The sequence below is a fragment of the Durio zibethinus genome, chromosome 1 (assembly GCF_047325235.1).
Source record: "Durio zibethinus cultivar Kanyao isolate XHJ-2024 chromosome 1, ASM4732523v1, whole genome shotgun sequence".
Taxonomy (NCBI): Eukaryota; Viridiplantae; Streptophyta; class Magnoliopsida; order Malvales; family Malvaceae; genus Durio; species Durio zibethinus.
In genome coordinates, this window is record NC_143162.1 from 33834008 (window position 1) to 33972970 (window position 138963).

Below are 138963 nucleotides of genomic sequence, written 5' to 3' on the forward strand. Positions count from 1 at the left end.
CTTTTCTTTCAACTTTTAGGAGCGTCTTGATGATTTGGATTCTACAAAACATAAAGAAAAGTACACCATTTTTCTTTCACTCACATTCAGCAAATGACTGCTTAGATTTGGATAATTATGCTTTCAATTAGGGACATTAACTGTTTAGCTGTTAGGTGGTGGACTTCCAAAGTGTGATTAATGAGACATTGTCAAGAAGATTGTCTGAGTCTGAGTGTGCTTTGGGTAAATGCCATCATTTTACTTCCTTGGTAACGGTGTTTAAAAAAAAAAAAAAAGGGAAAATGTTTGGACGACTAATAATAATATTTCAAAGTCAAATAAAAACTGTAGAGATCAAGAAAAACATCTGTGGACAGTTGGTCCATTCTTTATATTTTTCATCCTTAGATCGATGTTCTCATATCCCACACAACTAGATGCCCCTCGACTAGGTATTTTCCTTAGAGTATTCGGTAATCAATGCTTTGCTCGCTTGTTTTACTGTTTTATTGTTATTATTATTATTTTCGATAGTTGACGAATTAGTATAAAAGGTTGTTATAGATAATGATATATATTTTTATAAAAAAAAATCATAATAAATGTTAAATTTTGAATCTCAGTAAAAAAGAAAAATAAAGTTTGAATTCACTTAAAATAAAAGGATTTGATGAGCACAAAACAAACGAAGTTGGAGTAGCTTTGGAGATAAATTTTTTGATATGAGATTGCCAATGGCGGTGACTAATGGTTATGGTCCAAAGCTAAATTGGTAATTAAGGGTGAGAAAGTAGTTGAATGGAAATGTAGTAAAACATTACCATGCATAATACATTTGACCGAAAAAAACTTTGAATTCAATTCAATCTTCATGATTATCCAAACTTCAAACGGTAAAAACTTAGACTGAATTAGGGTTTAACCTTGGATGCTTGCGTTCATGAAAATGAGTTGTTAAAGAGACTTTAAGGACACAAATTTCTAACCCTTTTTTCCTTCCCTAATATTCTTTCAAGTTCTCCCCTTTTTTTCCCTCTGCTTTGAAATTTACCTTTTTCCTTTTGCAGTTTTAGCTGAAATTCCTTCAAAAAAAATCAAATAAAACCTCACCCATATGGCTCATGTCAGTTCTTCGTGCTAATCTCAAAGACTACATTCCCACTTTCCTTTTGTTTCTTCTTTTTTTTTTTTTTTTAATCTCTAAGACTTTTCATTTTGTGGTCTAAAGCAAGTCTTCTCTTCCTGTTTGAGATCCGAGCTTAACAGAGTGTCGTGCCACACCCACCACACATTTTTTTTAAACTCATCCATTGTTTCTTTTATTAGTCCAATATTTTGCATTTGACTGAATCTCTTCTCCCCTAGTGTCAAGGATCACAGCTAGTCGTATTCGAATATAGTTCACACATATGTTTGGTCATGTAACTATTCGTACCCTGGAACGTTGTTAATTAGGGTTTTGCAATCACAAATCTTATTTGTTTGGTTTCGTTGTGTGCATCTATATTCCCCAACTAGTTACACTTACATTGGATTGTCCATACATGTTTGATCACGTAAATAATCTATTTCAATCGTGATTAATTAGGGTTTTGCAATCACAAATTTTGTTTGTTTAAGTTTGTTGCGCAGATCTTATCACATGAATTCGTGTGGACATGATAAGTCATTTTCATTTTTAACTTGTTTCACACTTTTGACATTAAAACTTGAATTTTTTTTTTTGAAATAGGACATATAAACAAACTAGGGTCAATAATTAACTGATACTTAAGGGAATGCTCCAAATTCAATTTTTAAATACTAGTTAGCTACCAAACTATATATATGGTTTCCAATATCTTAAGTTACCAATATTTTACTATATATTGTGTGACAAGAAGGAAATGGAAGCTCCAAGCTGTACTTCAAATTTCTAAAATGTAATTAAAAACTAATGTGTCTTGACATGAACTGCAAATCAAGGAATCAGTAGTCATCCAGATTCAGGAATGTAGTAGCTTCAACGCATTAGCTAAACTTGATTAAACTATTCTGCTCAAAAAAGAAATGATTAAACCATATGTTTTACTAAGGTTTTGGCCATTGGGGTTTTAACTAATGATTTTTTTTTTTTTTTGGTATTAAAACTCAACCCGAGTCCTTGAGATTCACCCCATCCATAAAATAAAACTATAACCAGTAATTAAAAAAATGAAGATTTAATTTAATTAATTTATATGATTATTTTTAAAAATTAATATTCAATAAATCTAAAATTTAAAATTTTTTTTATCCAGCAATCTTAATTGTAAAAATATCAAAGATAAAAAAGAGTTTGCTAAGAAACTGAAGTTAAAAAAAAAGGAGGGCTAAGACCTTTTTGCATTGGGTTTATAAGACTTTGTCATCTAGGCATGTGATACACCTTCAACGCCGTGGTGCGCCATCAAAGGCATCCAGAACATCCGCCGTATGACCTGTGTCTACACTATTCACACACCACCACCTCCATTAAAAATTCCCACGTGGATCACGATGAGGCCCCCACGTGTCTTCTTGCCTCTTATGTAATTTTTTTATTTCTTTGTTGTCGTTTTAATTTGACCAATTAATCGGTCATCAACATTCTAATTACATTATGTTTAATCCAGTTTGAGCTGGCAAAGTCACCTGCCTTGGCTTTATCTATGTCTTTATCAAAGTAATCAACACACGTATATATATACATATGAGGGCATACCAGTATAGCTTTTGGTAGAGCCTGGGACCGTTTTGCCTGTAGAGAAAAGGGGGATGTGAGGCGGCAATTCTATCAATTGTTTTGGTCATTTTTGTCACTACAATACGGCATACTGAATCATATATTATTTGATGGAAACTGAAAGTACTCTTCAAATTCATTAGTCAAAGATTGTACTATTAGGTGTCTGGAAGCTACTCGACAAGTAGGAAAAGAGTTATGGCAGCCAACCTGGCATAGAGTTGTTTCACGCTTTCAGACTTCAGAATCAAATTAATGGCATGTCTGGATGTGAAATTTGAAGCCCCCTCTAGTACAGTGAGCCATGTCTTGGCTTCGTTTGTCTTTACATTCGCTTCTATTTCCATCAATATTTATTCCATTCCATATATTTAACATGTTAGGTTAAGAGTAGCTCCTATTGCTTTCAAAAGTTATAATCATCTTAGAAGAACATCCACCAGATGGGTCCAATATTCTTTCCTGGAAAAGCTTTAGCAAAAATAAATGACTAATACGTTGGTATTAGTAGCGTATTGTCAGTCAAATTATTTTCTAATATCAAGTATGATATCTTGCTTTTTTATAAATAGTAATACTAGCCGGTACTAAATGCTAGTTCAATGCTTATATATATGTATAAATATAGTAATATGCTTCAATAATGAGATTCCCAAACAAAAATCATTGTTAAGTTGCCCAATGGCCGATTAAGTTGCCTAAGTTGAGTACATAAGTTTTGTAATAATGCTCTTTACAGAGCAGAAAGAAACCAAAAACTAAAAAGTTCTGAAGCTTTGTCTCATAATGAACAAGGAAAGAGTTTTGCATAAATCAAACAAACCTTTTTATTACCATGTCCGATTGGTTCGTAATATATGTCAGAAATGCTTTTTAATAAGGAGAAAAAAAAGAAATATCGGATAAACCTGGCTTTGATTCCATTTGGAAATTAGATTACTAGATTACCAATAAATGAAGGTGAATTGCTAAAGTGAAAATGATCTTCTATGAACAATACGGTCCGGTAAGAATCCCTCTCACCTGACATTGGTGAAAAATGGATTTCAAGGTCTAATTCATAATTGGATTGGTCCTCATGGGTCAGTTGAAAAGTTAGAACTGCAAAGCTTTGGGTTTGAAAATCAAAAGGGCAGTGAAAGGAGCCAACGCAAAAGAGGAAAGGTTAATCCAATGGCTAAGTCGACTAGCAAAACTAGAAAAGAAGAAAAAAGAAACTTAGGCCTTTTCAATGGGCCAAGAAACCCAACCTCTCCAATCATTTTGTTGGTTTACACGAGGTAAAATTAGAGAAGTACAAGTAACATGAGAAAAATATATATTCTAAAATACTACCTAGTGAATCGCTCAATCGATAAAGCAGAATGAAAAAGTTTTAGATTTAAGTATCATCGATTATCGCTTATTAAAGTCATTTTAAATATATATAATTAATTAATTATTTTAAATTATTAAATAAAATATTTTATTTTGATTTAAAAAATTAAATAATTTATCTATAAAAACATTATCATACTGAATATATATATATATATATATATATATATATTCCAAAATTGCCTTTACAGTCAGGTGGAGTCAGTATCGAATCTAAGTAAACTCTGAACTCCCGGTAACGAACCTTTTGGCAACAATTATAAAGATAGACCCAAACCCAAAATGGCTTCCAATCTCTACTGTAAAGCTTCATCGCTTGTTTTATCCACCATAACACGACGCCATTTGCCACTATTCGGTGAGTTTTTGGTCCTTAGTTTGGGATTTTCCAATTTCTTCCCAACTCTCTCTTCTTCCTCTTATCTCAGACTCAAAGCGGCTTGCGCTCAGTCTCTCCCCTTTGTTCCTCCCTTAAGTTGGTAATTACTCAGTACCCCCTCCACTTGACAATTCAAATATTTAATGCTGATTTTCTGTTAATTTAGCTCTAATCTCTGTTGGGATTCTTGTTTTAGATCGAAGTTTAGTACCCCAAACAGCAAATAAGACCGTCCACGCTGTAAAAATGGAAGGGAATCGCAACACTGTTCCAAGCATCGTCGTTTGTGCTACTGTTCCTAACAGGGAAGCAGGTTTTCTTTGTTCCCTTCTTTTCTTTTTGGTGCTGAAAAGAGTACTTGTGTAACGTGAATTCTGTGGTCAAATGGAATCTGGGTTTGGGGAAAGAAATCATTTTTAGCAATTTCAGCATTTGGGAATATGAAGCAAATTGATAAAGATTAATCTTTTTCAAGCTTTCTTATGTTTTTTTTTCCCTCCTCTATAAATATAATCCTATTGCGGGGCTTGCTTTTCAGTATTGAAAAGTATTAGTATAGACTTCAGAAAATGCTGTTTCAAAACAGAAGGGTATAATGCTGTATTAAATTTGTTGATTCACTTGTATCATTCCACCTATGGCATTATAGAAATCTGTTAGCTTTTATTTTGTCCTTTTTGCTTCTTTTACTTTGCTGGATGATCCATTTCAATGTAGTGAACGTTTAATGTAGTTGAAACTTGAAAGTACCTTTATAAAGTAATGCATGATATATACGCAGGTAGGAAGTTGGCTGAAAGCATTGTCAAAGAGAAACTTGCTGCATGTGTAAATATGGTACCAGGTTAAGTCTATAGTTCATTGTACATGATATATTTTAGAGTATAATTTGCCAATTTAAGCTTGCATGTTTAAAAGTAAATATTGAAGTCATGGAGCCGCCGGTTAATATTCTTTTTATGAGCTCAATGTCTGCCTCAAACCATCTTGTAGATATCTTTGGTTCATTCGGTTTCATTGTGGCAAACTGGAAATTAAGTACCCTGTAGCTTGAATGTCTTGCTTTGGAATAATAACTCTTTTGTTGTGTGATTACGTTCTGTTTCATAAAATCCCCCAAATTGAATCCAGTTGCTCTCTCTCTCTCTCTCTCTCAATACACGTACGTTTTGATTTTTTTTTTTTGGGTAATTTCATGAGGGACAGTTTCTTTATATCTGATTTATATTGATTTCTCATGAATCATGGATGTTTCGTGAATGCAGGTCTTGAATCAGTGTATCGATGAGAGAGAAAGGTGTTCTTTCTTATGGATACTTGCTTTTGTTGGATTAATGGTAGTAAAACAATAAGGCTTTAGTTTTCCTGACAAATTGAGAAATATTTCGAGAATCTAGAAGAGAAAATCCTTTAACTTTTCAGAGCTTTGGCTTAGGCAGCCAGTCTAGACGTTTCTGATGGTCTTTTTTCATCTAAGTTTGTATGCGTTTTATACAAGCAATAACAAAGTAATAAGGTTATGTCTTGACATGCTCAGTCAGAGCTTCCAAAAGGATTGCCTTGTCTTGATTATGAACAGTTCCCTTTTATAATTTCCATAACATAACAACTAGAAGATAAAAAACAATTTAAAAGTTTTCTAGGTCTTCTTAATTACGGAAGACAATTTATTAAAATTTTCTCTAAAAAAGAGAAAGTTTTACGAGAAAAACTAAAAAAAGATATATTTTTTTTCTGGACAAAAGACGATTTTGATATTATTAAACAAATAAAATCATATCTTAAATTTATACTTAAAGTATATTTTCTTAAATCAAGAGAATTATTTATTCTTAAAACAAATGCTTCGTACCAATATTGGGGATGTATATTTAAATCAAAGGTATATAATCAAAAATTAATTTATAGTTGTAATTCAAAAAAATATAAACCAAATAAATTAAAATATATTATATTTGAAAAAGAGTTATTTGCTATAAAAAAAATTATCATAATTAGATTTCATATTTATCTAACATATGAAAATTTTGTCATTAGAATTGATAATTGACTAGTTAAAGATTTTTTAAAAAATAAAAAAATAAAAATTAATATTAGAAGGATTAGATGGTATAACTTTTTATATCAATATAATTTTTATATTGAATTTATTAAAAGATTCAATAATGTTATTGTTGATTTTTTAAGCAGACCTAATAGATTGAGGTAAAAATTTTTTACAACAAATTGGTGAATGGATTACTATAAAAAAAAAGGCAATCCAAACAAGATTTTTCTCTTAAAAATATTAATCCTAACCAAGGATTAAGATTTGTCCCTTACACAACCATTATTTCCATATCCTAATCTAGGATTTTTTTTTTATCCACAACCATACATAAAAATACCAAGAATTCCATCATAACAAGTAATGGAACTTTATAGGTTATCTTAATTTTCTCATGATCTAAATTGATAGACTCCGATGTCATTTGAAATTTTTCAAAAAACAAAAAATTTGTTGAAATCACAATAAAATTTTTCAAAAATTAAAGATTTTTATAATTTAAGATTACCTTCTGAGTTATATAATCTCATATATGAAGTTTAGAAAGCCCAACTTCAAGATAGTAATCAACTTTTAGAAAAAAAGCTTGCAAAAGGATTAACTAAACAAGTTAATAAATTCTAAACTTTTCAAAATTTTGTTTTAAAAAGCTTAACTTTAAAAGATTGGGAGGAACTACAAATTTTTAAACTTGATGAAAAAAGTTACTCCTTTGAAGAAATAAATAATATCTTAAATATTTATGATTTTCTTATAAAAGAAAAAAAAAATTTCTTCTTATCTTTTAAAAATTTGAAAAAACCTTTTATATGAAAAGGCTAATAAAGTCTTATCCAATGAACTTTTTAATAGAATTAACTATTCAATAAGAGATTAAGTAGATTACCTACTTCATGAAAATTTTCAAGAATATTTTTTTTTTATTTATTTAGAAAATCATGGAATTTCAAGAGTATTTTCTAAAATTAAATTCTGATTAGATCATGAGTCTTATGATACAATTAGTATTGAAATGGGTTTTGTAGGAATAATTACTTTCCAAATTTATCTTTTCATGTAATAAGGCTTTTTCCTGCCTTTATTAAATAAAAAAAAATTATTTTGTTAAAAATGATGAATATTTTTCTTATGTGTATATTAAAATAACTAGTTTAATGGCACATCCCCAATGTTAGTATGAGGCATCTGTTTTAAAAATAAATAATTCTCGTGATTTAGAAAGATATATTTTAGATATAAATTTAAGATATGATTTTATTTGTTTAATAATATCATAATCGTCTTTTGTCTAGGAAAAATGTATGTCTTTTTTTAATTTTTGTTGTAAAACTTTCTCTTTTTTAAATATATTTTTAATGAATCGTCTTCCATAATTTAAGATGACATAGAAAACTTTGAAGTTGTTTTGAAAATTCTTTGATTTTTACTATAATATGATATTATAAAATAAGATATTCTGAAGATAAATTTAAGCCTAAGAATTCTATATAGTTTTTTTAAGCACTATCTTTTTAGGGCTTAATATTATACCATATTTTATAAATTCTTTAGCTATTAAATGTAGGTGTCTTTGATGCTCAATTAATGTTTCAGAAAATATAAATATATCATCAATATATACAACACAAAAATCTTTATATTTTTTAAATATTGTGTCCTTCCATCTTTGGAAGATTTGTAGAGCATTACAAAGTTCAAAGAGCATGACTTTCTACTAATAATGACTTTTTAGTGCATTAAAAGTTGTCAAAGGTTTTGACCCTTCAGTTAGCATTATTTGTCAAAATCCTGATTTACAATCAAATTTATTAAAATATTTAGCATTTTTTGCTAAATTTATTAACACATATTTTCTAGGAATAAAGTAACCATCAAATATTAAATTTTGGTTAAGCCGTTTATAGTTGATTATCATTCTAGCTTTTCCTCTTTTTTGGTCAGTATGATTTTTTATCATAAATGTTAAGCTTAAATATGGACTAGTAGTGAACTTTATAAGTCCTTTTAGTAAAAGTTTATTAATTTATATATCAAATTTATCTATATCTTGTTTAGCATAGATAATTGGTTTTACTCTAATTATTTTCTTTAAATCAATAATTTTTAAGCTACAGAATTTAATACTTGTAGACCATAATTTTAATGGTTCCTTACTAAAATTTTCTTTTTAAGATTTTATATTACCAACGTGTTTTACTAATTGACATAATTTCAATTTGCTTGATTTTAGGTCAAAAATTAGAGTCACATATGTTTCTAATTTTTTACTATTGGTATCTTTATAGGTTATTTATCTATAGTAAATACAACATTATTAATATTCAAACAGAAAGGTAAATAATTGTATATAAAATTATTTTTTAATAACATATCACCATGCATAAAAAGAAAACATAAAATTTTTTGGATTATGAATTTTTTATTTATAAAATAAGTAGAAACATTTTTTGCTTTATATCCTATTATAATTTATTTTTCATCAATTCCTATTACTACTATAAGGTGTTTTACTGGCTTTTATTTTTCTAATGGTAAAGCATTACTTTTACAACTACTTATAATTACTTTTGTATCTATTAAAACATTTAAAGAGTATGATTTGTATTGTTTAAATCTAAATTCTACTTCTACATAATTGTAATACTTTTTTGGTTGATTTTTTGAAAATGTAATTACTTCATCATTACCAAATTTATATTAGTTGATTATAGCCAAACTTCAAATATCATCTCTTATAGTATTTCTAGAAAAAATTGAATTTAAAACTGAGTTTACTTAGTTGTAAACTGAATTAACTTGATTTTGACTACTTGTATCTCCTGAAAAAAAAATTTTATATTTTTCGTACCTATAGATTGATGTTAAGATAGAAAAAATTGCTTATATGAAATAAATAATTGTTCACTGACAATACTTTCAATATCTTCATTATTTCTATTTGAGAATAAAAATATAGAATAGGGTGGTAGTAGAACTAGATTGTTACTAGAATTACTTTCTCCATGATTTTTAAAATACATGCTATTTATTGGTGCAAAAACTTTATAGGTTTCATTTTTCTATCAGAAAGAACAGTTTCTGTAATACCTTATAACAACCATCCAATAGGTATTGACAGATCACTAAGATTTATTAATCTTTGTTTGATTTATGAATCAAAAGGTCTGGGTTCAAATATTTCTATAATATTAGCCTATATTTTTTTACTATATGTAAAAGTATGATTAGTAAATTCATAAATAGCTATCCAATTTATAAACAAATCATGAGCCACATTTTCAAATTTTGACTTTTTTGTCATTATTCTAAGTCTAAGACAATATTCTATTAACGGATCATTAATTGAAATAAAATAGTTTGATTTTACTTTAAATCGAACACTCCTGACACTAGATTTAATTGTATTCCTCATATTAGTATTTTAATATGATTTTCAAAATTTTTGTCTATTAACACTACTATTATTGTATATCATTACCAATTTTGAATAAAACTTTTATAATTATCATAATTGTTTCTAAATGTATATATCTAACTTTAGGATATTTTTATTTAATTCTCTTGATTTTTTCTTTAGTGAATAAAAGAACATCTATAGATCCTTAATTAGAATCAATAGTTATGGTATTTTTGCTAAATTTTTCTATATGTCTTTGTGTCCATGGTTTGAATTTTAAAAAGATAGATAGTTTATATATTTCTTCTTTCTTTAATGATTGTAGTTTTTTTAATAGCTCATTTGAAATTGTAACATATTGTCATAAAATATCACTTAATTTAGTCATTTGTTGTTCTTCAGTAGGTATATCTTTCGTTTCAAAACTAAGTTGATTATTAACTTTTGATATAGAATTATTACTAGAATTGAGCATGTAAATATATTTATCATCATCATCTGAATCATAATCTGTTTCAAAAATTAATTTATAAATAATTTCTTCTCAAAAGCAAATTTTTAAATCTCATTCTTCAAAAGTTTTAATAACTTTTTTTTGCACTTTTTATTTTATTTGGACATTGAGTTGGCTATATGACCTTTTCATTACAAATGAAACATTTACATCTAGATTTCTTTTTAGAGGTTTTTCTTTCCAACAAATTTTTTCTTTTGTCAAATTTATGCTTTTTTTTGCTTCGATTTGACCAGTTTATATCTTCTTTGTATTTCTTGGAATAGGTTTTAGGTTGAGATTTACATCTAAATTCTCATTTATTTTCTAATATTTTTGTGCATTATTTATCGCTTAATCTACTTGTAACTTGCTTACTAGCCTTTGTTTTAAGGTAATGTTTTATAATTTGTTTAGAAGCAAAATAAATTCTATTTTCTATAGAATCTGAATAATGTTTATTTTCTACTGTAGGATTGTGAAATTTCAAATATTTGAGATATTGTTGATTATAGAGTTCATCCCAAGGTGATGGTAATTTATGAAAATATTGTTCTTTCCAAAATTTATAATGTGATTCATCTAATTTTTTGTATTCATGAATATATTTTTTAGAAAATCATTCTAAATATCTTATATCACATAATTTTATCTTGGTTAATACATAACTAGCTTCATTGTTTTGATCAATTGGTTTCATTTTTCCATAAAATTTATTTTTTAGTAGATTTGTAAGGTTTTTTAACAAATCTGGTATAGTAGTAATTTGATTTAGAAAAGTTTCTTTTTGAGCTCTTTCTACTTCTGAATTTTCTTATTTGGGCAAAAATTGCAAAACATTTCTTTAAAATGTTTCATAAAAATAATTTAAAAAATTTTCTTAAAACCAAGTGTCTTTGTAGTTGTTTACTACAATAGTAATAGATTATACCTAATCTTTTATGGTTTTGTCATAGTCATTTATGGAGATTTTTGAAAGATCTAAATACATTTCTCATTGAGTTACAGTTCTTTTGTTTAAAAATTCTATAAAATTGGATTGTGATATAGGTTCTGTAACAGTTTCGAAAGAAGTTCTTGTTTGTTTAATTTCATTTTTATAAATATTATCTTATGTTCTATTTTCAAACCTATTTTTATCATCAATTTCTTAATTAAAAATTTATTATACTTTTCGTTTTTCTTTATCAACTTTTTGTTGATCGAGATCCATAGGTGTAGATTTAGTATTGATATTTTTATCTACTTCTTCAGAAAATGATGATTTTATACTACTAATTTCATTTTTTACTACTAGATTAATTGTCAAAATTATTTCTTTTATCTTCTTCATCTGAGCTACTTTCATTGGTAATATTATAATTAAACATATAATAATAATAAAATTAAAAAAAAAATTTATGTGTTTCATATAGTTCTTCTATCATATTTAAATAATCATTCCGTTTTTTGGAAACAATAGTTTTTTTTTTCATTTTATACTTAAAATATTTTATAAGATTTAAAATTTAATTTTTCTGCTTTAAAAAACGTTGTTGGTTGATTACATGATGTTTAGCATCATCAAGCATAAGAATAACATTATTATAATAAAAAAGTCTAAAGTCATTTGATTGATTTTTGTTAACTTCTAATAATTTTAATTTTTTATTAATATTTATTAATCACTATTTAGAATCTTGATTTAAATCTAAATTAGTAACTTTATAGGGAGCAAATCTAAATCTAGTATTGATCGGAAGCAAAGTTTTAGAGTAGGTGACTTTGAAAGCAAGACATGGAAGAATTTGCTTTGATAAATACAGCTCATGTTCAACAACATACGTATTTGATCCCTTACTTTCAAGATTGCTTTCTTGACTGTACTTGTATGGCAATGGTGCTCGTTGGGTGAAGGTCGTAATATTCTACGTTCTGTGTTTCCGATACTTAGGTTTAGGTGGGAGGCTAGCCAGCAATTTGGTGTAACGGTAGATAGGTGGCCAACTGGCCATTATTTTAGGATAAACTATATTGTTGACATACCATACTTTGTATCATACTTTTCAACTAGGTATCTTTACCGTCTATTGATTCGAGGAAGCCATAATCATAAACCTGAGATCAGATGTTCGGTTAGGCCTCATTGAAAAAGTTTCGGCATTTATCTTAATTCTCGATAAGTTTGGAAAGGGGTGACGGTAATTAATCTTTGGAAGAACACCAAACAAAGGGGATCATACACGTAACTGGCAACAAAAGAGGAAAACCTTGATAGCTTTTGAAGCCTGCATATGGCCGAGATAAATAAGTTACAAATACCCAGCAAATTGGTTTCAATAAAGGCTCCTCAGGGTTTCTTCTTTGTATTTTAATTCTACTATTCTTTCTGTTTTTAATCCCTTTCCCTCCCCCCCTGTCAAACGACGAAAGTCCCTTTTATCCCACTGTTTAATGCAAATTTCTACCAAAATATTATAATATCCAATTCTCTTTGCCATCTTGAAAAAATAAGTGATGCAGTAAACCACAAGTAAGAAGTATGAACTACTACTGTGCAGTAAAGATAACTAACTAGTTGCCAAATGCCACCTTTCCAAATTCCGAAAACAAGTTTAGTCGGGGAGTATAGCAACATCATGCCATGGGTTGCTTCTCATTTTTAAATTACACACTTTAATCAGCATTAACACATGACATTCAAAGCCCACCTCCACCAGAAGAAGAATAGGACCAATACGGGTTACAACACCTTCTACGGCTCATCTAACTGGTCCTGCATGACAACCAACACCCCCTAGAGTTAGGCACTAGCCAATTTGGATGTGTCAAAATCCCCATTAACTTGGTCTTTTGTGTGTGTGTGTGTGTGTGCACACGCGTGTGCATGTGTGTGTGAGAGAGAGAGGCAATAACCTGCACATCTGAAGTCCAAAGAGTAAGGTTATCCCTTAGGAGTTGCATAATGAGAGTACTGTCCTTGTATGACTCTTCTCCCAGCGTGTCAAGCTCAGCAATGGCTTCTTCAAATGCCTTTAAAGAAAAAAAGACATTAATGAATATCTGGCATTAATTTATGATCTATTCTTACTCTAACCACCGACTACGAAACAATATCAAATCGTATAAATAAATAGAAAAGAATGTTTCAAAAATCTAAGTCAACTTACCAAAAATGTTAGCATTTATATAAAGCATCCAAGTAAGAAGATCTCCAAACAAGTTACTGACATTAGAAGTTGCAGCAATTTTAGAGGTTGGCCGCATTCCCTTTATTTTCTACTCATCAAAGCAAACAAGGGAGATCATAGGGAAAAAATCTCAACAATTCCTCCTAACATGCATCTATTGTAATTTTTGAAATAATGTATTTGTTGATGATTTTGCAATAATGAAGACATTCACTTTCACCATTTCATACCTCAATAAATGTAGCAGAAATCTAGTATTTGCTCATTGGTTTTAGTTTAGCAGATCTGCATCAATACTTATATTAACTATAGCTAATAACAGGGCTGTCGCTAGTTTCTAGGCAATCCTGATTTCGCAAACTTCAAAATTAGGAGTTTAAGGTAATATTATCAAGCACATATGCAGACAGAGCTTTACATTCGTAATAATAGAAAAGAAAATTATTTGTCAATTTAACTAAGGCTGGTTCAAAGTTCAAACTAAAACTGATTCAAACTCTAATCTAATCGGCTCCTGAAAAAGTCATCTACACCAACATAATAAGTCAAAGCAACCACCTAGACCTACTAGACTTTAAGGCACAAAATCAAGGATACAAACCATAGAATAAAGCACATTTGACATAGTAAACAATGAATTTAACAGCCCAGCAGAAGGGGAAAAGAAGAAGAAAAAACTTTCCAACTTCAGACAACGAAGCTTTACAAAGCTAATCAGATTAAATAAGCCATCATATACTCTTACAAACAAAACAAACAAACAAGAACATGGATTGAAATAAAATTCTTTTCATTTATCATCTCTATGTGCAGCAGCCGAACAAGGTCAAATGTGATGTAGTGCTTAAAACAAACACGTTCACATGTAACTGCATTGGGTAATTTAATTCCATCAAATTGAATTATTAAGTTTACGTTGGTTGAATTAAATGGATACATGGCCGGCGATGTATAGTGTAAGATAATAATCCATGATAATATCATGAGATGAAAATAAAAGGCACCTGTTTAGCCATGCTACAAGCCTTATCAGACTGATTGAGAATCTCATAGTAGAACACAGAAAAATTCAGCGCCAGTCCCAGCCTGATCGGGTGCGTTGGTGCTAGATCCGCCAGCGCAATATCCTTCATTCAATTGAACACAAAATCCGAAGTTTCAACTTCAACAAGTACAAAATTATCAAGGTCTAAACCCTAACCTTAAAATTATAATCCCAAGTCAAAATCCAAAATTCTAGTCTAAAATTCAACTATTTAGTCAAAGCTTGGCTTCAAGTTAAAAAATCTCAGATCTCTTATAAGAAAAAAGTTACCTGTGCGGCTTTGTAAGCCAACATAGTGTCTTCGGCAGCAGCTTTCCTCTCATCACCAACCTTAAACTCCGCTAAATACCGATGATAATCACCTTTCATCTTCAAATAGAAAACCTTCGACTCACTCGCCGTCGCTGACGGAATCAGATTCGATTCCAACAAAGTCAAGATACTATCACAAACATCAGATAACTCAGCTTCGATCTTCGATCTATACTCCTTAACGAGCACGACATGTTCCTCGTTCTTCCGACCATCTTCTTTCTGCTCGATGGAGGAAACGATTCTCCACGCGGCGCGTAGAGAACCGATCACGTTTTTATAGGCTACGGAAAGAAGGTTTCGTTCCTCAACGGTTAGTTCAGCGGCTGGAGTTGAGCCGAGGACGAGCTTTTGCATGAACTGAACCATCTCCTCGTAGCGTTCGGCTTGTTCGGCTAGCTTGGCTAAGTAAACGTATTGGTCGCGGCTTAGGTTGTCAGGGACCTTCGTAGCCATTTGCCTAAATTGGTGGGCTTTCGAGGTATAGAAAGAGAAGATTTTTTTTCGGCCACTGAATCACTGAAGATTGACGGAGATTTTCTTAAGAAGGGGTGATAAGGGTGACGAGGGTAAAGTGGTAATTATCAGGACAATTATTATTTTTCGTTGCTTGGGCTTTTAATTTTGTTTGAGCAAACAAAAATGAAAAAGATTACAGAATTATTTTGGGTCAAGAAAGGTGGGCTTGGGGAATAGGATTGGGACAGATGCCATCTTGGAACGGTGCGTTTTATGAAGCCCTATGAAGTGAATTGAAACGTTTGCTATATGCTTTGCGATTCAAAGGCCAGCAGGAAAGCATCGTCTTTTCTCGATTTTTCGATCCCCACCAGGTGGCCCCAGTTTTTTTAAATTGTATATCTTTTGGCGGCTTTCAGTGTCGGAAAAAGTAGTAACAACTAACAACTGGAAAACAAATCAGTTTATCTTCTAAAGGCCAGTGGGTTATGCAGCAGCCCTACAGATATGGACTTAAAAATAAAATGCTCTCAATGGATCATTTGGATCAATGTGGGAAGGCTGCAGACTCATTTGCGGTGTGACAATGCCCAAATCTTGACTCAAAGCATATCCACATATAAATTGGTTATTGAGGTACGTGGGTTTTTTTTTTTTTTTTTTTTTTTTTTAAGGCTTTGGGTTTATTATACTTAATCAGAAAAGGTGCTAGAATTAGCTACTACCGAAAATTTCCATTAGCAGATCTTATACTTCACCTTTAGTTATCAATTTCCATAAGCAATTATCACCCATATGGCTATATATCTGTCTATCCATCTGTAGTCATGCCTGGACCGATCATCAATAACAAAACATATGTTCTCATTAAATAGAATTATTACAAATATTGAAAACACAGTTGATTTACTCTTTTATCTTGTCTCGGTACCAAAGCATCACAATAATACAATACTAGCTAGGACAACCTTTGGAGTACATAATTCGCAGTGCCATGATTCTAAAGGAGAGAGGCAAAATTCAAGGGAAAAACTTTCTTGATAATCCTGAAGAGAATTTCAAGATGCTTGTAAGGGCAATATTCTCAGGGAACTGCAAGAGAGCAAAGACGTCGACCAGAAGGAATACAACTATGTAAATTAGAGTTATAGTCCATCGACCATTTAGAATTTAGATGAATAATCAACAGCAATGTTGCTGCAAATGAAAGCATTGTCAGTGCCATTGATAGGAAGAGGGAAGTGATCCCAAGTGCCTGATTCTAGAAGAGTGATAGAACCCCTCATATTTTAACGTCATTTTTACATGGATTTGGTTTAAGATAACAAGTTACTCTTAATTTGGATTGGGTAAGTTTAAGCTACTACTACCTAATAGGCTTAACATTAATACTTGCACTAACAAAGTTACTAAGACAATTGACAGAGAAAAAGGGCACTTTCCATTCTATTAACTAGCTAGTGCCTAGTAACAGTAGATTGGTAGTTTGGTACCATAAAAATTGCTCCGAGCTAACAAGTTACCAATGACTACAACCCTACTAAATTAACAAGCAAGCATTGGACAATTGGTCATACCCTCATAAGATGGACAAGCATAAGATGTTACACAACCAATATATAACATGTAACACATTCAGGCTTGGCCTCATCCCTGACTGCACTGTTTGCAATATCAACAAACCTGGGCCTCTCAGTTCGAGCATCATAACAAATATACAAAAGAAGGGACCACAGTTCCTCCCGCTCAGGCTTACCAAATTGATTGCCTAATCCCTAGACCATTACATGTCAATATAAGGCCTTTGTAACGGTTAAGGTAATCCTGCAGCCAGTGAATTAAAACTTAAAATATAATCCATCCAAAAAGATAAAGGTAAATAAACATACTTCCAAGTACAATAGAAGAAATTCTTACAATTATGTCATAGTCATACACATGCAACATCCCCTTCTTATCATATTCTATCCTTTTGTCTGGATCACTGAGAACTGTTAAATGAAGCCAAAACACCAAATGGTTAGTTTTGAATTCATTTTGACATACATTACAGTAATCTTTGCCCCATCTTTGTTGTTTTAGCAACCAAATGTTAGCAGTTAAACTATAGCTTCAGGTTTTCATCTATCATTGATCACAGAAGCTCAGTTCACCTATTCATGCTAAAAACAATACATGATCAGAGGAATTTACTAGTCGCTATCTCAACCTTGTCCAATATTAACGCCTCCCTATAGTCCTTTAGGACCTTCATATAAGCAGATATCTACTACTCATGAAGCAATAGCATTGCATGGCACCAACAGTGTGACAACTTTAAACATCCCATCATCATACCAAATAAGAACATATTCTGTAAAGAACAGTCATAAATTGCACATTGCACCAACACACATCACATCTGGTATGAAAGAAGTTGTGCAACCTTGTTGAAATGCACAAAAATAAAGAAAAAGGTTACCTGAAGCTAAGGGCAAAAATCATGAAAACAATTGCAGTCAAGTCCAAAAATAACAGCCTAATTTAAAATTGTAGTTCATGAATACGCAATGTGCATCATAGACATATGAGCAAACACCATAATTCTCCGCAAAACAAATCAACAGGAAGGTGAGGCCATAAAACCCTTAACTGAAAAGTGAAGATCAATCAAAAGCATACCAAAATTAGCTAGACATAATACAGCAAAATTTGCAGTTATCCTGTAATGATCCAAACACGTCTTTGCTCTCATGCTAATGTTGCTTATCATCTTCATCCCTTTTCCATTTTTGAATAAGTATTATTTTCAATTTACCTCAATTACACTCATACTAATGTTGCTAATAGTAAACTTAAACAGTCCACATGATGAACATATCAACTATCAGAGGCATATGACGACAGAATCTTTCAAGCAAAAAATAATATGCAGATGTGAATAGTATATTAAATGGTTTCCCTCACACACAAAGTTCAATGAAAAACAGTCAACGGCGTAATTGCCAAACCAAAACGCAAAACCCAGAAGGAAAATTGAAACTGAGAGAATACCCAGATGCTAAACTTCACTGAAAAAGCAAGCAAACACACATACCCAAAAGAGAAAGATAGTTACCTTGGTAAGCCTCGTTTATCTCTTGAAATCTGGAAGTGGCGCTATTTCCATCCTCCTTTTGCTTATCTGGGTGCCATTTCTGCAAAAACCAGATCATATTGTTCGGTTAAAAAAAGGAAAATTGTAAAAAGAAAAAAAACAAAAACGAACCAGCGCGAGACGGATATAATTGGAGCGAATAGCATCCTCCGTAGCATCGTAATCCACTTCCAATATCTTATAATAATCCTGCATTTACACAACCAATTCCATAAATATACAGATTTTGAATTTTCTTATTTTTAAAGAGTGAGCAAACATATAATCTCTAGGAATTGAGTATACCTTGGGTTTGGAAAGAAGAGAAAGGAAGTCGAAATTAAGGTGAGAATCTTGGTCCGACTGTTGGGGTTCTTGATGAGGACAGTCCCATTCTACCCACATCGTTGCCGTCGGGGGCCGCAGTGATATGCAAGAAACCGGCGGTTCTCGGTGGCGCTGTGCGATTGCTTTTAGGAGTTTTTTTTTTCTTTTTTTGTAGGGAGATAACTAAGTTTGTCTATGGCGGAGGGTAGGGGTCTTGTCTGTGGATTCTCGGCGTTTCGCGTAAAGCAGAAAATGACAAGAAAACCATCCTGATTTTTTAATTTTTACAATTTTTGAAAAAAAAAGAATTAAATGCTCATTTTAATTTGAGTTTATTTTCAATTAAAGATAAAATATTTTATTTGGTTCGAACGATGATCAAATTTTTTTTATTTACTTAAATAAAAACTTTTTTTTATTACATAATTGACTGAGTGAAGCTATACAAATTTAATTCACTTGATGTATTGAATTATTTTATCCGAGTGTCATTTGCTCATGTGATAAAATAAATAAATTACATTATTGGTCACTGAATTTATGCTTAATTTTTATTTGAGTCATCAAACTTTAATTTATACCACTCAAATTATGAAAGTATAAATTTCAAAAAAATAAATTTTATAATAAAATTTTACTTTATAATTTAATCATTAGTTCATCTAACTACTATGCAAAGCAATGTTTTACATTGTTATAATGAAATTAGCAAGAAACCACAAATAAATATCTAAATAATTAAGAATTATAAACCACAAATAAATATATAAATAATTAAAAATTATGAAAATTAGTAAAATAAATTTATTATATTTTAATCATCTAGTCAATATTTTATGCATCAAGTGAATACCAAATAATTAAAACCATTTATTCACAAAAGAACCCCGCACATGTCAAAACTTATTTCAAACCTCGATTAACCCAAAAGATATTGCCTCTTAACTTAATATATATATATATATATATATATATATATAATTGTCTTTAGCTATTTGATATTGTAGATGGTTGATTGACAAAATAAAAAAAAAAAACAAAATATGATCTATATAAATTTAATATATCAACTTCAAATATTAAAAACAAAAATCGAAAATATTTATTTCAAAATACTTAGATATACAAAACAATCCATTGTTATAATGACTTTTAATAAAGTTATGATAGAACTCAAACTTAAATTATATGAGTTTTATTAAGATTATATATAAAATATTCCATGGCATTTGATTTTATTTATAATATAAGTTACTTATATTAAATTTTTAACAGTTTAAAATTTTAAATGTATTTGATAAACTCATATTAAAAATTAATTGATAAAAAATTTTAAATAAAAAATTGAATAATTAGAAAATTAAATAACACGTACATTTAAATGAGTTATAGGCTTAAATTGTTAATGCATAAGGCATTAATAAGACCAATAAGCATAATATAAAGCTATTTTATGGTTAATTTTGATGGGCATTAAAGTTGATTTCAGTAATATTAAAAATTATAATAAAAATAAAATTAATTATTATAATAATGAGATTGAATATTGTAATAGTGAGATTAAAATTAATTCTGAGATATGTCATTGGATATAAAAATAACTATGACAGGAAAGTGAAAAGAAAAAATAAATATTAAATATATTAGAATAAAAATTATATTAACAAATATTTTAAATTATTTAGTATTGATAAAAGTAATTAGAATTTTATTTAATTTATTAATTTATTATATAATAAATAAATCTTATTTATTATAATAAATTAATAAATTAATTTTATAATTTTAAATAAAAATAAAAAACTTAAAGTATAATAATATTTTTGTTTTTGTAATATAAAATGAATGATGAAAAAGGAAAAAAAAAAGTCCTATGTGTTTTTACAATTTGAACTAAATCTTTCTGTGAAAAAAAAAAAAAAAAAAACAGATAAACGTACTGTAGTTTTGACATCCAAACGAATATTACACATCAATGAACATAAATTTTATTAGCGACGACAACTCATTGAAGGTACAGTTGAAATCAAACGAAACCTTGATCTTTATAAAAGATGCATAGTAAGTGCCAACCATCTTATTTTCTCGAGGAAAAGTCAATGCATGGCTCAACATCCAAATTTGGTCGATAGCAGTTTATTATAGGTTTAGAATTGGCAAGAACTTTTATTGAATCATAGTCCCTTTATGAGCATTGCTACTTTGAAAGAAAAAAAAAATTAAGCAAAACTTACTTCGACATCATTGTCACAAATATCCAAACTAATGAAAGTTCGTCCTTAATTATTTATTTATTCATTCTTTGTTAATGAATAACTAAAGAATATTGTATTAGGATTATTGTTTGATTGATCTTTTTATGGTTTCGTTTGTTTGTTCGTAAGATTTTATCAACCGTTATTTTTTGTTTTAATTTCAGAGTATGTTGGCCAATATTGGATATTTATAAAGAAATAAATATAATTAATTCAGTCAAGATAACTAATTTTTTAATTAATAAAAATGTATTAAATAAATAAAAGTATATTTATTAAAAAATATATGGAAATTTTTTTTAGCCATATACATGTCGACAAGTCCTTCAACATTTTTGCTTTCACAAAAGGCTTTGATATTTGATAAATTGAATCAATTAAGTAAAAAATTTAAGTATTGAATTTATAATATAAAAGTTATTTGGTATGTCACTTAAAATTAAATGTTAAGTAAAATTTTTATTCATCTTTTTATAAAAATGAGATATAATTTTATAATTATTTGTAATTAGTGAAAGTTAAAAAAAATGTAAAAGAAAGAATACGAAATTAATATATTTTGCCCAAGAAAAAAAAAAACAAATAGAAATGCTAATTATACTCCATACAGAAGTGGCCAACCATTTAGAACACCGACTGAAATTAAGTAGGTGTGTTTGGATGTACTTGTATTTTTAGTGAGATGTAATTAAATTTAAATAATAATTTTAATGAATTTTATTTTATATAAATTTTTTATTAAATTTTTAATTATAATTAAAATAATAATAATTTTTATTTATACTTTTATCAAAATTAACTTTATCACTCTAAACGGACATGTTAAAAATTCTTACCCGCAAAACTGTGCGAATCTTTTTTAACGTCTTAAAAAAAAATTTTGTCCACCCAAATCCAAAATGCGACGGATTCTCCAATGTCCAAAAACAAGCTTTCTCAACTTACAATGGTCCATCCACATTCCAAATACATAGGTCAAAACAAGGAAAGGAATATTCCAAGGGCATCCCTGTAAATATGATCACAATCCAACACCAACCAATCAACGTGTGAACCAAATAGAAAAAGACGAAAAGAACCTCCCCAGCTCAACTCCAGCACAATTTCAGTTCATCAGTTCTTCAAAAATTATCAAAACCCCTCACTGGCCTAAACAAAGATCCCTCTCCATTTCTTTTTCCCCATCGTCATCATCGACTCGCTTTCACTTGTCTTTGTTTCTTCAATGGCTTCTCTCTCAGGCCTCTGCTCCTCTTCCCCTTCTTTGAAGCCTAAGCATAACCGAATCGCCAAACTCAGTCCTTTGCTTCGCAATGACTCACTCGCATTCTCGACTCGCTCTAACTCCAACTCTAAACCCCTCGCGACTTACTCCGTCGCTCGCGAAATATCCGCAGATTTGTCCAAAACGAACAACGTCGGCGTTTTGAAGAAGGCCAAGCAAGGGGGACTTGAGAAAGATCCTAAAGTGCTGTGGAGGAGATACGTTGACTGGTTATACCAGCACAAGGAACTCGGGTTGTACCTCGATGTTAGTAGGATCGGGTTCTCGGATGAGTTTGTTTCGGAAATGGAGCCCCGATTTGAAACCGCTTTTAAAGCTATGGAGGGATTGGAAAAAGGCGCCATCGCCAATCCCGATGAAGGACGGATGGTTGGCCATTATTGGTTGAGAAACGCGAAACTCGCGCCAAATTCCTTTTTGCGAGTGCAGATTGAGAACGCTCTCGACGCTGTTTGCAAGTTCGCTGATGACGTCATCAGCGGTAAGGTTAGTTTGGCGGTTCTGTTATAACTCGCTGTAACAAACTAATTGATCATCCGTGTTCAGGTGGAATTAATTTACTAATCAATTTGTTTAATCACTTGTTAAACTGCAGATTAAACCTCCGTCTTCTCCAGAGGGTCGTTTTACTCAAATACTCTCAGTTGGGATTGGAGGTTCTGCTCTGGGCCCACAGTTCGTTGCGGAAGCATTGGCTCCTGATAATCCTCCTCTAAAGGTATCTGATCAATCATAATTTTATGCTCTTTGGATTTTACTTTCTCTTTTTTAAAAGAACAATTTGATCGAAATTTATGTTAATAGGTTCTATTAAAGTAGTAGTTTTATTGATTTGATTTGTGTATTACATTTGTTTATTTGAATTTCGAAATGAGCTTCGAGGGTTTAGTCTGCTCACAGCAATTGAGCTCCTTAATAGTGTTTATTTGTTAAAGCAATGCTTTAACTTCAGTTTTGGGTAGCCTCTTAACTTAATGATTTAAAGTCTTTAACTAATGGTTTTTTTGGAATAAACTGTTAAGATTTTGTTCTTTTAATTTGCAGATAAGATTTATTGATAATACAGATCCTGCTGGAATCGATCATCAGATTGCACAGCTTGGTTCCGAGCTGGCTTCTACACTTGTAATTGTGATTTCAAAGGTCTGCATCAAGTCATACTTGATGTCTGTATACCATATTTTGTTCTTCTTTGCTTCTCTGTTTTATAGATTATGTATGACATATGTTGTGAATATATCTAATAAGAACTTATCAACTCAGAGTGGAGGTACCCCTGAAACCAGAAATGGTCTGTTGGAAGTGCAGAAAGCCTTCCGTGAAGCTGGTCTGGATTTTGCGAAACAGGTTTTGATCTCAGGTTCTTGTTTCTGCTTTTATTTGTTTTCCCCTACTTCAGAGTATGATTTCAAAATTTTTGAGTATTTAATTCAAGGTGGTTTTTGTCATTGGAAGATATCAAAAGGCTTCATAACTAGAGGTAGGTGTAGATATACTTTCATGGCATTTGGAAGTATTCTTTCACAAAATGCAGAAAACCACATAGGTATACAGACATATGGCTTTTATCATTTTTTTTTTCTGTTGTTTAACTAACCAATATTTGTGCTGCCAACATACTAGAAAGTGTCGTACAACTACATCTATGATCCTTTTTTTTTTTTTAATTGGTCTTAATGTTATATAGAAGAAAAGGTCTTATTGTGTTTAGTGGGCTTGTTGAATTTTATGGAGTTATTAGATGGCAGCATGATTTTTTAAACCACACTCCCCATTTGAAACTATACTTAGTTCACTCTGTATGATCCTTGCATAGAGACTTCACTTGGTACTTAATCTACTATTGCATTTAGATGAGTATTTTATATTCTTGCATGGTTCTCCTGTACTCTGGAAACAGATTTCACCATTAATTTGATTCTCAATTCGTATATGTTGCTTACGCATGCTTTTATGCAGGGTGTTGCCATAACACAAGAAAATTCTTTATTGGACAACACAGCGAGGATTGAGGGTTGGGTAGCCAGATTCCCTATGTTTGATTGGGTTGGCGGCAGGACATCTGAAATGTCTGCAGTTGGTCTACTTCCAGCAGCACTTCAGGCAAGTAGTCCATGGATTTAATATTGAATGCATTATCAGTTCACTTTTGACAGTTCTTTCTAAGTGATTATTACTGCAGGGAATTGATATAAGAGAAATGCTTGTTGGTGCATCCATGATGGACGAGGCCACTAGGAGCACCGTGGTAAGTTTCAGACTGATGTCTTAATGGTTGCTTTAACGTACGCTTTAACATATTTTGATGCTTCTTTGAAATGATTGAATAGGATACAGTTGAATGATAATTGCAGTTTTTACCTTGGTGACCTTGGGTTCTTATCTTCATTCCCTTGATGTTGCCCATTTTGGAAACTTTGTTTATGGTTGGCAGTTTCCAAGCATTGCCAAAACTTGTTCCTCATATTCTATTTGAAATCCTATTTGCATTTGACTTCCTTTTTTTTTTTTTTTTTTTTTTTTTTGTATCTTGCCTGTATTCCTCCTTTTATTGCAGATAAGATTTCCTGATTGACATACATATTTTTTTCCTCCTTTCCTTCAGCTTAGGAACAATCCTGCCGGATTGCTTGCTTTATGTTGGTATTGGGTATCTGATGGGATTGGATCTAAGGTATTCAATTCTTTAACTATATTGCAGATCTTATGTTCTCAAAATTTTGGATTCTCAAATTAATGGCTTCTCTTCTTGGGTTTCTTCAGGACATGGTTGTCCTTCCTTACAAGGACAGCTTATTACTATGTAGTAGGTATTTGCAGCAGCTGGTTATGGAATCACTTGGCAAGGAGTTTGACCTTGATGGTAACCGGGTATGTGCAACTGTTTAAGATAACTTGTGCCACTTCATTTTAGGATGTATCTTGGAGACTTCTTTTGGTTCACTAGTGGCCACTTTGTACAGAATGTTAAACTGTAGGATCCTTTCCAGCCAATCACTCTCAACACTCCACATGGTGGGTGCATTACTGGATAAAGCATATGAGCTGTTATGAGGACATTTTGTGTTTGGGGAGAAGGAAATATGGTTCCATGGATGATTCATAAGTTAGGAGTATTCCTTTGGTGTTTTAAATAGATTAGTAGTTGTTACATCTTGCCCATTGAAGCTTTTGGCATAATCAGAGGTTTTTTAACATGCTGGTTATATTGAGGTTAAATGTTAGCAATTAAGTGATTGGCTCACTGGTTATATTGCTGAAAGACGAGAGACTTTTTATTTCGTTAACATATCATGAATGCCAAGTAGGAGAAAGGTTCAAGTATGAGGAGCCTTATTGGAGGCATTAGCTTAATTCAGCAAATTCTGTGCTCTAGACCTCCCACAATGCATATAATCTACAATTTGTTAATATCAAAGCATTATTAAATGATCCAGCTTCCAGTTTATTAGTATCAAAGGATTATTAAATGAACCAGCTTCACTGAAACTTGTCAACATGTGTTACTTCGGATCCAAACATCAACTGAGGGTGGAGCATGATACAATTGTATTCTATTTTAATATTTCGGGCTTTGTCTTAAATATTTACTTATTAATAAACATGTTTGACTTGCTTTCTTACATGTTTAGATTTAGTATAAACACAACTTAATTCATCAGGTAAATCAAGGAATTACTGTTTACGGGAATAAAGGAAGCACAGATCAGCATGCGTAAGTTTTCCTTATGCCTTTCTAATTTTTGTTTGATCTTTATTGATGTAAGCAATGCCCTGGCCTGATGGAACTTTCCACATTATCAATTTTTAGCTATATTCAACAACTGAGGGAGGGTGTGCATAATTTCTTTGTGACATTCATTGAAGTGCTACGTGATAGACCCCCTGGTCATGATTGGGAACTTGAACCAGGTGTTACATGCGGTGATTACCTGTTTGGGATGCTACAGGTCTGATAAGTGCCTGTTTTATAAAACAGCAGGATTTTCTGAACATACACATGATAAGGGCTGATTTTTATTTTATTTATTTATTTATTTTTTTGCAATTTATAACCTTGCTTGTGCAGGGAACAAGATCTGCTCTGTATGCAAATAACCGAGAGTCCATCACTGTCACTGTCCAAGAGGTGACACCCAGATCTGTTGGGGCTCTCATAGCACTTTATGAGCGAGCAGTTGGAATTTATGCCTCACTTATCAACATTAATGCTTACCATCAACCTGGTAAGTATATGTTTCATCTGCTATTCAAGAAATTCAATTCTTAAAGTGAACTAAAAAGGATATTCTGTGGTTGGGTCATATCTTGCAACTTAGCTGTTTGATCTAAATGTTCTTTGTTGGGTTAATTAATCTGATTGGTCTTTCTTTCTCTATTTTTTGCATTTAATTTTCATCTTAGGTGTGGAAGCTGGGAAAAAGGCAGCGGGTGAAGTATTAGCTCTACAGAAGCGGGTTTTAGCAGTACTCAATGAGGCCAGGTAGATGTCGGATCCTTGTGGTCAGTTATTTGTGGTGCAATTTATCTGAAAGGACCTAATGTCATTATATATGTCAGATATTTATGTTTCAGGGAAGCAACATACTTAAAACAGTTATTTGCCAAGGTTATTGTCATTTTCTTTAGGCATCCTTTATGGATGAATTATAATGTCTTTATAAGTAAAATTGAAGTAAGTTTTGACTGGAAAATCTTTGTAGATTACAGCAACTAATAATGTCTCTCACTTTCTGGCCTTGTAGCCTATCTTTCTCCGTCTTCTTCCTCTTTGGTTGAAAGGCTTGATGACCTCAATTGCACTTCCCTTTTCATCTCTGTTTTGTTATCGTTTCATTGGGCTAGGGGTAGACTTGGTAATTTGAAATACGACATGGTGACAGGATACGAAAACGATAAAAATAAATGACACGGAGATAACCCAGCTTAAAATTTTAGAAAAATCATAAATAGGTTTAATAAAATAAAAATATTGTATTTTATATTTTCGTGTTGACACGAACTGTGATACTTTGATTTTCTTGTAAAAGATGATACAAATATAATATTTACACGACACGATGACACGAATTGCCAAGTTTAGCTAGGGGTGTTTGTATGTGCATGCATGTTTTGTTTTATTGAGTTGTTTTTATTTTTTGCTGATTACTCTTTTCTGTTTCCCTTTTTTCAGCTGTAAAGAACCTGTCGAACCATTGACACTTGAAGAAGTGGCTGATCGTTGCCATGCTCCTGAAGATGTATGCGCAAATACTGTTCAAGATACTTCTTACGCAATAAAATGCTATGCTAATCGTCTTTGTTTTATGGCTGCAGATTGAAATGATTTACAAAATCATTGAGCACATGGCTGCCAATGACAGAGCTCTAATTGCGGAAGGCAGTTGTGGTTCACCTTATAGCTTAAAGGTTTTCCTCGGGGAATGTAATGTGGATGAATTGTATGCTTGAGTCAATGCAATGAATTTCATGTTTTCAGTTTTTATGCTTGTGCTTTGGGTGGAGAAAAAAAAACTGCAATAAAAATTGGGTTTACCATATATCTCTTTTTTTTTTTCTGGGAACCAGGTACTACCTCTTGTATCAATGTTGAGTTAGAAATAAATTTCCACTGTTTCCTGGTTTGTCATTTGAAGGATAAAGAGCAAAATGTCCAGGATTTGATTCTAGAAGTGCCTTTTATGTGATGTGCAGCGTCTTCACTCTTCCCTTTAAACCATTCATCAGCTTGCTTTTATAGACGGGAATCGTTGCAGCCCTTTGAAGGATCTACACTACCAAGTACCAAAACTATGCTTGCAAATCTTCCAGTTTCAGCCTTTCAGGTGCAGTTGCAGCTAGGCAGTGTCACTATTGAGTTTTAAAACTGTGGTTGAGATATGATATCAAAATTATCGCTATCAACTGCATTGAGAAATTTTAACTCAAATTCAAATTTGAGTAAAAAGAAAAGGGGAGGTTTGTTTTAACCATTAGTTTTTAAAATCACTATTCAATCACAATTTTACAAGACGATGCCAATGGGAGTGTTGATCTTCACATCCCATTATGTTCGGAAGTTGTGGATGATAGCTTCAAATTTCAGATTGGGTCCCAAGGAGTGAAAATTGAAATACAGTCATAAAAAATGGTGATTGTACACCTCACATTGATGAAACTCTGGTTGTTTACGTGTTTGTTTTGCTGTCGGATCAGCTGGCACCCATAGTGAACCATTTTCTCGTTCATCTGACGGGACTATCCCTTCAAATTTTCACGTAATTCATTAAGGCAATTATTTCTGTCCCATTTGTTGTATTTGTAATCCACTTAAATTCTCGCCAATATTTCCCAAATGTAACTTCTGTCTGTTTATCCTTGGTCGCTCAGCGAATGAAACCCAATGCAAGTAAACATCACTTTCCATGTTTGAAATCCTTTCAGGTCGTCCATTTTCCCTTTCTCTTAAAGACAACAGGTTGGTGAGTACCTTCGGTTAGGTAGCGTGGGCAATCTCCATGCTAGAAAGCTGGTTCCCACCTCCCCCCAAACTCTAATCCCTAACACCTTACGCTCTTAAACATGCTTCCTTCCATTTATCACGAAATTAATCGTATTGACGACTATATTTATTAACCCCCAATCTTAAATCATGAATCATTCTTGCATGCTTGGATTATCTCCTTTATAAGGTATTTTTGATAGCATTGTAATCGATTTTTTTAGTGAATTTTTACTTAATTGCACTGTTTATTCAAACATATAAAATTATGTAATTCGTTTTATTTTAAAATAAAATCACAAAAAATTTACACTCTAAAACATAAAGGTTAGAAAACAAAAACAAACTTATCTTATGTCTTGTAACTAAACCTATTTATGATCGACTATAAGAATTTTGAAGCTTGAATTTAAATATAAATATTAAATTATTAAAAAAAATAATTTGCTTTTAAATTAAAAAATTAAAAATTAATACTTTAATGTATTTAAAAAAGTTTTAAACATTTTGATTTTGATAAATCGTACCAAACCTTAAATATGATTTTTAAAAAATTGACCGAAACATTTCAGTATGCATAATTCAAAAATTTTCAAATTAAAGTATATCCGGTTCTCTTATGCTGTCAACATGGAATAATGACCCAACTACTACAGCTAAGATCATCACTATCAATTATCAAATATGGGGCTGTAGTCTAGGCAAATGAAAATTCAAATTAAAAATCACCAATGTCGAAAACAAATCAGAGCCGTTGATCATCTGTGACTTTTGTCTTGGTCCCCTTTTATTACGTCCAAATATTTTAATTGAACACTTAACTAAGGCGACGAGGTTAAAGTCCCATACGGCACAAATAGAGTGAACAGAAAAAGCATGTCCGGTTAGTTGGACCCAGCTAACCATGTGAACCATCCAATAGGCAATTAGAGTAAAAGGAAAAAAAGCGGCTCCACTTAGTACAACGTTCGACTGTTCCTCTTTTGCCACGTCAACTCACCGGTTTCCTTTTCTTTTTTCTCACCCCCACCTCGCTACGTGCGCTTTTTATTCGCACTTTTTTACTATATATTTTGTATTCGGAAGATTTCTGTTTAAAATTTGAAACGCAGTCGTTTTGTACAAAATCTAAACGTAAAATTGAACCGACTTAATAAAATCTTCCATAAACAGAAAAAAAAAACCCAACAAATTTTTGCAGAGAAGCTTTGGATTTCTGTGTTTCTCTCTCTAGCTTTCTGATTCAGAGCTGAAGGAAGCTTTTCAGCGAAGCAAAGCTTTTTTCTTTAGCTTATCAAAGACTACCATATTCTAAGCCGATCTCTTCACCGTACTTTCTCTTTTTCTCTGTCTCTGTCTATGTTTTTTTGTTTATAAACTCAAGCTTTATCAGCTGTGAAACTCTGAACACCATTTCTTATGTAAGTCACTGTCGTTTCACGTCGCACATTGTTGTGCTTGTTCATAAGTTTTCTTCATTCTTTTATGTTTTATTTGACTTTTTTTTAAGTCACTGATTTACTCTTACAACAGACTTTGACAATGTCGGTTTAGGTAAAACTTAAGAGACAGAACAAAGAACATGTTCACTGAAGGACTTGACAACAATGCCCTCAAATGGGTTCGAGAAGTAAGATTTTTTTTATTTTTTTATTTTTTTTGAATTTCTGTTTTCATTTAATTCGAAATTCCTTTTTTTTTTTTTGTTGGTTTATCATTTTACCAGAAGGAACTTCCATATTCAAATTCTAGCTTAAGGCCTCGTATGGATCCAATTACCAACACCCGTTCCGGTGGCCGGAATTTCGGCTTACCACCGCCTGCGAAATTCAGAAGCGGCCACTTGCCGGCGACGGCAATCCCGGTGACTTCTACTACTTTAACCGGTGACGTCGAGGGCGACAGTGCCTCCGCTTCTGAAAATGACGTCACCACTGACTCAGATGAAGATACTGTTTATGGAGGGAGGTATTCTCTTGATTCTTCTCCACAAGATGAAAGAATCCCTGATGGAACTGCCCGTAGATATGGAAACCCGGCCCAAAGGAAGCCGCGATACGCCACTGCTAGTGATTATACATATTCGGATGTTAGTTCGTCGATGGAGACGTTAATGGGAGGGAGAGGAGGGGATTTGGGGGATAGGTTAGCGAGGGGCAATGGGAGATATCCAGTTGGGAGGGATGGTTTTACGGAGGAGGATGAGTCTTCAGATTCGGCTGGTAGCTCTGAGTTTTCGACTACGCAAGTGGGGAGTATTAATGGTAGAATTCCTCGGAATAGGGCATACGCTTCTGAAGGGTATGCTTCCAGTGTGCCTTCTCGGATTAATGCGGTTAATGCAGCTGAAAAGGTTTGTTTTACTTTAAAATTTTGGTTTGAATGGACTTGATTGTTTTTCAGATTGAGACAACAATTATTCAGTTGAATATTGGATAGATTATAAATATTGTAGCATATTTATTATTGCTGGACATAATTGGAGGCAAAGTCTTACATTAATTAATCAGGGTTTAAAAAAAGTAACTTGAATGAAAATATTTGGACATGGTAGGAAAATGAAGTTTAAGGTTGTTGACTTTACAGCAGTTCCAGAGTTTTCTAATGTTTAGTACGACTGAGAGCTTGAGCTTCTTTGGTGGATTGTGTATGCTTGCTGACTTCAGGCATTTAGTACTTCTACATTTGCTAGTCTTGTTACTCTTGTCTTAGCATGTGCATCTAGAACCTTTGATTTAATGAATGCCTTAGGGCAATCCTTCATGATTACTGGTGGGTTTAATAGGTAAAGGGGGATTCTGAACTTTGTTTCAAAATGTATGTGCTTTAGACAATGATTGGGATATCTAGTCCTCAGGTTTTAATTCACTTTGAACATTGTAAACACCATATATATATTATTAATCTATCTTCTGTATTCTTTAGGTTTACTTGATTATGTGGTCCCTTCTATGGTTATTATGAGTTATATCTACTGCTCTTGCTGAGATGGTTCTTTTTGCAGGATTTGAATTCTAGAAAGCTACAGCATGAAAAGTTCTCTGATGATGATATTCCGAGTGCACCACCATTTTCTAGTTCTGTGCAGGAAGTTAAACAAGATACTGAGCACATTCCAACATCTGAAATACAAAGCACCTGGTGTGCAGCTGATTCACATGATCCAAAGACATTCAAGTCTATGTCTGGAGTTAAGCCAGAGCATAATATGGGCAACAAGAAATCTGATGAGTTTGTAAGGTTTGTGCGATGGTTTTATGTAATACTTATTCAATACACTTAATCTGAAAGCACATTAATGTATCCAGCTACTGCATATACAATCTAGTGTACATTAATATAATTCATTCTCTTTGTCCAGAAGTGGTGCTGGTGCAGAAGCTGCCACTGCATCTTCAGGTGTTCATCCAGCTCGCATCCCAACATTTCATGCAAGGTATCTCTGACCAATATGGATTCTTAGATGTTCCCAATGACGGCAAGACCTTTCTTCCTGCAGTTTTTTCTGTTCACTAACTGCTCTAAGTTGTTTATCATATCAAAATCAGTGCTCTTGGACCTTGGCATGCTGTAATTGCCTATGATGCATGCGTTCGACTCTGTCTTCATGCTTGGGCTAGAGGTTGCATGGAAGCTCCAATGTTTCTGGAAAATGAATGTGCTCTTTTACGAGATACATTTGGGTGAGTTTAATCTCTTGCTTTGTTCTAGAAAGGTTACATTCTCTCACCGTAATTTTTTAATATTAAAATGGTCTGTGCTGTTCTAAAGTTGCGTCTTTATTTTCTCATCTTAGTTTTTTATTTTCTTGAAGTTTTTATATGTATGTTTCTGCTTGGTCTTTTTGCTTATGCTTTACTAGTTAATGTCAAAATTTCTAATAATAAAAACTGTTAAGAATTAGAGATAGACATGTCACTTGGCTTCTTGGTTCATTGTCTGGGAGTTTAGATTAAATTATTTTGAAACTGAACTTTGAATGGTAAAAGGCAGTAAATATTACAGAAATCTTAATATCAATAGGATTAATTGCTTTTATTATCAAACTGCCTGGATTTTATTAGTCCCATGATGGTTTTCATAATGTCTGCTACTCCAATCAAATAAAAGGTTTACATGACTACATCAGCCAGCAGCCTCTTAAATTGATGAAAATGCCATCCATATTCTCAGAAGGAAATGACTTAAAGAATCTTAATTTGGTTCCTTAATGATCACAGAGGTTTTGGAATTGTTTTTTATTTGTAAACAAGTTGCTTTATTGTTCCATTCCCTCTTATTTTTGCTCATTTTCCTTAAAAATTTGCTTGTGGTACACAGATTACAACAAGTCCTGTTGCAATCAGAAGAGGAACTAATGGCAAAACGCTCTTCAGAGCTTACCACTGAGGTAGCTCCCCCAAAACCTAAGAAAATTGTTGGCAAGATGAAGGTGCAAGGTAATTTTTCTATCCCAGATTTGACGTTAATTTTTGAGTTGCTTTGCCTTGGCTATCCCTAATATTTTCTCTGCTGGAAGTGCGCAAAGTCAAAACAACCCTGGATCCACCAACTGGCTGTAGTATGTCATCTCTTAGTCTTAGGGCACCAGTAATTAAGCTGGAGACTATACGGTATCACTTCTCCAATTTTCAGTCAACACTCTCTTCAAGGTGGCAAGCTTTTAGAAAGATTCGTGTTGCACCTCGTTTACCTGCAAATGGTTCTTTCTCACGCCAAAGTTTAGCATATGTGCATGCTGGAACTCATTATATAAAACAAGTATCTGGACTGTTGAAAATTGGTGTGACAAGTTTACGCAATAGTTCATCATCATATGAAGTTGGGCAAGGTATGTCTTTCCAAACTCCTTGCTTTCTCATTAGAGGTTACACAAAGTATGATCCTGTTTAACTGGATTTATTTATGTTAGCTGCTAACATGGTCTTTGATGTACTCTTCCTCACTATGCTAAAAACAATAGATTCCCACGTCATATTCTCCAATCATGGAATGCCCTAGTCTCATGTTGTTCAGATATGCGCATTGTGAAAGATATGGTTTTGCATGTGAAATGTAGACTGCTTTAAGGGCATCCCTATTTGTTTAATTGTATGTAACTAAAACATCTGGGTCCTACTTACCTATAGTATTGCTTGGTAATTGTTCCTTTCATTTCTTTCATCTATTTTCTTTTTTATTTACGAATCAGCCAACTTATTCTTTTCTCTTTTATTTTTCCAACATTTTTTCCTCTTTGTCACATATGTCACTAGAAACGTACTCTTGCATGCTAAGACTGAAAAGTTCAACGGAAGAAGACGGCATAAGGTTGCAGCCTGGCTCTGGTGAAACACATGTCTTGTATGTAATTGTTCCCTAATTCTCCTGCTTTCATTTCTAAATTTCTTTAAGACAGTTACTGACAAGATAGGAACTGAAAACTCTTGCAGCTTCCCAGATAGTTTGGGAGATGATCTAATTGTTGAAGTTCAGGACTCCAAGGGGAAGCATTTTGGCCGTGTCCTTGCACAAGTGGCTACTATTGCCGAAGACTCGGTATTGTTTCAAATTATTGACATTAGTTCTACTTCATTTGTAATTTTAGTTGATTTAATAATGCTCACATGAAAGTTTAAAGCAGACTGACAAGCTGCGGTGGTGGTCCATTTATTGTGAGCCAGAACATGAACCTGTGGGCAAGCTCCAGCTCTATATAAATTACTCAACAAGTTCAGATGATAATAGTCATCTCAAGGTGAACTAGTCTTGTTTAGCTTAAATTTTGAAAACTGTAGTTCTTTTTATTAATTAATGACAATAACAAATCTGTAGTTCAGATTCTTAAGAAAGAAAGTTCAGTCCATTTATTTTTCTTTTCAACTTGGTATTGTCACAAGACATTTCTTTGTTTAAGATAAAAAATTGGATTATTCTGAAATAGTTTTATGATATTAATTGCATTATTCTTTCTCGTTCTAGTATGGTTCTGTTGCAGAAACAGTTGCTTATGACCTTGTCTTAGAAGTTGCAATGAAGGTTCAACGTTTCCAACAAAGAAATTTACAGTTACATGGTTCATGGAAATGGCTATTAACAGAGTTTGCCTCGTACTATGGAGTTTCTGATGTCTACACCAAGCTAAGGTAATTGAATCTTTTTGTTTACCTTTTTGTTTAGTGTTGCAATTGATATTCTATAAGACTACTGTTTTGGTCAATGTCTTCAGGTTTGACATCTTTATTGTACTTTTGTGACAGGTATCTTTCCTATGTAATGGATGTGGCGACACCTACTGCTGACTGCCTCACATTGGTGCATGAATTGTTAATGCCTGTTGTTATGAAGGGCCACAGTAAGAGCACATTGAGTCATCAAGAGGTACTATGCTCTTCACTTTTTGTTTATAGTTTATAATATTTTGTTCCTTCCTTTTTAACACAGCTGATTGTTTGCTGCTTCACCAGAATCGAATTTTGGGAGAAACCAAAGATCAAATTGAGCAAATTCTTTCTCTGGTTTTTGAGAACTACAAATCACTTGATGAATCATCATTATCAGGCATTATGGATGTGTTCAAGCCTGCAACAGGGCTTGCAGCACCTGCACTTGAACCTGCTGTCAAGCTTTATACTCTTCTACATGACATATTGTCTCCAGAAGCACAGACAAATCTGTGTCATTATTTCCAGGTTCAGGACTTTAATTTCCTTAATGCTGTACCTATGTTTATACATGCCTTGCCTCCACTTTCTAAACATTAGTATTTACACAGGCTGCCGCAAGAAAGAGATCAAGGAGGCACTTGGCTGAGACTGATGAATTCGTTACCACCAACAATGAACCCAATTTTATGGACCCTGTTGCTATGTCTACTGCTTACCAGAAGATGACATGTCTTTGCATGAACATTAAGAATGAGATATCAACTGATATTGAGATTCACAATCAAAATATACTTCCCAGGTATGTCTTCCCTTTGGTGGTTGTTTGATTTGTTTTAAGCTTGCTCAGAAAGTCAATTTTCATTCATGTGATGGAGCATGGCCAAAAATTTAGCATTAGATGAGATCCATATTTGATTTTAAGGTAAGCATAATGCTGCATTAATTACTTACTATTGTTGGGATAATCCACAATCTTTGAACTGTGATGCAGACAATATGGTCATGGGAATCTTGTGTTATCCTTTGATATGCTTAAAAATGTTTGTGTTTACCATTTTGAATGTAAATTGTTGATATAATATGCCCATTCACTTTGGAGACATCATACCACGTCATACCATCATGCATGTATCAAATTTTCATTAGGCATTAATACAGTTGCTTCCTGTTTTATATGGCTTATAAAACATTAAATTGTCTTCCATCTTTTGCAGTTTTATAGACCTACCAAATCTGTCAGCATCTATATACAGCACAGAGCTTTGCAGCAGATTACGTGCATTCCTTCTGGCATGCCCACCATCTGGCCCTTCACCACCTGTGGCAGAACTTGTTATTGCAACAGCAGATTTCCAGCGAGATCTTGTCAGCTGGAACATAAGGTAGTTCTTTTGGTAACAATTATTTTTGTATTAATTTTCTTTGCACTATTGCAAACTCATTTATTTTTCTTCCAGTCATGTGAAAGGTGGAGTTGATGCAAAGGAATTGTTCCACTTGTACATCATGATATGGATTCAAGATAAGCGGCAATCTCTACTTGAGTCATGTAAATTAGATAAGGTAAATTCTTTAAGCAACAATCTTATTGCCGATAATTAATATTATGGCAGATTCCTACCATTAAACCAAATTTCCTGCTAGCAACTCCATAAATGTACCGGAGCCTAATTAATTTGAGTCAGGAAGAGCATAACTTTGTCACCATGTCTAAGCATGTGATAACTTCTCTTTATTTATTTTTTTAAATGATTAAAACTGAAATCCTCAAATGAAGACAATTCTAAAACGTTTTGTTGTGGAAGCATCTTGCAGATTTTATCAAACTGGTCTTCGAGAAATTTTTTTTATGTAAAGTTGTCTGAAACTTATCTACTTGCAGGTAAAGTGGTCAGGTGTTAGAACACAACATTCTACAACTCCTTTTGTTGATGAAATGTATGATCGACTGAGGGAGACCTTGAGTGACTATGAAGTCATCATCTGCCGCTGGCCTGAATATATTTTTGTGCTCGAAAATGTATGTCATGCACTCCGATTTTCATTTTCTTGTTTGTCCTTATATTCCACCTTATGCATTAACATGCAACATATGTTACCATGTTGGCTTCAAAAAACTAGCTTGTTTCAGAAAAAGAGATATGGTGAGATTTCTAGCTGCTAGTTATTTATGTTTTGCACTAGTGATCTTCCAATTAATCGACATCAAGAATTGTTTAACCAGATTCCTTTAATAAAAAGTTTGAAGTAAACTTCCACCTATGTTTCTATGCCAGGCTATTTCTGATGTTGAGAAAGCAATAGTGGAAGCTCTGGATAAGCAATATGCAGATGTAGTGTCTCCTTTGAAGGAAAATTTGGCACCAAAGAAATTTGGCCTTAAGTACATGCAGAAACTTGCTAAACGATCTGTATGCTCCTATACTGTTCCCGATGAGGTAGCCATGGACTTTTTTAGTTAACAAGAATTTCCCTTGGATTTGCATACTCTTTTGAGTAATTTTGCTCAAGAATTTGATTGCTGCTTTCAGCTGGGCATCATGTTGAATTCTATGAAGAGGATGCTTGATGTTCTACGACCCAAGATAGAGACCCAGTTTAAGTCATGGGGTTCTTGCATCCCTAATGGTGGAAACACAGCTCCTGGGGAGCGTCTTAGTGAGGTCACAGTGATGTTGAGAACCAAGTTTAGAGGGTACCTGCAGGCTGTTGTTGAAAAACTTGCTGAGAATGTGAGTCTTATTTTCTTAAAGGCATAGTGGCTTGTTTCATTTGTCTTGTTTGGTATTTGCAAAAGAAGATAAACTATAGGTTATCATTTTATTGGTACGGCTGACCGGGATATACTGCAGAGTGATATTTCATTGAATGATAAATATGAACTGATTTCGAACACCTCTGAAAACTGAAGAAATAAGCAAAATATCTTAGACTATAACTAAAATTAACTTTGATAGAGATAATTCATTTGTATGGATCTATTCTCTGACTGTTGAGACTGTCTATCCAGTGTATCTTCTTTATGCTGCTGCTTGATGCATTAACAACATAGCTACTTTTATTTTCTGAAGCAGCTATCAGTGTTCCTGTTGGAATTCAATTCCCCTAAAAAGGAAAAAAAAATCACGCAAACACATTGATCTATCATTTTCTTTGCAGATTGTATTAGTCTTCAGTTTTCATTGGAATTTAATTCCCCACCCACCCTTGGCCCCTCTCAGCAAGGAAATAGAAAGCCTCATAATCACCTGTTCATTCACACTCATCTTTCATTCTATATGCAGAGTGTCTAAATCAATGTATATTCTCAAGGGTTCCCATTCAATTCAAACATGCTGATCTGTTATTTTATTTGCTGATTGTATCATTCGGTTTTCAATTTTCATTATTCCATATGCCAACTGTATTAGTCAATTATATATACTTTTTTTCCATTCAATCAATTGAATTTCGAGTGATGTTTTGATTATGCTGTGAAATTGATTTTGTTTTTCTTTTCTTTTTTTTTTCCTTTTCTCCAGACCAAATTACAGAACTCAACAAAATTGAAAAAGATTCTCCAAGATTCTAAAGAAACAGTAGGAGAGTCTGATATAAGAGGCAGAATGCAGCCATTAAAAGAACAGCTGACAAGTTCAATAAATCACCTTCATACTGTTTTTGAGACTCACGTTTTCATTGCAATCTGCCGGTGGTACTGGGATCGGATGGGACAGGTAAGTTATAGGTGAATGATGCTGTAAATGGTTTGAATTTTTGCTATCTAATTTAATAAGTTTGCACATTTTACATGATTTTTTTCTCTCATTGCAGGATGTTCTCAGCTTCTTGGAAAACAGGAAAGAAAATAGATCGTGGTACAAAGGTTCCAGAATTGCTGTATCTGTAAGTAAAAACATAACAATCTTTTGCTTCCTTGCTGAAAATGAGGTCCCAAATTAGTAATTACAATGTTGAACCAATGTTTAACTTACTGAGCTTTGTACCCATTCCAAGCCCTCCATAAAGACTCTTGGGAACCTATTATAAGTTCTTAGAGTGGTTGGACCTGAATGGTATTAAAGGTGTTATTGTAAGTTCCATGCTGAGATACTCGTAGAATATCTCGCAGCTATAGTTTTTTGTCTGTTAACAATTAATTTGGAAGAGACCAGAAGGATGGGGAAGGCTTTTTTCATTTCAGCTAGGGAAGTGTAGCAGTTAGATACGCACATGGTGGTCGTTCTATGCTGATATACTTGATCTTAACCATAATGCACAAACCTCTTCAGGAAGTTACTGCTGTTATTTTATTTATCCAACAGAGGGTGAGGAATCTGGATAGGCCATTATTGACGGTAGCTCAACAGGAAATTACTATCACAACATGAAACTTAGCATCAGTTTAATAACATTGAATTGGTGATGCTGGCAGCATTTTAATGCCAAACATGAAGACTAGGTTACTGTATAAACAAAGGTTACTGTATAAACAATCTAATTACTGAGGCAAGATAGATCGGTTGAAATCTTTCAATATCTGCATGAAATCTAAGAAGGAATCATTCTTCTCTAAAGGCCAATGCAAGGTTTTTTGTAAACATGTCATTATAGGAAAATTTAAGGTATTAAAATCTCAACTAGTTGACCAGATTCTTGGGATATGAAAATTTTGGTGGCTATGGCATTTGTTATTTCATTTCTTGATTTCATCCGTGTTATTCTCAAGACTTCTACTTCAATGCTTGTTGTACTTGCTAGAAGCGACGTCTTTTGTATTTTTGACATTGTACCATGTTATTTAATTTGCAGATACTGGATGATACTTTTGCATCACAGATGCAGCAGCTCGTCGGCAATGCACTCCCAGAAAAGGACCTTGAGCCACCTAGGTCTATCACGGAAGTGCGGTCGATGCTCTGTAAGGATGCTCATAATCACGAGGACAACTCATATTACTACTAGGCACAGTTATTTGGGTAGATATATGAAAGAGCTGGTGGCGCACACACACACACGTTACATCAAAAGCCTTGGAGATAAAAAGTTGCGGCCGAGACGAGATGATCTCCAATGGCCTTTCTGAAAAATAGAGATGACTGAATTTGGTCATCTGCATATGTATATGATTCACTTTTAGGGCAATTAGCCCGTACAATTTTGAAAAGAAGCAAGTGACTCAACTGCTCTTAATTCTCAGGTCTGCACTCATAAATATAAAGAATACTCAGAAAATTTTAACTTAGCCAAGTAAAGAAAATCTGAGAAATTAGTGTCATATTTTGTGAAAAATATTACTTTAAGATGACCTTTTATTAGATTTTATCGAAAAATTAGTTTCTAAATTTATTCTTCGGATTAATTGAAACAAGTATGAATACATAAGTTTTTCTTTATTTACATATTCATCTTCAATGCATTTTACCGATCTAACCTATCATTGTCATTGTGATCTTATTTGGTAAGGGACAAATTCAACAAAATTTTATTCTCGACCATTATTTTGAATGATCTAGCGGAGAAAATTAATATTAGATATCCAAATGGTACCTAAACCACTTTTGTATGCCGGTCACAAGCTGCAAAAGCAAGGAAATTAAAAAGGCCGAGTGAGCCGTCACACTGCTGTTGAATTTGAATTGCAATCAGAAATTCTTCAAGGAATATTTACAAAGATAAGATCAATGGATCTGTAGCACGAAAAAGAATGGTATTCATGTTACACAACCCGTGAAACACCAAGCTGCATTTTGACAGCCAGAAAGCATAGACACAACGGTGAATATTACACTTTGTTCTCTAAGTAGCACAAGAAAATCAGAGAAGCTTTGATATAACATGGCAGGAAGTCCAGAAGGCTTTCGAGGCAGCTCTGAGAAGTAGAGGGTTTTGGTATATCCTGTCGAGAACAAAGAAATGAATGTGTCGTATCAACAAAAAGATATACAGTGAAATCAGATTGACAAAATAGGAAGATGCAGCATAATATAGCCAATGCTGACTCTAGCAGCAAACCGAGGAACCAAGAAACACTGGTTTGTCACGATTAAAATTATAACCTACCCAATTGCAGTTGCTCCCCAGGAAGCCACATTATAAATGACTTTACTTCCATCCCATGCTTTTCGAAGCTTTCCTTTTTTCTTTTTTACAGAGAAGGTCTTGCTCAGTGCTACAAAAGAATTCAAAAGAATGTCAGAATTCCAATGCCAATTTAATGGCCAGAAAAATAGAATCAATTATGGAATAAAAGAAATTTGAGATGGAAAATATAAGTTATTCAGTGAAATGGTATCTTAAAATTTTCGTTAATATTTAGGGAGGAATATAATTGGATAAAAAAAACTGACTAATGAAAGCAACCAAGCTCACCTTCCTGAAGTTGATTTGGGGTCAAATCCTGGAAAAGAAAAAATAATAAGCCTTTAGCATCCAGTGCTGAATAATCCATGATGAAAATGTTTCGACAGTTTTATTCAGTCTGCCAATAAGTAAGACCACAAAAAAACTGAGGTGGCATTTGATATGAGGTGATCTCTTCAAGATCAAGGGTGATCTAATCACCATGATTAGATTACTGTGTTTGGTTAGTAACTTGTCAATCCTAAGTGGCACTGATCTTAGATCACCAAGAGTAATTAAATCACTTCCTCGTGAGGTGATCTAAATCCCATCCAAAAGGATTGAAAAGTTTTGTCACCCAGGAAGAGTGATCTTCAAAATCATTTTAAGACAAATTTATCCTCAAAGTGGTGCCCACCAAAATATGTTCCTCTCAAATTTTTTAGTTTTTATAAACAAATCTACACTTTTTAATAATTTTATACAAGACAACCCTTAAATGTGAACAAGTTAATAACTTTGAATTATACTCATTAGAACTAGTTCATACCCTACAATTTTCTATAGAACAACAAATTCTCACTTTATAAATTGTTTATTCAATAAAAATTGAAATTGTTACTTTCTTTTAAATAATATTGTTAATAATAAAGTTATTTTCAATGTTTTATACTTCGGTGATCTTTTTTCTCTATGCAATATCAAACACAGTGATTTAAGATCACTAGTGATTTATAATATTACACCAAATGTGGTAATTAGATCACCAAGGTGATTTTAATAGTGATACCAATCGCCTTCACATAAAACAATTCAATTTTCAGGCTTAAGTGTATTATGTGTGAATTGCTCAAAGAGAAAATTGAAGTCCAAAACAATACTAACACCAACAAAGAGCAAGAAATTCACATACCTTAGTCTGTTTAAGCGACAGCAAATATGCAGCCATAAAACATGCAATGCTTTCTACTATATCCTCCTGCCTAACAAGAACATAATCTTCGCAATCTAAATTGACATCTTCATCTTTCCAAAGATCATTTTCATTGACCATGTCCCAAGAACTACCTTCTTCTGGTTCCAAAGAAGAATTTCATTAGCATCCAGGCAACAAAGATCATTTTAAACACAAGAAGAAAGTTCCCTAAATCAACTTCAATATACTGGATAAATATCCTTTTCAATATCTTTGCAATGAGCTGAAATGATATATGCTAACAGTCTAAGGGACCATCTGTGGAAGCATACCAGCAATTTTTTCTGGAACAGGCACCTGAGCACACTCTAGCTTTTCAAGCTTTTCAAGGAAGTCAGAGCATTGAACTCTAGATTTGAGAAGATCATACAACTGCATTTAAAATACAAGGGGCATACACATTAGATATCCAAGTTATTTGGAAATGTTTGATAGGAAAGCAAATGGCAACCTCATCAAGCATTGCAAATTCAGTGAATTTCCTTTCTATCAGGTTGCTAATTCTATAGCATAATCTATGTCAAAAAGCCATTTACATTAAATTAAAAAATATGTTTCACAAATTCGAGGCTTAGAGCATATCAAATCAAGTATAAGGGATCACCATATTTAAGTGGGATTTCAATATTTATTGCCATTAAAAGATGCAGGTCGCCTAGAAATGAGAAATCTATAAAAGTGGAATACAAGATTTATTTTTGATCCATTAAATTTAAAAAACAGGCAACTGCAAAGTGGAATACAGTGAACAACAACAACAAGAACAAACACACTTTTCACATTCCAAAGTGGAATAAAACCATCAGAGGTGAAAAACAATTAATTTCTTTGCTATTCACAACCATCAGCAATTCAACTTCTTGATGAAGAGAAGCTTCCAGTTTTTTCACAAACTTTGGGCTCTGTTTATAAACTTCATTTATCCAATTTGAAATCCTTTTGGATTAGTTCCTGATCTTATATCTTTGAACCCAAATTTCACTTCATGGGATGAATGACATGATGGAAAAGTTTCAATCTCTTCTCTGTATTTCATTCTCACCTATATCTTTTTTCCAGATAAATATATCTAAACATACAATGAAACAAACACAAAAAGAAAGAAGCATTGCAATTGAGATGCCATCAAGGAGACAAAGGCTAAGAGACAAATGGACTCTGAAGCAAAGACCAGAATCAAGACTGAAACAGTTATCATACCATAATCTACAAACTAGCATCAACAATTAAAACCAATACTGGCAAAACTACACACTGTAAGCATGCAGCAGTGAAAGAACGTACTAGATATGCAACTGATGCATCACAAACCAGACAATTATCAAATCAGAACTACAATTTAGCTAGGAGTATATTATAAGTTCAATTGTCTCATTCAAGCTGAGCTCAACTCAGATCCGAATTATTCATCACTCAAAGAAAGAAAAACACAGTCCTCAAATGAACTGCTTAGCTGAGCTGAACCTCTATGAAATTTAAATTTGCAATTTCTTTTCTGAGCATAGAATTCTCCATAACAAGACAATATAAGTTTAAACAAACTAAATCTTCACAAAGAACACAACAAATTCACCAAAATCAAAACCAACTAGTTTTTTACGAGCAAAAAAATGATTATGTAAAATTCTCACGTGGTTTTCCTTCACTTTTCCTCGTTTTTCTTAGCATCCAAACAGAAATCTAAATCCAGAACCAAACCCTAAGAAAAAGAAATAAACAAACCTCATCTGCTTCTTGGTCTGTACGAGAGCTGACTTCCCCTTGAGGATCCACATCATCTTTATCGGCGTCATCATCTTCATCGCCAATTCCACCTTCGTTGTTACTAAGCAATTCGAGAGCTCTCTGGCACTGTACCAGCACAGCTTGCAAAGCCTTCTTCTTAACAAGAACCTGATCTTTCCCTTCCACAACTTTTCCCTTCATCTCCCCAACTCCCATCGCTAACGAGCCGTTGCTCGAACCCTGTACCTCTATCTCCATATCGTCAACCCTAAAACAATCTCAAAATTCCACCTAAGCCCCTCGAATTCAAACCCTAATAAACCAATCAGATTAAATTAAAAAATTTGAAATTCTCGTCCCATAAGGAAATCGAAGGAAGTAAGGTAATTGAATTTTAATTTTTTTCCTTTTAGAATTATTGGTGACGAAGAACGTGTGTTTTTTCCTTTATTGTTATTATTATTATTTTTTTGGTGGTGAAAAAAAAATGAACTAAAAGGGGCGGAGAAGGAGCATATAGCCGCCGTGACAGCTTTGGAGCAGCCGACAAGCTGGATTCTGAGGTCCGTTTTTGGTTTGCGTTTATTTGGGGCTGCGTGCCCGGAGACCACACGGGGGAATTAGAATTTGGTCAATTTAATGAATTAATTAGTTATTAGTTTATATTAAATCTGTCTCTAACTTCAACTAATCTCCGTATTTAATTATTTATGTCTACAATCACGTTTCGTATCGTATTAGTATCTTGATTTGGTGTTATTCCCTCTTCTCTCCCTTGTCCTGTCGTTCTTGGTTCGATGAAAACGAAAATGCTTTTCAAGGTCGTTCAAATGTTTGGTTCAAATTTGACGGAATTTGGCTATAATTAGTTTCTTTTATGACGAGTTTTGATGTTTAAAAGGTATGTTTTTATTTAAATATTGTAAATGGTTGAATTAAATAAAAGATATTGAATCAATTAATACAATTGAAAAATTATAATTCTAAAATTTGATCTTTATAAATAAAAAAATCAAAATTAATTTAAACATACTACATTAAAAAAATAATAATTTATTATTTTTACTCTCTTATTCTCAAATTAAAAGTAAATTTCAAGTTTATGATCAAGGTGAGGTATTATGAAATGAGGAATAAAAAGATTTTTAAAGGATGAGATTTGAGAAAAAGAACGTGGGGATTTTTCATTAAAATTATTGAAATAAATTTTAAAGAATTCGAAAGAAGTTTAAAATGAGATCTAGTTAACATATTTGAAATAATATTAATTTTACTTTTTATATATGCTGTAAAAAAAATACTTTGAGAATCATTAAGAGTAATTATGCATTTGATTTTTTTTTTTAATTTAACATATGATCAAATGTTGATATATCTAATTTTACAAAAAAATGATATCCAATTAAGTGAAATTCAAATATTTCGTTTGTGATTAAAAATATATATTATGAAAAATATTTAATGATTTAATTTAAAAAAAAAATGTTATTGTATGAAATTTTATTATATTTTAAAACTATTCTATTTAACTCAGACGTGCATATCATAATTGTTGATGGCAAAATAAATTAAAGGAATAACATTTACAACAATACAACACACTTTAAAACCACTTGTTTACATTTATTTCCTTATTTTGTATCCACCGCAACTCACGGAATCAACAAATTTTAAGGTCAACTTTTTTCTTGCATTAAAAATGATAAAATAACGAGAAAACTCGTGATAAAATAAGTAAAAAAAAAAAAAAAAAAGTCTGTTTTGATTACGAATAATGCTGCAAAATATGTTCAACAAAAGAAATAGACGAAAAAAATAAGTTGTGAAATGTGTCGTTCCAATAATTTCATTACTACAAACTTTTTTTACATGATAAAAAAAATGTAAATGGAGTTTGATGAAATATTTAAATTGTATAACTATTATTTAATCAAAATTATAGTAATGTTAGTGATCATGTGATCTGTTCATTATCGACACTCCCTCCATCCCTCTTTTTTTTTTTTTTATATTCTTTTAGGAAGTATCAATTTATTTGTCCATTATAAAAAATAAAAAATAAAAAAACTTAAATTTTCAAATTTATCCTAATTTTTAATATTATTACAAAAAATCTAATAAAATTAAACAGTGTTAAAATTAAACATTTTCACCGTATTTTTTCCTTGTTTCACTTTATTCTTATTCTCAGGCTTTCCTTTTTATTTCCCGAAACTTGAGTAAGACTTTGCGCAAATGGCAATAAATTCAAAATTAGTATCATGAGATTTGATGTAAATGTTATTGGGTTTTTTTGTGTTATGGAAAAAATGAAAAACAGTTAATATTTTTTAATTTTTAATGGTTTTTTATTCTAAAACAGAGGTTATAGTTGCCATAGAAAATGACAATAAGCAAACTTTGCAAACGATGATTTTTATTAGTTTGGTGATGAGCTTAAAGCTTTGCAAAAAATTTTTGCCTTGACACCAAATGTCAAAATTTTATCTTTACTGAAAATAAATAAAAATATTAGAAATAAACTTAAATTTTTTTATTAAAATTTGTGTAAATTTTTAATGGATAATCAATAAGGGACAAAAATAATATAATATTAATTTTTTAGTTTTAATTATTACAATTCAATTTTTTACAAACTTAAATAAAAAAAAAAACTATGAGCATGAATTACAATAAAACTAAAAATTTGAATTGAAAACTATTAGTTTGCGAAATAATATCTTAGTTTTTTTTTTTTATGTGTTTTACACAAAATTAAAAATCAAAACCAATAAAATCATAAAAAGTTGAGTTTGAAACTTCATTAACTCCAACATTAGTTTTTATTTAGTTACTTTTAGTTTGAAACTTCATTAATTATACTTTAGTGAATTTCACCAAAATATTGTCACATAGCTTAAATTACACCTCATATATATGTATATATTTTTTTATAAAAAAAATTCGAGACAGATTATTCAATCTTTTAGATCATGATAATATGTGTCGTATTTAACAGTTTGAGATAAATGATTACAAATTATATATTCGATATGATTTCAATAAATGACTAGCAATAAAACTCGAATTCAATGTATTTTCATTAAAAAAATATGAATTTTAATAAATTAAATCAATAATTTATTAATATATATATATATATATATATAGAGAGAGAGAGAGAGAGAGAATGGAACCAATATGGGTTTTTAAAAGCTCTTTAATTGCTAAATCAAAAAATTGAAGACCCGTTATTATTTCTTCTTTCTCCGATTATCTTCCATCTTTTACGCAAAAAATGGAGGTGGAAAACTTTTTTTTCTTTCTTTACTTGTCATTTTCCTTTGACAATAATTCTCTTCTTTTCGTTTTATTTCCATTGAGTAATAATTAATTAATAAAGCGGAGTTTTTTTTTTTTTTTTTTTGTAAAATTATAAACTACCAGACACATATAAGATAGATCTATCAAAAAATGGAGATATCTTTCAAAATCTGAAAGCTTAAGAGGTATTAGACAAAAATATTAAATCCATCAAATGGATTTATGCAAAAGAATAAGATCTGCTTGAAAAATGGGTTGGATTTTGACTGTAGCTTTCAATACTTGAGTTTGACCCAACTCAATTCATTTTTAATTATAATATATATTATTTTTATATTTATATTATGTAATTTATATTATATACAAGTTAAATATATATAATATTAGTGTACAAATTTTTAAAAAATATGCTTAGTATATTTTAAAACTTAATCAAAGAAAAAAACAAAATTACTAAAGGATAAATAAAAAATAACGTATTTTAAATGTAAAAAAAAAAAAAAATTGGACAGATTTGATATGAAAACTCGGACAATATCATTGATAAATTTAATTGCACTTAAATAAAATTTGATGTTTGAATTATCAGACTAAACTAAACTTTGACAAATATGTATAATGTTGAATATTAAAACCATGCCTAATCTCAACCTGAATAAAATATGATCTTACCCATAGACACATGTAGTAGGAATTTTGGATGTTCGAGGATAAAGGAAAATGCTAGCAAGTCCTTCCCAAGTCTAAAACACGTAGCTCATTGAACACTTTTTTTTATTAAATTATGTTTTATTAATAAATTTATTTATATTAACTTTAACAAATTTATAAACAATTATATTTTTGTAAAATTTCACTGAGACAGTAGAAAATAATAAAAATATAAAGCATATGACTTTTTTTTGAAGTATATAAAGCATCTGACTTAAATAATAAAATATATTATTTTTTGAATGAAAAGAAATGTAGTAACATGTAAGATTTTTTCAAAAGCATGTATATATAAATATAAATATATAATGCTCAACTTTAGAGCTAAGTCAATAATGCTCTGATATTTCTTGCCCCATAATTCGGGTTGTACTTTTTGTTTTTAACGGTTGCAATGGACCCCACAAGAGATCAGAGCAACCGAGCAACCGTGATCATTTCCGTAAATCAGCTGGGCCTCTGGCTGTGGGCCCAACCTGTGAATTCACGGGCAAAAATAAAAAACAGTGAAAAAAGGGGAAAATTACCGCCAGTGCCATTTCCCTCCAAACACAATTATTTCCGGAAGAAGAAAAAAAGAAAGAGCCAAAGAATAGGGGTGACGTGTACAACGCCTTCCTTCTGTTTCGGAGGGAGCTCTTTTAGGCTTTTCCTTTGTTTGACCAAACAGGTTTCCGTTGAGCAAAAATTCCGAGCCAAAACACTCTTGCACAAACAAAGAAAGAAAAGAAAAAAAAAAAAAATCTCTCTGTTCTCACCTTTACGCTTCTTGCTTTATCTCCTTTTTCTTTTCTTCTACATTTTCCTTTTACTGGTTTTCCACCAAGTACGTTTCAAATTCAGTGAAAGTTTTTTTGCTTTGACTTTTTTTTTTGAAATTTTGGTGTTATTTTGTTTTAAGTTTGAGTTTTGTAATTGTTTTTTCTTGTTTATATGTTTTGAATGAACGGCATTATTGATGCTTGCAGGTTGGTGCAGAGGATTCTTTGAAAATTGTGATCTGTTTGGATGTGATTTTTCTGATTCTGAGTGAACAGAGGATTATGGCTACAAAAAAGGATGAACCATCTCAGACACAACAGGTTTTGAATTTTGATTGTTTTTGTTTGCTTTATTTTTTTCCTTTTTCTTTTGTTAATTTTCTAGTTTGTTTATAAAGGCTTTGATGTTCACAAGAAAAAAAAAAAAGAGAGAACCATATTTTGTGTTTCTGAGGGAGATTTTACGTTAATTTTTTTATTTTGTGATCAGAAAATGCCTAGCAAAAAGGAAGAGCCGTCTCAAACACAACAGGTTTTGATCAGTTTCTTTTTTTTTTTTTTTTCTGTTCGTTTTCAGAAGATTTGTGATGTTCAAAAAATAGAAAAAAGGAAAAACTACATTGCGATTTAATGGAGATTTTTTGTTTTTATCAGAAAATGCCTAGCAAAAAGGAAGAACCATCTCAAGCACAACATGTACGTTATTTTTCGTTTAACCTTTCTTTTTTGTTTACATCATAGTTTTCATGGAAATTTTGAACTGAAAATTATTTCTGTTTTGTTTCTGATTTGTTTGCGCTGTAATTTTGTTAGCAGAGGATGGCTTCCAAAAAGGAAGAGCCCCCTCAAGGACATCAGGTGTAGATCAATCTTTTTTCTTTTCTGATTCTTTTTTTTTAATTTTTAAGGAAAGCATTTGAACCATCAGGGAAAAGAAAACCTAAATTCTGATTTTTAAAGGAAACCATTTTGTTTTCTCTAAAGGGAGAAGCAGCTGCTGCTCCAGGTCCACCCGCTCCACCACCAGGTCCACCGGATCATCTGCATTCTCGAACTGGCAACTCGGTAAACTGTTCTCTCTCTCTCTCTCTCTCCAGTCTCCCCCACAAATTGTTATTTACTATTCTGAATTTGAATTGTTGGTTAAAAATTGCACGTGACCATTCATTCCCTAAGTTACCCTGCAGTCATCTTTATAATCATCGAGTACGTGTTTGCAATCATCTGTGTCTACTACTTGTCTACATCTTAAGTGCTTGGGATTTCAACTAAAAGTTTTGAGCCATTTCATGGAAAGATTGCCTACATAGCAGTTATTCTCTTTTGATATTATCAAGCATATTGTAGTTGTTAGTTGTTACCAACCATATTAAGTTTAATCCTAGACTCTTAAGTGACCATGACAAATTTCGATGCAAGAGAATGAATTCTGTTCTGTATTTTAAGTCCATTGCTAGATTTTACCATCTTGAGATCATTGCTTACATTATCTTGCATTCCCTGTTCATAAGCATGCAATTTACAAAGTTGTGAATGTTAGAGCATTTTAAGGTTGAAAACTTTCTTGCAGGTTTTAAAGAGCGGGTCACTTTTTTTATCGTCCAAAGGTTTGTTTACTTTATTTGGTTTTATTACCCTTTGCAATTTAATTCAGTTACTCATTTGCCTTTCACCTTATGTTTTGTGAAGCACATCCTCCGCTTACATTTTACTAGAAAAATATGCATTATGAGGCTTATGTTTAAAAATCATAGTCCCAGGATAATGCTTGGATTCCTCCGGGTTATTTTTATCCCCTTTTTCCCCCTATTTTTCTTTGTTTGAAGGAATTGGATGGACATCATGGAAGAAAAGGTGGTTTATTTTGACACATACTTCGCTGGTTTTCTTCAGAAGCGATCCTGTAAGTACTTGCAATTTGGCAGATTGTCAGTCTCAATATGGATGTATGTGCTTGTTTATCCGTTTTATACACCTCTGTTCCTGAACAACTGAATGATCATAAAGATACATTAAAGTGATACGAGGTCAAACGATGTGGTGCTGTTTTTCTGACTTACTAGATTTTAAGATCCGCATGGTCAGGGGTGATGCTAATTTGATATGATAACCTTTTATGTGCACTAACTCTCTTTCAGTCAAAAAGATGAATGAAAATGAAACTTTTGTGTCTATCACGCAGCAGGTCTTTTCATTGGTTTTACAGTTTTAGTTGTCTTTGGATAGACTAAATAAGAATATCAGGGAATTGTCATGCTACATTAAGCGTCAGGAAATTGGGAAACATGACCTAAATATTAAGTCATTAGTGCGGCTCTAAATTCATGAAATTTACTTATCAAGGAGAAATGAATCTAATCTAGAGGGACCACTTAGCAATTTGTACGGGTGTACATTTTTAGTATAGTAGAAATTGTTGTTGCCAAGGAGGGGAGTCTTAGTGCAACGGTAAAGTTGTTGTCATGTGATTTGGAGGTTATGGGTTTGAATCACAGAAACAGCGTTTTGTGAAAATGCAAAACAATATTGTGTACATTAGACCTAAAGGGTTCGACCCTTTTCCGGACGGGAGCTTTACGCACGGCTGCCCATTTTAGAAATTGTTGTTACTAAACACTTATTAATTTTATAACTATTGTACTACCGTTTGGTATATTTATTCAGCAATTCTTCTTTGGTTCTCCAGCAGAGTGACCCTAAAAATGAAAGACGGAAATTCATTAGATAGGTTCTTCCGATTTATAACTGGGTTAAACTTTACTTAGATGCACTATAACACATATGGGTCCTCTTCTACAGGGTGTGATGTTCGAGAGCTTCATCTCGAAGAATAATATAGAAAAATGATTTAACTTGAGGAAAGGACTTTGGTTTGAATATTGGGGTAACTCCAGTATGCAGTCTCTGAGGCAAAAGTAAAAAATTTAGATGGGCTGATATTTATTGGTTTGATGTTATTATTATCCTTATCATATCTTGTTCTCTTCCTTCCACATTCCATGCACTAGCTCATTTTTTTTTCTCTTACTGCATTTTGTATAATTGTGGTTATAGAAGATTAATTACTGTTGTTTTACATATCAGAATGCCGTTTCTCAGAAGGGGAATGAAGTGAATTTAACTCTTGGCGGTATTGATCTCAACAATTCAGGCAGGTTGGCTTGCTTTTTTGAATAGATTATTAATTCTTGATCTCTTGTTTAAGTTGCACATATCATGAAAGTTGGAAGCCTTTACTAAGCCGTGGTACCATTCAAAAATTCTAGCGTGGTTGTCAAAGCTGATAAAAAACTCATAACTGTACTTTTTCAAGATGGCCGCGATGGACGAACCTTCACACTCAAGGTGCTTCCTCCCATTCTCCATCTATAAGTTCTCCTCTGATTACCTCTTTTTACTGTTTTGGATCACAATTTTTCTAAGCTGTTTAGTTGAGTAAGTTTTCAGATTTATGACTCTTAGATAGTATTTGGTATTGAGTGATCATTCCAAAAATCACGGTGATCTATATATAGTAATTAAATCACTGTATTTAAAAAGCACTAGGTGATTTTATGAGTGGTGATCTTAGATCATGGCAAGTGATCATATCATTGTTTTGAAAGGTAACCTAATTTCCATACAAATGGATGAAAAATCTTTTATTACCAAGATGAAGTGATATAAAATTAACAGTAATCAATATTATTCATTTAATATATGAATTAAAAATTTATTTTCTCTTAAAATTGTAATTATTTTATATTATAATTTTTTATATTTTCAAATTAATATTTATTATAACAAATTTAAAAATAATTTGTATTTTTTTATTTTTTAAACATTTTATATAATTTATTTTTTTTATTTTATTATAAATTTAATATATTATATTTATTTTTTAATTCAAATATTTTTTACATAATTTATATTAAAAAAATTAATTTACCTATCAATAAATATAATTATTAATTTAATGATTTAATTATCTTTTATTATAAAATAAATAAAATATTACTAATATTTCACAAACTATTATCTTTATTTAATATTAAAATTATTAGTTTGTGTAATTATTACAATATGTATGGTTATTTTTATACTTTTAAACAAAATAATGTTTGATTTTTAGTAATATCAAATACATTGATCTTTAATTCTTAAGATATAATGATTATTAATCAAATAAAATGATTTCAAATTAGAAGTGATAAAATCATTTTGGTAATAAAATCACCTCATAGATTACATTACCATAATAATCTTACAAAAATATCAAATTTCTCCTTAGTTTATGTCCCTTAACTTGATAAATAGTTGAGAACTTTCTGTCTGAACTGCATTAAATATCAAGATTCTACCAAAACAGTAAAAGATCTTCCTCATATCTAAAGATGACTAAATGAATATATCCAAGATTGAGCTTTAATGAAAAGCTGAAGACCCTGTTATTGAGCTACCGACACCTGTGGGTTGCCAGAATGCCCTGAACATGAAAATTTCATCTATAGAAGTTTTATTCAAGTCGGTCATTCTATACGCTGCTAATAGCATTCTTTTATCCTGTGAAATCTATTATTAAGAACTTTTTTGGCCACATCACTGGTTTTGAAGGCAGAAATGCAGAAAAAAAAGCACTAATTATGTGTCAATCTGATGTTATGGGAGAATTTGATGCTTAATCAAATGGAAAAACAATGAGATGTTGCGAAAATCAGATGACATTATGATATTTTTTTGTTGGTGAGCCAGGCTGAAACTTTGGAGGATTTGTATGAGTGGAAGGCTGCACTTGAAAATGCTTTGTCACAAGCACCATGTTCTGCTCATGTGATGGGACAAAATGGCGTCTTCGGGAATGATCAAGGAGATGCGGTCGAATGTTCTAAGGAACCAGGTAAGGTTGAGCCATGTTTTTTGAGTTTTGTGTAACTTTATCCTAGTATATGTGCTGGGGCTTCGTTCGTATCTAGACTCCTAATTTAAACTCCAGAAATAATGCATGATCTATAAGTTCTTTTGTACAATGTAACAAAATCAGAAAAATTAAAAAATGTTACAATTGGGAACCTTAGTTGTCAGTTCCTCCTATTTTTGTTTCACCGTGCCCTCCTTTGTTCACTCTGTTATGTTTTTTTCCAAGCCTGTCAAGTTGTTTCTTGAATGTACCAAGTTTCTAATTTGGTTGGCTGCTTTGATTTATTTTTCCTCTCATATACGGATGCTCTTCTTTCTCTTTCTCAGTAAATGATAAACAGCCCGTGAGATCTACAGTTGTAGGCAGACCAATTTTACTTGCACTAGAAGATGTTGACGGAGCTCCAACATTTTTGGAGAAGGCCCTAAGATTTGTAGAAGAGCATGGTAAGTTTTCTTCTGCATTAATTGTTGCAATATCATTTAAGTAGTATGCTAAAGTTCTAATTCCATATACCGGGTAACTGTCTAATGCCTATGTAATCTAGTGAATATATGTGCATGTGTGTTCTTATTCATTTACCTTTCTTGAGTAATACCCGTATTCCAGACAATCTTCCTGCACCACTGCATGTGTCTAAAATTTTCTTTATCTTTGTTTCAAGAATTTTCCTCATTGTTTACAATTTTAGTTGCCTTAGAGGCTGTGGCTATGATGTTACTGTTCAGTGGTTTAAGTCATATGGCACAGAACTGTTATTCATATTCTTTAAGCTACTTTTGATCATGTTAAAATAATTTAATAGGAATCAAAGTAGAAGGGATCCTACGACAAGCTGCAGATGTAGAAGATGTTAAGCGCCGAATTCGGGAATATGAACAGGGTTTGTTTGGACACTCTGTCCTAGACTTTATTCTATATTCTGGTTTTATTTTTTACATTGATCACAGCTACAGGAGGTTGTGTTCGCTTCTTACAATTTCTTTGAATTTACACATTCAATATTTAATGTTTGGCTGTAGACAATTCTATCAAGGGTAACTTTAAATTTGAATTGATATTCTTGTAAGGAAGATTCTTTGCTTGTTGAATAGAATAGAGCAAGAAGCCAAAGCTACTTTATAATCTTGTAGTTCTACATAAAAATACTTTGTGTTCAGCCTTCTTCTAACTCTTTTGGATCATGCTTTTTTGTGCAGGAAAAAGTGAGTTTTCTCCTGAGGAGGATCCACATGTTATTGCTGATTGTGTCAAGGTATTCCTTTTAGTTTCCACAAGATTCTTTCATTTAAGTTGCAGCGTATAGTAATCCTGGTACTTCGTTTTTTAATTTCTTTTGTGCCATTTTCCAGTATGTCATTCGGGAGTTGCCATCATCTCCTGTCCCTGCATCATGCTGCAATGCGCTACTAGAAGCATGCCGTAAGTCTTTCATTGAAGTGTTTTTTGTTTTTGCTATCTTACCCACTAATAAATTGAGTTCATAATTTGCTTCACTGCAACTGAATTCTTGATGCCTCTAATTTTAAAGGGAAGTATGTGTTGGATAATCCCTATTGGAGTTAAATATGCTGTTTATTATTCATTACTCTAAAGAAAAAGTAGGAATTTCATGTGCTGGATTCTTGTTTTAAGCAACCATCGGGTGAAGTTCTTGTATGCTCAATTGGTTGGCTTCCAAAGGGATGTAGTGGAAATTGTCCAGTTGAATATCTTTGAGCACCATCATTTCACTTTGGATGATTTACTTATCTTTATGATTTTTTAAGATTTGCTTCTGTTGTTATTATGTTATTGGACATCATAAAATAATTAGGAACTGAGCGCGGTGCTAGAGTCAATGCTATGCGTATGGCAGTATTGGAGACGTTTCCTGAGCCAAACCGTCGCTTATTACAGAGGTAGTTGATTCATCAATTCAGTCTTGTCCCTTTTAAGTACTACGCATTTCTTAGTATAGGTTTATTTCCTGAGCATTATGGATATATTAAAAAAAGAGCTGTTATTCCATATGGTGGTTAATATAAGAGTATTTTTTATTGTGGATTTAAATGATATGTGAAGAATGTAGATATGCTGCTGTTGTTTAAAATTATGCAATTAATTTTGTCTTTCCTACAATACAATTATTATTTTTTTTATCAAAATATAAGCAAAAGAATTACAAAGATCAGGTACTATTAAACAGTCCATGCATGTATAAAATTACAAAACCACATTAAAAATAACTCATAATTGAAAATACATATAGAATGACAAGTGTTGTGAAAATAAATGTCAAAAAGGGTTGTTGTCTTTACAGAAGTTTCACACCTATTAAGGCAATTCTGTACTGAGTATAGATAGATATTAGCAATAATTTTTCTTTGTTGGCATTTGGTTAACTGGATTCATTTCGAAAGTCATAAGTCAGTTACATTTACATTGTTTCTTTTTGGATTTCTTGACATTCAGTTACAATTCTTGATTTGTCTTGGAAAGGGGGTGGGGGGTTCAAATTCTTCTTTTCTTTTCATTGTAATTGCAATTCATATTTTCTTGAGAAAATTTTTATGTGATTTGTTTGGGTCCATGATAATCTTCAGCCAAACTTGTTGATTAACCACAGATTCTTGTTGCTATAACAAGTTTTAGGTTGAGCAAACCTTCTGATATATGTGTTGCTCCTTGCAAAATGGGTGAGTAATATCTTGTAATATTGCAAATTGGAAGTCATATCTTGTAGAAGACATAACTATATAAACTACAATGAATAATCCTAGCACACCAGAACTTGTTGAATGGTGTAACATTGTTCACTCAAAAAGCAAGAATAAATCTCTTAATTTTCTATTAGTTTTCAGCACTATGTTGATTATTGTTGAAATATTGTGAGTGAAATGCCTTCAGAATCTTTTCTCATCACCACTGGCATTTTGGAAAAAAATTGGGATTTGATCTTCCTTCCACAATTAAAATATCACCCTCATTCTTTGCCATCTTGGCTTCTACTTACCTTTATCCTTAATTATCTTTTCTTGTTCCTTTCTTTCAGAATTCTAATGATGATGCAAACTGTGGCTTCTAATAAAACTGAAAATCTGATGAGCTCTTCAGCTGTGGCGGCATGCATGGCACCCTTGCTTCTCCGCCCCCTTCTAGCTGGTGACTGTGAGATTGAAAATGATTTTGATGTGGGTGGTGATGGTTCAATTCAACTGCTGCAAGCAGCTGCTGCAGCCAATCATGCTCAAGCCATTGTTATAACGTTATTGGAGGAATATGATAAAATATTTGGGGTAAGATGTAATCATTCTCTTCTTTTTCACAACTGCTTCTGATATGGCTTTCTGTAGTCAATGTATAGACAAGTATGTACCCCATAAAATTATGAGCTGTAAGGCTTTATCTTTAGTTCACAGTCAATACGTTTTATTTTCTATTTGTTCCTTTTGAGCAAACATGATCATTAAGTCAAAAATCGTTTGTGTTGTCACGGTGTGTATGTGCTATTATTGGTACAGAATCTAAAGTGACTAGATTATGACTGTCTAATGGTGGAATTTGAATACAGTTAAGCTGAGTCATTATATCCTCTCATAGAACTGTCTGCACTGTGTTCTTGTCCTTATTTATGCAGCAATTACCTTACATTCCTTCCTTACAATGCAAGAAAATAAATGTGGGAGCCATCATTGCGGAGCTAATTGAATATTTATGTCTTCTATAATTTTAATATTCTTAAAAACATAAAAAAGATAAGAGATTGGCTGTTATTTTTCCTTATTCCAATTTTTATTACTTTTTTGGATTTGGTTTTTACATTGCGATTATGAGCTCAGCATTTTGTTCGCAGGAAGGTTCTGTTTCCCCTGATTTATACTCTGACACGGAAGAGAGTGGAAGTGAAAGTGAAGAGGCAACTGATGATGATGAGTCCTATGAAGATGATGAATGTGATGATGCAACACGAGGGTCTGATGCATCCAATGATGATGACTATGTGGCAAGTGGAACAGGCAGCTATAGTGGTCACTCTGTGAACAATGGTCTACATGATGATAAGGCTTGTTCCTCTACTTTCTTACATTGTCATTTACATTTTCATATTTTGTTCATAAACTTTAAAATAACGGCAGTAACAAGCTTATACAAATTTTGGAGCAGTTAAACTCTTCTCCAAATTTCATTTACCTCTCTTTAATACATAAAATAAACTAAGCTCGTAGGTTACCAGATTTATTTGCTCATTCTACATCTTGTTAATGATGTTGTAGCTTGTATATCTGCTCCCTTTGTCACCATATGGCTACTCAAGGTTTCTATTGTCTCCATGTCATTGTTTGCTTTCCCCTTAGAATTTATGCTCCTAATATGAACTTGACTTACTGCTGAGCAAAATGTATTCTAAATTAACTTTGCAGCATCATATATCAGAATCAGATGTATATATTTTTCTCACTCTTTCCCTTAGTGGACTCATTGTTTCTTCTGCTTTGTATTTTTTATTGGTAAATGGCAGCTTGTTTTCATGTAGCCATATGCTGTTACATTCTGTGGTCCCTGAATTTCAATTTTGAATATTGTTTTTGTTTAACTTAAAAAGGCATAAAGAGAAATAAATTAGTAATAAAAAGATGATGTACACTTAACATGAACTGAAAATAAAATTGCAGGATTCTGATTATTTGAGCTCAGGTTCTGAGTCCTCTGAAGCTGTTGATAATTTAAAAGCCACCAAGAAGTTGTCAAGTTCACTTCACTCTTCACTGTCTGAAAATGATGATTCAGAAAGGAGTGAGGATAATCAGAGTAGCAATAGTTCAGCAATAGAGACCAATAAGGTTGCTGAGCTGTCAAAAGGTGTTCAAGGAGTAACCAAGTTGGAGGATGAGTTAACTCATCACAATCAAATGTCATGCGTCCCAAAATCTACATTTATTGGAAATGGACCTGGCCACAACGTTAGGCGACCCACTGTTTGGGGACGTACTGCTGTAAGTGTTTGTTTTCTGCATTTATAATGCGTTCTGCTTTTGGCCTAGTTCATTTAACTTTCTCCCTTTTTTCGGCCAGTGCTTTCTATCTTAGCTAATAAGTATTTCAAAGAATGCATTCTAGCTGTAGCAAGTTAGGTTATATCATTAACTTACAATTGCTCAAGTTGGTCTGTGTTTTATAATCTTGTAGTAACTAATTATTTAATTTATCTGGTTTGCTTTCCAGGCAAGGAAGAACCTTTCTATGGAATCCATTGATTTTCCATGTGAAGAAGAGTAAGTGATGTTCCCTTGATCTGTATAAAGAAACTTTGTATAAATTTGCCTGCTACTAGTTTTCCTGGTTATTCTTGCATATAGCCTAGAGTGACCCAATGCCCACTAGAAGGTCCAAGAACCTTTTAAAGTCTTCTTCCATGCTTAGGATGAAGGAAACATAATTTTTGAAGCCAAAAGGGAAAAAGCAAAAACAATATAGAGTCAGACCTTTCTATATTATTGATAATAACTCTATTTTCTTTTTTACTTACCTAATTTTGACCCAATTTTAGTTACAAGCACCTTTTAAAGTCTTCTTTCACGCTTAGGATGAAGGAAACATATGTTTTGAAGCCAAAATGGACAAAGCAAAAATAATATAGAGTCAGACCTTTCTATATTATTGATAATAGCTCTATTTTCTTTTCTACTTACCTAATTTTGACCCAATTTTAGGGCTGAACTTGAGACACTTGAGGCTGAAAACTCTGACTTGCAAAAGAGACTCACTGAAGAGGTTATGCTAAATCCACCTTTCTAATGATTGTTATCTCAACTTGTTTGGAGACTTTTCATAACAATTTATCTTTCTAATATAGATTGAAGGTAATGCCATTCTTGAAGCTAGCTTGGAAAAACGAAAGAAGACATTGTATGGGCGTCGTCTAGCTCTTGAGAAAGATGTATGTTTTGTCAGATTTTTATTTTTTTTTCATTTCTTTTTCTACTGTCATTTCTGTTAATGCATTATGTTAGGTCATGTATCTATAGCAACAGAGATGCATATTGTAATGTTGAAAAAAGAAAACAATTTATTAAAGGCAACATATTCGCTTAATATTTTTAAAAGTTAGTTAGAGATCTATTTATGCATTTCTTTCTTCCCTCTTCAATATCAATTCTTTTGCAAATGGCATAGCTAAAACAATTCCAAATTTAGGTGATGAGAAGTATATAAGTGCATCATTGTTCATTTTGGTCCTTTTTGTTACTGTAAAAACTCCTATTCATAAGATAAAATCCTTGTGGAATTGGTTGTTCTTATTAACTGTTTTTTTTGGCATGGTAAGCAACTTTTTCCATTTCCCTAGCAGAAAGAGTTTTGGGTTGAATATCAGCAGTAAGTAGATGGCAAGGGTTTTTTTTAACAAAGTGCACAAAAATACATCTAGAGTGAACAATTATATGTTTGCTGGAAACATACATTTGTAATATGAAAAAAAAAATCCTTTTTTGTTATTGTATGGAATTTAACATTTGTATTTGCATATATATGTTATTCATTAGTTAGCTGCACAAAGCTAATGGTTTTTATCTCCAATACTGTGTCAGTTTTATGGGAATGGCCCAGTCTTGATCGTTCCTCTTTGTTGTACTTATAGGTAGCAAGATTAGAGGAAGAGTTGCAAAGGGAGAGAGATAAGAGGGCAGCTTTAGAAGCAGGACTTAACTCATCACAAGGACCCATTTTTTTCCCAGCTACGATTGATGAAAAGGTAGCCAATGGCCTACCTTAGATTTAACTAGCGTACCTAATATTTATTTTGCATCAAATTTTAACTTGTAAATATGATAAAGATAAAGGCAGATCTCAAGGACATAGCTCAAGCAGAGGTAGACATAATCAATTTGAACAAAAAGGTTGATGATCTGGGGATGCAGCTTAATCAACAGCTTGAGCGAAGTTCTTTTTCCATGAATGATTTGTGCAATCAACATCTACAAAATCATCAAGCAAAAACGTAAGCTTTCAGTTGGTTCTCTATCGCACTGTCATATTTTATTGGATATTTGTTACAAAACATTTCTTTACTTTGTCTCTTTGTGAGAGTTGGATACATGTCATCCTTGTAGTGATTCAAATTGTTTAAAGTAAAATACATATGGAGTTGTTTGGCAACTGCTAAATTGCCAATAATTCATGCTTCATCCTCTTTAGATTTATATTTGACTTATATTTTTTTATCTATCCCCATTCTCATCACTTTTATGAACTTGATTTATCTATGTACATGTTTGTTTTACTCTTAATACAGGAAGGATAAGCCAAAGGGTAATGAAGCTGCTTTCGAAAGGTCAGGAAGCAAGGTAAACTCACATTTATTTGAGGCATCATGAGCCCTGAAGTAGTCTAATTTCCTAGAAACTGAATGGAATTGGTTCCTATTGTTTACTTTGATAACTGCAGCTTATTTTCTTTGAAATCCAAACCTCTACCTATTTCTTGAATTTTTGAAGTGTTTGCATTTGTTAGTATGGAAATAGTATCAGTTAGCAGATTCAATTTTCCTGAAAGTCATTTGAAGATAAATTCCAATGAATGATCAAATGGCTATTAAGCCACTGCTCTTTCAGTGCATAGACCTAAATGGTTGTTGTATATTGATGTATGGAGATTCCTGATCAGACAGGCTCTGAAGGATCTCATCAATTTTCTTTTTTCCTGATGAAGAACTTTATGGCTGAATTTCATATTATCTTCTGCTTCATAGTAATACATTTCTTTTTTGAGTTGTGAACTCTAACGCAACAGAGATTTTTATTTATAAAGACACTATTTCATGAAATGATGATCTGAAAAGCTGTAATTTGAGCATTAGCTCTCCAAGCTTGGCTTGATTTAAAAACATTATGGCACTTTCTCCTCGCTTTCTCTCTTCCTCTTTTTATTTTTGGTTATTTTTCAATGGTGAGGTTAGCATGTTTAGCATTTGCTTTAAATATAAGCTGAACTTGAACTTGTTGAGGAGCATTACTGCTAGTCACAAGACCTTTACTATGCAAATTAGCAGCTATAAGATCATTATCGCTTTGCATCACTTGTTCCTACCATTTCTATGAAATGTTTCTTTAAGTTTTCTGTTGGTAACTTATTCAGGACAATGCATTTACACTGGTTTATCAAGTGATATCATCAAATTATGCCTCATACTTCGAGGCTTGCCTTTTTAAACTTTCTAGTTTAGACTTAAGCTTGTGCTATATTTAAGATAATGAATAGTCGTAATGTAGTCTCTTAGGCCGCTGTGACCTATACCTGGAGTCACAGCTCCCCGTTATGTGGGAATTTGTTTTAAATGGAATTCTCTGAACTAAGACTCTGATTCAGCAGGACAAGTATCTGGACGAGGCAGGGTGTGAGAAAAGGAAGAAGCAAGAATCATCTTCAGCAAATAAACACCCACTTCAAAATCAACAGTCAGATCATTCAGTATATAACAGCAACCGTATGACTGCAACAGAGACATTTTCACAGAAGCCCCTTGGTTCAAGTAATTCCAAGAAGTCAGCTACCAAGGGTGAGGTATGTTTTATCCTATTTAACACGACATCAATTGTATCAAACTGTAATGCAGTTATCCAAAGTTTCTGATTCAAGATAAAATTACCGTTTTCTTCATCTTAGTGAACATATTTGTTTTATCATTCTGTGATAGCTTGCCCTCATACTTCTTTCTATGCATATTTGGTTATAATTGGCATCGATTTTTAGTGTTTCATGAAAAACTAAAACTGTCGTCCAGGGAGCCAATTCCACATCGTCAGCACTGTCAAAACTAACAACTCGGCTCAACTTTCTGAAGGAGCGGCGAAGCCAGATTGCAAATGAAATCCTAGGCATGGAGAAAGGCCGTAGTTCAAGTCAAGCTGTCCCAAGCCCAGGTAAAGGCAAAGGACCAGAACCTATTCAATCTGTTCAAAACCCAGAAAAAGGTAGAGGACCAGACATTAGCCAATAACTCTGGATTCCAGACAAAGTGGTTGGATAAGAAGGCCAAACAGTTCCACAGTCGAAAAAAATTAGGAAATCAGATAACCGAACCAATTGGACACCAATAAACCTATTTTCAGGACAGGCGATGATCTGAATGCCATGGTGTGCTGCAGTTCAGACAAAGCTCAAGGATTAGAAGTTCAGTCTCTTTCTAGCCCAAGGACTTATTATATGATCTCTCGATCATTGTTTCCGCATGCGACATTGCTTATATCGGTGCTTTGAGTATGGGGAATGTTTACTAGAGAGGGATGCTAGGCGACTGATTTTGATGCCCACACTAAAGAGGAGAGGCCGATATCCTTTTAATCCAAGATGTACATATCAACCGGTATGTCCTTAGATGTAAGCTGAATAATTTAAAATCTTAGGTGACTGATTGTTTGTTGTCTGAGAAACCAAGTAGGATTGTATAGCAACTACGTGCTTTCGTTTTCTATGGGTTAATGCAACTTTTAATTTAAGATTTCTGGGCTTATATTGATATGAGCCCGACGTACGGCGAGCCTCGGATCGAGCCTCTTATAGATTGAGCCTTAAGTCAAGGGAGAGGTGAAGTCTCAACTTTTGACCTGAATCCATCACTTTTATGTCGTTCTTTCTGATGAATTAATCACCATTTGATAAAATACTTTCTCAATGCACATCATTTTCGGTCAGTTTCTCATCTTCACGATTCTCTTGGTAATGAGTGAATCTCGATGTGTGGCCAATTGGCTACAGCTTCAACCATTAAATTTCTGCAAAATTGAGGCTGAGAGACTCAAATATCTTTGCTGAATGCGAAAGCTAAAGATCCAAAGCCAGAAAATTTTTTCATGGGTATAAATAGGGCCAGCTCTCGACTAAGACAACTTTCCCACAGAGGTGGAGATTATTGTATTGGTTGTGTTAAATATATATAAAATATGGAAAATTTTTGTTTCAAATTCGTATCCTCAAATATGTATAAAACACTAAAAACTTTTATGTTTACTTATTTATACATTAAATCTAAATATAAATTTTAAAATTTTAAAGCATATCTCTCTTAATTAATTTTTTTTTTTTTATATATTTTCGTAATGCACAGTTGTTTAACCATCATTCAGAAAATTTTAGCAAAAACACAATTTATCAAATAAGCCAAACATTTCCAATCTAATTTATCATCATCATCAAGAAGCTTTAATCAATTAATCAAAATTCCTGAAGCAGCTTCCTAGCTTGCTCCAACGTCACAAACAAAACCACCGTAAACGGCCCTTGCCTTGAAACCGTCGGCAAAAACCCTTTATAAAGAGCCTTAAACCCTTCTCTTCTCACCGTCTTCATTAAACAATCACCCACCCCATTATAAAGAGGGGGCTTACCAACTTCCACCTTCATGTTCATCATCCTCGTCTTTATTACATCCACCGGGTTCGACGCGACCGCCGCCACAACCCCCGCCGCGAAGCTCGCCACCACGTGTGTCCTCATCCCATCTTCCATGACCCCATTCTCTAATATTGCTTCCTTGATCTGATCGTACGTTGCCAACTGCGAAGCCGTCACGATCATCGCTCGGTTCACCGTGAGGGATGAGCCCCGCCACAGGCTAGCCACGCCTTCTTGTTTCGAAATCCGTGTAATGGCATCGTAAACGCTCTTGTAATTCCGGCGTTGCTCTTGTGGGAGCCTTCCGTCGGCTTGCATGCGTACCATTGCAACGTCAGCGGGGTTCCCAACCGCCGCTCCGATTCCTCCGGCGATGAGCCCAGCAGCGATTTTCTTCGTCAAGTGCATGGTTTTGGTCTCCGGGTCAGTCCAGCTTTGCTTGAACATATCGTAAAGGCCCATACGGGTGGTAGAGTAGAGGGCTTGACGGAGGACGGTGGCGGAGACGCCGGAGAAGAGAGCGGGGAGGCCTTCGGAGTGAACAATACGTAGGGCGAGAGAGATGGGACCCACACGCGGAGGAAGAGACAGAGGGAGGGAAGTATTAGCCGTAGAGGAAGACAAAGCAAAAGCTGGGCGAAGCTGGTGAGAGAAGGTAGTTGTTTCGCCTTGGAGTTGCATGCGGACTTTGATAAGGTCGAGAGGGTGAGTTGAACAGCCTGCTACGACTGAAGCGACACCGCCTTCAACAAAGCTCTTAAGACCCATGTCGGCTTCAAAGGAATCTTAGGACGTAAAGATTACCGAGATCTTGTTTCTTCAGTCCCTGCCTTGTTATTTTTTAAGACAGCAGAAGTGGGGTTGAACACATTGGTTAGATGGCTGAAAGACATAGGTCACATAACGTTGAAGAGTGAGAGAGAGGCGTAGGGCTTTCTAATAGTAGCACTGGAAACTGCAAATTGGGCCTATAATGGGCCTTGAATTGAGCTAACCCAACTTGAAATCATATTCGCCAAGCCTGGTTTACTGAACTTATCTGCTTACCTGAGTTTGCTTTAGGCTCAAGATGCCCATTTTTGTTCTTCTCTAGTGTTTTTTTGTTCTGTTTGAGCCAGGCCCCTTTGTTATTAAAAACAATAATAATAAAAAACCCCTAAGACCCTAACTGCTCCTTGGTCTGGTGTTAATGGATGGTGGTGACGGAAAATATAAACATTGCTGGTAGCTAAGCGGAGTTAATGTGCATGAATCAACAAGTAGAAAACAAGAATGGTGAAATTGCAAAGAATAAAACCTATTCTTTTGCACCAACACTTTATACATAAAAAAATTAGGAAAAAAGAAATCAACTGAAGTTATCAATAGATTAAGCCGTGGAGTATTGCAGAGAAAGAACACAAATTAATGTTAAATTAAAATCATTTTTTGGAATCTTAAAATATCAGCAGTCGCTTTGGCCGAGTGGTTAAGGCGTGTGCCTGCTAAGTACATGGGGTTTCCCCGCGAGAGTTCGAATCTCTCAGGCGACGTCGCCTTTTCCGTTCCTTTTACCCTAATCTAAAACTTTTTCGTAAGACTTATAAAACCTTGATCCTGAATGCAAAACACTGTTCAAAAAGACCAATGTTCATCAGGTTAAACAATTTTCCAAGCCAAATTCAAATTAGAATGAAAACGACAATAATTAGTATTCTTGTTACATAATTATTCAGCAATGCCAAAAAAAAAAAAAAAAGGAAAAGAAAATTAAGAAAACCCAATCCTTTTACACCCCAAACTCACGTTGGTTGTAACAAATCAATCCTACTTCAATCTCTGTATTATATGCCAATTAAGTGAAATTTTTTAAAAGAAGGAAAAAAAAAAAAAAACAGATAGATGTGAGAGTAATGGCTTAACTTATTTCTCGTGACACCATCCATTTTTGCCATTTTCCATAACGGTGAAAACTGAAAACCTTCCTATACATTCCTCTTTCCTACCTCACATTACTCAACCTCATTATCAAGACAAAGGAGGTTTCCCCCACGAAATCCAAGGAAAAGGGGAAAAGAGAAGAAGCAGAAGAAGAACAACAAAAGAAAAGAAAACATCTCTTGCTCTTTCTCTTCTCCCCCTTTGCCTGCATGTTCCTTTAAAAGGGCATGGTTAAGTTACTGTTAAAAATGTGTCGTTAAAATCATTGAATTTGGTGTATACAAATCCATTGGGAAACTGGGACAAGGCCAAGAAATGGAGGTTCAGCGGAGAAGGCAGTTGTTATTACTTTGGTCGAGAGTGCAAAGTACCCGTGTGGCTCTTGTAGGTGGAAATCACACCGCTGCTCGATTTTGCACTCGCTAAATTTGCCTCTCTCTAATGCTTTTTTTCCTCTCCCTCTCGCCTACTATTATCTTTATTTTTTTAACTTTGGTCTGATCTTTTTATCTGTTATTTCTATTCAAACTTCCTTTAAAATTTTTATTTACTTTCTCATACAAGACCCATGTCATCAACAAGTCCATCAATGGCTGCCCAAATGATTGATGGAATCCAAACCAAATGCCATAACAAGCACAAGCCTTTACGTTATGGTGGTGGCTTTAGTTGGCCTGCTGATACACATTTGATATCCGTCAAGGTCCTTGATTCTAGGATTTTTAAGCTTCTCGCTCGCTTCACGGTGATTGTGGCCTTGATCATTGTGTTACTTCCTTGGTCGGGAATAGTATCTATTATCAATAAAGAATCTGCACGCCCTGCTGATGCATCCGAGCCTAAAGTAGTCTCGACTGATTCCATTAATCTGGAACTCTTGCCATTGCTCTTTCATGATTTAAACAAGGAAGGCATTCTGAAACAGGGAGACAAAGGACTAATGTTAAGCAATAATGATGAAGAGGCCATTCATAGTTCTCTGTTGTCGAGGAAAAGTGATATGGAATTCAGTTCTGTCACGGATTTGGAACGACAAAGCTCAATTCCCAACGAGTCCTTTGACTTTACCTTCACGCAAAACTTCCGAGCAGCCTCAGAATTCATTGATCGCGCTCTCAAAGTTGGTGGTATTGTTGCTATTCAGCTGAGTGGAACCGGAAGGTCCTCCTATTCATTCAACAAGCCATCTAATTACGAGATTGTATACTTCAGGAAATTCTGGTCAAATGTTTTGGTCATGAAGAAAGTTGGGTATGCTAAAACAATCTCTAGCACCCAAAGGCGGCTTTTTGGTTACACATCAGAAGCAAAGAAGGAAGCATTGAAGAACCTGGAAGATGTGCTTCTTGAACCACCAAGAGCAGCTTCGAGGAGATCAAAAACTTACTTAAAGAGAACCAAGTACTTACCAGACTTATTGGGAGACACACTTGAAAACTATCCTCGTCGGGTTTTCATTGATGTAGGTTTGCCAGAGAAAGATGGTGTTAGTGGCACCGATTGGTTTGCCAAGAATTACCCAACCAGGAATCTGAAATTTGAGACGTACAAGATTGAGACTGTGACCAAAGAGCCTTCAACCAAGGAGGTGCCAAATGTTGTACCTGAGATTGGGATGTCGGATTGGCTGATAAAGAATGTGAAGGAGGCTGAGTATGTGGTGATGAAGGCAGAGGCTGAAGTGGTTGAAGATATGGTAAAGAGCAAGGCTATTAGGTTGGTAGATGAACTATTCCTAGAATGCAAACCTCAAGGAAATGGTGGAAGGAAGAACATGGGCAAAAGGGCTTATTGGGAATGTTTGGCTTTGTATGGGAAGCTAAGGGATGAAGGTGTTGCAGTGCATCAATGGTGGGGTTGACAGAGTAAGATTTTATCATTTTAACAAGTAGAGAGAAACGTGTTATAATGTGAGAGGGAGAGGTTACCATAAAACAAGCCAAAAATAAAGTAGCTTTTTCTTTGTATTTCAAGTTTGTTTGATGTAACTGCCGAGTGTGCGTGTGGTTTTAAATTTCATGATGAAGTTTCAAAGTTTGATCCTTCTCTTCAGGAAATCTTCATTTCAAAATTCCAACATATGTACAACCTTTGATTTATATTCATTATAATATTTATTGATAGTTTTGTTACATTCTCCTCTTTTAATTGATTTACTTTAATAAGCATCATTTCATCTTCTAGTAACCTAAAAAAAATATTTCACCTTGCTGTAAACTAAAAAATTTTAAATTATATTATTTTCTTTTTTTTTTTTATCGTTTTCGTGTTCAAAATTTTCCAAGTGTAACCATACTCAAACTGCTTCCATTTCTTTTCACAATTAAAAACTTAAAACATTACATATATAATCACCAAAACGACAGGATTTTATGGCCAGTTTATTAACTACATCTATTTTTCGTTGAATAAAGACAGAAACTTAGCCTAAACCACAGGATGCCAGAGAAAGAGCAATGATAAAACTAGTTACAAGCTTCACGAGCTATTCCCAAGCGAGAATTCGCGACATCAAAGAGAATCCTGTGATTCTGCTGCTGCAAATTGGCTATTACATTCATGGCAGCGTTCACATTGTTTGGAACTGGTGCTATGGCCAAGCAAGCACGTGACCCTGCACTAGTATGTAAGAAGCTGTTTTCCATTGGCAATGTCATGGACAAGCCTTCAAAATGTAATGTTATTAGAGGTGCCTCTGCTTCTGCCGTAGCGTCGAAGCAAGTCTCAAAAACTCCTATGCCGGAAAATGGGCCTTTCACGTGCTTCACAAACTCATCTCGGATTGCCTCATAAAGGGGTGGGACAAATCGGGTTACAACTGTACCCGAATCAATTATAGTCCCCGCCCCGGTATTCGGGTTAAATGCTAGCAATTCCGGGGTGATGGGGACCCGAACCTGGCCTACACTGACCCCGGTTAGGTTAACGTAGTAAAGTGAGGGCCGGCGTGGGTTTTTTAGGAGTGGGGTGGTCCGAATATTCTTGGGCTGACCCACTGGCCCAAGTTTGAGGGAGCCCGAAAAGTAATAGGACTTGAAACTGGGCAGACAATATGAGAAAACACTTGAGTAGAGTGACCCTGATTGTGAAATCAGTGACATGGGGCCCCGCCCCAAACCCAATAGCCCCTGGGGTGGGACTGACCCACCAGAGATAGTGTTAATACATCCAAAAGCAAAGTTTGGGATAATGTCATTGGCTAACATTAAGGAATCTTGTACCAAGTTGGCGGAGAAGGATGAATCTCCACCGTAGGACTGGTTAAAAGAGCAAGTAGCAGTCCCAGTAGCCGGGCACGATAGTCCACGGACCTGGGCACATTGAGGCAATGAGCAATCCAACGACCCATAACTTGAAGAAGTATTGGGTGAGAAAGTGGTAGCTGAGCAGCCGGTGCATCCAGAGCATGGGACCCAAGCAACATCATTACTAGTATCAAGTACCATGAACATGAGCTGACCAGGAGTGCCAAGCCTGACCCTTGCAACATAGTTGCCAATGTTTAGAACTTGTTGGCCTGAAGCAATTGGAACAGCTGTGGTCTTTTGTGCCACCAGGCTAGACAAGTACTTCACTCTTGCTGGGTCTTTTGAGGCCATGTTAATGACAGTGTTGACCCAAGAGTCAGGTTTTGGTGGGTTGAATGGTGAACATTTGCCATAGATTGGAATGACCGAGAGGTCTGAGTTATCTGGCCGAGAGGCACAAGGATCAAAAGCCTTGGTGTTTGAGACAAGAAGAGCAAAAAAGAAGAGTGTGGCAGTGAAGTCCATGCTTCAAAGCTAGGACTTCAGCTTAGAGGAATTAAGTGAGGATGCATTAGAAATGAGAAGCCAATAAGGTTTTATACATGCAATTAGTGCACTTATAATTACTGAAATAGCCTTGTAATACTGGTCAGGTCAGGTCAGGTCAGGCCACGCAGGAACCTTTTGAAACAATTTGGCCACCAACATTAGGAGGGTCCAAAGTGGGCCAATTAGTACGCAGAGAATAATAGGACGCAAAACTTTTGTCCCTATGAGCAATGATGAATGATCATTCTCATAAAACAAGGCCCCAAATTGAAGGGGAAACAGAGGCAAAATACAAGCTTTCAATGCAACGAGAAGGCAAAGGACAAACTAAGCCTTGAGTTTGGGACAGCCAAGAAGAAGATGCAATGCTTAAAGCATGTTCCTATCGGGTAAGATTTCCAACTTCAAACATTGCCCCTTCTTATCAACCAAAATATCAAGCCTACCAACATTGAGCCGACAATAAGAGTGACTTAGACCATGCAAGAAGTAACTCTTTGGTATAGTTACAATTATAAAAATTTTAGTTCATTTTTCATACATTGTTCGTGAAATTTTTATTTTGCAATCGATGTTAAAAACATTATGACATTTATTTTTTAAAATTTATAATTACAAAGTTTGACTCCCTCCCCCTGCAAGACAATTGAAGAGCATCTTCAACTGGCAGTCCTAACCATTATCAATGACTGAATGTTAGGATTAAAATTTGGGGCAAATTGGAGGGTATAACTAGAATAAGATGGATGAGTTGTTAAGCTCGTGAATCCCAGCTGGAGGGAGCTGCTATCTTGTCCCTACGTAGCATGAGATTTGGTCGGTCACGGGCTCACCAAGACATTTTTCCTCATCAACCGGGATCTATCGTCTGTAAATTCTGTAAGATCAAGATCAGCAGCACCACTTCGACCAGAAAGATTCCAATGGAGCTACAGCTGCTAATAATTTCAACTAGTACTCCATCCATATTTCAGATTTGCTAGAGATTTATACTTAATTATTTTACATATGTTTTAGATTTACAAGAGATTTGATAATCATAAATAGTAATACCATATTAAACAATAATTTTTTATGTTGATTTTTTTTATAAAATCGTTGTTTAAAAAAATAATTATAAATTATAAAGTTATTATTATTCTTTTAAAAATGATTGAAAAATTAATTGAATCAAATTTAAAATTTTAAGTCGATAAAAGAAAGAGATGGAGTGTAATTTAAAAAGAGCTCCCCGTCATTTAATTTTTGGTTTTTCCACTCAGCAGTCAGCATGATGGATAAGACTTGTTTTTAACGATGTCGGTGTTTATAAACAATTGCTAGTTTATCTAAAAAAACATAGCAAAATTTCAAAAAAAAAAAAAAGACAGCAAATTTTCGTTTGGTCAAACTGTGTTGAACAGAATTTGATACCACCAAAAACTCATCCATGCATTATTAATTTATTATCTGATGACAAGGCTGCATTTCTTAACACAGTTGAATTTAAATGACATAACCTTGAAAAACAGAGGAATGGATCACCGCAAGAAAAGCCTTTTTTTTCTTCTTTTTTTCACTTGAACTCCTCAATGATTTGTAAGAGCTCCCCAATAGCAAGCTCACGACTCACGAGGCTGTCATGTTGAGAATATTACTAGTTGTTGTCTTGTGAAGCAGAGAATGGTATCTTTTCATCAATAATTATCCGAAAGGAACAAGAGTGGTAAACTTTGTCACAGACGTAAATTCCATTTGAATACAACAGCCAACAAGTGAAATTTCAAAACGAACCCTACCATGGAATTTGGATCCTTCTCTCAAAATATCATCAACATTTTCCTACTAGATATTTTCTTTTTCTTTTTTGCTTAGAATGATTTTCCCATGAACAATTCAATTTTTTTTAGCTGGTTCACAACCATACTATAAATGGCTGCATGTATTTCATGATATTCAAGTATCATATAACCTTTTCATTGACATTCGTGTACCCGATCTGCTTAATAAAGAAGCAAGCTTTTCTTTTCTTTTCTTTTCTTTCTGACTTTTTGTAAGAACAGTAGGTTGGTATCAGATACAACAGTCGATGCCACAATGCCTACGAAATTCAATAGAAAAGTTCATGATTTTCACTTCCGAAGCTGCATTACAATCTCAGCACTCCAGAGAACAGATATAAGCAAAACCTAAGTACAAAATTTGACCTCAAAACTTCAAGGATACTAAAAGGCAAGTACAAGTTTGGCAATACAGTTAAAAACAGATAGGAAATGGTAACTTAAACCAGAAGCGCCATCTACAGGTGAGAAAGAAAAATCAAATTTACTTTAGCTTTATACAGTAATACAAACACAACCAAATTAATGAATAAATATTAAGTAGCATAAAGATATTATAAGTTGATATAAGTAATGGCACATACAGGGATGGAATATGAAACTTTTAGACAAACGCCACTCACAGGCATCAGGGGATTTACAAGAGCAGACACCTTAGCTTATCTTCTAACAAATTTCTCTCCCAGTGGCAAGTCTGGAACAATCCCATATAGAACAAGACAGCAATTCCAACACATATCACAAATCCAATCCAGAAGAACACCATCATTTTGCTGAGCATTAGCACAACAGGTCAACAAATTGAACATAAGTTCAAAATTAGGTCCAGTCCATATTTAGATAAAGAAGAAGACAATTGGAAGTGCATGAAGATGGAATAAAGATAAAGCATGTTACTATATAATCTCCCCCCAGGCACCCCCATCCCCCAACTTTATTACTCTCTCATATCATACTTCCCCCAACATAGCCCATCCCCCAAAATCAGAAAAAATACAGGGAAATAGGTTTTCCGAGCAGGCAGACATGCAAACATGCAGCAGAAACCTGCTGCTGCACAATTTATGACGATGTAAGAATACAAAGCTTCCAAACAAATCCTCATTCGAAAATTTCCATAGGTGTTTAAGTGACCACATTCAATTGCATATTCCACTTGATGCCCATAACCATGCCTACCAATTTGGTAAACCTAGGTAATAACTGAGATAGAACATAGCATAATATACAGAACATATAAAGCTCACATAGTCACATGTATCTATCAAATCTAAACAAAAAGTAAAGCACACGACATTTTTGGCCAGACCATGGCAGTCCATTCTTTCAAATCACTAGTAACTTTAATCTACCTAATCAAGAATAATACATTCACTTTTTGTTAGTGGAGCAAGATAGGCAAACTTCATTTGCCTCAAGTGGGTTATCCATGTACCTGGATAGAAGAAAATGAGCGTGTATGTCATGGATGATCAACAGTAATGAGAATCTTAAACATTGGATATGCACCAAAAAAAAAAAAAAAGAGAGAGAAAGAAAATTGCATTTCTAAAAAGAAAAAAAAAAAAAGATAAGAGTTGCTTTGATGAATCAAATTGAAATGGAGAAACACGGTGTATTTACTATCATGGTCTGGGCTAGCTTACATCAGGAAATCACTAGCCAACTGTGTATTAGCTCAGATGGCATGCATGCTAATCAAACTCTTGGAATTGTGGGTCCTCTTAAGGTGAGTTAAGTAGATAGGAGTTGGAGGGTTAAAGATAGATTAAAATTTTTTAAAAAAAATCAGGAAACCACTAACAAGCTTCAATTGGACAATGTGCTTATCGAGTGATCCATGAACCATGGTGCAATTTTCTGTGACATTGCATATCAAAACCTTTTTCATTTTCTTTTGACTGTATGATGACACAACTTTCTAGATCCAATGACATATTGATATGAATAGCAATCAACACATCCAGGCAAGAAATGTGACCATTTTCATTTTATCTTTCATGAAATCACATACAAAATGGCTTTCTGTTACTTTGGTGTATCCTTCATGTACTTGGCAATAAGTAAAGATCTTTAAATTTTAAAAAATGAATCACAATTATATTAATTTGAGAACCTTTCTATTAGTAATCTTTGGGAAAGAGGAGCTTAATGCCAAGGCTAGAATGTGGTCACCTGTTACTTAAAAGGCATGGAATGATCATAAATTTTACACTCAATGAGGAGCATTAATTGCTGATCAATTGAGTTAGACAGTGGATAGTAAATAAGCTAATATTATTTGATGGATCAAAGAAAATGGAACCAAACAGCTAATAGTATTAATTATTAATGGCCAACAGGACTTCAAACACTATTAAGAGTGAGAAACAAAAAAATTGCCTGAAAAGAGCACAAGATGCAAAGTTCCAAACCAGTAACTCCATGCACATTGCAAAAAGAGTAAAAGAAAACAAGGAGCTTAGCTCCTCATCAATACATCAATATACATGAATTATTTGCAATCAATGACAAGTCTACAGAAATTTAACAAGAAAATGAAAATTAAAAGGAGAGAGAGAGAGAGAGAGAGAGAGAATGGGAGAAGAAGACAATAAATGGAGCCAGACTTGTCATAGACTGCAGCTGGATGCATACCTACTTAAGCTTAGGAGGAAGTATCCTTGCTCTTAATAATCATAACAGGGCATTGCGCATGGTTGGTGCAGTAGTTGCTTACACTTCCCAAAAATATTCTGTTGACATAAAACATAATGAGTTTCATCCCATTTAGCATTGTTATAGATCATAAATTTGTAATGTATTTTCAATCAGAAAAGAATTTTCAATTTTGTTGCCTGTATGAAGGATCATGATAATCCATTCCCATGATACCATAAAAACAAAAGAGACACAACCTTAAATGTATGCAATTTCCTCATGATAAACCCTATAGGATGACATTTGGTTCCACCATGACCTCACATTTTAGTATTTACAGCTCCTTCAGGCAGATTAGAAGCATCTCACTGGAGAGACTCCTTTTCCTTGAGCCACTTTAACACTGCTATGCGGCATCCTCAACATAATAGTGATTTTGATTAAAAAAAAAAAAAACCATAGCTAGGAGATAAATGAAAGTAATAGGAAATGGCTATTAATATTTACTCATATTAAAATCACAAGAACACTATTTCTCCGGATAAACTTGACTAGTTTAGAGCACACATGTAACAATGATTTAAAAGACTTCTATCAGAATCATAACTCTATTAAGCAAATTCCCCAATCCAGTAATATTAAGCTTCTACTTAATAATAGCTTCTCTGGTAGCTTGATTACTAGGACTCCCTCGAGTCCATTATTCTCGTGCTTGATCAATGATTATGATTCAGAGGGTAAAAGACTTTAACAACAATGTCAAATACTAAATGAAATATTTCCATAATACATATCTTAGCTTTTAAGTTATAAAACTTGTGATGGTGGAAAATAATCGAGAGACAAGCTCTATCAAGCAACTAATCAAAGGCATCCAAACAATAAGCTGCCTATTTCAATATGGTCAACCTAGTACAAAATTTTCCATTCAACCAGTCCATCAAGCTTTTGAACAAATTTGAAGAAATTAGTTGGCAAAGGAAAATTAAGTTCCAATGAAGAGACTACCTTTTAATAGGGCCAAAAGCACGGGACCCCATCACAAGCAAATCAGCATGCAAATTTTCAACTATTTCACAAATTTTTTCCTTCGGATCCCCAATCACAACTTGCGTTTTCACGTTTGCCTGAATTAGAAGTATTCCACTCTTAATCATTTTTCTCAGCATGTTAAAAACCAAAAAAATTAAAAAAGACATTGTGTTAATCAAATTAATTATTTACTCAATGTCAAATCGCAAAAGACCCATTATTTAGAATAAAAAAAAAATTTTGACCTTCTTTTCAGAGCAAATCTGCAGAGCATAACTCAAAATCACCTCAGTGATTCTCTTCTGGTGCGCCTCGATGGCCGCTGTGAATGCAGGAACCTCTAGATCGCCTGAAGTTAAATTTTCAAACAAAAAAAAAATCAATTCGTATCTGGAATAAAATAATTGAATCTAAAGGAGGACACAAAAGGTGGCTTAACTGGGCCCGCCAAAGGGTATGGCGCCGGGATTGAGGCCAGTAGCGATGGTTGGAGGAGATTGGACGTGGAGGAGGAGGAAGTAACCGGGAGATTCGGTAGAGTCGGAAGCAGATGATCGGAGCCTGATATTGTCGAGCGCCCATCTTAAGGCGTCCATACTCTCTTCACTGCCATCAACGGCAACGACTACGCATGCTAAGTTTCCGGGCATGATTTTGACTGGTTCGTTGACTTTCGCGACGTTTGGAGATATGATCCTGGCAATGACTGATAGGCTTTTTTCTCTGTCTTCGAGCGTGATTGCCATCAATGCGCAAATCAAAGCAAAGTGGACTCTCCTACTGCCGGAAGCCCAATCTTTGTTCAATCCAGATCCAATGGATCAGCTAATAATTATCCAACAACATTGAGTTTTGCATTTTGATTTTTGTCAAAATTGATTTAATTTTCATTTTGATTACCAAAATTATTTCTTAAGAAGAACAACAAATACCTTTGGATGCAATATAATTAGGGAAATAATCTTTTGCACGTATGTAAGATATTGTTGTTCTTCCTTTAGATAAACTATTAAAAAAATCACCACAACACATAATGCTTGCGTTTTGTTCAATACGAAATATAAAAAAAAGGCAACACTAGCATGTAATAAACAAAAAATAATAAGAAGCATTTTAACTATAATTTTTTACTATAATATTATAATTATTTAATTACAATTAAAATTTACGTGATAATCCACTACATATAAAAATGAATTTCATATAGTATTTTAATAGATTTTATTTAATTAATTATAATACAATTATTATAAGTGATATATTTTAAAAAATGATAATGAAATGAAAATTTTTATTATTTTGATAATAATATTTTTATTTATTACCATTAAAATATCCAATATGAATATAATGCATGGTATACTTATATATTATTAAAAGAAATCAAGTTAGCGAGATTCTTTTAGTAGTAATGAAAAAGTTTTAAAACGTTTTAAGATTTTTAGTTTCAATCCCATTATATCTATATTTTATTTAATTATATATTAATGTTTTATATGAAATATAACATTTGATTATAATTATAAAATTTTTTATAATAATAATTTCATCAAAATAAATAGATTTGATTGAAAAATTTTGATTGAAAAACCTTTAAGTCAACAAGTATCTTTTATTCGAAAAGCTCGGAATTGAAACCGTCAGTTGTTAGAACTTTGATATTATTACCTGTTGCTGTTTATAAAAAATGATGGTTTATTAAGTCAATAATTTAAAATAATTTCTTAATTTGAAATTGCTTGCCTCTTTTTTTATTAATTAAAAAATTTTAACCACCCAAGTTATATCATTTTGGCTGTGATCGATCATAGGGGTATAAATAATATATTAGTATTCGTAAATTATTTAGGTTCGATTTGAATAAAATTTGAATTCGGTTCAATTATTATCGAATCAAGTTCGAGCTCGAGTAACTCGACTTATCAATCAAGCTGAGTTCGAATATTCTTATATTCGACTCGAATAGCTCGCGAGCATAATCGAGCTTTTATATTTTAAATATATTTTTATTATTTTTAATTAATAAAATATATCGAATTCAAGTTTGAGCTCGAGTGTAAATAATCAAATTCTTGTCGAATATACAAATCAAGCTTATTTTTATATATTAATCGAGTTTAATCAAGTGAGCTCGAGTAGTTCAATTTCGATCACGAATCGAGTTCGAGCTAAAAAAATAAAACTCAATCAAGTTTGACCCAAGTATCGAACCGCAAATTGAAATCGAGCTCGAGCTCAAACTTCTCATTGTATCGATTAAATTCGACTCGATTACACTTCTAATCGGATCAATTGCAAATAAGTTTAGGGATTGTTCATTTCATATAAATCTGATAATTTTTATTTATATTATATAAAATATTAATAATTTATATATTTTATCATATTTTATATAAAAATTATATATTATAATTTTTATTAATATAAAAAATATATTTTTATTTATTAAACTTATATAAATTTTTTATTAAAATTTTAAATTATATATTTTATATTATTTTTATGTTATATTATCATATGATTTTAATTTTTCAAATGAAAAAGAGTTTTTGACCGCATCACATAATAGCCATCAAAAGTAGTTATTATGACCAAACGCAACAAAAGATTAGGATTGAAAATTGAAAGACAAACGGTGAAATTAATGGTCATGGATTTCAATTATTATGACAATTAAGGTAGTGGGGTGCTCCACATCAAAATTTTAGCAGGCGTCATTCTATCAGCAATTACTCTTTTTCCTTTTGTGGAGCAATAATTGAGGGAATCAAGAATTTTTTGCTCCTTTCTGAAACTGATCTTCTACTAAAGTTAGGTGTGGATTAGCCAATTTTGTAAGATTTTTTTTTTTCTTTTTAAAAAACAAGAAGATTATAAACTTGTAAGATGATCAACCTAGAGAACATAAGTAAGGCAATTTTTCTTCTTTGGTTCCATGAGCTGGCCATGCACCGTGGCAATGGAAGTAACATAGATAAATAAATTAATACCATGATTTTTCTAGGCACGATCGGAAAAATCTCACCAACCAAGAAAATTGCATTGCTTTTCATAAGAATTTCCCTCTCTGGAAAAAGCTCAAAAAGAGGTGGAAACATCATGAAATTGCACTTAAATGACTCATTTATAATAATATAAGATTTAGGTAGAAATTTGATCTGTCAGGCGCAGGCATGGCAGCGTGGGCGGATTTTCGTTACCTCCAATTTTTACTGCGACTTTTAAAAGATTTTATCCAGTTTTGATTTGATTTATATGTATAGTCCGTATGGACCGTATCTTATATGAAATTAATTTAATAATTTTAATTAATATAATTTTTATAAAAATATTATATTTTATATAAATTATATTTAAATTAAAATATTAAATAATAAATTTATTAACATATAAATTAAATTAAATAATAAAATATTTTTATTTTTACGTATATAGAGATAGATAAGGACAAAATACTCTAAAATCTGATTTTAATTTCTAAAAAAATCACTCTTTTCAAATTAAAATAAATAAAAATTAATTGGATATAAATTATTTTTATTATTTTTAATTATACCCACAAAAGAAAATTTCATTCAAAGAAGCTTTCTTGTAAGGTGGAATCCTGTCTAAATAGCATGACAATGCATATATAAATATATATAATTATTAATTAGTGGTGCCGGTTAAGTTAAGATGATATTTTTCAAAAACAACACATTTTTTATAAATAATATTTTAATTATTATTAATCTGTGTTTCTAAATATTCATTAATTTGATCAAATTATAAGATGATAAATGATTAATAAAATCATCAACAAAGTATGATTTATTGAACGTCAAACATTTAATTTTAGAGATAAAAATCAAAATTTAATACGCCAACCTCATAAAAAAAAAAAGTAACAAAGAAAGACATGATTGCTTCCCAAGAAAATTATGATAGCTCTCCAAGAAAATTATGAAAGTAGGCATGAAAATTATGGGTGATGATTTGATCGTAGGGTCAGCTAGCAACTTGCAGGGAAAAAAAATGGAAAGTGACTTGGTTGTTTCAACTCCCAAGTTCCGACACCTTTTGCATGTTGAAAAATAAAAAATGAAGGGAAAAGGATTTGGTTATTTTACTTGCAAGTAGTATTACAATTCAGGTTTAGAAAAAACCTGGGGGCAACAATTTCCTCAAATTAATGGTCAAGAATCCCTTTTCTTTTCTGCCGTCTAAGACACGTTGCACAAAATTAGACTCCTTCAATCCTTAATATTTAAAACTGATGATATTGAAATAGAGTCGAAAAAATTACGTGAAAAATCCTGATTTTTTTAAAATGAAAATGAAAATTTTATTATTAGGTAATTGATTTAATCGGTTAAATTTATTTTTTTCAATAAAAAAATTTTAAATTTAAATTTTGTTAGTAATTATTTGTTGAAGTGATCTCGAATGCACGATTCGTAATTATTTATCTCAGATTGTCAGATACGACACATCTTATTTTAATTCAAAAAATTAAATAATTTATTTATCTTCGAATTAAAAAAAAAACTAAAATTTAAGTATTAAAAATGGAGCTAAAATTTTATGTTTTTAATGAATCGTTTAAATTAAAATTTAAATAAAAAAAATATTGATTTTTGACTAATAAGCTCATCAGCTGTCAAATTAGTACTAAAATTTATTTTCAATCGACCATAATCAAAAACTTAAACATTTAAATCAAAACCCACGAGTTAGTTTAATTGACAAGTAGAGAACTCCATTTACTTGTCAATCCAAGAATTTGATTTAGGTGAAAAATATTTTAAAAATAAAATTTTAAATGTAATAAATTGATGTAAAGAATATATATTTAAAATTAAAAAATTTTAATTATAAGTATAAATTATATTTATAATCAAATAAATAAATTAATCAACCAACTAAAACATAATTAACAAACACAACATAAAATTAAATAAAATTTAAATTTAAGATCTCAAAATTTTAAAACTCTTCCTTATTATTAAATCAATGTTTCAATGACAATTAAAATTTATTTTTGGTACTCAATAAAATATTAATCTTACCAGCGAAAATAAAAGATTGAAATTTATTTTACTTTTTTATAATTAATTTATTAATTTTTAATATATATAAAAATATATATTATTTTATTAACTCTGCTTGTTTTTTGAAAAAAAAAAATACTTGTAGTGTTTAAAATTTTCGTACTATAAAACAAATTTTCTTAAATTTATTTTAAAAATAATTATATCTAAATTAAAAATACCTTTTATTATATTATATAAAAAAATCAATGTCGGTCTTATTTAAGAAAATTTGAAGTCAGAGCTTCTTATCACCAAAGCTAGAAAAAAAATGACTTAGACCCAATTATATTCCTGAGAAGGCAATTGCTTGTAGCCTGGCTTATTTTCAAGCGTGGAAAAACCAAAGACTAAAGGAAAAAATAGTTAATTTGGAAAATGGCAAGTGAAACGTCACCATCAGCTCTGTACCCCAGCAAATCAAAACAAAGCTACGCTGTCGCATCGCAGCAAGTGTCCAATGCAGTTTTCATCGCGAAACAACCTCAATAAGAATAGATATATAAAAAAAAAAAAAAAAAAAAAAACTGAAAACAAAATGGAAAGTTTAATCAAATCGGAAATTAAACCGGTTCAACCCGTGGCCCCACCTGGGCAGAATATTTGATTACCACAGAATTCACGCTTCTCGGTATCTCAAATAAACAATTCCTTTCCCTCGACCATCAAATACCTTTTTAACAACGTAATAATAAATAAATAATTATTCAATATTTAAATGCTAATTTAATTTCCCTTAGTTATTATTTTCCGGTAATTTGTCTCTCTTTTTTCTAAAATCTCGATCTAAGAAAGCAGAGAATTTTCGTTGTACGAAAATCGGCAACCTGAAGCAGAAGCTTAAAACTTTCGCTTTTTTGCTAACCAAAGCAAAATCAACATGCTTCTCTCACTGTCAGTTCCTTTTAGGTTTGTTTAATTTTATATTTTTTTAATAAAATTCTCAATTATTTCATTTTCGAGATCACGGTGCAGTTCAACGACCTTGTTTTGGTCCAAATCAACGGCTACGATTGCATGCTCGACGGCCGGAGTTTGTTCTCCTCGCCAGAGCGACGCCACGTCGTCGTCGTTGGAATCTATGTGTAGTGGTGAGATTAGGAGGCTAGGGTTTGCCGATTCCGTTGGATGCCTATTGGGTGCATGATAAATGCTTCTAGCCGGGGATCTAGGGTTCTCGGGCCTGGTCCTTGTGGTCTCCCTTGTTCTTCCTTTGATCGGCTTTTTCATTAGGCGGAAATGGCGGCTCTCTGTTGCCAGGCAAGAGGAGATCAAGAGGCTTATAATTTTGGCCTCGGAAGAGGCCGCTAGGGCCGAACTTGAGGCCTCGCTTGGATACGGTACTGTTTCCATTTCGCGGAACTATCATCAGTGTGCTGTTTGCTATTGTCCTACTACTACACGGTGCGCCCGCTGTAAGTCCATTCGATATTGGTAAGTAAATTTGTTAATTTTGGTTTTTTTTTTTTTTACTTTTTTTATAACTATTGAGTTTTTTGTTTTGGTTATTTAGTTTGAACAGTATCTGAGGTGAATCTGATTCTATATTTCGCAATAATTTCTTAAATGATATGGAAATGAAGAAATATTTGGTTAGAAAAGTGCTTCAAATGTGTTTTCTAGTTTAAATACTCCATAATCTGTAAAAATTACGTAGACATAATTTTGGCGCACGAGGTGTGTGTTTACGAAGTGAGAAATGAAGCAATTTAGAAGACTTGGTTGGTGAAAATTACATTATAGATTCAACCTCCACTTTCTATCATGGATGGGGTGTTTGTCTTAAAAACTGCAGTACTTTGATGGATAGTTCATGGTTGTGCTGATTGTGAGCAAATGTTTCAGTTTGTGTATGCCATGTGTGAGCTTCCTATCATTATAGTATGTCACAAAGATTGGATGTTAGAAAGCTTTTTAACTATTCCTCCTGAAGATGACCTTTTCTGTGTCCTGTCTTGTTTGCAGTTTGGGAGTTTTGTTTTGTTTTTTTTTGTTTTTTTGTTTTTTTACTGGCCATGCAGTTTAGGGGTTTAGGCAGTTTATGTTCACTAAATACATTTGCAAATAGTTAAAATGTAGTTCATTTGATGGAAAAAAAGAACACCACTCCAATGAATGGAGAAAATAGCTTAGCATTTTCCTATCATGTAATTTTAATTCTTAGGACGTGATCTTATAGGACATTCATAGTAAATTATGGCTGAATTGAGCATTATTTTCTGATGACACAGTTGTTTCTACATTATTGTCTTTTAACAGTATTTTGTTTACATCAAAATTTGGATGTTTTAGTTCTGCTAAGTGTCAAATTATTCACTGGCGGCAAGGTCACAAAGAAGAATGCCATCCACCTGCCAATGCCACACACCAGAATCATGATGAGGGCAGTGATTCTGGTCAGAAGGTGATAGAGCACGACCAATATGGAGACAGCTATGAGATTGAAGAAAAGTCGCATGTTAAGCAAACTGGAAAAACCACCATAGAACCTGCATTGTATAGTTCCACTAGCTCTTCTGTGGTTTTACATGGGAAGGGTGATAATATAAAGGTTGAGTTCCATGCTAATGGGGAAGGAATGAACTCTGCTTCAGAATCTTCCAGCGCTTCATTTTCTGGATTTGCACCTGCAGCTAGTAGTGATTCATCTGACAATGTTTCTGTGTGTGAGAGCATTAGTTCAAAAGAGCCTGATAAATTGGATAGATCTTTGTCTGTTGATGCTAACCATGACATGTTTTGGACTGCTTCTGGTGTCAACAACGTGGATCAAACCAATCCATCATCCCCAAAATTTGCTAGGTTGGTTGATTCTGTAGATAATATTTCTAAATTAATTAAATTAAATCAGATGAAGCCTGATCAAAGTGGGGAGAGCCAGTGCAGAGTAACTAGTTCTTCCAGTTTAGGCATTAGTGGTACATGTGAGGGCTCAATTGCTGAGGGTTGTACATTATCTTCTGGTTTCAGGGGCGGAACTCCTGAATCAGTTGCATCTACAACTGATGCTGACAATGAGTCTTATCATTCTAATCCTAAAGACGGCAGTAAAAGTGCCTCACCTGATTCTGGGACTTCCTTACATTTTTCACGTAATTTGTCTGGAAATGCGTCTTCCTCTCATCCACAAGGCTTCAAGATGAAAGCTGCCAAATTGGATGATACTCCTCGGGGTGCTTTGGGGCATACCAAGCTTTCTGATGGAGTAACATTGTCAGAAAATGTTGGTTTAGATGCTCTGCAGGTCAGCAACTCCCCATCCTCAAATTCTGAATGGCCTAACCATGCGGAGTGTGGGTCCAGCAATATTTCACATGCCACAAAACCCAGAGAAGCTATCAATAAAGATGTTCCATTAGTCAGTAGCTGGTCATCTTCATCTTTAGAAAAGTCAGGCTCTAGTGCTGTCATTAATGGACCTAGCAATGCTTCTCATCAATTAAAGTCTTCTGATGCTTATTCATCCAGTGCCAGAGTGCAAGCTGTTCCTAGTGTGAAATCTGGAAAAATTGATGGTTTTCATGCAAATGCTGCTACATTACCTCAGGATTCAAGTTGTTCTACTAATGGTAGGCATGGATTGAAAACCTCTATGTCGAAAGTTTTTGATCAATTTGGAGGATCGAAATTGCCCAAACACTATCCATTTCACGTTGGTAATGAGGTTACTGGAAAATATAATGATAAGGTTGGCTTGAAGTTGCTTTTCTTTTTAACTGTACTAGTTTAGCCTCTGACATAGTAGCTTTTAGTTGAATTTTCTTTTGTCTTTGCAGGGACTTTTTCCTTATGAATTATTTGTCAAGCTTTATAGTTGGAACAAGGTGGAACTGCATCCATGTGGCCTTGAAAACTGTGGGAACAGGTAATATAAGGTTGGCTTTTCCTTATAGCAAACAGTTTTGGAAAAACTGTATAGAGCATACCGAATTTTTTTTTTTTTCTGTTTTTATATTATATTATTTTATTCATTTTCTTTCCTCTTTTTCATGTTACACAGACCATATGCAGAGTATAGATTTTATTTTGTCATTTTACATAGCCACTTAGTTGAATAGAAAATAGATTTCATTTTATGCCTTTTTATTGATTGTTGTCAGTTGACGTGCTTTATTATGAATAACATACACTCTATTGTTAGATTATTTACGGTGTTTTAAGTTTTCATCTTTTAAGTTCTGTGGGACCTTAGATGTCTATTTGACTATTTTATTCCTGGTAAGGATTATCTCTTTCTGTTGTTAATGTGCTGTTTACTTTGCACAGCTGTTATGCCAATGCTGTCCTCCAATGCTTGACATTTACTCCTCCTCTGACTGCTTACTTTCTTCAGGGACTCCATTCCAAAGCATGTATGCCCCTGTGACGTTTCAAACTGGAATTATTTACATTTTGTGTTTTGAGGTAGCATGTTGGATGACGCTTACTATAAATTGCTTTATTAGGTGCAAAGAAAGAATGGTGTTTCACCTGTGAGTTCGAAAATCTAATTTTGAAGGCTAAGGATGGGAAATCTCCACTTTCTCCTATAGGAATACTGTCCCAACTACAAAATATTGGTGGTCAACTTGCCGGTGGGAAAGAGGAAGATGCACATGAATTTTTAAGGTGGGTTAGATTTACTAATCTTCAATCTTGAACCCTTTTATAATGATTCCTTTCCGGGAAATGAGTAATCATTTCAATAATGTTGTAGTAATTTATTGATGAATTATATTTGGCAGGTTTGCTATTGATGCAATGCAGTCTGTTTGTCTTACAGAAGCTGGGGTGGATTCATCATGTCGTTCAGAAGAAGAAACAACTTTAATTGACCTAACATTTGGAGGCTACCTTCGGTCAAAGGTAATAGATTAAGACCAAGCTACCATCTGGCTGCATGAAGAGTTATGTGTTAAAATGCAAATGATGCATGTAAACTTGTTATTGCCCGCAGATAAAGTGCATGAAGTGTCAAGGGAAGTCTGAATGTAATGAAAGAATGATGGACCTTACAGTTGAGATTGAAGGAGACATAGGAACCCTGGAAGAGGCTCTTCAGCGGTTTACACGGACTGAGATTTTGGATGGAGAAAATAAGTACCAATGTTGCAGGTTGGTACCATATACATTTTTTCAAAATGATTTTTAGATATTTTATCGTTATTATAACCATGCAGAGGGAGCTGAAGTTGAACTTTTATGGAGATAGTTCTATTTTCAAAATATTGCACTTTTTTATTTGTTCACTTTAGTCTTTCAGTTTGTTTGAGTTTGACAATTTAACTTTTTAAGAAATTCTCTCCAAATTGGTGGGAGGATAGATGCTCAAATCAAAGCCATTATTTTCTTTTTCTTTGGCTTCAGCTTTTAACATGTTGGAAATCTGGTCTTTGTTTCTATAAATAGCATTCTTTGAAGAAGCTTTAGGCTGTATTTGATGCTTCTGGAGAAACACTTTTTTGTCAAATTTTGGAAGCTATGACTTATGTACATCATATTACATTATTTTGTCTGCTGTGTAGTGTGATCATGCAAAAGTGGCTATTATATTTGTTGATAGTTTTTCCTTTTTCTGTTTTGGCCAAATTTTCATTGATAGTAGAAACTTGGAATCTATATTTTATGCTTCTATTAGATGTGTATACCAAGAAATAAACAAATTTAACAGAACTTTTGTAATAAAATTATAATTGCTTGTAAAAAAAAATCTGTTTTTCATCAAAGATTTCTCTAATGATTGGTTTTATTTAACCTAGAACTTTTCTTTTCATTATTATCGAGTTCTTGTTCTTGTTGATATTAGTGGTGGTACTGTGTAATGATACACAGTGTACATGGATGCGGATCCTCAACTAAATTCTCTATTTGCTGGATGTCATCAGTTTTTAAAGGTTTGCTTACATTGATAGTCCTTGTTTTGTTCAGATGCAAATCTTACGAGAAGGCCAAAAAGAAGCTGACTATATTAGAGGCTCCAAATGTCCTAACAATTGCTTTGAAGCGATTTCAGGTACACCTTTTGATAAAGAATGCTGTTTTGCTCTTTGTTCTTTGCAGATTCTGACAGCATATGTGCATTATGTTGCAGTCTGGTAAATTCGGAAAGCTTAATAAAGCAATTCGGTTCCCCGAGATCTTGAACTTGGCACCATATATGAGTGGGACAAGTGATAAATCACCCATATACAGGCTCTATGGTGTGGTGGTCCACTTGGATATCATGAATGCTGCATTTTCTGGTCACTATGTGTGCTATGTTAAAAATGTTCAAAACAAGTGGTTCAAGATTGATGATAGGACGGTATGTTGTCTAAAACTATCATCTGCATATTTTAAACCATTTCATTTGTTTAATGCATGTAACTTTCCTTAATCTATGTCTTCATCCACATTATATTTTGATTGCGCACCCAACCAAACCTTTAAATTTTGTAGGATGTTGTTCTATTATGCTCCCCTTAATTAAATGTTAAAAGTTTTTGCCAAATATAGCGGTTTGCTGTTGCTTCCATGTTAGTAATAATCAGTTATACTTATAAATGCTTTGCTTTGGGATCACTTAAATGTCTTGTTTGATAGGAGATATAAGAAACTACACCCCCTTATTTCCGAAATACGCCAGGGAGGCCTTGTTTTTTTCCCTTTTGATTCTGGGCTGGACTTCTATTAATTGTGGTAACTCATATACGTCTCAGTTTTAAAAGTAAATTACTCTGCTTAACTTCTTTATTTTATGTGTTTTTTGGTGAAATGTACCAACGGTCAGGTCTAAAATGCTGTCGTAAACCCAAAAATTGAGTTTTAGCGCAAAAAACTAGTTTTCCCTTTTGCTTTGTCTTCATGTTGCAGATTACTGTAACAATTTAATTGCGTAAAATCCTTTCTTAAATTTTTGGGTTGGCAATAAATTGGCAGGTAACACCCATGGAACGTGAAAGAGTTCTAACCGAAGGGGCATACATGCTTCTCTATGCAAGGTAACGAATCTCAGTTGTTCTGTTTGCTACTAAAATTCAAATGCTGTCATTACGGTGGTGGTTTAACTAACTAATTACCTTGCAGGTGTTCACCCAGGGCCCCAAGATTGATAAGGAGCAGAAATAAGGCCATTCTATCTAGGGTCAATTCAAAGAATCCGCCAAATTCAAGTCCTTCGACAGTTGAAGAATTCTACCCCAGTTCAATTCATCCAGATATTCCTGGGAGCATTGAATCTTTTTATTTAAAATACAATCGGCTCCAAAGGGTTTTAGAAGAAGACTCATCAAGTGATAGTTCTTCTCTTTTTAGTAGCAACTCTGATGAAGGTTCCTGCTGTACTGACAGCACACGAGACTCTACGTCCGCTGATGATTTATTGGATTCTGCATTTGGCGATTCAATACGCGGTTGGAACAACCCCTGGAGGAGTTCTGATTCCGATGCTTCTTCATCTTCCTCTTCTTCTCCCCTTTACTCAAGGCATTCACCCCTTGCTGATTTAGATCATTATGCTTCAGGTTCGCCTGAAATTTACTCCTCTCAAATGGATTATTCAGATTCAACTACAAAGAATGCTATTCGTTTGGACAGACGACCCAGCGGGAGTAGCAGGCTGATGGATGGGGAAGGTAAGGGAAATGATACTTTTTTCCACTCTGACACGAGTAAACAGTGTAGAAAGATAGGTAGTAGTAGCTCTAGGGAAACGGACTCAGGGAGACTAGGACAGGTTAACCCTTTAAATGCTTTATCTTTTAGAAATTCAACGAGGGAAAGAACCAATTAGAAATTTTATTACTGGGCTATTGAGTTAGAGGAGGTAAATAAGGTTTGGGAGGGGTTGTATGTAATGTACTCTTGTAGTCAACAGGCATTGTTTAAAGAAAGCAGCCATTACTACTTTGTTCATATCTTATCCACTACAGTCTCTAGGTAATAAAATACTAAAAGCATTAATGTATTATTTATACATGGAAGAGAATGAAAACATTATGCACTAGCCTCAGCCTTTATCTTCGTCCAAACCTTTTTGGTTTGTAAGTGGTACTAAGGACAAAGGAATAGTTTGGGCATGTGGCAAACTGCGAGCGTGGGCCCAAAATGGCCCCCACCACCCACAAATGGAACTCAAAAACAGGCTTGATCAAAAAAGCCTGTATTGAGAACGTCCAAAATGGATTGAAGTATAGAGTAAGGCAATAGGCCAAATCACAAAAGCAAAATACTTAAACAGCCCACGTGGGACAAGACAAGACTGGTCCATCCAGTCCAATGAATACGGCAATATCCCAGCGAGAACTATGTCTTCCTTCCAATGCTACTCTCTTCCTTTTTTTTTCATCTGGTCTTTTGTCTGGATTTCGACTTCACAAATGAAGACCTATCATGACCGTACACGTGTACTCTTTTCTTAACGATGCTTGCCCTGACAGCATTCACCGACCACCGATTACCCTACCTGCTGCATGTAGACCCATATTATACAGATCGTGTCACTTCGATTGTACTAATTGAATTTGTTACCCACCTATTCCATTACAAGAAAAAAAAAAGTTGAAAATGAGACAGAAAATTTACAACTTGGATATTTTCTAAGATGATTAGTGGGGTTTAATGCTTCAGCCAAACCCAAGAGACTGAATAATGTATGCGCAAGAGCTCTGTTTGGTCAAAGAATTTGAATTTTATTGTTGCAGAAATAATGGACTAAAACTTTCACCCATCATCTACTCTTTGAAAGTCGGCAAGGAAAAGCTTGGAAAGGAGTAAATAAGGCATAAAACCTTTAAGGGGTTGTTGGGATGAAAGTTGGGATTGGAAGTGGAAAGGAGTTAGTGAATATAAGTCCCCCCCTTTTTATATATATATATATATATATGTTTATTTATTTAGATGTAATCATAGATAAAGTTGGAGCGAATCAAATCCAGTTAGTACTTACAAATTTTTACTCGAAGCCTAATTCACTCATAAAAGTTTGGATAGGTCCGGTCATTATTTAAAAATATTAAAATATATTATATTAATATTTTAATTTTATTTAATAAAATAATAATTCGAATTATCAGGACATAAGCCTTGAAATCCCTATTCAAAATCCAGTTCAAGTCAAACTCGGCCTGCAAGTCTCGCGAGCAACTCAACTTCTGAACATGTCTACATCCAAGTGAAGAGTCCATAATATAGTAGATAAACTTTAAAGATAATTCTATGATGCAAAGATTATGTTCACATCTCTTTTAAAGTAAAGAGTAGACAGAATTATCTTGTAACTTTTAATTTTCTTAAATCTCAAGTTCGAAATGAGTGAATTTCGCATCTTTAGAGATCATAACGTTTGTCCCTCTTGATTTTGTCGCGTCTCCATTTGGGGTTTTCAAAGTGAACCAGGATATCCAGTTCCAACTTCGCTTTGGAAAAAAGCTAGCTGATTTGAAAGAACTTTCTCTAGTAATTCATGATATTCAAACAATGGGAGGATGTTATGAGTTTGACGGTAATCTAAAAGTCAAATATTTTGGGTTCACTTGCCAACTATTTTGAAGAAAAAATTGTGTCCCAAAGTTAGGTGACCACCATGTTTATACGTGAAACGTGGTTATATTGCTAGATTCAAAGTTATACACCAAGCAAAAAAAGAATGAAAGAGTTGGTTTTTGAAAGCAGATTTAGATCAACTCTCATCTTCGAAGAAACTTCATTTTTTTTATTTTAAATTGTGGATTAATGAACTTTAAAGGCAAACAAGGAATTCAGGCTTGACTTTCCAAAGCTTGTTTTTAAGTCCAAAACGTCCTACACGCCGTTGGGTTATTGTCATTAGTGGGGTTTTCTGGGTGCCTGCAGGGTTGAACGTGTTATATTATTGATCAAGAAACAACAAAACAAGGTGATGCAAGTGGGGGGGATTGTAGCTTCTTCTGGCCGACATTTAAAGCGAGCAAAAGTCTGCCATCGAGAAGTCACTGCCAAGCCATGCATTTTGATTTTGTCAAGTGTATCGATTACTTCTATCTCTTAAACTAGTCTGGCTTCAATGAAAAGCTATAGCAACTTGTGAGCTAACATGGGACCCCCTCCATCCCCAACTTGTTCAAACGGAAAGATCAGATCGAATCGAAATGGGCAGTTTCAAAAACTTCTTCATTGCCGTACCTTCTTTTACTAATTCAAGTTTAACACGAAAGTGTTTTAAGCATGCATTCATGGCAAGGTTTAACATGCTTTTTAATCAGTTTTACATTGCTCTTCCCCTGAAAAATCTTGAGCTTGGAAAAGTTTATCTCCGCCCCTTCTTTGAATCCCTTATGTCTCGAATGATGGCGGGGCAAAGCAGCAAGGGACAGCGAATCATGGGTGGTTGGTCTAACTAAGGATCTTTGTCATCCATCTATTTGCGTCAAAATAAGTCTTCTTTTCGGCTTGAAGGCAATGGTAGTGCCTGTCTTGTTCTTGCCGTTAAACAAACTTAGCATCTTAGTAAAGATGCTTTGAGCCTTTTTTCAATTCACGCTGGTCTTTATTTGATCTCTCTGATTATAATGTTCCAGAATTCCTCTTCTGATTGATCTGCATCACCAACCAAATTACAAAAGGGATCGTTACAATCCCTAAACTCCAATTACCAGCTAGAAAGACTTTGCTTCAAGGTTTCATATTGTATTGACCATGACCCATACCTAAAACTCACTTCCTAAGCATATATATATATATTGAGAACGTTAGTATTTTTCAGTTAAAAATGTAGCACTCTGTTAAAAGATCATGCAACTGATGGAATCACTGATATTTATGGCCATGAAAACCAAGTTGTACTACTTTCTTTAAACAATAATCAATTGGCTAAGCTGAAAATTTGGATTTCCCCAGTCTTACAAGTTTCTATACTTAATTGACAACTTTTTTGGGTTTGAATTCTATCTGTGATAGTTTGTTGAAATTATCTCAAATACATAATTTATAATTATTTATTTTAAATTATCAAATTTAATATATATATATATATATATATTATTACAACATATAAGATTATATGATCAAAATTACTTACATAGATACCTAAGTGAATAATCTCTTTTAATGACACATAAGATAATATTTATATTATTTTATTTATCAAATAAAATATTTTAATAAATTATTTAAATTGAAATCAATATCTATCTAAGATTGAAATTTTTGTATAAGATTTGAATTCAAATTTATTAAATCGTAATTTATATTTTCTTTTTAAATTTAATGGTAGTTTTAAATATATATACTTAATAAAATTTTATTTTCTGTCAAATAATTATATTTAATAAATTATTTAAATTTAATATTTTTAAATAATTATTTAAATTCAAATCAAAATCTAAAAAAAATTTAAAATTATTTAATAGATTATTTAAATTTAATACTTTTAGATAAGTTAATGAATTATTGACTAAAAAGTATTTATGTTTAAAGTAATAAAAGCTTATATCTTTGTATGAAAATATGATACATGTTAATGTTATTAAAAAAGTTAGATAAAAATATGTTTTTTCTTTGAAAACAAATATAATGTTTTATTTATATTCTAATTCAAATATTTTTATATTATATATTTCGTTAATTTATTTGTTTCTCTTTAGTCCATAATTTTTTAAAATTTTACTTAGATCGATTATAATTAACTTTTTATATTATATATTTATTTTTTTATTCATTTTTTTAATGTTTTTATTCTCTGTTAATTTATTAACATATCTACTTTTATTATTGTATATATTTAATCTTGACAAAATAATATATAAATTTATATTATCTATTTCCTTTTTCTATATTTTTTATTATTAAATTTCTTTGTCGACAATAGATGATATGAGAATAATGATGATCACTACCATATTTAACTCACAAAAAATACTATCATTTATATTAAAAATGATTAAAATAAAAAAAATATTTCAAAAAAAGTTTTTAAGCATAACGTAAATAATTATTGTTTCCCATTTATCTAAAAAATAACTGTATTTTGTCGACATATATAGAAATAATTGTTAACCCAATATATTTATGTAATAATTACTTGAAGTATGTCAAAATTAATAACTAATAGAAAGCAAATAATTATAACAAAATTAATAATTGTGATTTGTTGTTCAATCAAATATATATATACCACTTAATCAATATTATGATAAAAATAATTTTTAATTTCAACTATTTAAATAATAATTCTTGATTTTTTATCAAACAAGAAGAAAAGGGTAGTAAAATTTTTAGTATTCAGCAAATAAATTAAAGAAAATATTTTTTAATGAAAAAAATATTTTTATAATTCTTAAAAATTTACAAAAGTTTAAATTTTTTAGATGAATAATATTATTTATAATATGCTATGTATAAATTATCATTTAATTATAATTTAATATTTATAAATATATAATTATATATTAGATAAATAATTTAAAATAAATTTAAAATTATGAAAATTTTAATAAAAATTCCGTACATTATATGGGTTAAAAAAACTAATATAATATATTTTATTATGACCTTAAAATTAAATAATTTATCTACTTCGATTTAAAAAAAAAAAAAGAGCTTTTTGGTTACTTACAACGAAGTAATCAGACAGGTCATGCTGTTGAAGATAATATACTTTATTATAAAGATGAAGCAGTGGATTTGTTCTGAACTTGGAAAATCTACTCTTCTGTCAGCATATATACATTACTGTTCCATATGTGAACACTGAAAATAGTCAAAGCAATGAATAATTCAATTATCTACCCAAAGTATAAAATAATTCATTAGGCCAAACCCTAGTTTTTTGGTACCCCAATGATGTAATTCTAGCTTGATTAATTGGGGCCTACTAAATTCAGGAAATAAAGGAAGAAAGGGCTTAAGCTTCAGAATGATGGCGCTGGGACAGTCATTTAGACTTTAGAGTCAATTTGTCCCCAAATGTTTGTTTTGTGCAAGATAGTAGTGAATCTGATTGTTTCTATCCCTATTCTCCTATTGATTTTATGATATTGGAATCGAAAATGAAGCAAAAATTAACGGGGAAAATTGCTGAAATTGACAATCACAGGTTGCTTCATCTTCTTTATTTCTTGCTTTGCCTTATCATCACCAGTAAGTTTGACTGCATTAAGATCGAACAAAGTTGCTAGACAATCTGGATTTTGCAAATCTTATTACACTTGAAAGAACCCGGCAGAATGCAAACAAAGTCAAATCTGAACAACCGAGTAAAATGATGAAAGTTGAGGCATTGAGTAAAAGAACTAATGATAACTTTTATTAGGAAAAATGTCCCTGAATTTTGAGGCAACTTCACCAATCAACCAAGAAACTTTTCTTACATTCATCAAAAGAACGTTTTGTCGTATTAAGGGAAGAACAAAAGCAACATGATTTTATGATAATAATCATAACCAAGAGCATTGAGGAGATAACATGGAATCAAAGTAAGGGAATGGTCAAAGAAAGAGGCGCCAGGTTATGAAGGATTTTCATTTCGTTTCCCAGACTGGAATTAGATTGGTTGGCTTTTATTGCCAACTGGGAAAACAAAGAAGTTTTAGTTTCTGGTCAGCTTTAGGGGATTGGCCACCCACTTGGTAGAGAAATTTTCAGAGGGTTAGGCATTAGCATCCAATTTTTGATTTGGACAAATCTATTTGATGTTTGATTAAGGGGTAGTGCACAAAATAGGAGGCAACCTTGCTCGAGATGTTAATAAATAGTATAGCATTAATGGAAGTGCATTCTAATTAAATTAATTAATTAATGGATCATGCCATAAGCAACAGCAAGGTAAGGTAAGGTAAGGTTATTGAAACAACCTCCTTTGAAACTCTCCTCAAAAGTCAACACCTTCCTCCATCAATTCAAACCACAATCCATCAAACCCCCTTTTTCCCCTTCTTCCATAAAAATAATAAAAAAAAGGATAATTACAACCATTTAACCCCAACTATATATTAAATCTCAAATTCAAATACCCAATTTTTATTAATTACTTTCTTGAAAAAAATTAAAATTTATCAATATTAAAACTGAAATTGATTTCAAAATTGAAGCCATTGAATTTGAACATCAATCCTAGTCTAAAAGGTAAGATATACATATTAAATAATAAAAATATACTACTTTTATTTTTTTTATATTTAACATTATTATAATTTTTAAATTTAATCGTTTAAAATTAAAAATTTAACATTTTATTAATAAATCACTTTTGAGATGTAAAAAATGAAAAATGTTCTACAAGTGGCTGATGGAGTAAATTAAGATGATCAACCTATTTAGTTAGTTGCAGTGGGAAAAACAATAAAACCCTATATTTTTAGGTAGCTATTTGTATCAACCTCCCTCTTTAATAATTTTGTCAACCATTTACTTATAATTACACACCATCTGTCCCCCCCTCCCCCCCAAATTGGTGTACGGCCACAAATATGAGGGAAGGATTTAAATAAAATTTTTTAAATGAAATTTTTAATTAAAAATAATTAAATAAAAAATTAAAATTAATAGATTAAAAATTTTTATTACAATAACTGAATATATAAAATTTGAAAAAATTTATATATATATATTTTTTAGTTAAATATTTTTAATTAAAAATATTAACAATTTTTATTATTAAATAAAAATAGATTAAATTTGAATTATAAGTAATATTTTTAATAAATTTTTACGTATTATTAATTTTCACACTAAAATTTATCAATTTATTTGATTAAAATTTTTATTAAATTACTTTTTTTTTTAAAAATTATAAACTTCACTTAAAAACATTCCTATAAGCTTTCTCCCAAATCTCAATAGCATGAATGATTAACATGATAATGGCTACTCTGAAACATGAAAATCTCTTTTAAAGATTTCAAAATTTTGGTAGGACGAAATCGATTTACTAGTAATTTGTTTTGGCTGGGGGGCCAAAAGATCTCCCTTCAACTTTTAAAATATCAGTTATTTTAGGTGGGATAGAAAGCCATAACTAATTGTTTGTATAAACTAACTTTTGAATTTTTTTAATGTTTTTAAATTTAAAATTCAAATTTTAATAATTATAATTTTTACCATTATTTTAAAATTATGATCCCATTAAAAAATATGTATTTTATAAATTGCTGGGAAGAGTTATAGGTGGGAAAAAAAGTTGATCATCAATTAAAAAAAAAAAGCCACATATAAAAGAAAAATAAGACAATAAATAAAAATAAAACTAAAGGAGGGAAAGGAAGAAAATATTTGAATAATATATCAAAATTAAATGACTTGAACTAGACCTTGATCATATGGCAAAAAAAAAAAAAAAACTATACCTTGGTCATGGAGAACAAATTAAAACACTATGGCCATTTTGACAATGTTTTGGAACATAATCTAAATTGCAAAAGAAAAAATTTTAAGCAAAGACACTGATCTTTCCCTGCATGATCGATTCGCTTGGCTAGAATATTAAAGCTCCCTCTTTTTTTTTGAAAAAAAAAAATAGTAAGCGCATAAAATAAACGTTAGAAACATAAGTGAGGAATATTCTTAGATAAAAATGCAAATTGTGCCGTAGGAAATGAATCATCTTCTTTACGATATGATGGCATGCCAAAAATGCAATTCAAGCATAAGTATATATGTTTTTTATTTTTTGGTAAGTTTTTAATTGTTATTTTTTTACTAAAAACATAAATAGATGATGGATATTGATAAATAACTTTAAATAGTAATTAATGTCAAAAAAAAAAAAAAAAAACCCTTCCAATCGTAGCATATAGTTTGATGAGGCAACATTCAAATGAAAAAAAAAAAAAAAAAAAACTCAAAAAAGGATAACAATAATAACAAAACAATCTGCAAAATTTTTTAAGAAAGAGAAAGAAAGCAAAAACTGATAGAATCAGGCAATAAGTGTCTTATCACCATGAAATATGACCATTCAGAGCCAAACACAAGTGTCGTTTAACTCATTCGGGTGAGAAAGCAGTAGCCAGTAGTATTCAGCAGGCAAGAGCAACAGCAGCTGCTCGAGAATCGAAGATTGATTTTACGGAGAGAGGGCCAGTGAGTCCCCCCATCCACACCCTTATCTTTGCTTTCATCATTGTCTTCTTTTTTCCCATCAAAGAAAAAGATGCAAAAATTAGAAAGAGACAAAGCAAAGTACATATATGATCAGACAGAAAAGAGAGAAAAATAATAATAAATTAAGAGAAAAATACTGCCATTAAACGTGGCGTAAGAACTTTCAAGAAGGTATTGGACAAAAAGCAAACCGAAACCATCTTTCTTTTTATTTTCACTTTTTCTCTGTTAGCAGCACTGAAAAGAAACTGGCAGGCATAACCCTAGCCATGTTTTCTTCTGGCATACGCTTAATCTCAACGAAGAAGATGGGAAAAATAAAAGAAACGATCAATCGAGTCAGCTGCATTATCTGTCAGCCAGTGGTGCAGCTGCTGCTGCTGCTTGCAGAAGTGCAGAGATATGTATGATCAGTTTCAAACTTCAAAGCAAAGCTAAGCAGAGCTCAGCTCTCTCTTCCATTTGCACCTCATTTTACCCCAACAAATATTAAGGAAAAAGAATCTGGCAAATATCTAACATGTAATAAAAACAGAGAGAACAAAAACCCAGAAGAAATTTCGATTTTGATGTTTGACAAATTTGATAACCCACGCCCTAGTTGAAGATGATTATTCAGGGTCGTCTCAGCTCAATCGAAGGCAAAGCCAATGACTATGCTTTCTCAGCTTCTCCGAAGCTTGAAATTGTTTGAAGCACATTTTCTCTTATATCAACAAAGAATTTAACTGATAATTATAAAATATCAAAATTAAGATTTAAGCAAAGGTAATTAATGATCATATGATGGAACAAAAGTACAAAAGACTACATAAACCCAAGAAAAAAGAACGGTCGTCTAAACCCCATTAATTCACAGTGCTCCCAGAGAAGAAAATTTTATAAGAAAAGCTCGAAAGGCTAAAACTTTTAACTCATTAGAAAGGCGGTGGAGGCGGTGGTGGTCTAGCAGTTGGAGCCCAAATCACATCTGATCCACTCAAATGACAACTATACATCGAAACCGGCCCACAAGAATCTGCCCCGCCACCGTGACCACTATCTCCACCGCCAACAGACAACGGCGGCGATTGCCCTTCACCACCACCACCAGACGACACCGTATTCCTTGCTTCTTCTTCTCCAGGTAACCGATGATAAGAAGGATTGTTAAACGTAGCAGCTACTATAAACACAGTGCCAACTGCTACCAACGAGCCAGCTACGAACCCTCCAACGATCTGCCCTTGAGGACCCGCCAAAGAGATTGAAAACGTGTTGGGCACATGACACGACGTCGTTTCAGGTAGGAACGTGGCGGAGAGGGATAAGATGTCTAATCTTCCATGGAAAGTTACGGTAGCTCCTGGAGTAGTTGAAGGCTGACGGAGAGTTACGTTGGAGACAGTTCCAGATCCTGCAAGTACACAGATTCCAATGTTTTTGCGACGAGAGAAGCTGGAAATAGCTTCGACGACATCGTTTCCTCCAGGGATTTCTAGAATGTAAGGACTCATGGCGGGGTCAGATTCACGAGTGATGATGACGGGTGGTCTGGGTTTGTTCTTGGAGCCAGGAGGTCGACCTCTGGGTCTACGAACGACTTCAATGGTAGACCCATCGCCACCGCTAGCACCACCGGCGCTGCCACCACTAGGGAGAGAAGAGTTGAGGTTGGTGGCCAGGTCTTTGGGGGGAGGGGTGGTGGTGTGGCTGGTGTCATCGGAGTCAGGGGTTTGGGAATCACGAGCGAGTTGAAAATGATGAGAGAAAGGATGATTTTGGTGTTGGTGTTGGTGTTGATGGTGAGGGTGGTGGAGTTTGGAAAACATGTTGGGGTTTCCGTTTTTGGGTTCTACATACTCACCTTTCATGTCGTGGGGGTAAGATTTTTTTTTTCGAAATATCTCCTAATATTATTAATTTCTATTCTTTTAAAAAAAATAAGTTTCTTTGTGAATGCCTATGATTGGAGAGATTTTGGATGTAGGATTTTGCAATAAAATAAGGGGAAAATTAAAAGACAAGAAAAGAACAGGGGATTGAACAAAGATGGAATGGGCAGGGAGATGGGCTGTGGGGGAAGAAAGAAACTAGGGGAGAGATGAGAGAAAGAGAGTAGAAGAAACAGGAGAGGAACGTGGCGTTTGGATTTGTTTATAGGGGGGAACAATAAAGGAGGTGGGGGCGAGAGAAGGTTATTGATTGATAGCTACAGAATTGAAGGAAAAAAATAAGAGGGGGGGGGAGAGGTGAGCTTTGAAGCCAAGACTAATGGCGCCGCTGGTAAAAGTAGGGTCCACACATCCTACATGAGAGAGTAGAAACAAAGAGCAGAAGTGACAAAAGCGGAAAGTATGAAAGATTGGTTGTAACATATATATATATATATATATATATTATCATAGATGAAATATTTTTAAGATATTTAAATTATAAAATTATTAATTAATATAATATTTAAAAAATTATTTATTAATAATTTATTATTATTTAAAATTAATTAAATTATGAGTTGATATTATTTTAATTAATAAATTTATAACTCAAATACCATATTAAAATTTTTTTAAATTTATATATCATTTAATATTATATATTTATTAAATTTAATAGTTCTTCGTGACATTAGTCTTATAAAAAATGTATACAAAGAATTAAAAGAATTAATTGTTTTTTTTTATAAAATATAAAAGTTTGGAATTATGTAATTTGTATTTGTGATAGGGAAATGATATTTAAAGGTTAATAAATAGTTTTGAAATTAAAAAAAAAAAAAAGAAATTCAAATGGTTTTTGAAGAGAACTTGAATGATTAAGTTTAAAAGTAATTTATATGAAAATTTACTTTGTATTATGAGATGGAAACTTGATATTATACACTTTGCAATATTTTATATTTTGTGTGAAAATTTACATGTTGCATTTGAATGTCTAACTTAGATATTCAAAAACTTTTAAAAATTTAAAATTTTTTCAGCATGATGTTTAATTTCAAAAATAATAATTCTTCATCTAAATCATATTTATTCATAAAAAATTGTTTTTAGTATCTACTGAACTTATAAATACTTTCGTTTAAAATATCTTTACATCTAATTTTTTAATAATCATTTTTTTTAATTCATGATCCAAGTATTTTAAGCAAAATTTGAAATATAATCTTAAATTTGTTCAATTTAGCATAATAACATTTTTTAAAATCTATTAACTCTTAATTTCTTAAACATGAAAACTAATATCTTTAAAAAAAATTCTAAAATTCCTTATTTAAATTTCATCACTTTAAATTAAATTACGTTAATCAACTTAAAGATAACAACGAATCAGATCGAAGTGAGTTTTTATTCATCTCAAATTCAACTTGAAGAATTTTTTATTTTTTATATCTAATTTGAATTGATATTATATAAATCGTACTCGATTCAATTCGAAATTAATAAAATATTTTTTTAAATATAAAATATAATTTTTTAATATAAATATTAAATTAAATAAATAAATATAAATAAAAATTAATTAAAAATAAAATATATATTTGGTCAAATCAAATTAAATTTATCTAAAACTTGATCCCAATCTGATTTTGATTTTTTTTTATGATTACTTGACTCAAAATTTAATTTAAAAAAAAATCGACCCTAACAAAATCATATTGAATTAAAATCGATAGGGAATGGATTGAGTTGCAAACCCTAAATCAACCCCATACACAATAAGTTAGCTCGGCGCACATTGCATTGCATTGGACGGCGCACCGCTTCGGCTTTTCTTTGTTCATGTTTGAATGGAAAGGAGAGAGTAGAGATTTGGCCCATTGGGTCCTAGCGACCAAGTGGATTGATATTGACTCCTTGATGCTCTTCTTTTAGGTCATGGGAGATGCCTTCACGCTCTTACCAATCAAATCGTTTTATTATTTGGGCTTTACCAAAATTTTCTTCCTCTTTTAACTCCTTTAAAGCAGTTCATCTTTGTTTTTGTGAAAGAGCAATTATTTTTTATTACTATCTCTATTAATCATACTTTTTACTATGATCACTGTCTAATTTCTAGTTATCTTGGACCCTTTTCTAGTTTTCTTGCATCATTCAGCTCACTTACTTTGACAACAATTAGGTGGTTTTTCTTTTTCTTCCCATTTCTCATGTGCTCAAAATATTCAAACGGTTAGGGGGGTTTTCAAAGACGACTTTCTTTCTCTTCTTTTTTTTATTTTTATTTTTATTTTCTTTGGAGGTTGTATAATACTTAATCAAAGTAAATTCAAAGCTTATAATAATTTTGCTTAGGAAGCAAAACTTGGATTTTTATACAATCCCCAAAAGTCAGAGAAAGATTGCTATTAGTATTACTTTTTTTTTCTTTTAAAATAAATGAAAATGTGGAAATTAAATATCAAAAGTGGACCCACCCAAGAAAATCCTGTCACATGCTGTAAACAAAGTAGGAAAAAAAATAAAAAAACTTATATTCTCTTCTTTAACTGTTGTGGTAATTCATCAAGTGGGTGTAGGTTGAGTTGTACAAGGTTTGGCAATGTGTGTTTTTCTTAAAATAACATTGCATTTGAGTATTAAAATTTAAATTTTAAAATTATTTGACGTCACTTTTAAAAATAATTATATAATTTGGTTGAGTTAAGTTTCGAATTTACATTAAGAAAATTTTCTTTCATAGTTAACTTTACATTATCATTTATCTCAAAAAAAAAAAAAAAACATTACATTATCATATCTTCCTTTCCATTTTATTTTTATTTTATATTTTCAGCTCCACATATTACAAAGTCAATTAGAACCTAATTTAAAGTGGTATTTTTCAAAATGTTAACCTGATTTTAAATTATGATCATTATACTAATTAACATTTAAATTATAACTTAGTACTAGAGAATTGTAAGAATTAAACCATGCACCTAGAGTATATCACTTTTTGTACAATATTTTATATTGCAACATGACACTTTAATTATAAATTCAGCCTAATAATCTTAAATTTTGAATTCAAAACCTCCAAACTTTTACCATTCAAATACACCCATTAAAACCTATCAATTTTATCATTGATGATAATAGAAATTAATTCCTTTTTTGCAAGGAAAATACTATTTTATGAGAAATGATGCGTTGTCTAGACTTAACAATTTAAAACATGATATGATGATATAACACAAATACGATATGAATTAAAGATACGAAAATGATATGATTTAAAATTTTAATAATAACTATATATAGATTTAATAAAACAAAAAATATATGTTTTATATTTTTATATCAACACAAATTGTGATATTTAATTTTTATGTAAACTACGGTATGAATATATGAATTTTAATATTTTATATAATATGAATACACAAATCATCGACCTAATGTTAAAAAAAAAACATTGTTTCTTTTTTTTATTAATATTCTTACAGTGTAAACAATGAATCTGACCATTAACTCTTGAAAGTAGGTAGATAGAAGCAGCTGGGTTATTTATAAAAATGGCAAAAGAGAGGGCAGCTGGAGTTCAAAGAAAAGGATTGCCAAGCAAGTCGAAACTGACTGCAGATCTTTGTTGAAACTTACCCTTTTAAGGATAACGAAGTGAAGCTACGTAGCATCCACATGAAATAGTATTAATGCATGGTAAAACTCGACAAGTTAGGTTACCAACCCGAGCTAGCCAGATATGTGGTCCAATTAATTATCCTTTTGATCATAGCAAATGAGATTTGTTACTATAATGTGGGAAAGCATTCCTCAAACTGCTTTTTCCTTTTTTGTTCTTTTTTTTTTTTCATTAAATTCAATATTTATAGCTAATTACTTGATCCTTTATACTTATTTATGAGTATGATCCATTAATTGTTATATATGAAGAATCTTTTTTTATTAGAAACTTTGTCTTAGAAACTTTATTAGAAACTTCATAAACTTTTTTTAATACTTATAACGCGATATCATTTATATATAAAAAAATATTATTATAGAAATAATTGAGAATAACGATATGATTATCTGCTAATGGTTAAACAATCGATAATCAAGCACTTTAACATTTCTCATAGATTATTAGTAACCATAGATAAAATTTTTTACTTAACAAAGATACTTAAAGAAGCATTGGGACCATTAGATTTATCTCAGATATAAGTAAGCAGTCATTGAAAGTGCTTTAGAACAAGACATTAAAAGAGGGAAGAGCGATTTAACGTAAGGTATGTCAAATGAAATTTTATAGCAAAAGCTTTGGTCCAAAGCATGGGATAACTTTTGCATGACAAAGGAATCAAAGGATACATTAAAAAGCAGAAATTGCTAATTTGAGTAACTAAAATCGAATAAGACATTTACGCAACAGCAACGGGAAGTAAAGCATTTACATTAATAAGGAAATTTTGGCATCAAACAACAGATTCTTATGGCAAAGTAAAAGCCAAAAGGTGAAGCTTGACTTCGACGTTAGCTCCTTCTAATTGCTTTGGTATAAAGTGAAAAAGAAAAAAAAAAAATATATATATATATATTTATATGCCGTAGCAAGTTTCAATTAGATTAATTAACTTATAATTTATCCATATTTCTTTTGAATGAATCTTAAAAAATACTGAGAAAATAATTTAATTATTCCAGCTATGAAATTTGTGCTATTGTCGTGTTGGCATTGGCAATATTATATGAAGATTTGATATATTTTGGAACTCAAAGCAAAATTTTCTCTTGTTTTCTGTTATTTTATAATTTTTTATAAAATATATTATAAGTGCTGAAATTTTAATTATGTTAAAATCATTTTTTAAAAATTATTATAAAAATCAATAAAGATAAGTCCTAGATTTATTTTATTTTCTCATTTGAGTTTGTGAAAAGAAAACCAAAATGATGTGGGAGCATAGGCGTAATTTTCTTAGCCATTTGATTACCTCAAGGACAACATTAACCAATCAAAAGGATAAAATCACGAAAGACTTAATATATGATCGCTGACTTGATGATGAGGTTTATGGAAAAGGGAAGTCGGATTAGCCAATTAGGTAAAAATTGTTCAAGTTGAGCCAAATCATAACGAGTCATTTTTTTGGAATCTTAGTCATTTCATTTCTAAAGCAAATGTTAAGAAATAAAAATAATTTCTTTTAAATAATACTATAAGAAGAAAAAAAATTAAATTATTGGTCTTGCCTAGTTAATATGATTGATAAAAGATAAAATGTGAGAAAACTGTCTAATTTAATTAATAAAAATACCCGTAAAATCAAATAGCATTTTTTATTTAATGATTTTAACTAAATAATCATACTAATTAATTAACAAAATTGTTAGAAATAAATACGAAATTTAATTCAATCAGTTCATATAATTTTTTTAAAAATATAATATTTAATAAATTTAAAATTTAAATTTTAATATCTGCAAGATTTTCTTTCATCTTCGAGCAATAATTTTTTTTATATATAAAAAAAAAACAAATGCATCAACTTTTAATCATTGATACATATATTCTACCATATTTCAATTCTTTCCAATTAAGGAAGGTTTGTTGTTTGAGATTTGGATTAACAGTCAACAACGCTTTGTGTAGTTATAGAGAAATACAACATCTAATTACAACAATCTTAGCACCAAAAGTCCAAAAAGCAAATGGAGAAAAGAAAAAAGAAGGTTGCCGATATGAATGGCAATTTCACTGGTTATTCGTTTTCAAGTATGAATATATATATATATATATATATATATAATGTATGTAATCAATTAAATAATCAAATAATCAGATTTGAGGATGGGTGAGGTAATTCTCGTCTCATGTATTTTTTTTATAATTAAAAATAATATATAATTTACAAAAAATATTTTACATATCACTTTATTAAATGAATTTTTTTTATTTTATTGGATTATTTACTGTAAATTTAAGATATATAATTTATTGAATTATTTTATTATTATTTTTTAAAATTATAATTAAGTACACAGATAAAATTTGGATTGTCCTTACCCGTCAAATATGATAATGGATATATAAAAATATTATTTGACGGATAAGGTACAATAACAAATATGAATATCATAATTGGAGACAGAAAGTATTATATTTGCCTCGACAGTGACCCTTTTGCCATTCCTGATTGCCGGCGTCAAAGTTGAGCTACTGCCAGAATAAAATAATGATATTAATACGAACTTGGTCAAATAATTTGACCGTTAAATTTGTATAAATAAATCACATAGGGGAATAATCAAAGTTCAAGCAGTTCTTGAAAATGATGTAAGTCTTTCAGTTTTATTATCTATCTCACATTTCGAGAAGTATCTACTGTTGTTTTTTTTTTCTTTTGACAATTCTTCTTATATTAATATAATTTTCCAGTAGTTATAAACCTTATTTTATACAGGCGAAATTTAAGTTTTGACCAGAGTACATTATTCTGTCGGCGATTTCAACAAAAAATTCTATGAAAGACAGCTCTTTATTGGTTGTAGAAATTTCGTATATTATATATATATTTGATATTTGATAAAAAAAATAATTTAAATTTTTAGATACCACTTCAGAATAATTGTAAACTTAAGTTTGGGATTTATATATATTAAAACTATAATTGAATAAGGGGATAATAGTATTATAGTAGTCAACAGCAATGAAAAAATAATTCAACGCAATCGTTTAAGGACAAATTGCCTAATGGCTTAAAATGACATTTTGATGGAAAATGTGTCGGATTGCTGGATGTAATCGTAAAGCATTTATTTTGTCTTAGGGAAAGTGGAAACCCCAATTACGAACCGACACTTAAAGACCAAAACCCCAACTTCGTGCTGCTGTGTTGCTGCCATGCTCAGGGCTGGGTCCAGTGAATAAGCCCACAATTTACCGTTTCAGTATAGGTAAACGCTTGGTCCCTTTGTGCCGATCCTAATATAAGTTTTGTCAAGAAGAACCCGTTCCACCTATCGGATTGGGCAAACCTGGCGGTATAAGCAGAGCATGGAAACTAGAAAAGGCTACATATAAGGTAATAGGGCAAGCCTGGAAAGTTTGTTTTCATTTCTAACGGAAAACTTGATCATGCCATGCAACTTTAGCAGGATTTCCTAAAGTAGGGCTGTCACCCTTCATGTTATCATTTAGGGGTTTTCATTGTGGTTTGAACGACTGTATTCTTACGAGCTGACAAGTAATTTCCCACAAACATCGAATTGTCTCTAACACAACATCAATACAAGAAATCAAATAAATTTCACCACATGATACAACTTAAAAATATGGTGTTTCAACAAAAACTGTATAATCTAGTGAACAAAAATAAAGTGACATCCAGGACCCAACAAATAAGAAAAATGCAGATTCCACCATATCATATTCTAGCAACATATGAATTGGCCTGAGTGACATATCGCACCCATCGATAAGGATTATAGGAACTAGATTTCTTTGCTATCTGCAAATATTTCACCTGCACGAGGAGAGCAATATTAGTATTAGGAATCTTTGAATCACTTAAACACAGAATTGGGGTTTAGAAACATTGTCCTCTTGCGCTATCAAGCTACTTGAGAGTTGGCTTTTACTATTGAACGGCAACCGTTATGTTTTCAACTTAAAGTCATCTTAGCTAGAGGTGGCAAAATGGGCACACTAGGTTGACCCTACATGCTATAGTGTCTAGCAAAGCACTATAGTGTGCCGGGCCTAACACTGCACATTGTAGTGGGCTATTGTTAGGAATGCGAAACAAATGGTCACATGACCTTTCGAGTGGTTTGGGGTTGGGCAATAGTCATCGTGTGACCATTGTGGTCGATTGGATAAATGGTAGAGTGAGATAATAGTCACATGAGCGTCCAAAAAAGGAGACATCGATCATATGATTGTTTTTCGCAATTAAAACAATGATGTGATAATTCTTCGGACATGGGTTGAGCGGGGAAGTGGGCCCAACTTGGTAAAAAAAATTTAAGCAATTGGTGTAGTGTGAGGTCAAAAGGAGTAAAAAGTAACAATAATAATTCAAATAATAAAAGTTCTTATAGGCTGCAGGCCACGAGCTTGTGTCACGGGTCGAGACTTAAGCTCTGAACCCATGCGGCTCCGGGACCCGGGCATTCACCTTTCTGGCGTCCCGGATCAGCCTGACCGCCACGATTCACATCCTTGTGAGGTATTGTCCGCTCTGGCCCCTCTGGTCTCACGGTTTTGTCCTATAAAAGGCGTCTCTCAAGACAGAGGTGGTGTGAATCCTTTTATACCCCAGTGACCCTCCTATTATGTTCGATGTGAGATTCAGGACTCTTCCTTAGGTCCGTGACACTTGCATCGTGCTGGCACTATGAGCCACGATTTCCCACGATTTCAAAACCCAACATGGTCCTTAACTATAGGCCTATGAACTATGCCTCATGCCCATTATGAGCTGAGTCGTGCCAAGCCTCTTGCTATCCGGTCCATTTTGCCACCTTATCCAAGCATTCTAGATGGCAAGAATAAATATAGGTAATATGGCTACTCAAAAGGGTTGTGATTGGAGTTGACAAAATGAGCGGATAGCACGAGGCATGGCATAGCTTAGCCCGTAATGGGCCATGCTTAACATGGCTTATAGGTCTATAGCTATGAGCCATGCTTGACACAAGTCCACAACAATTACTGAGATCGTGCTAGCAGCTCATTGTGTTAGCATGACCCATACAGTCTATGAGCTGACCCACAGTCCATAAAAACCTTTTACTATTTGAATTATTGTTAGAATTTGTTACCCCTTTTAACCCCACCCTCAACACCACACCAATCATTCAAATTTTTTTATTCCCAACAAGTTGGAGCCACTTCCTCAACCAGCCCACTCTCCTTGTCCCAAGAATAGTCACATGATTGTTTGACTCAGAAAAGCAAACAGTCATGTGATTGTTGTCCCCTTTGCAAACGTTCACGTAACTATTCCCTCACTCCTACCATCTATCAACGGACTACAATAGTTACAAGATGACTGTTGCTCACTTCCCATACTACTTAAAAGGTTATGTGACCACTTCTTCCCCACTCCCCCAGCAATGCCCACTATAATGTGTCAGGCCAGGGGCAGAACAGCCCTTAAGATCTATGGGTCACAGGTTGTCCTAGGCCATTCATCGTGAAAATCTAGACCATGCCAGCATGGTTGATATTTTAATCATGTTGGGTCAACCCAGCACACTATAATACCATGCCAGACATTGTAGCATACAGAGTCAGCCCAACCTGCCCAATTTGCGGCCTTTAGTTGTTATCCCTGATTTAAGAGCAGAAATTAATGACCATGCTTGCAGAGAGAAACAGGGGAAAAAAGGGATGAAGGAGACGGGGTGGGTGGGCTGGGCCTTAGATATTATCCTAAACAAGGTCCCAAGACAAGTAATATTTGCAATATCTGTCAAGAAGACGGGCAACTGATCAGACTAAAAGAATAATGCTCCATGGACATTGACACTATTTCAATAGCATAACATAAAAAGAACTAAGATTTAAGAATTCCTAATTTAGAGCCTGCTCCATTTTAAACCTCTTCCATCCCAGGCTTTGTCATAGATTCATTCAAACTTTTGCTTGTATCAGCCAAAATATGGAAGTCTCAATCCTCTAGGCAACTACCACTAGACGATATCATTACCTGAAGCCTTGAAGCATTATACATGGGTATTGTGAAAGTCATGCTAACTGGTCCAGCTTCCTTTGTGATGTTTGCTGAATAAAACCATAAATATTTCATCAATGAAAATGAATTTAACACAAATTCTCTAATGAACTTAACAAATCGAGAAAGATAAAATTTAGTAAAAAGAAATTCTTTTCAAAATAAAAAATATGTATAATGCATACCATGCGATTCCTGTGAAAATGTCAGCTTTGCACGAAGTGAATGTTCAGATCCACCAACGATCTGTCAAGCATTACAAAATGATGATTATAGCGAATGGGAAAAAGCCACTACATAATTGAATTATTTGATGGTAAAAACTTCTCAAAGCATCACTAAAAAATTTACCTTCTTTAAGCCCCATTCAAGTTTCTTGTTTACTTCTTTGAAATCTGTTCTTTGCCCAATAGCCCCAGGTTCCAACTCAAAACTAGCTCTGAAATTACCGAGTACAAAAGATGTAATCCACAGAAATATATCCATTTATCTCAACACTTACGACATTGACAATTGGAAAAGGAAAATACCTGGCAGTATATTTAGGAAGTGGCATCTGTACAACAATTGTGTTTGCAGTAATGTTTGAGGGGAACTCAGCATGTACTTTAAGAATTACTTCAGCCTAAAATTTCAGTATGAAAGCATAAAAAACTGATGCAGGAACAAAGCTATGAAATTTCAAATTTATTCTAAAACGAAATGAATTATTTATATATGAAATATGTTTTTTTTATATCATTATTATTTTTAGGAGATATCACATGCTTATGAAGTATGAAAAAAAAGATATAATGATATCATCATGATGAATGGAAAGTCAAGAAAGACAAGCTTGCCTTAAGGTGTCCTGCTTCTTCAATTAAACAGCTAATACGGAAAGGAGGCTTGAATTCCTGAGTCATTCGGTAGTTCATGACAGGAAATTCACCATCCGGTGGCACCTGAAAGACAATAGCAGAATAAAACATGCCCCTAAACAATGAAAAGATGTTTAATAGTCTCTTCAATCTTTTTACAGTTTTCTAGCTGCTATCATCTAAGTTTCACTCACCAGAGCCAGAGTCCTATCCATATCGAAACTATCAAGACGCACTGATTCATGAAAATTACAATCATCAAGTATCACTACCCCTGCACCAGATGAACTCCGATAATCTGCCACAAAAAAGCAGACCCAGAGGATGGCAAATCATTGGATTGAAATAGTGGATGAATGGTAGAGACACAACGTAGGTTAAATGATATGTTGCCTAGAACATGCACATCAAAGATAATAGCTGCAACATGTTAAAGTTGAGAATCATGGCTGAATATAATATACACTCAGACAAGAAAGGAAATAATCCTCTCAAAATAACCTTCAAAAACTAATGTCATCAAGCACAAAAACAGTTACAATAATCAGCAATCGTTAACTCTTTGCAACGAAAAGCTTGAACATAGCACCTCTATGGAAAGACAAATTTCAAAAGAAAAAAACACTGTATAATCAATAGGAATGCACGAAGGCAGTACCATAGACCGATCCTCCTCTTCCTATGCTCAAGTCTTCATTAAGAGCTAATCGAATTTCTGGATTTCCTGTCAGAAAACTTTTCATTTGAATAGTGCCATCAATCTCGGATGTCAGTATATATCCCTGTTTCAAACATCAATGAACTGGTTAACAGTGGTTCACACAATTATGCACTAGATGATGGGAGCGTGTGTTGAATTGGTTAACAGTGGTTCACACAATTATACACTAGATGATGGGAGTGTGTGTTTGGAATGTAACTTTTTGTTTAAAAAAATTTATTAACTGCAAATAAACTACAGGAGAGAGAGAGAGAGACTAAAGAAGATAATGACGAGAGAAAGAACAGAATGGTAGCTATTTAACTTTAGTTTGTTCAAAAAGAGAGAGAATGAGAATAAATAAGAATAAAAAAGTTTAAAAAAAGGATATCCAAAAGTATTTAATGAAACCCAGTTGGTCAGACACCAACTCAACCAGCAACTTTATGCATTATCATTAGATTATAAACAACTTATAGCTAGAAATTTGAACAATTTAAGATGTTGAATGCAAATAAAAAGAATTTACTCACACTAGAGCTAAATGTGACACTGATTTTCTCAATTATATCCACAAAAATTTCCTCTCTCTTCCGACCTCCAGGCTCATTTGCTACTACAGACTTTGTAACTGCTGTTCCAGGCATTCTTTTGGTTCCTTGCTGCATGCATCCATATATGATAAATCAACTGCTTCACAAGGTCAAGTTGATAAAACAAGAGAGTACCATTTATATGAGGGTTGATAACCAGGTAACCTCATCATACCATAAAGATGGCAGCAGGGCCAAGAGGTTGCAAACGTGCAGCATCAACCACAATTGGCTCATTAAATACATAGGACTTCAAAACTTCAGTAGATGTTGTTTGTACATAACCGAAGTCCTAGTGGGAAAACAACAGTAGCAGATGTGTTTAAATCTTTTTCAGAAGAACAATCACAATATATAATTAACAGCAAAAATTTCACCAGAATTAAAGAAAAAAAAAAAAAAGCTTAGCATATTTCATTGGAGAAAAATGTTAAATTTTCTAATGTACAGATAAATTCTAAAATGCAGTCTATTATAAATTCATATTGAGTTCTGCTAATCCATGATGCAATAATCCCTTAGTAGTTGGTCAAGAGCAGCAAGCCTTTTAAGAGAGAGAGAGAGAAAGAACATAGCAGTTAAGAGTTTAGTGTGAAAAGAAACTTACAATGACTTCATCAAGCAACTCATATACAAGTACAAAGTTTTTCCGAAGTGAATCTTCACTTAAAACCCCTAAATAGTCTTTAATGACACGGGCAACCCTTTGCAGAAGTTCCAGGACAAGAGATGGTGACACGTTAACCCTTGTGGTTGCAACAAACAACAGGCCAACAACCTTCACATGGAAGTAGTTCACACCATCTACGTTCTACCGATGGAAAATAATTATTCAAAAGTATTAGGGAATTGCACCAGCTTGGATACCACAATAATCAAGTAAAATATAAATTGGATTACACTTGCCGATGATATCAAAAATAGGAGGTAAATGAATCGATCTAAAATTCAACATATCAAGGGGGATATGTGGACAAAATACGTTTGTTACTCCATGTAATGCAAATCATCTCATTTGTTCAGCCAGTACAAAAGTATATTGCCTGACATTACATTCTTTAGTAAGATAATACCTACAAAGACAGGGGGTGCCTCCTCTTGTCCATCCTCTTTCCAAAACTTAACTTTTCGGAAGAATATCTCTGCACTTCCTTTCACTACTTCACCACGATCTGCAGTAAAAATTATTCAATCAGCTTTGCATCTTGGGCTGTAAAAATCTTCCCATTCAATAGAATCAAACCACAATTATAAATCAATCTTATAAATAATAATTTATACTTATCTTGCATAAGGTACATGATAAAGTGCAAATTGTAAAAATTCAAATAAATGTCAAGAAATTTCCATAGGCATCATGAATTTCAGTATCCAGAAATTCCTATATAGTTAGCCACGCCAATTATTCCTAATGACTTTATAGAAATATAACATGCAAAATCAATTCAAAGCTTAAATAATTCGTTTATTACTAAAGAAGCACTGACAGGTGATCTACATAGATTCGAGAATCAAGGTTTAAAAAAAAGCCAAAAAATGGAGAGTCAAATTAGCATAAATTATACTTCAAAATGCAGCATAATAGAAGGATTATTTGCAATAATATTTTCTATCCAATTGAATAGAGCATGGATCGAATATGAATTAATCCAGATCTATAAACTCAACTATCGCGTCAATTATTGAGAAAAAAAAAAACTTAAAAGGAAAGGATCTCATTACAATTTCCATATCGCGAGCTTTCAAAGAGAAAATTAAAAAAAAAATCAAAAGAGAAGGTGACGTTCAGATCGAAAGAGAAAATAAGAGGAGAGTAGAAGAAGAGGGACTGACAATCGCGAAAAACGATGTTATCGCCTCGCTGAGAGAGTACGAAGAACTGAGATATCATGATTTTGGGCTTCCGACTCGTCTCCCCGGTTTTCTTCTCTCCGTAAATTGACCTTTGGTTTTGAGTTCTTCGGTGTTTCTTTTTAAGTTTGGGCTTTGTTTTCTTCTGTTTTCTTTACCCATCGCATTTGTTTCCCTTACCGCTTTTATTATAATTATATTTTGACCCCTTTAGGATTTTAAACCTTAATTTATACCCCTATAATTTTTTTCATCCCGGAGGAATATCCAACTGATAATTACTTTTACAGATCATAACGGAGGGGTATTTTCTTTTTCTCCTCCTGGAAAAGACTAGGGTTGATGGATGACTTTGGCTCCATTGGTTTCAACTTCACCTCAGTGAAGTGCCGATGTCAACAAAATTTGTGCTTAGTAATGTTTAACATTCGTTTGAATGTTAAAGTTGCTTCACGTTTATCTACTTTTATTCACTGGAGTCACTGGAGGATTTAATTCCAATTGAAAAAATGCATTGGATTTCTTCTTTTTTTTTTTCATTCTTCATTTTATATTATAAAGAAAAAAAATATTTTTATACTTTATTTTTTTTTATTTAAAATTATTAATTTTTATAATAAATAAATAAATAAAATTTTAATTATTTTTTAAATATTAAATAATTTAAATTTTTTATTAATATAATTTTTACTTCAATATCATTTTTTTTTTTACTTTATCATTACCTTTGTTTTTATGTCCAAACACATATTTTACCATTTATTTTAATTTTAACATTATAATATTCAATCTTATTATTATAATAAATAATCTTACTTTCATTATTATTTTTAATCTTATCGAAATCAACTTCACTGTTTATTCAAATGAACTTTGAGAAGTGATTGTAACATATAAAATCGTTTAATTTTAGAAGAATCTGAGTTTTAGTATATTATTAGAGCTAGTGTTTAAAAGTTATAAATTAAAAAAAATTTATTGTGTAATATCTTTTTCAATTATGTAAGCATAAAAATAGAGAGATTTTAAGTTTAAATTAAAAGTTTCCAAAGAAAAAAAAAAAGAAAGCAAAATCGGTATTACTGCCAACAATTGTATGTAATATATTTCAGTGATTAAAATTCAAATCTTAACATATCAAATACCAAAAAAATACGTATAATAAAATGTGGCTGATCTTTTTAGGAGAAGTATATCTTTCTTGGTCCGTAACAAATTTTGTTCCTTAAAAACACCAGCAATTTTATTTACATTTACTATCTTTTGAGGAAGGAAAGATTTATTAGACCGCATGTATTACAATGGATTAAAAAGGCTAAGAACTCAGCACCAAAGTTCTTGATCTCTGACTAAGGACCTTCCTCTTTCTTCAACACTGCTTCCCTTGAAATCAAGAGTCCATTTCTCAAATGTACAGTTCAGAAAATCATAGTATCCTCCATGAACGAAAAGCAACCCTTTCCTCACCCTGTCTTTAATCCATGGATATGTTAGCAAGTTCAACAGCGAATGGTTTATGGATTCCTGCAACAAATTCAATGGAATTATCATGTTGGATATGTATAATCCCTCCATTAATATATACTATGAAGTTTCTGTTACCAAATTTTGAACTGACCTTCTCACAAATTCTGCATTGTTGATCAAAGTTAAGGTGGTTTGCCGCGGCTTCTGTTCTCAACTTGGCAATTTTCCCATTAGTAACCCAACTTTTGATAAAACTGCTCAAAAGAAAATAAGCTGCAATGAGAAAGCTGAGCAGAAAATCTGGTATGAGATTAAACCAGAAACAATGACACACAACAGAAAAGCCAAAGAGTAAGAGGAGTTATATCTCATCACCTGGAGTCTCCATTGTCTCGCATGCTCATTAGGGTTTGAATTCCTCCACAGCAACTGTGACCAATGATTAATATGTTTTCAACCTACTGATGGCAAAAACCATTTTGTACATCCAAATTAAGGAAGATCACGTTACGCGAAAGTTGTGACTTCTGAGTTTTGATCTACATTTCTAATTTATTCATATCATGCAGCCAGTTTAAAAGCTAGTAAACCATTGTTTCATAGAGAAAATCATGAAATTTCTATCTAATTCTGCATTTGTTATCGCCTGACAAATCAGTAGTTCAAAAAAAATTCATTCTTCATAACTACATAAATTATGGCTTCAAATATAGAAATTTCGTTTTCCAGAACATAAAATTTCATATGTATCTTAATCTTGCAAAAAATGGCTTACTTCAAGAGTTTTTACTGCGAACTCGAGGGCAGCATTAGTTTCTGATGGTCCACTCTGTGAAAAGGAAAATAATGAACTGTTAACTATCTGTTTTCCATGCTTTAATAGCATGATTGCTTGGCTGCTTTTGGAAATTCATTAATTTCAGTTTCAGTTGAATATGATAAGGAATTGAGATATTGAAAGAGGAGTGTTTCGGTAAAGTTAAGCACCATGGCCAAATACCTCAACTGGAGGAACAAGATTTGCAACATTTCTGATCATGAAAGCTTCTCCTGGTCGAAATCCAAGGATCGTAGAAGGGCATACCCTGGAGTCTGCACAAGCAATTACCATAAACTGTTCTTGAACTAGTTAGTAATTGCTCAAGTTTGATATACACAATGAACATAAACCGATGAGCGATGGAAAAGGGATAAACAGATAAAGTGAGTTCTTCTGTAACCTTGGGTGATTGAGCTTCTTTAAGGGTTTGAAAATGCTCCAACTCTTCCCTGCTTAAAAAGGAAATTTTAGCAGGCATACCAAAAGAAAACCCATTTTTATTCAAATCAAGGAAAACCCCATATGCAATCTAACTGCTAAGTGGGACTTACAAATATTTGTGCTTTTTAAAACTCAGAAATCTCCGTTTCAACTCATCAAACAAGTCCAGCCTCTCACCAGAATTATTCACATTTTGTACTTTAGATCCTGTGAATTCTTGTAGTCCAAGAGATTTGCTTGACGCCTCCGACGACGAAACTGGGGGCCTCCTGTAGATGGAGGCAATGATTCAAGCAGGTAATGCAAAAGCAAAAATAGAAGAAAATTCAGGGAAAAACAGAATGTGGAAGTTATATATGCACTGATGCTTGCCAGTAAGGAATCCTAAGTAACATTGGGTCAATAACAAAAAACTTGAATATGTAATGAAATGGTCTCTGGCCGTGGAAATTCATCAACTGAAACCACCCTACAGCTTCCCGGTATTCAATTTTACAAGAGGGGAATAGGTGGGGAAGGATTGGAATTGGAAAAGTGAGCAACTGCTGCAACTAAATATTTAAACATTGGGTACTCAAGAATCTAATATATCTTCTTTTCTACAACAAGATCAAGATTGATCTCGGAGGCTGGAGAATTAACAAGCTCAAAAACTTAATTTTAATACTATACCTAATGATCTTGGGTGAAGATGATGGTCCTGATTGGATATCGTCAACATCATTCATTCTCATCTGTCCAAGTATATAGCAGAAGGAAAAAAAAACAGAATTCATTAAGTACACCTTTTGGAATGAAAGATTGAATCATTTAGGAAAAAGGAGACAAGAAAAAGTTAGAAGGAAACGCACTGCCTTTGAACGAAACCATTTTCCTGGAAAACTGCAAACAGAGCGATCAGGAAGATCAGGGAAATGTGAGCAATGAAAAGAGTCGAAGGTTGCCCTTAATGGCCTTATTGCCGATAAAAGCAATCGAGCATTGGGGCCTGAATTCACGTTTAAATGTCAGAAAATTAAACCTCTCATCAGTATATACTCCATGAATTTATGATTATACTTACGGATTAACCATGCCATTTCTCTTCCGGCCTTTGCATTTGCTACGTGTTGAAGTACCTTAGGACACTTAAATATTTCCTTTCTATTTTTCTCAAATGCATATCCAACCGATCAGTTTTCCATATCAACACGTAAAATTTTCCTGTTGGTATTCTTTTTTTTTTTTCCAGGATTCTTGGCAGCTTTGGCTATCACAGATATATTGGAAGATAGTAGCGTATATTAAAATTATGAAATAATAATAATTGAGAGGGTGACGAAGACGGCCAAGGCATGCTTATCCAAGCAAATCAAACACCGATTGTTATCCAATCTTTGTGGGATCTGAACAAGCAAAACCCTTTCTTTTTTTCCTTTCAAATACTTTAAAAATGGTCCCCCTTCACCTTCCCCTTCCAAGTTTAGGGTCAATATTCAATAGTCATGCAAGCAACAAACAAGTGGCTTATCCTTTTCCCGAGCAATAACTTCCAAAGTATAAGAAAGTACTCAATTTACAAGAGATGCCATTTTTTTATATTTTAATTTAACTATATATATGGTTCACTATTTCATATGCTGGAATGTGCATATAATTATAATCATTTAGTACTCTGTCTTCATCATTTATACACACAAATTAACACTTCTTTTAGAAACCAAAACATGCTTTTTCTTGCTGTTAAATCAATGGAAATTATTTCAAGAATTATGAATTCAGGACTAAGCTATAGAGTCCCACTTTTTAGGGTTGAATAGAGTAGACAAAAATAAACAAGAATCAAGTATATCGTGGTGAAATGTCATATATGAAGAAAATCAGTTAAAACCAATTAGTAATAACAAATGAAATCTTGAATCTATAATTTAATTCAATTAGTTCATCAATCACTTAATTTTCAATTCTCATTGAAATTTCTTCTGTACTAAAAAAACAAATGAAGCCTCTCTTGTATTACAAAGTATTTAAAATAATGATGATGGAGGAAAGGAAATCTAGCCAAAAAAATATGGAAAGGAAATGCTCCTAAATTATATTAAACCTTGTTGTTTTTAAATAAACACTGATTTTTCATTTTTTTTTCTTTCGTTTTATATACAAAAACATAATTATATTGCTACTAATTTACTACTATCCTCACATAACAAAATCAAAAGCCACCTACCAAAAACCCATGACCACTTTCATTATCCGACCCAAAACCCCGAGCACGTTTATTTCCCACCGCTTGGGCCTGCCCAGAAACACGATTCTCCACCACATTCTTCAATGCCAGTTTCAACGGCCCAATCTCCTCATCATCACCGCTCCATTGCATCACCACAACGCTCTTGGTACGCCCACCAACCGTCGTCATCTCAGCCCGAACCACCTTAGCGTGGACCGACTTGACCACTCGACTCAAATCCCTGTTAAAACCTGGCCTATCCTCGCAACAAAGCGTCGCCTTCAACAACTTCCCTTTCTCATCACAAAAATTCAAAGTAGCCTCGTCGCATTCCCCTGGAAACGGCCACGACGTCTCAAGCTTTGATTGACTATTATTGCAGCAACCATCACCGTCACGCCGCCCCACGTCTTCCACTTGCCTCTTTAGCTCCCTCACGTGATGAACAACCTCCGCCAGCAATGAAGCCTTATCCGTCTATCCAAAAAAAAAACATCCCACAAAAATTAAATAATGTTAATTAATGTAATATCATATGTTTTTATTTTGTCAAGAACCTTGGGGGTGTTGGGGAGGAGAGAGCGTAGAGTGGAGAAGTGGGCGTTGATACGCTGCCGACGTCTCCTTTCAGCCTCTTTGTGACTCTTAAAGGCTTCCATTGATTTTCTCTCTGACAAATTATTCTTGATGGATTCGTCACCCTTCGTTAAGTTGACCGGGCTCTTGTTCTCCAAACCAGAGACACTTCTTAGAGGAAACATATTTTCCTTACGATATTAGGGTAAAAAAAAAAGGATGAGGAAGAAGAAGCGTTAAGGAGAAGAAAAGAGAGTGAAACGAGACAAGAACTGTAGTTTAGAAGCAAAAGTAAAAGAAGGCTAGTACCTTAGACAGGCACTTGGTTTTTGCCTTTTTTTTTTTTTTTTACCGCTACAGTTGATAATGACTGTTAATAAAAGGTGAATTATCGTTATCCAAGGTGAGTGAGGCTTAGAGTGAAAAATAGATTCGGTAATTTTAAAGACAACACTATATAAAAACAAAAAATAATATAATTTAAAATTTTAATAAAATATATTTTTATATTTGACACACATGAGACAATATTTTTATATTTACACGTATTCAAGACATGATACAAATCCACGTATACCTAAAACCAGCCAAGGAATTTTAAAAGCCGGAACTAGTAAAGAACAAATAATGGTCAAAACTCATTTAGCTGCTGGGTTTAGCCTGATTCGGTTGGTGATTCTGACTGTTAATTAACTTTGAATGAGACGATGAAAAGAGAAACGGGACGTGGTGGGGGAAAATCATTTTTTAAGCGGTAATGAGTCACGGCGGCACGAGTGACGGTGGCGCCGATAGCTTTTGCTCAAGAAGAAGAATCATTGAAATGGAGTGGCGCGGCCGACAATATATTGTATAATAGCTTCACTGCTTCACTTTCACTCACGTTCACTCGTTTCTCTTTTTGTTACCGTTGCTGCTGCTGCTCTCACTGCATATATATTGGTTACTTCAACACGACAATATCATTTTTATGACGATCAAAGCCTGCTTCTTCTTTGAAGCCATGTCTGATGTCACTGTGTCAGTCAGGGTTTGAAATTTGCAACTTGTTTTTGTGCTTAGAATACAGATAATACTCGGTGCTTACTCTAATTTCATGTTTATATGTGTCGCTATAATTTCTGAATTAATGATGAATATGTTTGTTGGAAGTTAAGGAAGAAAAAGGCCGGGGATGTTAGATATGATACTTCGGAGCGAATTTCGACGATTAACTCAATGATTTACATGAGAAAGAATAAAGTAAAAAAAAAGGCAGAAAAAGAGTTTAGTGAATATATTATTTATTTGCTTGGTATTCTCTTTTTATTTTTTATGAATAAAAAAAAATTATTTGATATATTATGAGTAAAATTTTTTAAGTTTATAAATAAGGTTAATATGATGAAGTATATCTTAATTTTTTTAATTATTTTTTTTAAATATATCTAAAGACATATGTTATTCTATTAATTTTACTTGCAAAATTAAAAAATTACATTGATAGTATATTTGATAATTTTTTTATAAATAATGATGTGATTTATTGTTCTATTATATGTAAATTTTAAAATTCATATTTGATATTATCAATATATAAATTTTATACACTATTAATAAATCAAATAATAATATTTCATGAGTAAATTTTAACTTTAAATAAATATATAAAAATTAATATTTAAAAAAAATTATTCATTAATAAAATATTATTATATGATTCATTTTATTAATAAAATAACATAATTTAATCCACTAATAATGTATTAAATTTATTTAATAATAATATATTAAATATAAATCTTAAATTTTATTAATATGATAGTTAAAATTATTGATAGATATCGGGTTTTAATATTTACAACCTCAAACATACACAATTATTGATGTAATCATTCAAACATTTTAACCCACTTTCACAAAATGAGTAAAAAAGTACACTAATTTGTCTTCTTTAAACAGGTTAATTTGGCCTTATACAAGCCTCAAACAGCTCTTTTTTGCATTGGTGACCAAAGATGGGACAAGTTTATTTATTTATTTATTTATTATTTAACCAAATAAATTTTAATTGAATTTTGAAAGTAGGAAAAAAAAAAAAAAGGAAGAGCCAAACTGTAAAAATTGCATGTGAGAGTGTTCGGTTGACCAGCATCAGATCCTGAACACCGTAGAAAAGTGAGATCAATATCTGATGGCAGTGGCCCCGACAACATTTACAAAACGATTTCCTTCTCTTTCCCGACATCTTAAACCCCTATGAACATTCTGAACAAAGAAAACAAAAAACAACCTATGAAATTGAAATTTCCTCGCTGCAATTGGCATGTTGCTAGGCCCAACTTGTATCTCATGCTACCGACACTAAGCAACTAGTAATTCCCGAGTGAAGAATAGGGTTTTCTTTTTTTTTTTAATCTTAATATCCAAGGTTTTCTAAAGGGGTTAAGATTTTTTTTTTTACTTTTGTTTAAACCTACTTTTTTTTTTCAAAACGATTTTATGTTTTATTCAATGCATTCAAAATTTTATTTTCCAAATCTTAAAAAAAAAAAAAATATCATAAAATGATTCTTAAATTATAATAAAATATTTAATATGATACATAAATTTTAATAATTTTTAATATAATATATGAATTATAAATCTATTAATTAATATAATATTTACTTTTAATGTGTTTAATTTCAAATGATAACATATTACGAATAAACAACTCTATTAATAAATTTTTAATTATCATATTAAATATTTCACTATAATTAACAATCATTTATGAAATTATCTTTGAAAAAATTCATGTCTTAAATTTTGTTTACCAATTAAAATATTTCTTGTAAGTGTACCTAAAGATTTATAATACCAAAAGTATGGCTTTGTTAAAGATTAACAAATACATTAAAAACACTTGTGAAGTTATTTTTAAAAATAAATTTTCATCAAATATTGTGATTAATTTTTAATGTAATAATTTTCAAATACTATAATGAATGAAAATATTTTGTAAAATAATAGTACTACAAGTAACAAGTATAAATCTACTATCATAGTAGTAAGATATAGACGAGAGGTAGATTTCAAATTATTTATGCATGTAACTTTATTTGAAACGATCCTCAAACCTTTAATTTAGTCATTAAAAATATTAGGAGACATTAAAAACTTATTTTTCGAATCAAACTTTTTCTCTTTTCTAAGAGTTTGCCATCTCGATATATAAAAAAAAAAAAAAATTTACCTGGAACGAATAACATGAGAAGATCTGAGTGATGGCAGGCAAAGTCTGGTGACGTCCTTTCGTATTCCACTGCAAGTGGCAGTGTGGGACCAACGTCAGAACACCGTACTTGGCAGAATACTCTTCTCTCCTTCTAAAACTAAAAGCTGAAGTTCAAAGGTGACGAAAGAAATGGAAACGAAAAGGGCAAAGCATGATGTTAAAGAGATGGTACATTGGTTCCCTTTGGCAGCAAAACGGAAGGTCCTTTTAATGGCAAAGGGAACTTCAAACAGTGCTTTCAAACTAAAGGATGTTCCAAAAGCTGCCCACATCTGAAATTTGTGCAAGCAATGGCTCACAACACTTTTTCGACTTTGGTTCCTTTATAACCAATTTTTCACTTCACATCACAAGAACAAAGCGAAGGCGTGAGCAAAAGCACAAAAAAGAAGAGAGGGTAGGTAGGAGAAAAGTGATGTAGTAAAAGATGAATAATGCGGATGAGTGACAATCTATGGAAACTTTTACTATTAGCTGGAAAGTTTTTAAGTCTTTAGAAGATCAAGCATCTTTGCTCTAATTGCAATTATGGGTGGCATATTCGCAATTGTTGCCCAAACCCATTTCATCCGAAAGTAAATTTTCTTAAAAGTTCCAATGGAATTGACAGCAAATATGATGAACTTCAGGAAAATGCTTAGTATTTTACAACAGATTCTAGGATTTCAGTGAGGGAAGCTGCTACCATTGTAAATCTGCATTGTCTACTTTATAGCCATGTAATTGTGTCATCACAAAATGACTGTAACAGTAGGCATGCCATGCGACAAAATTTCATGCAACTTGCTTCGACAAACTTGGTTACATGAGTCAATTCTTTTGGAATGGTGAACCAGGAGGAGCAGTCAAACCAAGACCTTGCATTACTCTCATTCTTCGGGCACTTGATTTGGGAGAGTTTTCTGGTGAAGATATTTCCTGTGGGGTACAATTTACTTAAGAACTAAGTTTTAGCTCGAACAAATGAAAAACTTGTAGGAAAATTTTGGGAAAAAGAATTGTGTATACTCACAGAGCTTTGGCTATTAGTCTGTTCCTTTGACAGCTTATGTTGTTTAGAAGTTCTACTCTTTTTGCCATGGGAGCTTGGGCTATCTGGCTTGACCTTTTTCTGCTCCTCACCTTGCTTCGAAGTTTTGCCCCTTTTTTGTTCCTTTGAAGTAGAACTTTTAGGCGTTTTCTTCTGCACCGCAATTTGCTTAATAGCTTCCTTGGCACTTCTACTATTTGGCTCCATTTTCTCCACAATTTGGTTATTTTTCTTCTGCTTCTTTTGCACCCTCTCTGGCTCATTGGCTTTATTCTTAGCTTGTTTATCAGTACTTGGGCTCTTTCGCTTGAGTTTCTTCTGAATCTCATCTTGCTCAGAAGTCCCGCTCCTAGCTTTATCCAAAACATTTGATCCATTTCGCCTGGGATTCTTGATTCTGGCATTCTCTTCAGCATGTAGACTATTTGGTTTTAGTTTCTTCTTGTCCTTAGAAGCATCAGCTCTTCTATTTGCTAGTCCAGAATATAAGTTCTCATAATATCAAATGTCTATTTGAAGCCAAAAGTGAAAACTTCTAGCAAGTAATTGACAAGATGTTAATTCAATAAGCATGAGATGAAAACATCATTACAACACAAATTCGTATTAAATATGGCAATCCTATGAATATAATTAAAAGTCTAAGAAGCACAGCTCAGTGTGCATACTTTCATAACATGCTGATTCCATCATGAGTCTAGATTCTAAACGGTAATGCCTCTAAGAAGATTCTATCAAATAATACTTTCTTTGAAGGTATCAACTTCTCTTTATTTAATTTGGAGGGAGAGCAAGGAGATAGGATATCAGTTCTCTGAAGTCAGAAGTTCCTAAACATTTGTTACCGACCAACAATTGCACAGATGTGAAGAACCAGTAGCTAAGTTACATGGGACAGCAATAGTACTTATTGAAGTGCACAGAAGGTTTCACTTTAATCAAGTCAATCTCACTTTTGGCTCACAAAGAAAAATCATTCTAAACAGATGCCAATATACCAGCTAAAATTAGTTTATAAAACATCCTAGGTTGCTTAGAGGAGCTTGAATTATAGCATTATCCTATTGAGGTAATTTGTAAACGCAGATTATATCAAAACCAGAAAGTTGAACTGATTTAACACTTCAACTCCTCGTGTAAATAATGTACTTTCTGTTCAGGTCACAAAAATAAAAGCAATGCTTCTAAGACTCTGTTGTTTGTTTCTATAGTTTACTTTCAGGATAACAGTGCCACGCACACTATAACTTTGAATATTACTATCCATCAGATATTGACATCGACATATTCATTGCAATAAAGCTATCATATCATATTGTACAGTTGCAGCACAATAAACAATGATCTGATTACGAAAAGAGATAAGCAAAATAAAAAAGGCTAACCAGCAGATTTAGATCCTTGCCCCTTTGGTTTAATAGATTTCCTGTGAGAGCAATCCTGTGGCCAGATCCCAAATGATTGGAGAACCATAAATTACAAACTTTCAAAATAATTTGCTAACTATGACAGGCAAGTCTGTCCTACTAAGAACCTGCTTAAAAACAACACAAAAACAAGAGGCTTTTGATTGTTGAAAGGAAACTGCAAGGTAGAGGAAAGAAGAAGAAACCTATTACCTGCTCCAAAGCTTTGTCAAGAATGTCATAGCAACTACCATTATTCTGTTCTAGAATCTGTCAATGTAGCGACAGCATGAGAAGATGATCATTATATCAGTTGAATACAGTAACTATACAATCTAATGCACAAGAGTGGCCGAATCACAAAGATGGAAGTACAGGATCAAAACTTACTATTTTAAACTCAGAATAATATTTCATAGGGTCTGCATATAAGCTGCAGGGGACATATAACACGCTTCAATCCTTGCATGTTTTTGTTGACACATTTTAAATCCTTACAAGTTTTAAAACTCGCAAAATCCATCAAAATTCACACAGCATTTTAATCTTTCCTTCCTCTAAGAAACATAACAATCAAGTAAGGAAAGAGAGAACTGACTACTCATGGCTCCCATATAGACGCACAAGCACCTCCCCCTGTGATCTATTTCCAGGTTTACTGCTCTCACTAACACTGTTTTCATCAATAACCTGACACGATATCAAGTAGATAAATAAAATTCACAGAACTACATAATTCTGTTCAAAAGGCTAATTAATTCCTAGAAGGCTGGAAAAACAAGTTGCAAGACCAACAACCAATGCAATAGGCATACCAGTGCTGGCCACCATGAGTTTCCATGGAGTTTGACCCATATTAAATCTCCTCGCGAGACCTCCCCTTCCAACTGCAGGGCTGCAGATTCCCCCTCACCATTATTTTTATCATGAATTTTGCTACCTGCAGTACTTTTACCTTCCGTAGCTTGTCCTTTTTGTGATTCACACATAATCTAGTTTCAAAAGCCAGTATGTTTAAAGACACATCATACATAATCACTACTCCATCACAAAGAACATCAGCAAAATTTGCCACCAAAAAGAAAAATCAGCCATAAAATAAGATTTCCCAATATTGGGTCTAGTAAAACCAAAAAAGTAGAAACTTCACTGCATTTCACATTACACATTCAAGTCCAACAGAGTTCAGAGAAATGTTGACTTAAGCAAAGGTTACATCAACAAGGATTAATGATGAATGTCATAAAAACCCTAATAATTAAGTGATTGTATATACAAATCTTGATAGACACTGGAAATGGGATTTCTTTTTACCCTTTGTTTGGTTAGCAGCAAAAAAAAAAAAGTGACACGAAAGAAAATTACAGAATATACTATCTTTTTCTGCCATCAACCAAGCAAAAACCAATATTTTAGTTACTCTTTCCTATATTTTCTCATTAAACAAAGTCGAATAAGCAAAAAAAATAAAATAAAATCAAAAGCATAAAAGGAAATGAAAAGGATCAAACGAAGAACTTACCTTCAGATGGGAAAGAAGAAAATTTTGGTGAAAGAAGAGAGTGGGAGACAGTCGCTTTGATTGAAATGAAAGAGGAAAGAGAAGAGTAATTTAATTTAATGGGGATGGAACGGAGAGAGCAAAGAGAGTAATGGAAATTTCTCGAAAGAAGAACCCATTAACTTTGCTTTGGGTAACTGCGTCGTCAGAGTAACTTGACGTTACAGCTTTGCCTCCATTGCTTTTTCTTAAGTACTCACTATTTTCAGACAACTTTATTTTGGGCTAATGATGTTTGAGAGGTGAATGTTGTTCAGTTGAGGTCTGATGAGAGTTTCCTTTTCAATATGACCTTTCGTTAAGACACCAATTGACTTCTAAAGTAATTTAATTATTAATAAATAAACTTAGTATTATTACCCCATTTGTCGAAACCAATTATCCAGTGAGCTGTTACTTTTAGCCCCATAAAACTTGCAAGGGTTAAAATTTATGTTGGGCTAATTCTGAAAAGCCCAAGATATTTGCAACTAAAGCCCAAATTTTTTTAAAAACTATTTTTCAAATAAAGTTAAAAGTTAAAGCCGAAATTCCTACTTGCAACAAGTTGAAATACTCGTATACTAAAGACCAATTTAAAAACAATGATACGATAAAAAAAAATAATATAAATGATATAAATTAAAATTTTAATAATTATTATATATTTTATTTTTTTATTAATATAAATATTAATATTTTACGTAACATAAATACATAAATTATAACACCTATTAATTACTAAATCCTCACCAAATAAGCCTAACACAGTCGTTATTCTACAATTGAGAGTAAAATATTTTTCCAACATCAACGAAAAATGTCTCACCGTGGATTACAACCGACAGCATCTTATTGCAAGTTCAAACAGTATCTCTTCCACAACAAGCGGCGAAGTGATGGGTCCACAAAGGTAACTCCTCCCCGATCCAACGACGATAGCAGCTGTCGACTCCCCCAATCGGCGGCATGGTAACATTAACTACTATGGATTCCATCACTTCAGTCGTGTATTGTCCATAACCTCTAATAGAGGATTTGTTCATTCATGTCGTAATTGCCAGCTGTAACAATTAATGACAATTCTCATTACCCTTATTTCAACTATTGCTAGTCGTAAAATACCAGTTATTGTCATTGCCCCTATTTCATTGACTGTCGGCGATAGCCTATCCCAGTCGACACATCACGTTTAACCTAGTTGGTCAAACCACTAAGTCACTCTTACTAGCGAAATATGCGTTTTATAAAAAAGAAAAATAAATAATAATAATAATATTATTTTTATTTTTATTTATTTATAAATATAAACTATTTTAAATTAAAAAAGATAAGAGAAAAAAATGTATGAAAAAGTTTTGTACAGTTACAAAATTATCCATCATAGTAAAATTTTTTATTTTAATCTTAATTTACAAAAAAAATTATATTTTTTTTTATCTTTTCAACAATTACATGATATTTTGAATGTGTTTAATAAAAAAAAGTTAAAAAAAAAAAAGATAATAATTTTCACATTTATTTATAAATACAATTATTTTAAATTAAAAAATAATAAAATAAAAATAAAAACTTGTGAATAAATGTAGTATATTTACAAATTATTTATTATATTCAAATTTTTTTTGTAAAAAAAATTATATTAAGCATCAAACTTATTAACAATTGATCGTAAATAAAAAAATTTAACTTAATTATAAAATTATAAAAAATTAAATATTCATTAAATATGAGATAATTTACTTTAATAAATTATTTTTTTATTTTTTATCTTTTGCACAACTACATAAAGGAAAAGAAAAAAAAATATTTTATATCTCCTTTTTTTTTTTCATAATTTTCATCTTTTAATTTATTTTATCCTTACCAAAAAAACCTTACCGTGTAGACATAAAATTTAATAGCTCTAGCTTTAACGTAAAATGTTACATTTATATAAATTCTTTTTATTAAGATTCAACATATTTAAATCTCAAAAAAAAAAATATCCAATTGCTTAAAGAAAAATACTTTTATATTCGACCGTTCAGTTCAATCCAAACGTGGACCAATATGTCAAAAATCATTTCACAACCGTTGATCTCGAATTCCATGCACCATGGTCCACGATTCCTTGGAGTACATCGTCATTCCTCAAACTAAAACCCTGCATTTCCTCTTTTTTTTCACCCGGGTGTTAAAACCGCTCTCCTTTCTCAACCCAAACCTCAAAGGTGACTAATTGGAATGATATTTGTTGAAGAAAGTGTTAAAGCGAGTGTCTTAGGCTTTCTAATTCTTCTGTTTTGCTTAAGCTTTAGTTTACACTTTGAAATGTTGGATTTTTTTTCCCTCTTTGGGTAAATTATGATATACCCTTTTCCCTATTTTGAGGGTTTCAATTGTTTCTTGGTGTAAAAATTCTATCTACATTCTACACCATGGTTACCGCAGCTGGAAGGGGAGAGATGTCTTGTGAATTGTGATGTTATATGGGCCATGGGGTTGATTTTACCTTTTCTTTTTTTTTTTCACTTCCTTTTTGTTGCTCGACTCTTTTTATCTTAATGGCTTAGAAGATGAAGGTCATTCATGAAAGGCAAGTGGATTTGGGGAAATATGAAATTTGTTTGTTTCAGTAAGAAATATAAAGTAGATTGTAAGCAGCAGAATCTACTTGATACTCCGAACCGTACCTTTCGCTTGCTGTGCTTCTGAATCTGCAGCAATCTGTGATACAATTGAAATCTGCACAGAGGAGATGAAAGAGGAGAAACTGAAAATGGAGCTAAATGGATTTGACTTACACAAGTCTACAGAGCCGTTGTAAACCTGCTTTTACAAGCTCTCCACCTCTCTGATATGGAGTTCAACAGCTGTTAAGATGAAGGCAACGACTCTTGAAGCCAAATTTTCTTCTTCTTCCTCAAATATCACCAGCAACAAAAGTAAGGTATGGAGCTAAAAATCTCTCTAGATTACCCATTACCCGATTTCTTATGACTCAAGCTTGGCATAAAGGAAACTCTGTTTCTTCAACAGTTCAAATATGGTATATATGCCTGCAGTTGTGTTGAAGATATCAGCAAGAACTTACTATTTATGTGATGACAATTTGACAAAACAAACAAGTTGAACAGAAACTGCATCACTTGGTATGTTGCAGCCTGCAACATGAATTGTGAAAATAACAAATTTCTGTTTCTATTATGCTTTATTTGTCTGTACCAAAAAGATTTGAGCTTATGCGATTTGTCTGTACGAAAAATATTTGATCTTATGCCATTAACAAATAGCAAGTAAAAATCATTCAATGTATTGCATTTAGAAGTAGCATTCTTCGTTTTGGTTACAAAAGAAAATTATCCTCTTCTGGAATCTTTCATCATGTTGATCATCTAGAAGCCTCCTGCATGCGACATCCTGGGTAAGAGAACTGTTTTCCCAAAGAACAATTATCAGTTAAGAATTGATTTAAATTTCATAAAAAAATTATTTGAAATTAGTTAGATATTGTTTGATGAATAAAAAAATTTATAGAAAAATAATTTTAAGATAAAATAGATTTTTAATAAACAAGTTCGTATAATTATAAATAGATGAAATTGTTTTTGGATTAGATATAAAAAAAATATATAAGAAAGTTATAAAATTTCATGAAAGAGATATATTATAGGATTACAGGAGATTAACGTCTTATGATGTGTATATTTGAATAGTCTAAAGGAGAATAAAATGGTTTACATAAATATGGTGATGTGTATGTTTGAGTGAGATCGAAATTATTCACATAAATATGATACATTGATGCATATGATTATATATTTATTTTTTATAAGAATACTTCATAAGATTAAAAAAATTGAGAGGATTTATGAATATTAATTGTTCAGTGAAATTGATTTGATGTATATTTATAATTTTTTATAATTAGTTGATTTTTTTTTTTTCATAGATATAAATTAATTGAATCAAATTACATTAAATTATTATTTTTTATGTGATTAATTAATTATTTAATTTTATTTTTACTGGTGTTATTGAATTGAAATTTTTTGCCTAACATTATTATCATCTGCGACTTGTTTTATAACACATTTTCAGTGCAACGACAATGTAATAGAAGATTATAGAGCTGTACCATATGCGGTTATCTTTCCCAACTTTTTGTTTCTCATCTAGTTTTGTCTTATTCGGACAATTTTTGCTGAAAAGTCAGCATCCATCATAAGGTTTGACTCAGAAGCAATATGCTTGTATATAGTTCTGGGATTTTTTAAAGTGAACGATTACCAAGTGAGGCAAACGTCTGATCGAATCAGAAAAAAAGACAGTGGCTTTGGATCAATCTCTTATTGCTAAGAAATCTTGCTAATAACACGCCAAAACATAAAGAAGACTTCAATTTGATAGGATAATCCAACGAGCAGAAAGAACTTTAAGGGATTTAGTTGAAAAAGGAGTAAAGTCAACTAAAACCAACACTCGACACCCCGAGGCCCAAAGATTAAATACCTGGTTACCTACCAGTGGAATTTACAGTGTACTTTTCACCTGCTAACCAATCTTTTATCCATCTAGTAAACAAACAACGCTCCTTGGCTACTCAACTGCTACTATCATCAATATTCATTCCCAGTTTGTCAATACAATCATGGAAGATAGCACCAGTCCAACAATATAATTAAATCCATGAAAAAAGGAATGGACCAATATTTCAGTCTCGAATATGAGAAGGGTTGCAGTATAATCCCTGAACAATCAGAATGACAGCAATTATGGTAGTGTTCTAAAATATTTCACAATTGCAGGAAAAATTCCCCGTCAACCTACTCAATCAGACGCAAAGAACTAAAAATGCTCAAAATCAATGTTGAAAGGAGCTGCTGATTTGACATTGCAGGGATACATCATAATGTTACATAATCATCTATGCGCTAGTCAGTACATGAAAACAATCTACAATCTATAAACGGAACAATTAACAACTATAACGATACATGAAAATTTCACCCCCCCCCCCCCCACCCCCCAACATAGCAGAGTTTCAGGCTCAGCCTTATCCTTCCGTCTCCATTCATCAAAATCCTCCGTCTCCACCTCGAAAACTCCCGCATTATGGTCAGGTTCTGTGTAATCCAAAGCTACAAAAACCATATTGCATTACCAACCAAACCTCACAGCGGATTCTTCCTCGGCCTCCCCCTCTTCCTTGGGGCCAAACTGGACGCATTCCCACGCGAAACCCCCACCACATTATTCCTACTTTCCACCACCTTCTTTGTGGCCGACGTATGAGCAGCTGAAGGTGGTGTGGTAGCAGTGGTGACGGCTGGCGGAGCTGACACACTACCTCCATTTCTTTCAATCTCCTGCTGCACTCCCGGAAAAATAGGAGGCATCCAACTTGGAAACCCGGTCATCGGTTTTCCTCCACCCTCCTGACTCCCAGACACAAACCCTATCGGAAAAAACGCCCAGCAACAATAATAAGCTTCTTTTCCCGGAACCAACGGCGGCAAAGTCGGAATCAAAACCGCATGAAAAGCTCTATTGCAATTCTGACACCTTAAACAACAACTTTCGTAAACCCTTGGATACTCAAACAACCGATAACAGTATGGACATGCTGTCCAAAATGTTGACAATCTTAATCTTTGATTCTCATTTTGGTTCTTCGAATTCGGCGTCCGATGTTGCACGCGCTCCTGATTTTGACCTCTTCTAGTGAAAGGTAATTTGCCGGCTTGATTCGAACGATCGCCGGCGCTGCTTAAATCGATCCTCGTAAACAAGCTCAATTCTTTGTCGTAAAGAGATTTTTTGGAGCTGTTAGATAAAACCGCCCATGCATCGGCTACGAGCTTAAACGCTTGATCAGCGAAAGGGAACTTGTTTTTGTCTGGGTGAAGAAGGAGAGCTAGGCGACGATACTGTTTCTTGATGAGATCGTTGTCTTCGGATTGGCGATCGATTTGTAAGATAGAGTACCAATCGTGGTGGTTGTTTATTCTTTTCTCTGCAACGAGGAGGACGTCGACGACGGCTAGGATCTGATCTGACCCGTCCAAGAGGGGTTCGGTTTCTTGAGCTAAGATTGCGAAGTCTCTCGAGCCGTTGAAATCCCGGTTTTGGAGAAGCTTCTCGGCGATTCCTAGAAGGCGTATAGCTTCTGCTCTGCTGCTGTTTTCCTCCATTTCCAAAGGGCCTGTAAGTATATCTATCTGGTGGGTTAAAAACGAGGGATTTTTTTTTTTTTCTTACTTTGTTGGACTTCATTTTTTAGGGTGTGTTTATGTTAGAATTTTGAAGACCAGATGGACCGAATTGGTATTGACCATTACGTCAAATTACAAATAGTTTTAACTTTGTTGGAAGGGTAGAATGGGTGTTTTTGGTATTTTAATCAGGAATCGTAGATTTTCAGACAAGAGGCTCTTCAGACAAAACTTAGCGAACCTGAGCTGAGATCCGGCACACAGATTTTGCTCTTACAATATACAAGATATAATAAATACACAAATAAACCATAATATTTTAGAAAAAAATTGTTTCAGTTTTATTATTATTATTATTATTATTATTATTATTTCCTTCTTTTTTTGTATGAAAGGTTTATTCGAAATTTATTTATTTTGGAATGCTGCTTAATTGCTTATAGGACCAAAAAATGTTTAATTCCCCTATATGCGTCCCTGCTAAAAATAAATAAATTTGAATATTTTATCTTATTATACCTTTGGTTATATATTTTTTGAAACGACTCTTTTAAAAGAGATTTTAATTTGCTTTTTATTTTTTGGTAAAATGGTTAAGAAAGGAAATATTAAATAAGATTATTATTTGAATTTGTAGTCAATTCGTATGATTTATATAATTATTTTTTAAATATAAAATTTAATATATTTAATATTTATAATTTTTTTCATTTTTAAAATATGATTTTTTTTTGTATAAAGAAAAATAAACGATAAAAAAATAACTCTACTTGCTAATAGAATAATCTTGAAAATCAAATTAAATCAGAGTCTGTTCACTTTTTTTAATAATGCATTAAATTATGAAATTTTAAAATCTGATTTGAATTTAAACTAAATTTTCATGTTATCTGTTTCGATTCAAACGAATTTTAACAATTTGATTTGATTTATTAATTTTTAAAATTTAAAATTTTATTTTTAGTATATTATTTTAATATAATTTTTAATATATTTAAATTTAGGCATAAAATAATTAATTTATTTAATAAAATTTTATAATGTATATAAAAACTAATAAAAATATATAATATAGTTAATTTTTTTAATTTTTCACTTTACAATTCAAAATTTCATTTAAATCTAATATATACGTTTAATATTCAAATTTAATATAAATCAAATAAAAAACAATTTAAATTAAATTAAACACTACAATTTTAAATCAATTTTTTATTTCCTTAAATTTTTTTTCACCCTTAAACCTGCCAAATATCAATCTCTTTCATTTTACTATTTAATTTTTATATTTTTGGATGTAAAAAGTCAACAAGCATGTTTGAGTATAAAAATTGATGAACTAAGATTTGTAAAATACTAGTATATTATTTTTTAAAATATATAAATATTAACACTTTAATATCAAATTTATTAAAAATTAATTACATGAATAAATTAAAGTTCTACTAATATATCATTTTCATGGCTAGCATCACAATTTGTGTCCACGTCTCATGGGCCAACCAACCTGTGCAAGCACACGAGGACAGTTGTTTAGCAAACTTCCGGGTTGGGTTTGAGAAAAAAAATCGACTTCAAATTTTAAATTTTAAGCAGAGTTCAAGAATAGTATTGCTTAATGCTTGATAGGTGAGGATTCTAGGCTTTCAAAATGTTGGCCCATCATGGACATATATCCTTTCAGGTTCTTCATTTTTTAAGCCTGCGATAGATTTGGACATGTGCTAAAGTTGGGCCTGATTCTTACACATCTTTAGCCATCCATCTACTTTTTTTTTTTTAATACGAAAAGGGGTGCCCCTGGTCTAATTTTTCATGAGCAAGCTTAAGAATAATTTGTCTTTCATCAAATTTAATGCATTTAAAATTTTATTTTATAATGCTTTCCATTAATTGATAAGGAAAGAAAGCTTCTTTACTTACTGATTAAACTAATAGTTGTGGTTCATGACGTTTATTTAAAAAAAAAAAAATCAAATTTTAAAATTTAAAATTATTTTTAAAAAAATAATTAATCTCCTAAATTACTAATAAAATAGAACTGTAGTTTATGGGCATACTGATAATCTAATTTTACTATTCTTTTTTTCAACAACGTCATTGTTTATCTCGTCCAACCACTCTTACTTTTCGCATAATATAACATTCAAAAAAATTAAAATTCTTATTTTTCTTTTTTTTTATGTTCTTTTTCACACTTAGTGAGTGCATGTAAGAGCTTTGTGCTAAGAAATAAAAAAAAAAAATTTCTTTTTTTTTTTGCCAGAGACGATAAAAGAGTTCAATGAGATGCTTGGATGGGGTGCAAGTTACTACCCTCCCAAGAAAAGGTGCCCTTCGAAAGGGTAATTCAAAAACTTTGGTTAAAAATGTAAATGAGTAGAGTTTTAATGAATTATTTGTAAATATATCTAGTTTTTATTTGTTAATATTTGTTTATTAAAATTTTTTTATTTTTTATATAGTCGATATTAAAATTATGAGATATAAAATTTAACTTGTTGTTATTATTATAATATTCATTTATTAAACATAATAAATTATCTTAAACAATATTTTTATATCTTTCATTAAACGAATTAAATACAAATAAAAATATATTTAATTCGTTTATATTTGTAAATAAATTTATTTAAGATTTGTTAAAACTTATTCATTTATGTTCGTTTATTTTAAATTTTATAATTATATATATTTACTTAAATTTATTTTATTATGATTAATTTATTATTAATGAATATGATTATTTATTATTTATGAATATATTTATTTAATATTTATATATTAATTTATTTAATTTAAATAAATTAAATATAATTTAAATATGAATATCTAACAATTTAAATAATTTAAACTCAAATATCATAAATAATTTTTTATTAAATATAATTAACTTTAAAAATAAATAAATAAATTATAAATATTCATATTCAAACCATTTACACGTGAGCATGCAATATCGATCATTAAAGGAGGACGTGATGTTCAGAAATGACGAGCTGAGCAATCTGCCGACTTTTATTTGTGTTCCTTTTATTTGCCAAAGTAGGCGTCTGAAATGCCTGTTAGACAACAAAACCTGCGACCTGAGCCAATGGCCATGCCCCTCCACGTTATTAAAGTAGGTTTTGTAATCTAAGATTCTCATGCAGTTTTGTTCCTTCTTCTGACCGCATATCCTATCGGATAAAATGCTGCCCACCTGCTGGGGCATGGCCGTGGGGCTCTGACCTTTTTAGATCCGTGGTTAAGTTTGCATGGACCAGCTCTTTTGAGATGTAATGGACCCACAGATCCCTCAGTGAACACCCATTTTTATGGTTAGCTGACAAAAACAAAATCTATAATCTATAATTTATAATAAAACCTTTTCCCTCTCTCAAACTTAAAGTCAATATCGTTAGCTTCAATTTTTGGTTAGGAACGGTTGAAGAGATTGAAAACTTTTCCATTTTGTACCAATTTAATAAAAAAATGGAAATGTTGAACTAATGATCATATTTATAGGTGTAGGAGTAAGTATAAGTTGATTTCAACATATTTAATTAATTAAATTTGATTAAATCGATCTGATTAATGAATTTCAATAATGATTAATTAATAAAATAATTAACTTAATTAATTTTTAATTTTTAAAATTAATAATCGAACCTATTGAATTAATAGATTTTTATAATTAAATTTTTAAATATATTGTATAATATATAATATTTATATTTATATTTTTTAATAATAAAAAATATGATATTGGTGAAAAAAAATTCTAAGATGAGTTTTATTGAGTAAAAATTGTTGCAAAGATTATTTTTTAATATTGATGACAAAATAATAGTGGAAATTTTTTATTTTTTGATTGAATCTACCTGCTTTATGTTGGTTTAATTATTTTTCAATTATTAGAATTAAGTTGATCAATTTTTATTTTTTTAAATTTAATTTTTAATTTTTAAGAATGAATTGATCGATTCAATTAATTATTTATTTTTGAACAATTATAACAAAAAAAATATGCTGTGACTTAGTTTTTAAGATTGAATCGGACGTTTCGAGCTGTTAAAATCATATAAAAAGAACAATTACACATTTTTAAAGTAAAATTAAAAGGGGGAGAGAGAGAAAGATTAATAAGAAAAAGGTGTAATGACCATAGTACGAGATTTTTGTTTTATAATTATTCGTACGGAAAAAGATGAACATTTTTTTTTTACCGGAAGATGAACTATTATATGGACCACAGCATTACACATAGTTTTGATAATTTTGAAAATTTTTCTTTACTAGTTACGAGGAGCAATAATAATGCCCTTGATTACAGGCAAGACTGATCCCAAGCTAACTCAACAATTATCATCAATAAACCCAAGCAATTGCCCATATCAATCTTTATGTCATGTCATATGCACAAGTCCCTTCAGTTTTTGGAAAGTGGCATGTAATTGTACATGAAGAGTCACCCATAAATATACATATATATATTATCTTGTTTTGAAATGCATGACTTTCTTTTTCCCTCAAAATTTTAATTAACGTAGATAAAAAAAAAACGAATATTGCCAATAGTTTCAGCTTTGTTATAGTGGTAAGAACTTGTTAGGGTTAGTAAAATAAATGGAGAAATAATGTTACCTGAGAAAAAATTTTATGAAACTGTTAATCACTACGTGTCAATGGTGGAAACAAAAAGATTTGTCATGACATGAACATGTATAGTTTTATAAATTAATGATTGGACCATTACCAATAAATTCAGCCAAGAAGAAGAGATATTTCAGCTTAAAAAAAAAAAGAAAACCAACATCTACTAGTTTTCATAGGCTTTAGTCTCGTTGTAATTACGTTGAACAGCCATAGAGAAGCATCTTTATCCTACAAATTGGATCAAATATAATAATTGGATTAATGTCCTAGGAAGAAGTGTCTTGGAAAAAAAAAAGGTTAAAAATCTTCCTCGTAAATAAATTGTGGGTTATTTCATCAAGTGGGTTACGCGTGCATTCGCATGGTGACGAGTGGCCAGTTAGTGACACAAAATGAGGGACTGAATCAAGGGGAAGCTGTCGATTCCTTGTTCAAATTGTTGCATTATTATAAGAGCTTGTTTGCATTTGTTTGGCTAACTCAAATGCACTTGGACATGGGTGACTTAGAAAATTGTAGAAAAAGTGTCATGAAAGTTTATTTAGTTCAATATTCCCGAGAGGGAGTGCCTTGATCAGCTCAAAGATCGACTCGGTTTCTTTTTGTGGTTAGCACGAGCAGCATAGTGCTTTGTGCTTGCTTCATTTTATGGATTCCCTGCTTTCTAGATATGGAATTTAATGGAATTAATACAGGGAAGAAGTCATTCAAGAAACTGAAAGCTATATAGGGATACGAATTCTGAAATAACATCACCAGCTGATCCTCAGCTAACATTGTTTTATTTATTTATTTATTTAATGAAAGAATAATTTCATTGAAGGAATCAGAGAGAGAGGTTTATAAACTACAGACCATGGCCGATGAAAATAAACCACCAAAATATCCAAACCCACAACAATGAAACAATTATAACCAAGCTATCAAATCACGAGAAAGAGATATTATCCAGCTTAAATTAGCCCACGGAACACCCCTGGCTACTTCTCAAAAACACTTGCAAATTAACAGGGTTTTCGAAAATAAAGCAATTTTGGTTTTATCCATATGGCAACTTGATTTTTTTTAATACAATAAGGAGTAAATTTAAGAATTTTTTATACAACTTATTGATAAGTTATAAAAATTTATAAAACAATATAAATATGGTATATTTAAAATTCTAATAAAAATAAAAAAATTATATTTAGTATAAATAATATGATTTATAATATATTATTTTTTATATTTTATAAATATTTAATATAAAATAAACACCGTACAAATATAAAAATTATCACGTTGAGTCAGTAATATTTCTCTAAGTCTTATACGATTCAAACAGTTTTAACCACGCACTCCCATCTCAAGGTAACTTTTTTTTTTTTTTTTGAAGAAAAGCAATTCTTAGCTGTACCGAAGGGGTGTTCTTATTATTTGATTCCTACTTTTTGACATTCCTGAAAAAGTAAAACCTGGGTGAGGCAGATGACCTAAACAAGAGTAGTCATTTCATCATTCTTCCACCCCTTTTTTTTTTTTTTTTAAATATATAAGGGAAAGGAAAGAGTTTGTACGTGAAGTTAAAAGGAACAGAAAAGCTCACTTTTGAAGAAACTATTTATATAGACATTTTTTAAGGTTATCGAATTTGTGGATCCAACTTGGTGAAAAAAAAGAAAAATTCTCTAAGCATGATTTATAAGATAATCATGATTCTTAACAAATCGAAGACTTAAGTTTTAATTTTATAATGTAAAATTTTTTTACAAAAAAAAATTATAAATTTTAATAAAAATAATTATAGATATTAAAATTTTAATTTTAAATTTATTTGATTTTTTAAAGATGAATATATGAATTATAATGGTAATATATTATAAAATTAATCTAATATATATCATTAGAATATTTGATGAATTAAGCAAATTTGGTTTGTACAATTGGACAAGAACAAGCTTGTGGAATAATTATTTTTATTTTGTACATTATAAAACAAGTAGGGCAATCAAAAATCAACTAGTCAATTCTTTCTCTCCTTGATTTAGCCATAGAAAATAAAGGTTAATCCTTCTCTGTTTTTTTCTCTAATTTAATTTCTAGCTTTTGAAAATTTCTCTTCTTTTCCTACCTAACAATTTTGGTTTAATTGTGATCAAAACCAGTGGAAAATATGAAATGGGAAATGCTTGAAAAACACTAGCTTGGTACTTGATAGCTTCCAAGTGGTGAAGTGTCAATTACTCAATTACATATTGCAAAAGGAATGAACTTTTATTTAATTATTAATTTCCAATACATAATTAATATTTGTGCTATATATGTTTAAATATATTATTTATTATAAATCCACCTATACAGCTCTGGACCATCTCTGTTAATCGACCATCATTTTTTTTTTATATTATTACAATGTAATTAATAAAATGTGCAGCCTTTTTTGTTCTCGGGGAATTAATTATGGATTCACTGTCCATGTGTTCCATATTTATGTAATTATATCTTATTTTAAAAAAGAGAGGGTTAAGGTAGAAGTTGTTAGGAACGTGATCCAGTCTTACCGTATCCACGAATTAAAGGGTTCAAAGCCTTTTTTCTTTTCACCATGAAATAAAGCCACGTGTGTTTTGACGGTTAGGGTGTGGTGTTGAAAAAGAAAAAAAGAAAAAAAAAAAAAGAAAGAGTTAGTTGAATAAAAGTTTATTTATGATTTAATTGTGTTAAATTTTTATTAATAAATTTATAATTTATAATTTTATATTTTAAATGATAGAGATCGAGTTTAAAGTTTTTTATGAATAAATTTAAAATATATTTATTGAGTTATCTATTTAGTAAAATTTATTTAATTATTTCTCTAGTTATTAATTAGTTATAGTTTTAACTAAAAGAGAACTTTATATATCTATTATTTGACAGTAAAGATTTTTCTGATAATCTGTGATTTTTTTTTACATTATAAGATTTTTCATGTAAATCTTGGTGTGTTTTATTTTTTTTGCATTTTAAGTTTATTGATTGTTGTATATTGTTATAGATTTATTGCAATATATTAATTTTACGTTGTTGTATTTGTCGCTTAAAGCCTAATAAGTGATATCAAAATATTGGTTAGTTTTTAGACATTAATACAAAAGTAATCCATGATAGAAGTAAATTATTTTTGAGATTGTGAAAGGCAATATAGGTTATATGATAAAATTGACAGTATTAAATTATTCAATTTAGAAACATATAATGGAGGATTAGTTACACTGTAAAAATTTATATGAATTGGTTTTAAGTGATTCAACTAAACCAACAAATACGAAATTTGAAAGCTAAAAAAAGTTAGGCATAAAAACACTGACCATAATAAAAAAATA

At 32.3% G+C, this 138963-nt stretch overlaps 16 protein-coding genes, 2 long non-coding RNA genes, 1 other non-coding gene and 1 pseudogene across 42 annotated transcripts; 8 read left to right on the forward strand and 12 right to left on the reverse strand.

The window, feature by feature from the left end:
• The first annotated feature begins 4274 nt into the window (after nt 1-4274).
• LOC149520559 (uncharacterized) lies at nt 4275-6033 on the forward strand. Its single transcript, XR_016345236.1, has 2 exons — nt 4275-4581; nt 4678-6033. It is a non-coding gene; the product is annotated as an uncharacterized LOC149520559 (long non-coding RNA).
• Nucleotides 6034-12870: 6837 nt separating this feature from the next.
• On the reverse strand, nt 12871-15458 carry LOC111312439 (14-3-3-like protein G-BOX factor 14 kappa). Of its 2 annotated transcripts, XR_016345268.1 has the most exons (5): nt 14904-15458; nt 14593-14715; nt 13568-13676; nt 13314-13430; nt 12954-13173 (listed from the first exon to the last, which is right to left on the reverse strand). XR_016345268.1 is itself a non-coding variant. In XM_022912684.2 (4 exons), the coding sequence occupies exons 1-4, from the start codon at nt 15399-15401 to the stop codon at nt 13153-13155; spliced, it is 759 nt and encodes a 252-aa protein (XP_022768419.1). In that variant the 5' UTR covers nt 15402-15458; the 3' UTR covers nt 12871-13152. The 2 variants fall into 2 exon arrangements, 1 of the variants encoding a protein (XP_022768419.1); XM_022912684.2 differs by lacking the exon at nt 13568-13676 and having other exon boundaries at nt 12871-13173.
• Nucleotides 15459-16822: 1364 nt separating this feature from the next.
• LOC111311308 (uncharacterized) lies at nt 16823-19059 on the reverse strand. Its single transcript, XM_022910682.2, has 5 exons — nt 18826-19059; nt 18652-18729; nt 18502-18580; nt 17322-17395; nt 16823-17228 (listed from the first exon to the last, which is right to left on the reverse strand). Exons 1-5 carry the CDS (start codon nt 18922-18924, stop codon nt 17157-17159), a joined length of 402 nt encoding a protein of 133 aa, XP_022766417.1. The 5' UTR covers nt 18925-19059; the 3' UTR covers nt 16823-17156.
• A 3086-nt stretch (nt 19060-22145) lies between these two features.
• LOC111312440 (glucose-6-phosphate isomerase 1, chloroplastic-like) lies at nt 22146-28015 on the forward strand. Its single transcript, XM_089766046.1, has 14 exons — nt 22146-22872; nt 22982-23104; nt 23431-23529; nt 23650-23733; nt 24346-24489; nt 24569-24634; nt 24992-25060; nt 25150-25257; nt 26049-26101; nt 26198-26336; nt 26456-26612; nt 26791-26869; nt 27560-27626; nt 27703-28015. The coding sequence occupies exons 1-14, from the start codon at nt 22327-22329 to the stop codon at nt 27835-27837; spliced, it is 1869 nt and encodes a 622-aa protein (XP_089622172.1). The 5' UTR covers nt 22146-22326; the 3' UTR covers nt 27838-28015.
• A 2020-nt stretch (nt 28016-30035) lies between these two features.
• LOC111312441 (uncharacterized) lies at nt 30036-40341 on the forward strand. Of its 6 annotated transcripts, none has more exons than XM_022912687.2 (23): nt 30036-30288; nt 30401-30497; nt 30594-31220; nt 31872-32107; nt 32229-32303; nt 32416-32550; nt 33188-33306; nt 33387-33698; nt 34123-34210; nt 34300-34405; nt 34491-34604; nt 34829-34992; nt 35107-35227; nt 35314-35538; nt 35622-35812; nt 36228-36395; nt 36471-36576; nt 36896-37033; nt 37290-37451; nt 37545-37745; nt 38535-38729; nt 38827-38898; nt 39805-40341. In XM_022912687.2, exons 2-23 carry the CDS (start codon nt 30450-30452, stop codon nt 39955-39957), a joined length of 3756 nt encoding a protein of 1251 aa, XP_022768422.2. In that variant the 5' UTR covers nt 30036-30288; nt 30401-30449; the 3' UTR covers nt 39958-40341. The 6 variants fall into 6 exon arrangements, with proteins under 6 accessions (XP_022768422.2, XP_022768423.2, XP_022768424.2 ...); XM_022912688.2 differs by having other exon boundaries at nt 30422-30497; XM_022912689.2 differs by having other exon boundaries at nt 30036-30197.
• A 243-nt stretch (nt 40342-40584) lies between these two features.
• On the reverse strand, nt 40585-44820 carry LOC111312442 (uncharacterized). Of its 2 annotated transcripts, none has more exons than XM_022912693.2 (6): nt 44033-44820; nt 42583-42682; nt 42248-42408; nt 41365-41392; nt 41056-41164; nt 40585-40891 (listed from the first exon to the last, which is right to left on the reverse strand). In XM_022912693.2, the coding sequence occupies exons 1-6, from the start codon at nt 44291-44293 to the stop codon at nt 40810-40812; spliced, it is 741 nt and encodes a 246-aa protein (XP_022768428.2). In that variant the 5' UTR covers nt 44294-44820; the 3' UTR covers nt 40585-40809. The 2 variants fall into 2 exon arrangements, with proteins under 2 accessions (XP_022768428.2, XP_022768429.2); XM_022912694.2 differs by having other exon boundaries at nt 42248-42405; nt 44033-44646.
• Nucleotides 44821-48717: 3897 nt separating this feature from the next.
• Nucleotides 48718-63185, forward strand: LOC111312444 (rho GTPase-activating protein REN1-like). Of its 7 annotated transcripts, none has more exons than XM_089766083.1 (27): nt 48718-48875; nt 49018-49131; nt 49301-49342; nt 49465-49506; nt 49624-49668; nt 49795-49875; nt 50381-50417; nt 50637-50713; nt 51895-51965; nt 52077-52155; nt 53542-53686; nt 54034-54153; nt 54513-54590; nt 54907-54962; nt 55060-55129; nt 55524-55608; nt 56742-56985; nt 57543-57752; nt 58363-58683; nt 58913-58962; nt 59401-59461; nt 59544-59627; nt 60327-60440; nt 60523-60686; nt 60981-61032; nt 62054-62248; nt 62469-63185. In XM_089766083.1, exons 2-27 carry the CDS (start codon nt 49093-49095, stop codon nt 62682-62684), a joined length of 2778 nt encoding a protein of 925 aa, XP_089622209.1. In that variant the 5' UTR covers nt 48718-48875; nt 49018-49092; the 3' UTR covers nt 62685-63185. The 7 variants fall into 7 exon arrangements, with proteins under 7 accessions (XP_089622209.1, XP_089622220.1, XP_089622211.1 ...); XM_089766094.1 differs by having other exon boundaries at nt 62054-62243; XM_089766085.1 differs by having other exon boundaries at nt 62057-62248.
• A 587-nt stretch (nt 63186-63772) lies between these two features.
• On the reverse strand, nt 63773-64980 carry LOC111311309 (mitochondrial uncoupling protein 5 pseudogene; annotated as a pseudogene). Its single transcript, XR_016345335.1, has one exon. The product of XR_016345335.1 is annotated as a mitochondrial uncoupling protein 5 pseudogene (transcript).
• A 548-nt stretch (nt 64981-65528) lies between these two features.
• Nucleotides 65529-65610, forward strand: TRNAS-GCU (transfer RNA serine (anticodon GCU)). Its single transcript has one exon. It is a non-coding gene; the product is annotated as a tRNA-Ser (tRNA).
• A 471-nt stretch (nt 65611-66081) lies between these two features.
• Nucleotides 66082-68123, forward strand: LOC111311310 (uncharacterized). Its single transcript, XM_022910684.2, has one exon. It carries the CDS (start codon nt 66567-66569, stop codon nt 67857-67859), a length of 1293 nt encoding a protein of 430 aa, XP_022766419.2. The 5' UTR covers nt 66082-66566; the 3' UTR covers nt 67860-68123.
• Nucleotides 68124-68285: 162 nt separating this feature from the next.
• On the reverse strand, nt 68286-69831 carry LOC111311311 (aspartyl protease AED3-like). The gene has a single exon (XM_022910685.2). It carries the CDS (start codon nt 69769-69771, stop codon nt 68464-68466), a length of 1308 nt encoding a protein of 435 aa, XP_022766420.2. The 5' UTR covers nt 69772-69831; the 3' UTR covers nt 68286-68463.
• A 2249-nt stretch (nt 69832-72080) lies between these two features.
• LOC111312445 (universal stress protein A-like protein) lies at nt 72081-76159 on the reverse strand. Of its 4 annotated transcripts, none has more exons than XM_022912697.2 (5): nt 75727-76159; nt 75533-75636; nt 75264-75382; nt 74253-74350; nt 72081-72388 (listed from the first exon to the last, which is right to left on the reverse strand). In XM_022912697.2, exons 1-4 carry the CDS (start codon nt 76031-76033, stop codon nt 74263-74265), a joined length of 618 nt encoding a protein of 205 aa, XP_022768432.2. In that variant the 5' UTR covers nt 76034-76159; the 3' UTR covers nt 72081-72388; nt 74253-74262. The 4 variants fall into 4 exon arrangements, with proteins under 4 accessions (XP_022768432.2, XP_022768434.2, XP_089622257.1 ...); XM_022912699.2 differs by having other exon boundaries at nt 74257-74350; nt 75727-76126; XM_089766131.1 differs by lacking the exon at nt 72081-72388 and adding an exon at nt 72800-73050 and having other exon boundaries at nt 74257-74350; nt 75727-76128.
• A 4793-nt stretch (nt 76160-80952) lies between these two features.
• On the forward strand, nt 80953-88228 carry LOC111312446 (ubiquitin carboxyl-terminal hydrolase 16-like). 3 transcript variants are annotated; one of them, XM_089766142.1, is made up of 11 exons: nt 80953-81790; nt 82684-84044; nt 84133-84221; nt 84623-84708; nt 84802-84964; nt 85081-85201; nt 85293-85450; nt 86264-86348; nt 86427-86639; nt 87254-87315; nt 87401-88228. In XM_089766142.1, the coding sequence occupies exons 2-11, from the start codon at nt 82935-82937 to the stop codon at nt 88104-88106; spliced, it is 2793 nt and encodes a 930-aa protein (XP_089622268.1). In that variant the 5' UTR covers nt 80953-81790; nt 82684-82934; the 3' UTR covers nt 88107-88228. The 3 variants fall into 3 exon arrangements, with proteins under 3 accessions (XP_089622268.1, XP_089622264.1, XP_089622261.1); XM_089766138.1 differs by having other exon boundaries at nt 80987-81790; nt 82649-84044; XM_089766135.1 differs by having other exon boundaries at nt 81153-81790; nt 82616-84044.
• Nucleotides 88229-97148: 8920 nt separating this feature from the next.
• On the reverse strand, nt 97149-98509 carry LOC111311312 (AT-hook motif nuclear-localized protein 17-like). Its single transcript, XM_022910686.2, has one exon. It carries the CDS (start codon nt 98242-98244, stop codon nt 97309-97311), a length of 936 nt encoding a protein of 311 aa, XP_022766421.1. The 5' UTR covers nt 98245-98509; the 3' UTR covers nt 97149-97308.
• A 7052-nt stretch (nt 98510-105561) lies between these two features.
• LOC111312447 (AP-4 complex subunit mu-like) lies at nt 105562-112239 on the reverse strand. Of its 2 annotated transcripts, none has more exons than XM_022912704.2 (13): nt 112019-112239; nt 111263-111357; nt 110793-110996; nt 110361-110477; nt 110126-110254; nt 109551-109674; nt 109087-109190; nt 108872-108976; nt 108563-108657; nt 108384-108471; nt 108218-108278; nt 108009-108082; nt 105562-105818 (listed from the first exon to the last, which is right to left on the reverse strand). In XM_022912704.2, exons 1-13 carry the CDS (start codon nt 112074-112076, stop codon nt 105720-105722), a joined length of 1353 nt encoding a protein of 450 aa, XP_022768439.1. In that variant the 5' UTR covers nt 112077-112239; the 3' UTR covers nt 105562-105719. The 2 variants fall into 2 exon arrangements, with proteins under 2 accessions (XP_022768439.1, XP_089622277.1); XM_089766151.1 differs by having other exon boundaries at nt 111908-112192.
• A 912-nt stretch (nt 112240-113151) lies between these two features.
• LOC111312448 (beta carbonic anhydrase 5, chloroplastic-like) lies at nt 113152-116129 on the reverse strand. 4 transcript variants are annotated; one of them, XM_022912705.2, is made up of 10 exons: nt 115828-116129; nt 115616-115752; nt 115437-115498; nt 114875-115033; nt 114724-114772; nt 114504-114617; nt 114279-114332; nt 113879-113961; nt 113655-113757; nt 113152-113560 (listed from the first exon to the last, which is right to left on the reverse strand). In XM_022912705.2, the coding sequence occupies exons 1-10, from the start codon at nt 115841-115843 to the stop codon at nt 113360-113362; spliced, it is 978 nt and encodes a 325-aa protein (XP_022768440.1). In that variant the 5' UTR covers nt 115844-116129; the 3' UTR covers nt 113152-113359. The 4 variants fall into 4 exon arrangements, with proteins under 4 accessions (XP_022768440.1, XP_022768441.1, XP_022768442.1 ...); XM_022912706.2 differs by having other exon boundaries at nt 115616-115646; nt 115828-115970; XM_022912707.2 differs by having other exon boundaries at nt 114875-115022; nt 115616-115646; nt 115828-115908.
• A 599-nt stretch (nt 116130-116728) lies between these two features.
• On the reverse strand, nt 116729-117848 carry LOC111311313 (transcription factor bHLH30-like). The gene is made up of 2 exons (XM_022910687.2): nt 117531-117848; nt 116729-117450 (listed from the first exon to the last, which is right to left on the reverse strand). Exons 1-2 carry the CDS (start codon nt 117732-117734, stop codon nt 116956-116958), a joined length of 699 nt encoding a protein of 232 aa, XP_022766422.2. The 5' UTR covers nt 117735-117848; the 3' UTR covers nt 116729-116955.
• Nucleotides 117849-121249: 3401 nt separating this feature from the next.
• On the reverse strand, nt 121250-125032 carry LOC111311314 (uncharacterized). Its single transcript, XM_022910689.2, has 8 exons — nt 124767-125032; nt 124060-124236; nt 123843-123934; nt 123635-123677; nt 123458-123514; nt 123224-123278; nt 121821-122311; nt 121250-121726 (listed from the first exon to the last, which is right to left on the reverse strand). Exons 2-8 carry the CDS (start codon nt 124231-124233, stop codon nt 121619-121621), a joined length of 1020 nt encoding a protein of 339 aa, XP_022766424.1. The 5' UTR covers nt 124234-124236; nt 124767-125032; the 3' UTR covers nt 121250-121618.
• Nucleotides 125033-126858: 1826 nt separating this feature from the next.
• LOC149520560 (uncharacterized) lies at nt 126859-128077 on the forward strand. The gene is made up of 2 exons (XR_016345317.1): nt 126859-127716; nt 127806-128077. It is a non-coding gene; the product is annotated as an uncharacterized LOC149520560 (long non-coding RNA).
• A 1544-nt stretch (nt 128078-129621) lies between these two features.
• Nucleotides 129622-131046, reverse strand: LOC111311315 (uncharacterized). The gene has a single exon (XM_089766167.1). The coding sequence runs from the start codon at nt 130958-130960 to the stop codon at nt 129941-129943; it is 1020 nt and encodes a 339-aa protein (XP_089622293.1). The 5' UTR covers nt 130961-131046; the 3' UTR covers nt 129622-129940.
• Between the last annotated feature and the right edge of the window lie 7917 nt (nt 131047-138963).

What these genes read in the sequence shown, in the direction of transcription:
- LOC111311315 (XM_089766167.1), bottom strand. Translation starts at nt 130,960, where the DNA reads ATGGAGGAAAACAGCAGCAGAGCAGAAGCTATACGCCTTCTAGGAATC.
- LOC111312440 (XM_089766046.1), top strand. Translation starts at nt 22,327, where the DNA reads ATGGCTTCTCTCTCAGGCCTCTGCTCCTCTTCCCCTTCTTTGAAGCCT. An exon ending in TACTTCCAGCAGCACTTCAG is followed by an intron (nt 24,490 to 24,568) that starts GCAAGTAGTCCA and finishes TTATTACTGCAG; the next exon opens with GGAATTGATATAAGAGAAAT. An exon ending in TAATGCTTACCATCAACCTG is followed by an intron (nt 26,613 to 26,790) that starts GTAAGTATATGT and finishes TTTTCATCTTAG; the next exon opens with GTGTGGAAGCTGGGAAAAAG.
- LOC111312447 (XM_089766151.1), bottom strand. Translation starts at nt 112,076, where the DNA reads ATGATATCTCAGTTCTTCGTACTCTCTCAGCGAGGCGATAACATCGTT. An exon ending in GCCCTGCTGCCATCTTTATG is followed by an intron (nt 110,255 to 110,360) that starts GTATGATGAGGT and finishes GGATGCATGCAG; the next exon opens with CAAGGAACCAAAAGAATGCC. An exon ending in GTGTCACATTTAGCTCTAGT is followed by an intron (nt 109,675 to 110,125) that starts GTGAGTAAATTC and finishes TGTTTGAAACAG; the next exon opens with GGATATATACTGACATCCGA.
- LOC111312444 (XM_089766083.1), top strand. Translation starts at nt 49,093, where the DNA reads ATGGCTACAAAAAAGGATGAACCATCTCAGACACAACAG. An exon ending in CAAAATCATCAAGCAAAAAC is followed by an intron (nt 60,687 to 60,980) that starts GTAAGCTTTCAG and finishes CTCTTAATACAG; the next exon opens with GAAGGATAAGCCAAAGGGTA. An exon ending in AGTCAGCTACCAAGGGTGAG is followed by an intron (nt 62,249 to 62,468) that starts GTATGTTTTATC and finishes ACTGTCGTCCAG; the next exon opens with GGAGCCAATTCCACATCGTC.
- LOC111311313 (XM_022910687.2), bottom strand. Translation starts at nt 117,734, where the DNA reads ATGTTTCCTCTAAGAAGTGTCTCTGGTTTGGAGAACAAGAGCCCGGTC. An exon ending in TCCTCCCCAACACCCCCAAG is followed by an intron (nt 117,451 to 117,530) that starts GTTCTTGACAAA and finishes TTTTTTGGATAG; the next exon opens with ACGGATAAGGCTTCATTGCT.
- LOC111312445 (XM_022912697.2), bottom strand. Translation starts at nt 76,033, where the DNA reads ATGGCAATCACGCTCGAAGACAGAGAAAAAAGCCTATCAGTCATTGCC. An exon ending in CATACCCTTTGGCGGGCCCA is followed by an intron (nt 75,637 to 75,726) that starts GTTAAGCCACCT and finishes ATTTAACTTCAG; the next exon opens with GCGATCTAGAGGTTCCTGCA. An exon ending in AGATTTGCTCTGAAAAGAAG is followed by an intron (nt 75,383 to 75,532) that starts GTCAAAATTTTT and finishes CTTCTAATTCAG; the next exon opens with GCAAACGTGAAAACGCAAGT.
- LOC111311308 (XM_022910682.2), bottom strand. Translation starts at nt 18,924, where the DNA reads ATGTGGGTAGAATGGGACTGTCCTCATCAAGAACCCCAACAGTCGGAC. An exon ending in CTCTTCTTTCCAAACCCAAG is followed by an intron (nt 18,730 to 18,825) that starts GTATACTCAATT and finishes GTGTAAATGCAG; the next exon opens with GATTATTATAAGATATTGGA. An exon ending in GATAAACGAGGCTTACCAAG is followed by an intron (nt 17,396 to 18,501) that starts GTAACTATCTTT and finishes TTCATTTAACAG; the next exon opens with TTCTCAGTGATCCAGACAAA.
- LOC111312442 (XM_022912693.2), bottom strand. Translation starts at nt 44,293, where the DNA reads ATGGAGATAGAGGTACAGGGTTCGAGCAACGGCTCGTTAGCGATGGGA. An exon ending in TGTTCCAGAAAAAATTGCTG is followed by an intron (nt 42,409 to 42,582) that starts GTATGCTTCCAC and finishes CTTTGGAACCAG; the next exon opens with AAGAAGGTAGTTCTTGGGAC. An exon ending in TGGGGAGCAACTGCAATTGG is followed by an intron (nt 40,892 to 41,055) that starts GTAGGTTATAAT and finishes TGTTCTCGACAG; the next exon opens with GATATACCAAAACCCTCTAC.
- LOC111312439 (XM_022912684.2), bottom strand. Translation starts at nt 15,401, where the DNA reads ATGGCTACGAAGGTCCCTGACAACCTAAGCCGCGACCAATACGTTTAC. An exon ending in CTTGTAGCATGGCTAAACAG is followed by an intron (nt 13,431 to 14,592) that starts GTGCCTTTTATT and finishes TTTTCTTTAAAG; the next exon opens with GCATTTGAAGAAGCCATTGC. An exon ending in TTTGGACTTCAGATGTGCAG is followed by an intron (nt 13,174 to 13,313) that starts GTTATTGCCTCT and finishes GTTGTCATGCAG; the next exon opens with GACCAGTTAGATGAGCCGTA.
- LOC111311311 (XM_022910685.2), bottom strand. Translation starts at nt 69,771, where the DNA reads ATGGACTTCACTGCCACACTCTTCTTTTTTGCTCTTCTTGTCTCAAAC.
- LOC111312446 (XM_089766135.1), top strand. Translation starts at nt 81,507, where the DNA reads ATGCTTCTAGCCGGGGATCTAGGGTTCTCGGGCCTGGTCCTTGTGGTC. An exon ending in GATGCACATGAATTTTTAAG is followed by an intron (nt 84,965 to 85,080) that starts GTGGGTTAGATT and finishes TATATTTGGCAG; the next exon opens with GTTTGCTATTGATGCAATGC. An exon ending in AATAAGTACCAATGTTGCAG is followed by an intron (nt 85,451 to 86,263) that starts GTTGGTACCATA and finishes TGTTTTGTTCAG; the next exon opens with ATGCAAATCTTACGAGAAGG.
- LOC111312448 (XM_022912705.2), bottom strand. An exon ending in CGAGACAATGGAGACTCCAG is followed by an intron (nt 113,758 to 113,878) that starts GTGATGAGATAT and finishes TCTTTTGAGCAG; the next exon opens with TTTTATCAAAAGTTGGGTTA. An exon ending in AATGCAGAATTTGTGAGAAG is followed by an intron (nt 113,561 to 113,654) that starts GTCAGTTCAAAA and finishes AATTTGTTGCAG; the next exon opens with GAATCCATAAACCATTCGCT.
- LOC111311314 (XM_022910689.2), bottom strand. Translation starts at nt 124,233, where the DNA reads ATGTGTGAATCACAAAAAGGACAAGCTACGGAAGGTAAAAGTACTGCA. An exon ending in ACTCATGGTGGCCAGCACTG is followed by an intron (nt 123,935 to 124,059) that starts GTATGCCTATTG and finishes ATATCGTGTCAG; the next exon opens with GTTATTGATGAAAACAGTGT. An exon ending in GCAAGGATCTAAATCTGCTG is followed by an intron (nt 122,312 to 123,223) that starts GTTAGCCTTTTT and finishes ATTCTGGACTAG; the next exon opens with CAAATAGAAGAGCTGATGCT.
- LOC111312441 (XM_022912687.2), top strand. Translation starts at nt 30,450, where the DNA reads ATGTTCACTGAAGGACTTGACAACAATGCCCTCAAATGGGTTCGAGAA. An exon ending in CTTTTACGAGATACATTTGG is followed by an intron (nt 32,551 to 33,187) that starts GTGAGTTTAATC and finishes TGTGGTACACAG; the next exon opens with ATTACAACAAGTCCTGTTGC. An exon ending in ACTGGGATCGGATGGGACAG is followed by an intron (nt 38,730 to 38,826) that starts GTAAGTTATAGG and finishes CTCTCATTGCAG; the next exon opens with GATGTTCTCAGCTTCTTGGA.
- LOC111311310 (XM_022910684.2), top strand. Translation starts at nt 66,567, where the DNA reads ATGTCATCAACAAGTCCATCAATGGCTGCCCAAATGATTGATGGAATC.
- LOC111311312 (XM_022910686.2), bottom strand. Translation starts at nt 98,244, where the DNA reads ATGAAAGGTGAGTATGTAGAACCCAAAAACGGAAACCCCAACATGTTT.